This window comes from Sus scrofa, chromosome 1, assembly GCF_054392235.1.
Source record: "Sus scrofa isolate SSC_HxYL_T2T_F1_AM1 chromosome 1, Sscrofa_HxYL_maternal_Yorkshire_Landrace_v2.0, whole genome shotgun sequence".
Taxonomy (NCBI): domain Eukaryota; kingdom Metazoa; phylum Chordata; class Mammalia; order Artiodactyla; family Suidae; genus Sus; species Sus scrofa.
The window spans coordinates 273,525,645-273,643,422 of record NC_139383.1 but is presented as its reverse complement, the minus strand read 5'-3'; the positions used below and the strand labels follow the sequence as shown (position 1 = coordinate 273,643,422).

The 117,778-nt window shown below is 40.7% G+C and overlaps 4 protein-coding genes and 1 pseudogene across 6 annotated transcripts; 2 read left to right on the top strand and 3 right to left on the bottom strand.

The window, feature by feature from the left end:
* The first annotated feature begins 12,865 nt into the window (after nt 1–12,865).
* LOC100523301 (olfactory receptor 1L1-like) lies at nt 12,866–13,822 on the top strand. The gene has a single exon (XM_085012440.1). It carries the CDS (start codon nt 12,890–12,892, stop codon nt 13,820–13,822), a length of 933 nt encoding a protein of 310 aa, XP_084868566.1. The 5' UTR covers nt 12,866–12,889.
* Nucleotides 13,823–34,957: 21,135 nt separating this feature from the next.
* Nucleotides 34,958–35,907, top strand: LOC100523484 (olfactory receptor 5C1-like; annotated as a pseudogene).
* A 6,883-nt stretch (nt 35,908–42,790) lies between these two features.
* On the bottom strand, nt 42,791–43,732 carry LOC100523660 (olfactory receptor 1J4-like). Its single transcript, XM_003122145.3, has one exon. It carries the CDS (start codon nt 43,730–43,732, stop codon nt 42,791–42,793), a length of 942 nt encoding a protein of 313 aa, XP_003122193.3.
* Nucleotides 43,733–56,355: 12,623 nt separating this feature from the next.
* Nucleotides 56,356–57,400, bottom strand: LOC100524011 (olfactory receptor 1J4-like). The gene has a single exon (XM_003122147.3). The coding sequence runs from the start codon at nt 57,389–57,391 to the stop codon at nt 56,450–56,452; it is 942 nt and encodes a 313-aa protein (XP_003122195.2). The 5' UTR covers nt 57,392–57,400; the 3' UTR covers nt 56,356–56,449.
* A 17,670-nt stretch (nt 57,401–75,070) lies between these two features.
* LOC110256221 (olfactory receptor 1J4-like) lies at nt 75,071–114,840 on the bottom strand. Of its 3 annotated transcripts, XM_085019365.1 has the most exons (4): nt 114,654–114,840; nt 78,698–78,833; nt 78,244–78,400; nt 75,071–76,972 (listed from the first exon to the last, which is right to left on the bottom strand). In XM_085019365.1, exon 4 carries the CDS (start codon nt 76,954–76,956, stop codon nt 76,018–76,020), a length of 939 nt encoding a protein of 312 aa, XP_084875491.1. In that variant the 5' UTR covers nt 76,957–76,972; nt 78,244–78,400; nt 78,698–78,833; nt 114,654–114,840; the 3' UTR covers nt 75,071–76,017. The 3 variants fall into 3 exon arrangements, with proteins under 3 accessions (XP_084875491.1, XP_084875500.1, XP_084875496.1); XM_085019374.1 differs by lacking the exon at nt 78,244–78,400; XM_085019370.1 differs by lacking the exon at nt 78,698–78,833.
* Nucleotides 114,841–117,778: the final 2,938 nt, after the last annotated feature.

Here is a 117,778-nt window from a genome sequence, read left to right as displayed (position 1 = left end):
ACAATTAAATCCCACCCCTTACTCCCCACCTACACAAAAATTAATCCAAAGGGCTGGGCTCATCGACCTAAATGTGAGGACTAAAACTATAACATTTTTTTTGAAAAAACAGGAAAAGAATATATATTAAAAATGCATAAGAAATATTTAAATTATTTGTGACCTTGATATGTGTAAAGATTTCTTGATCAGTAAACAAAAAGAACCATTAAAAAGTTATTAAATTGGATTCATTAAATCCAAAACTTCTGCTCATCAAAAGACACCTTAAAAATGAAAATGGAAAAATATTCACAATGCAGGTATCTGAAAAAAGACATCTACAGAATATATAAAGTACTCACATAAATCATAAGCAAAGTCATACAGGTCAGTTTTTTAAGGTGGCCGCAAACTTGAACAGATATTTTACAATGAACAGATATTTTATGAAAGAATTTGATGTTCAAATGGCCAATACCATATGTGAAAAGACATGCTGCTACATGCCTGTAGAGGGCAGTATAGCTGAACCAGTGATTCAATCCAAAGAAGCCCAGTCTGGCTCAAGTCTGATAATAATTGGGGAAAGTGGTAGGACTGTGAGTGTTGAAAAGAGATCATTTAATAGGAAATGTGGCAGGAAAGATCGTTTCTTAAGAAACTACCTCAGAGCAAGACAGTAACATTCTGGAGTTTCTGCCGTGGCTCTGTGGTAACAAAGCTGACTAGGATCCTTGAGGACACAGGTTCAATCCCTGGCCTCACTCAGTGGGTTAAGGATCTGGCGTTGCCATGAGTTGCAGTGTAGGTCGCAGATGTGTCTTTCTGTGGCTGTGGCATAGGCCAGCTGCTGCAACTCTGATTCAGCACCTAGCCTGGGAAATTCCATATGCTGCAGGTGCAGCCCTAAAAAAAGACACCCCTCTCCCCAAAAAATACAGTAATATACTTAGCTGTTTCTCTCATATGCAGTACTGAGCCATAGCCAATACATGATGTTTCAGGATTCATTCTCTCCTGAGGAGAATTTAATCAAAGCCACACTACAACAATTTCTGAGACCTTATGTACACAATTTGGAGAGAGGACAATATAGTAGATTGGGATATTTTGTTATTATGGTTATCATGCTGAATCTGTAGCTCTAAGAGGATTCCTGCCATGGAAACTCACTGTACATACAACTACATTATGTGTCTGTAGCCAGGATGACACTCTGATTAATGAAAGTACCTGAGTATGAGGGAAACACATTGCTGTCCTCTGCCCTATATGTTGGAATCAAAATTTCCCTTTTAACTACACCAGCTATTAGTTAGAGTAGAGAACTACACTGGCCAGAATTGAAGGAATCACAATGGCAGCCAAGAAGGGACAGTTGGCATGCAAGAGTTGTCATTTATCAAAGACAATTTCACTCTGGAACTTAAAAAGAAATGTTCATGGGAAGGCTTTGGGATATTTGGACTAAGCTGCACCTGCTGAGTGAAGATGCCCACCTGGCCATCTCTTGAGGAACACAACATCATTTTGGTGCACAGAGTACTTGAATACTCATGGCAGCAACACTTGGGACCACATAACCTTGGCCCAGAGGACTAAGAGGGACTTAGGAAGTTGGGAACCTGAGTAAGGGTGTTGAGTCAAGTAGAAATTACTTTCCTAGAGATTCACCATGATAGTCTAAATGGTCACTAGAGGGAGTCCTCCCCAGGAAACTGGCTGAACTTGGTATTTGGTCCAGGAATATGATGAAGCAATATTTGAATAAACTACACATCTGCTAAACTGACTCAGTATCTTATTTGTCATTAACTGTGGGAAAGAACACTGACCCTCATCCAGAAAAGAAGAACTAGTGCCATGTTGATAGGGATAGATTCTGATATATTTAAAGAGCAGTGACAAGTTGTGCTACAGGCCTAGGCAAGAGGAGTTCTTTGTGGAACACTATGAACGGCCTAAACACTGACAAGGTTTTACTGGTAGTGTGTATATTTTAATCCCAATCCCTTAATGTATTCCTCTCTCCCTCTCCCCTTTGTAAACTGTAAGTTTGTTTTCTATGTCTGTGAGTCTAGTTCTGTCTTATAAACACATTCATTTGTATCCTTGTTTTAGATTCCACATGTAAGTGATATCATATGATATTTGTCTCTGGCTTACTTCACTTAGTGTGAGAATCTCTCGGTCTATCCATTTTGCAGCAAATACCATTATTTCCTTCTTTTTATGGCTGAGTAATATTCTATGTGTACATATACCACATCTTCTACAAACAGCTCATATGGCTCAATATCAAAAACAAATAAATAAATAAACAGCCCCATCAAAAAATGGGCAGAAGAGCTAAAAATACATTTCTCCAAACAAGACATAGAGCTGGCCAAAGATACATGAAAAGATGCTCAACACTGCTGATTATTAGAGAAAAGCAAATTAAAACTACTATGAGGTATCTTTTCATTCTGCTCAGAATGGTTATCACCAAAAAGTATACAAATAATAAATGTTGGAGAGGGTGTAGAGAAAAAGGAATATTGTTAAAATGACCATACTACCCAGGGCAATCTACAGATTCAATGAATGCAATCTCTATCAAAATACCAAAGGCATTTTTCACAGAGCTAGAACCAATGATTTTAAAATTTGTATGGAAGTGCAAAAGACTCTGAACAGCCAAAGCCATGCTGAAAAAGAAGAACAAAGCTGGAGTTATCACACACTCTGACTTTAAATTATACTGCCCTGCAACTGTAATCACAACAGTATGGTACGTCACAAGAATTGTTCAGTGGGACAACTGGAAAGCCACGCTTATGCAGGCAATTAATCTATAACAAAGAAGGCCATGGGTAATGGGGGCTTCTGAGGAGTTGGTAGGAGTTCAGCAGTGGTTAAGTGGGTATTTTCATTCTGTGATTACTCAAATCTCTTAGTACCTGCATGGTTTTTCTAGATGTGTATCACAGTTCCATAAAATATTTTAAAATCAATCCATAAAATATTGTTTAAATCAACAACTTATTTGGGAATTATTAAAAATGATTTGACCAACTACTAGGCTTCCGGTTTGCAGTGAATTATTTGTTAAGCAATATATAATATTTGGTACAGTTCAGCAAACTTTTTCTGTAAAGAGCCAGATAGTAAATGCTTTTGCAGGCCATACTATCTCAGTTATACCTATTCGACTGACCTTTGTATTAAAGAGCAGTCATAGGAAATACATGAGCAAATGAGTGTTCTGTATAAAATAAAACTTTATTTCTTTTTTTCTTTCGTCCTCTTTTTTTTTTTTTTTTTTTTTTTTTAGGGATGCACCCATGGCATATGGATGTTCCCAGCCTAGGGGTTGAATTGGAGCTACAGCTGCTGGCCTACACCACAGCCACAGCAATACAGCATCTAAGTGGCATTTGCCACCTACACCACAACTCATGGCAATGCCAGATCCCTAACCCCCTGGGCAAGGCCAGGGATGGAACCTGCATCCTCTTGGATCCTAGCTGGGTTTGTTACAGCTGAGCTACGACAGGAAGTCCAACTTTATATTTAAATACTAGAAATGTATTATGGGGAGTTCTCATCATGGCTCAGCAAAAACAAATTTGGCTAGCATCCATAAGGATGCAGGTTTGACCCTTGCCTCACTCAGTGGGTTAAGGATCTGTCATTCCCGTGAGCTGTGGTGTAGGTCACAGACATGACTCAGATCCCAAGTTGCTGTATCTGTGGTGTAGGCTGGCAGCTGCAGCTCCAATTCGACCCTTAGCCTGGGAACTTCCTTGTGCTACAGGTGCGGCCCTAAAAAAGAAAAAGAAAAAAAAATGTATTATAGAATAAAAAAAAATGGTGGACCTGATTTGGCAAGCAGGCTGTAGTTTACTGACTTTAGTGTTTGCAGTTTAGTTGAGGTAGATACTAAGTGGAAATCTGTTTTTTTATTTATAAACTCATTTATATTTGTATTCCAGTGTTAAGTATTTCTAATATCAGTGTTGTTTATATGAACTGATGCAATATTCCTATGGGGGAACAAGTTGCAAAACAATACAAGTTGTATGATTTCATTTGTGTTTGTATTAATTTGTGTATAAATGGAAGAGGTCTTTGGAACTAGAAGGAGAGACTTTCCCTTTTACTAACTAACTAACTATCTGATTTGAATATTTTGCAGTGAGCATATACTACTTCTGAAATTTAAACACAGAACCACAAAAGGAAAGTTCCAGGCTTAAATTATGGTGGTCCTGCTCTTTGGCATAAAAAATTTGTGGCCTTGTGTGTTGTGTTAGAACAGACACCAGATTCCTCTTCTATGGGAAGCTTGGATTTATGGGGGAATTTTCCAGGCTTACATCTAAGCAGAAGTGAGTTAACCTCCTAATCAGGCAAGGGTGTCCTGTCCCACTCCACAGGATGGCAATCACATTAACTAGAATGTGCAAAGGCCCCGTCTTCATTAGACTCTTCAACCTCCCCAGCCAGATCTCAGTCCCTGCCTTGCATGGCTGACAGTGAAAGCTAATTGCTCTGTCCTTACTAGAAACTCAGAGGAGGTGCCCTCTGGGTACTTGCTAATGCAGAACTCAACACCACTAACACAACTATCAAAACCTAACAGAGGAGTTCCCATTGTGGCTCAGCAGGTCAAGAACCCAACTAGTATCCATAAGGATGTGGGTTCGACACCTGGCCTTGCTCACTGGGTTAAGGATACAGAGTTGCCATGAGCTGTGGCATAGGCTGCAGATGAACCCCAGATCTGGCGTTGTTGTGGCTGTGGTATAGGCCAGCAGCTGCATTTGACCCCTAGCCTGGGAACATCCATATGCTACAGGTGCAGCCCTGAAAAAGAAAGGAAAAAAAACTAATGGAGGGAGTTCCCCGGTAGTCTAACGGTTAAGGATTTGGTGTCACTGCTGTGGTTTGGGTCACTGCTGTGGCTTGAATTTGATACCTGGCCCAGGAACTTGCATATGCTGCAAGTGCAGCCATTTAAAAAAAAAAAAGAAAGATGAATGTTGATGATGCACCTCATTGCAGCTTTGGTTACAGTAGCCAAGACAAGGGAAGAGCCTGAATATCCATTGGATGAAGAACATGTGATGTGTGTATATGGTGGAATATTGCTTAGTCATAAAAGCGAATGAAATGGTGCCACTTGCAGCAACATGAGTGGACCTAGAGATTATCGTACTGGGTGGGGCAAGTCAGATGGAAAAAGACAGGTATCAATGTGAGGTCACTAATATGTGAAATCTAATCAAAGGTGGTACAGAAGACTTGTTTACAAAGCAAAAACAGACTCAGAGATTTGGAGACCAGACTTACAGCTACCAAAGGGGAAACACCAGGGGGGAGGGATGGGTTGGGAGGTTGGGATTGCCATATACACACTACTACGAACAAAACTGATGGGTAACAGCGACCTGCTGTGTGGCTCAGAGAAGTCTGTTCAGTACTCTGGGATAGCCTATCTGGGGAAAGAATCTGACAAAGGATGGATTGAGATGTACGTATATTGCTGTGCATCTGAAACAAACACAACATTGTAAGTCACCTATGTGCCAAGAAAATTTATTTTTTCATCTTTTTTATCACATCTGCAGTTGTGTAATGATCATAACAATCTAAAAATAAATAAAAATACGAATGTTGATAAGTCACACCATCAGATCAGAATACCTACAAATACTAGAGGTCCCCTTAGGATCATTACAACTAAATTAGACCTTGGCAGATTGCCCACTGCCCCTACCCCCACCTCCACAAAGGACTTTTAGAATTTGGAAGAAGGTTTCTTCTAAGGACCTTGTTGGAAAGGCTTTGCTTTGCTTCGCATTGCGCGGTAATCCTTTTGTGAAAATGCATGAGAGCTATTTCTCATACATCACAGGGCCCAGATTGGTAGTACCTCTCCTCAATAATCAATTTGTCTTCATCTCTTGGATACTGAGGTTCACTTAAATGACCTTCTCACCTTCTTCACTTTGGTGATTAGTGAGCGCAGAGTTAAACGCGCTTCATGTCCTCTTCCTCCTGGTTTTGTCCCCTCCCCTCACACTCGCCACCATCTTTCGCCTATACTTTATTTATCTTTTTGCTTCTTACCCTCAGTTATTTTTAATTTTGTAACCCTGCTTGTTGTACCTATCTTTCCAAACAACCCCATCCTTTTTAGAAGAAGAACTGGGAACAAAAGAGAAGAAAGAGAAAGAAGAGAGGAAGGAAAGGAGAAAACAAGACAAAAAAGAAAGGAGGAGGGGAGGCAGGAAGCCCAGAGAGCACCACACTTGGCTGGTTCTCTCTTTTGCCTGTGAATCTGGGGTACCCCAAAGTTTAACTTAGGAACCCCAAAATATAGATGAAGGGAGAGTCTCATCTCTCTCCTGAACATGCCCCCAGGCCCCCAGACATGTAGACAAATCTCTGAGGATGTCATTCAGCATCCAGAGGCCCAGACCTGCGTTCTCCTCCTCAGCCAAGAGCCAGAGGGGCTCCCCCAGAGGACAGATAATTCCACAGCTGCCAGTAACCAGAAAGAGCTGCTGGGCCAGGATTGTGGTTGAAACTGGAATGATGAATTCTGAGAGCCCTCCCGGTTAATAAACCATGTTAACACATTATTCTGACTTCATATTTGAAATCCACACTGACATCATCAACATCCTTTGACCTCCAAGAAGCAGACATTACCCCATGAAGCAAACCCGGGATTCTAACCTACCTTCATCGCTTGTCCCTGGACTAGCATTCACACACACACGCACACCACTTTTGCATCACCTGAAAACTGTTGTCCCCTACTATGAATTTATCCTATAGCTTAAGAAACAAACAAAATAACTGTTCATTTCTATTGACATCCCTGTCTTCCAAAAGAGCCACAATTCTGCAACAACCCTTAGTCACCTACAAACAGGGAAGCTGAGTCCCACCTCTGAGATGGGACCATGAATCCTAGGAGGCTCCCGGGCTAGTCTCCCTGCCAAGTAGGAGGCATCCTACATTCTCCTTCCCCGGAGACTGTGTTTGCTGCCTAAACCTGGAGAAGGCACAGAGCAGCATTCCTTGAGGGACCAGAAGGGAGAAACAGGACCCGTTCCCTCAGAGACAAGGGGCACAAAGGAGGCCAGACAAAGGCAGGTTAAGCCCATATTGGCTGGGAGAGGTCCCAGGACACATAATTCTGTCTTCTGAAACCAGGAATCAGGATGGGTCTGGGGAATAGAGTTGCGGAAGGAGAAAGGATTTGAAAGAGTGTCAGGAAACCGTTACTTCCATGGAGCATGTTCTGCGTGGTTTCCCCCAGCCAAGTGCGGGAGGGATGGAGGGAGGCTGGAAGCTCTAGCTGAAGTGTGGATGCAGAATTCATTTGCCCACAGGGCATGGAAAAGGCTTCCGCACCTGGAGCGACTGCGGGAGAGAGAAGACATCTGAACATGGCCAGCAGCCGGGAGTACACAGTCCGCATGTTCCCTCCACACCGACTGGGTAGGCCTTCCTCCCTGTCCACCTTCTGAGAACAGTGCATTCCAAAGTGGCCATAAGTCAAACCTTGTCCAAAAATGTTTCGAAAGCTTTGGTAAGACAGCAGTGAAATCAGGAAAAAGGTTATCCGTGTGTTACCATCAAAATTAACCCAACACAAAAGAGGATTATCTCTGTGTCCAGCAAGGAATGTGGGGTCACTGTGACTAAACCTCGGGTTTTCACATGTTTGGTTAACCTAAGTACAGACCAGGCAGATGTCCAACATTTAACCGTGACTGGTCACTTACTTTATCAAAATATTTTTCTCTGCCTCATAGTATAAACAGCTAAATTTGGGGGTAGGGTGCTCACCACCTGCCAGGCATTGTGTCTTTACATTAGTTCTCTGAGTCCTCCCAGCCACTGCCTGAGAAAGGGATCTCTGGGAGTTTGAGCGGTGGCTCAGCGGAAACAAATCTGACTAGGATCCACAAGGATGTGGGTCCCATCCCTGGCCTCACTCAGTGGGTTAAGGATCTGGCATTACCATGAGCTGTGATGTAGGTCACAGATGTGGCTTGGATCCTGAGTTGCTGTGGCTGTGGCATAGGCCAGCAGCTGTAGCTCTGATTGGACCCCTAGGCTGGGAATCTCCATATGTCATGGGTGCAGCCCCAACAAAAGAGAAGGATCCCATTATCCCCTCTTAGGGGCGGAGAAACCATGTCACTGAGAGGTTAGGTAACTATCCCTGGCCCCCACAGCTGGTGTGACAGGGCTCCATACCTACAAAGTGGGCCAGAGCCCAGGCTCTTAGCCTCCCTGCCTCCATAGCAGGCAAAGCACTTCCTCTCTTCAGGGAGAAGCCAAAATGTCTGGGTTCCAGTCTTGGTTCTTTTTTTATGATTTTTACTTTCTCCATTATAGTTGATTTACAGTGTTCTATCAATTTCTACCATACAGCAAAGTGACCCAGTCATACATAACTATACATTCTTTTTCTCACATTATCCTCCATCATGTTCCATCACAGGTGACTAGACATGGTTCCCTGTGCTGTTCAGCAGGATCTCATTACTCATCCACTCCCAATGCAATAGTTTGCATCTCCAGTCTTGGTTCTAACAATAAAAATGTCATGATGATGGGAGTTCCCATCGTGGTTCAGCTGGCTATGAACCCAACTAATATCCATGAGGATGCAGGTTTGATATCAATAAAAATGTCATGATGAGGGGAGTTCCTATCATGGTTCAGCTGGCTATGAACCCAACTAATATCCATGAGGATGCAGGTTCGATCCCTGGCCTCGCTTAGTGGGTTCAGGATCTGGCATTGCTGTGAGCTGAGGCGTAGGTTTCAGATGCAGCTCAGATTCCACCTTGCTGTGGCTGTGGTGTAAGCTGGCAGCTGCAACTCTGATTCAACCCCCAGCTGGGGAACTCCATATGCCAAGGGTGCAGCCATAAAAAGAACAAAAGAAAAAAGAAAAAAAAAGAGGCACCTTCCAGGAAAGAAGGCTCATGGACTCTGCCCCACCCACACGCAGTGAGATAAATGGAATGCTGCTCTTACAACAGCGACTTAAAGTCCACTGACTTTCTCCGTTACATCTACTCAAAATCCTAAATGATCATCCAGGCATTCTTTCACTTTGCAAATATTTCTCAAGGGACGTTTATGTTCCAGGCATGGCGCCAGGGCTGGTGATGTAACAAAGAACCAGACACTATCCTCATCCTCTGTGCGCAGCCCAGGCGGGGAAGACAGCCCTGTAAGTACTAAGAGTCCAGTCTGTAAGGTGTGTGCCAGAGGACTGCCTCCTCCAGAACTGGTGGAAGAAGGGCAGGCCGGGCTTCCGAAGGAATGGGGTGTCTATTCCGCATGACCACCAATCACCAGCTAACAAACTGGGATGAGCATTTCAAACAGATGGAACAGAAAGTCCCTAAGCAGGAAGAAGCAAGAAATGTTGGCCTAAAAGAGAACAGGGAGGGAGGTGAGATGAGGTACAGAGCCCAGCAGGAACCACACCACAGGAAGCCCAGTAAGCTTAGGTTGGCAGGCAGCATCTCCAACCTATGCGCTCATAGGTTGGGTGTGGGTAGTAAGAGAAAATGGGAATCAAGGGAAGTGTCTGGTCTGGGCTTGTAACCTTGTGACCAGAGCCCAGTCTAGTCAACCAGCCAGTCAGGAATCACAGACACAAGTTCCACATGGTCAGGTAACTTAGGGATATGTTGCATCATCACCATCTTCATCTTAACACCCAATTCTGACTTTTTTCTTGACATGTCCCCCAGCCTCAACACTAAGTGTGATTTCACTTCCTCCACAAACATTTCTTGACCACTCACAACGTGCCAGGCACTGACCTAAGCTCTGGGGATAGACTGGTGAGGGAAAGGAAACAGGATTCCTGTGTATTATGTCAAAAAGAAGAAAAACATCAATCATCTAAATAAATGAATAATTACAGACTTAATAAGTGTCATAAAGGAAGAGAAAGGGGTTCCAAGAGAGCATAAAATGGGATGACTTGACCCAGAAAAATATTGGCTGAGCTGATATCCAAGAGACAATAGACAGAGAGGAAAAGCATGCAGGACAAGGACCTTCTCAAGGTCCTTTTTCTCCTTAAGATCACACAGCCCAGATGGGCCAGAGCCAATGGAGAAAGGGCCATGACATGTTTGAGGAACAGGATAAAGCCTCTGGGGAAAGTGGGCATGAGATGAGGCTGGAGCAGAACAGGAACTCAATATATATAAAATGAAAGGGGGCTTTGTGCTGGGTCCCCCCCCCCAAATTTATACTCACCCAGAACTTGAGAATGTGCCCTTGACAGTGGGATCTTTGTAGATGTAACCAAGTTAAGATGAAGTCACCCTGGACTTCACTGTGGCTGCAGGGCAGAGAAGGGATGGGGTGGGAAGGTGTCAAGCAGGGCCGTGGGAACCAAATACATCATTAAGATGATCCTGCAATCATCTAGGTGGGAAATGATGGCTTTCAACAGAGTGCTGGTGGGGAGAGGAAAAGAGTTACAAGAGTCAAGAGATATTTGGGAGACAAAACCACAGAGATCTCTGAAGAGACAACGTTCCTGTTGATAGGTACTAGATAGAACGAAAAAAATTGAAAAATCATTGATTCCAGTAACTCGCACCACCACCTGCCATGCTGCTAGCCCTGGTCTCTACTCTCATACCCAAGGTCCTTTCCCTTTTCTGAATTTAGTCCAGCTCTGCCTCTCCTTCCCCTGATGCTAGTTTCTTTACCAAACACTTCCCAGTCATCTCACTGACAAACATCAGCTCTGTGGTTTACAAACTGATTTCACACACATGTCCCCTCACTTTCCTCTTGAGAGCAAGGTGTTATTATGTCTTGCATGTGAGGAAAGTGAAACTCAGAGTGGTGAGGATTTTGCCAAGGACACGTTGTGAGTGGAGAGTGGAGTCAAGAGTTGAACCCATATCTTCTGTCTCTGTGTCCTGAATGTGTCACTCTACTCTGCCATCTGCCCCCACCACACCCCCCAACACCCCCACACACACCATCATCCACACAAGGCTTAAGACAGGGCCTGTCTCTAGCAACTACAGTAGGGGACTACATGTAATATTGATTTTGCAAGCCTGTTAGTCACCAGAATAAAAATGTTAAGGTGGAAAATTCCAGAGTTAAAAACAACGCCCCTGCATGTTTGTTTCTGGCATAAACTTTTGCAGCTTTACAAAAGCGTGAGGACATGCTATTTTGTGTTTAAGAGCATCCTGATCGAGATCCAGGCTCCAGCCCTTCCGGGCTGTGTGATCTTGAGGAAAGCACTTAACATTTTTAACCTCCATTTTCTTATCTGTTAAAAGGGAATGTTGTTGAGAACCAGATAAGAGAGTTGTTTTGAGTAATGTACATGATGTATTTAGCTCACCATCTAATATATGTGTATGGCTTCATATATCATAAGCATAACTATTATTTGTCATAATTGCATACTCCTTTTCAAATCATACAAAGCACAAATAAACGTCTCCCACAAAGTCTCACAAATTCAAGTGAAGGGTGACCAAATAATGAAAAATAGGAAGGCTATGATATTTTGCAAAGATAATTGTTTTGAAGAACATCCAGGAACACCTGAGACAGAAGAGGATTTAGGCAGGAAGCAAAGGAAGGAGTGAAGTGGATGGTGGGGAAGGAAAAGGGCTGCTGGAGAAGGGAGCTATTTACTATCCCAGATTATAGACAGGGACACCAAGGAGCAAATTAGGTAATCAGCCCAAGTCCACACAGCCAGAAAGTGAAGGAGCTGATTTCAAACTGCAAGCTCTTAGCAAAGACACCACACTATGCTAGTTGCTTTCCAGTGCATCAATCTCTATGACTGCAGTGTTTTATTGCATTCATTTGTTTAGAAGGGTGTCTCTCCCACCAAGCTATAACCACCTTAAGAAGAGGAACTGAGAGGAAGTTCCCATAGTGGCTCAGTAGAAATAAATCCATGAGGGTGCAAGTTTGATCCCTGGCCTTGCTCAGTGGGTTAAGGATCCAGCATTCCCATGAGCTGTGGTGTAGGCTGCGGAGGCAGCTCGGATCCTGAGTTGCTGTGGCTGTGGTGTAGGGAAGCCGCTGCAGCTCCAATTCAACCCCTAGCCTGGGAACCTCCATATGCCACAAGTGCAGCCCTAAAAAGACCAAAAAAAAAAGAATAGGAACTGAGAATCACTCATCTTTATAATCTCAGTGTTGGGCTCCTGGAATGGTGCTGAATAATTGGAAGCGTATAAATCCCCAACATCTAAGAATATTTTAAAACTTAGGCTCTTACATAATGTAGCTTTTTGCCAAGTTTGAATGAAAATATTGGCTCTGGAAGGGTGACTATTTTTTTTCCCACTGAACAGCCAGGGGATCAAGTTATCCTTAGACGTATACATTACAATCACATTTTTTCCTCACCCTTTGTTCTGTTGCAACATGAGGATCTAGACAAAGTTCTCAATGCTACTCAGCAGGATCTCCTTGTAAATATATTCTGTGACTATTAACTCTGTATGCCTGTGTCTTCATTTATCTTATTTACCTGACTCACTTAGTTGTTTGGGTATTTATTTGTTTTGTTCCTAAGGATAGCAGAGAAATAAGCTTCAACCTGACATATCTAATAAGTATTTGTGGGGACCTAGAGAAATACTGTTACTCACATCCACCTGGGAGGGCTATTTTCTAAAAGGATATCCACTCTCTGATGTCCCTGCACATAATGGTTAAACTTTTTGTCATTCAGCTTATTTTTGTGCACTATGGAAAAGAAAACAAAATCATGGACCGTTGATAGAAATCCTAAGAGAAAGGAAGAAATTGAAACGTGCTGAACTGAAAAATCTAGGATATTTCTATATTTATTGGCGAATGCAGGACCATGGAGAGAGTCAACCAAACCAGCAGTGTCTCCGAGTTCATCCTCCTGGGACTCTCCTCCCGGCCTGAGGACCAGAAGCCACTCTTTGCCCTGTTCTTCATCATGTACGTGGTCACCTTGGTGGGAAACCTGCTTATCATCCTGGCCATCCGCTCTGACACCCAGCTCCAGACACCCATGTATTTTTTCCTTAGCATTTTATCCTTTATTGATGTTTGCTATACAACCACCATCGTCCCCAAGATGCTGGTGAACTTCCTGTCAAAGAAGAAGTCCATTTCCTATGCTGAGTGTATGACCCAGATGTATTTCTTCTTGGCCTTTGCCAACACAGAAAGTTACCTCCTGGCAACCATGGCCATTGACCGCTATGTGGCCATCTGTGACCCTTTCCACTACGTCACTGTCATGAGCCATCGCCGTTGTGTCCTGCTGGTGGCCTTCTCCTGCTCCATCTCTCACCTCCATTCCCTCTTACTGGTTCTCTTGATAAACCGTCTTCTCTTTTGTGACTCCAATGTCATCCAACACTTCCTCTGTGACATCAACCCTCTGCTGAAATGTCCATGCTCCTCCACTTTTGTCAATGAAATTGTAATTAACACAGAAGGACGGACAACCTTGGTGACTCCCTTTATATGTGTGATCATCTCTTACTTACGGATTCTCACGGCTGTTCTTAAGATCCCTTCAGCAGCTGGGAAGCATAAAGCTTTCTCCACCTGTGGCTCCCACCTCACCATGGTGACACTCTTTTATGGAAGCATTATTTACGTTTATTTCCGGCCCCTGTCCACCTACACCATCCAGGACCGGGTGGCAACGGTCATCTACACAGTTTTGTCCTCCATGCTGAACCCTTTTATCTACAGCCTGAGGAACAAAGACATGAAGCGGGGCCTGGGAAAGCTGATGAGCAGGAGGGTGTCTTAGGCAGCACCCCTGTGCACATGCTCAAGAGTGAGTCTTCCTGCAGGCCCCCATTTCTGATGATTCCTGGTGTGTATGCAAGCTTCTTGGGTTTAGCATACCTAAGGCAAGAGTTCATAAGAAATGGTGTAGGTCCACTGGACAACTAAATGCAATGTGCGACCCTGGACTAGATCCTGGGCTGGGGAAAAAATCTATAGAAGACATTATTGAACCTTTGATAGAATTTTGAATATGGACTATAGATTAGATAATAGCATTATGTCCATGTTAAGCTTTCTGATTTTGATCTTTGTGTGCAGTTATATGACAATGGCTTGTTCACAGGAAATACACACTGAAGTATCTAGAAATAAAAAGGAATGATGTCTGAAAAAAAAAGAAATGGTATAAGTGACAAGACTAGAATATAGTACCCAGTCTTATTTACTTACAATATAATTACATAAGTATACAGTAGATATGTATCTTATATATAACCACCAGTCAAAGCCACATTTTTAGGACTTTGTGTCCATTCCTCATTGCTCCCCCAATTCTCTTTTCTCATTCACTCCTTCCAAGTGTAGCTGAAAACTGGTGTGTTTCATTAATTTCTCTTGACCAAATTTCTCCTTGTTCAATAAGTCTGAGTATCTTTACATATTTTAAGAAACACTGCAATCAGTTATTCACTTTGCAGCAGTTTCCATGTGTCTGCAGTTACTTCAATTATTAGCATGTTCTTGTGTGTGCAGGCATGTGTGTGTGTTTGTGTGTACACAGCTGCATGCACATGTCATCTCCTCCCTGTAGGATTAGGACCTCCCCAATAACAGGGACAATTTCTTGCCCACCAGGCAGGGAATCAATCACATCTCCTCTTGCGGATTTCCTCTCTAAGCACAATATCCTGGGTCCTAAACACAGAATGTTATCTGGCATTTTGGCCTTGAGGAGCTAAACTCAAGTCCAGCACTCCAGGTGATCAGCCATACACAGTGGAACTGAGGTCTACTTCTGTGTCTTTTGCCCTGGCTTCCTCTCCTTTGTACATCTAATTATTTCTGCCTCCAAGCTATTGCTTTTGCCAAATGTCATGCACGAATGTGATACCCAGATCCTATATTGAAGCTGATTAAAAGAAAATCCATGCATTGTATCTGTTCTTAGACTGTTCCCATTTAAGCAACTGGTTTATTTTTATCTTCAGTCGCTGTGAATTCCATGACTGACCAGAAAGCTTGGAGACAAATATAATTACCATGTGCATTTTCAGAGTCATTCCTGGCTCAATGTTATGTCCCCACCCTTGTTTATTCCTTCTTTTTCACTTGTCTAACATTATTTTCAGTTTACCATATCTTCGCTTTCTTCCATGCTACCTTTAAACTTTTCAGAACTCTTCAGAAGTAACAACTAATATAAATATAAATAATTTCTTAAGTCAGAGAAGAAAATCCACCAAAATGGGAAAATAATGGTTACCTCTGGGTAGTAAAGCATAGACTTTTAAAATTTGCTTCTTCATAAAGGGTATCACACTCTCTGACCATCAACATTCTTTCTTTTATAAATATAAAAACATTTTAAAATTTCAGACAAACTGTAAAATTCCATTTAGTTTTCTTTTTTAATTTTGCATATTGGCAAAAGTATGGTGGTCCACTAGCAGAGGTTAAAGGTGAAGCTGGAGACAATTGTGAGGAGAGGGGCTATGACAGTTTAATTTCATGTGTCAAATTGACTGAGCTCACAGTATTTGGTCAAACATTGTTCTGGGTGTTTCTGTGAAGGTATTTGGGGAATGAGATCAGCATTTAAATCAGTGGACTGAGTAAAGCAGATTATTCTCTGTAATGTGGGTGGGCCTCATCCAATCAGTTGAAGGTCTTAATAACACAAAGACTGACTTCCCCATGGCAAGAAGAAATTCTGTCAGCAGACTGCCTTTGAACTAGAACTACAACTATTCCCTCAGTCTCGTGAGTTCCCATTGTCACGCAGCAGAAATGAATCTGACTAGTATCCATGAGGATTTGGCTTCAATCTCTGGCCTTGCTCAATGGGTTACGCATATGGCATTGCTGCAAGCTGTAGTGTAGGTCGAAGACACAGCTCAGATCCCACATTGCTATGGCCATGGTGTAGGCTAGCAGCTACAGCTCTGATTCAACCCCTAGTCTGGGAACTCCATATGCTGCAGGTGCAGCCCTAAAAAGAAAAAAGGAAAAACTATTTCCTCAGACTCCAGTCTGCCTGCCTACACTGCAGGTTTTGGACTTACCAAGCCTTCACAATGTGAGACAATTTCTTGAAATAAATAAATCCCTCTTAAGTCTCTGTCTCTCAAAAGAAATAGGTTGATACTTATAAATATATCTTGTTGGTTCTGTTTCTCTGGAGAACTCTGACTTATGCAGAGATATATCATGTTCATGGATAGAAAGACTCAATAGTGTTAAGATTTCAACTATCCTCTAGGTATTTTCTGTAAAAAGCTATACAGTAAATTTGTTGGCTTTATAGGTCCTATGGGTTTCTGTTACAGTTACTCAAGTCTGCCATTGTAGCACAATAGCATCCATAAACAATACAAAAACCAATGAGCATGACAATGTCCCAATAAAATGTTACAGACACTGATTTTTTTTTTTAGGGCTGCATTTGAGGCACATGGAAGTTCCCAGGCTAGGGGTCAAATCGGAGCTGTAGCTGCTGGCCTACACCATAGCCACAGCCACAGCAATGCCATATCTGAGCCATGTCTGCAACCCTACACCAAAGCTCACGGAAATGCCAGACTCTTAACCCACTGAGCAGGGCCAGGGATTGAACCCACCTCCTCATGGATACTAGTCAGGTTCATTAATGCTGAGTCATGATAGGAACTCCCTGAAAATTTAATTTCATATAATTTTCATGTGTTATAAAATATTATACTTTTGATTTTTTTCAACCTTTTAAAAATGAAAAAAAAAACATTCTTAGCTGGTAGACTGTATGAAAACTAAAGTAGGTCAGATTTGGGCTGTGGGTTATAATTTGCCAACTTCTGATCTATTGACTCTATCTCAAAATTCTATCATGCATTACACCTTAAATAGTTACCACTCTTATTTGTTGAAACTAAATAGGATTAAAAGCCAAAATTATTTATTTATTTATTTTGTCTTTTTAGGGCCACACCCACAGCATATGGAGGTTCTTAGGCTAGGGGTCTAATCAGAGCTAATAGCTGCCGACCTATGCCAGAGCCACAGCAACACCAGATCCAAGCCATGTCTGCAAACTACACCACAGCTCACAGCAATACAAGATCCTTAACCCACTGAGCGAGGCCAGGGATCGAACCTCATGGTTCCTAGTCAGATTCATTTACCACCGAGCCATGACGGGAACTCCCAAAAATTATTTTAATTCTACCAGTCTTTTTTTGTGGAAATTGAAAAACTTATTCTAAAATTTATATGCAAATGCCAGAGAACCTAGAAGAACAAAAATAGATTTGAGGGGGAAAAAAAGGCTAGGGGTTTCACACTACCTAGCTTCAAGGCTTACTAAGCTACAATAATCAAGACAGTATGCTATGGGTTTATAACTCAATGAAACAAAAGAGTTCAGAAACAGATCTGCATATATATATGGGTAACTGATTTTTGGCAAAAGTGTCTCAGCCATTCAATAGACAAAACATAGGTTTTGACTCAATTGTTGAAAATATCAAAAGCTAAAAATGGTACTCCTTTTCATTTATTTGAATTTTTGCCTTACTGATTATTTTCATAAGGCTGTAAATACATTTTATCTTTTTTTATTTTCTTTCTTTTTTTTGTTTTTTGTTTTTTAGGGCTGCACCCATGGCATATGGAGGTTCCCAGGCTAGGGGTCAAATCAGAGATACAGCTGCCAGCCTACACCACAGACACAGGAACACAGGATTCAAGCTATGTCTGTGACCTACGTCACAGCTCAAGGCATCACCCAACCCTTAACCAACTGAGTATGGCCGGGGATCAAACCTGCAACCTCATGGTTCCTATTCAGATTCATTTTGGCTACACCACAATGGGAACTCCCTGTAAATACATTTTTTTATTGTTCTTAATCATTTCTTCATGTTGTTTGGCTGTTTTAAGACTCATATAAGTCCTCTTTATATTAAAGATTTAAACTTTACATTCTTCAACTCCTAGTGCAAACTGTCCCCAGTCATCTTTCATCCTTCAGTTTTCTTTTTGATTTGTTGACCTAAATGGGTTTACAAAAATGAAACCAATAAAAAAAATTCCTCCTGTGACTCTTCTGCCAGTGTTATCATTGGAAATCCTTCTCTGTGTAGAGTTAATGTTGGTAATAAATAGGTTTTTTTTTTTTCATTTCAGTAAGATGTGTTAATTTTTAAGAAGAGTCTTACTGAAATGTAATTCATACACCATAAAATCATTTTAAAGTCTATAATTCAGTGGCTTTTAGTATGTGGTGTGTTATATATTTGTTTATTGGCTACACCCAAAGCATGTGGAAGTTCCCAGGCCAGGCATCAAACCTATGGCAGACTAGCGACCTGAGCAACAGCAGTGACAACATTGGATCCTTAACCCACTGTGCCACCAAGGAACTCCAGATTGTTATTTTTCCTTTTACTGAAACGTACAACTTTTAGAATAATATTACATATTTAAGTGGCTCTGCTCCTTACACATCTCACTCTCTTCCAGAATTTCCTGGAACTTCCCTCATGGTGCAGTGGTTTAAACCACAGCTGTGGTACAGGTTACAAATACAGCACAGGTTCAATACTTGCCCAGGAACTTCCACATGCCATGGGTGTGGCCAAAAAAAGGTGTTTCCTCCCCATTTCAGGTCCCATAATTATTCAAAGCCAGGATCCTGAATACAATGGGTCTCTCAATCACTCATATATAGCATATACATTTCCCTCAGAGACTTTCATTCTAATATTATTTCCTCCTCTGTGGTGCTTTACTGCAAGCCCACCTAGTTTAAGTACCCTATCATCTTCAAAAAGTACCCTCCCACACCAGCCCACTCTAATCATTGGACATGACCTCTTTGTCTTGCGAGCTCCACTGTCCCTTTAGCTAGTCTACCTGTTCCTGCCCTTCTAAGAGCAGGAATAACAATAACTCTTGCCATTTCCTTTAAACATTATACTAGAGGTTCCAACCATCATGTCTAAGTAAGAAAAGGAAATAGAAGGCATCTATTGTAATAGAAGGCATAGATTGTAAAGAAGGAAGATTATCTCTACTTGCAAATGGCAGATGATCTATAGTTTTAAATTCTTAAGAAATCAATCCCCACAAATACCTAGTAGACATAATAAATGCTCTGAATTCAATACAATCCCCATTAAATATCTCAGCTATACATTTTGCAGAAAATGACAAGCCAATCCTAAAATTCACATGGAAATGCAATAGAACCAGAATAACCAATACATTCTTGAAAAAGAAGGCTAAAATTAGTCGACTCATACTTCCTGATTTCAAAACTTACTGCAAACTAAGTAACTAAGTACTAATTCATGCTTAGTACTTCACATGAAAAGATGCTCAACATCAGTAGTCATCAGAGAAATTCAAATCAAACTGCGATATCACTTCACACCTGTCAGAATGGCTGTCATCAAAAAGAATGTAAATAGCAAATGTTGGCAAGGACATGGAGAAAAGGGAACCCTGGTACACTGTTGGAGAGACTGTAAGTTGCTGCAGCCATTATGGAAAACAGCATAGTAGTTTCTCCAAAAACTAAAATAGAACTACCATATGACACAATTCCACTCTTGGGTGTATAACCCCCCAAAAAAAAACTAATTCAAAAAGACGCATGCAGCCCAATATTCATAGCAGCATTATTTACAATTGTCAAGATATGGAAGCAACCTAAGCGTCCACCAGATGAATGGATATATATGTGTGTGTGTGTGTGTGTGTGTGTGTATACACACACATATATATGTATATATATAAATATAAAAACAATGGACTACTACTCAGCCATGAAGAAAATGAAATTGTGCCATTTGCAGCACCATGGATGGTATTAGAGGGCATTATGCTACTAGAAAAAGGTCAGAAAAAGACGACAAATATATGACATCACTTATATATGGAATCTGAAATGTACAACAAACAAGGGAACATAACATAGAAGAAGCAGACTCACAGATATAGACAACAAATCAGTGGTCACCAGTGAGGAGAGGGAAGAGGGGAGGGGCAAGATCAGTTCAGAAGATTGAGAGGGACACACTATTAGGTATAAAGTAAGCCACATGGATACATTGTACAGCAGGGGGAATATAGCCAATATTTTATAATAACTATAAAGGGAGTATAATATTTAAAAATTATGAATCATTATCTTGTACACCTGTAAGTTATATAATTGTTTTATGGAAACTATACTTCAATTAAAAAGGACAAGGCCATACTAGCATAATGCTAGACAAAGGAATACAAGTGAGGGTCCACAAATAAACCTTCACATTATGGGCAATTTATTTTCAAGAAGGCTTCCAGGGAAATACAAGGGGGAAAGAATAGTGCTTTCAGCAAACCAAACCATGCTGAGACAACTGAATAGCCAGAAGCAAAAGAATGAAGCTGGACATTTACCTCACACTTCATGCAAAAATTAACTCAAAAGGATGATAGAACTCAATGTAAGGGCTTAAACTACAAACCACTCAGAGAAAGGCATGGGAGTGAGATGCTTCATGACCTTAGATTACGCAGTGGTTTCTTAGGTACGTCACCAAACTGCTTGTCCACACAAGTGGTAATAGAAAAAAAATGGATCAACAGGAATTCATCAAAATCACCACGTTTTGTACTTCAAAAGATACCATCAGGAGAGTGAATAGACAACCCATAGAAAGGTATAAAATATATGCAAATCATATAGTTGATAAGATATTTATGTAAGTCTTTAAGAGCAGAATTCCTTCTAGGACTTTAAGATTAATAGTAATGGATAAAGCCCAGTTCCTGTTTTCATAAAGCTTGCAAAATTTTAATGAGGACAGAAAAAGAACCACAATAAAAGAAGAAGTGTTTCCAGACCTGCAGTGTCTATGAAGTCTGCCTGTATATATGTATAGTGTTAAGAATGTCAGAGAAGAACACCAGGGTCTTCTTGAGGAATTGTCATTTGAGTGCATGTTTGCAGGATCCATTCGTCATCTTGTTTTGGGTCTGGACAGCTGACTTGTATGGACTGTATCAGGATGGTGCCCAGTTGGGAGGCAATTGCAGGATGTCACAAGGTGAAAGGAGAATAATGAAATACTAAGATCTGGGGAGACAGGATTAATATGGCAGAATAGAAGGACTGGAGCTCAACTTCTCCCCTAAAATCAACAAAATTCACAACGAAAGCCTGAGCATTCATCACCCAAATGGACTGGAAACCTTAAAAAAGACACCCTACTCCAGAAGAAAAAGAGGAGGCCACATCAAGAGGTAGGAGGGGTGATTTCATGACAGAAAAAAACCCATACCTCCTGGGTGGGAAATTCCACACACTGGAAACTAACTGGTTCACAGAGACTCACCTACAGGAGGGAGAGTTCTGAGCCCCACACCAACTCTCACGTGTGGGGATCTGGCACTGGAAAAGAGCCCCTGGAGCATCTGGCATTGAAGGCCAGTGGGGCTTGTGAGAAGGAGCTCCATGGGACTAGGGGAAATGGAGACCCCATTCTTAAAAGGCACACACAGACTTTCATGTGCACTGGGTCCCAGGGCAACGCAAAGTCTCCATAGGAATCTGGGTCAAACCTGACTGCAGTTCTTAAGAGGACCTCCTGGGAAAAAAGGGGTGAATGTGGCTTGTTGTGAGGGATGGACATTGAAAGCAAGCTCTTGGGAATATTCAGCAGCTTCTTTTCTCTGGAGGTGGCCATTTTGGGAAAACCTGGCCCCACCCATCAGTCAGCACTGAGAAGCCCCAGGGCAAACAACAATCCAGGTGGGATCACAGCCCCAACTCTCAGTAAACAGGCTACCTAAAGAACCCTCAGGCACACAGCTGCCTCTAATCCCATCCAGAGACTAAGACCCACCCACCAGAGGGATTAGAATCAGCTCCACCTACTAGTGGGCAGGCATCAGCCCCTCCCATCAAGAAGCCTACAGTAAGCCCCACATAACAACTTCAGCCACAGGGGGGCAGAAGTAAGAGAGGCTACAACTCTATTATCTGTAAAATGTCACCACACCAAAAACCTATACAAATGAAAAGACAGAGAGCTATAACTCAGATGAGGGAGAAAGAAAAAAAAACAACAGAAAATCAGATAAGTGATCATGAGATTCTCAGCCTCCAGGAAAAAGACTTTAGACTGTTGATGCTGAAGATGATGCAAGACATTGGAAAAAAACTGGAGGCAAAGATGGATAGCTCACAGGAAACACTGACCAAAGAGATACAAGATATAAAACTTAAACAACATGCTACTAAACAACCAATGGATCACTGAAGAAATCAAAGAGGAAATTAAAAATACCTAGCAGCAAATGACAATGAAGATATGACACTCCAAAACCTATGTGATGCAGCAAAAGAAATTCTAAGAGGAAAGTTTAGAGCAATACAAGTCCACCTCAGGAAACAAGAAAAAGGTCAAACAAACAAGCTAACTTTACATTTAAAGCAGCTCCAGAGAGAAGAACAGGCAAAACCTAAAGGTAGTAGAAGGAAAGAAATCATAAAGATCAGAGCAGAAATCAATGAAATGGAAATGAAGAAGACCATAGAAAAGATCAACGAAACGAAAAGCTGGTTCTTTCAAAAGATCAAGAAAGTTGATAAACCAACCCTTAGCCAGACTTATCAACAACAAAAGAGAGAGGATTATAATCAATAAAATTAGAAATGAAAAAGGAGAAGTCATAACAGACATCACAGAAATACAAAGGATCATAAGAGACTACTATATGCAACCATACACCAATAAAATGGAAAACCTAGAAGAAATGGACAAATTCTTAGAAAAGTACAATCTTCCAAGACTAAACCAAGATGAAATAGAAAAGATGAATGGACCCATCACAAGAACTGAAATTGAAACTGTGATTACATGTGATGACATGATACTATACCTAGAGAATCCTAAAGATGCTACCAGAAAATTATTAGAGCTTATCCATGAATCGGAAAAGTTGCAGAATACAAAATTAATACACAGAAATTGATGGCATTTCTATACACTAACTATGAAAATCAGAAAGAGAAATTAGGGAAGCAATCCCATTTACCATCACATCCAAAATAATAAAATACCTAGAAATAAACCTACCTCAAGAGACAAAAGAACTGTACTCTGAAAACTGTGAGACACTGATGAAAGAAATGAAAGATGACACAAATAGGTGGAAAAATATACCATGCTCGTGGATTGGAACAGTTAATATTATCAAAATGACTATACTACCTAAGACAATCTACAGATGCAATGCAATCCCTATCAAATTACTAAAGACATTTTTCACAAAACTGGAACAAAATATTTTAAAGTTTGTTTGGAAGCACAAAAGACACACAATATCCAAAGAAATCCTGAAAAAGAAAAATGGAGCTGGAGGAATCAGGCTCCTGGACTTCAGACTCTACTACAAAGCAACAGTCATCAAAACCATATGGTACTGGCTCAAAGACAGAAATATAGATCAGTGGAACAGAACAGAAAGCCCAGAATTCAACCCATGCACCTACAGCCAACTACTCTATGACAAAGGAGGCACGAATATACAATGGAGAAAAGACTACTTCTTCAATAAGTGGTGCTGGCAAAACTGGACAGCCACATGGAAAAGAATGAAAGTAGAACACTCCCTAACACCATACACAAAAAATAAACTCCAAATGGTTTAAAGACCTTGATATAGGACCAGATACTATCAAACTCTTAGAGGAAAACATAGGCCAAATACACTCTGACATAAATGATAGCACCATCTTCTCAGATCCACCTCTTAGAGTATTGACAATAAAAACAAAAATAAACAAATGGGACCTACTCAAACTGAAAAGCTTCTGCACAGCAAAGGAAACCCTAAACAAAATGAAAAGTCATCCCAAGGAATCGGAGAAAATCTTTGCAAATGAATCGACTGACAAGGGATTAATCTCCAAAATTTATAAACACCTTCTGCAGCTCCATACCAAAAAAACAAACAACCCCATCCAAAAATGGGCAGAAGATATAAACAAGCAGTTCTCCAAAGAAGACATTCAGATTGCCAAAACACACATGAAGAGATGTGCAACATCACTCATTATGATAGAAATGCAAATCAAAACCACTCTGATGTACCACCTTACACCAGCCAGAATGGCCATCATCCAAAAGTCTACAAACAAGAAGGGCTGGAGAGGGTGTGGAGAAAAAGGAACCCTAGTACACTGTTGGTGGCATTGTAAATTGGTGCAACCACTGTGGAAAACAGGATGGAGATTCCTCTGAAAACTAAACATAGAACTACCATTTGATCCAGCAATCCCACTCCTGGGCATCTATTCAGAGAACACCATGACTCGAAAAGACACACGTACTCCGATGTTCATTGCAGCACTATTTGCAGTAGCCAAGACATGGAAACAACCTAAATGTCCATTGACAGAGGAGTGGACCAAGAAGAAGTGGTACATATACACAATGGAATATTACTCAGCCATTAAAAGGAATGAAATACCAGCATTTTTAGCAACATGGATGGACCTAGAAATTATCATGCTGAGTGAAGTCAGCCATACAATGAGACACCAACATCAAATGCTTTCACTGACATGTGGAATCTGAAAAAAGGACAGACAGAACTTCTTTGCAGAACAGATGCTGACTCACAGACATTGAAAAATTTATGGTCTCTGGAGAAGACAGTTTGGGGGGTGGGGGGATGTGCTTGAGCTGTGGGTTGGAAATCCTGTGAATTCAGATTGTTATGATCATTATACAACTACAGATGTGATAAATTCATTTGAGTAATAAAAAAAGAAAGATATTTACATAAGACTATAGGAAGGATTCTTACTCTTCAACAAAAAGACTAATAACTCAATTTTAACTGGAATCTAATATCCAGCACAAATGAACATCTCCTCAGAAAAGAAAATCATGGACTTGGAGAAGAGACTTGTGGCGGCCTGATGGGAGGGGGAGGGAGTGACAGGGATCGGGAGCTTGGGCTTATCAGACACAACCTAGAATAGATTTACAAGGAGATCCCGCTGAATAGCATTGAGAACAATGTCTAGATACTCATGTTGCAACAGAAGAAAGGGTGGGGGAAAAACTGTAATTGCAATGTATACATGTAAGGATAACCTGACCCCCTTGCTGTACACTGGGAAAATAAAAAATAAAAAATAAAAAAATAAAATGTGCAAAGAATTCAAAGATATATTTTTCCAAATTAAAAAAATCCAATTGGCCAATTAGCACATGAGAAATACTCGACATCATTAATCATCAAGGAATACAAATCAAAATCACAATGAGATACCACTTCACCTCCACTAGGATGGTTAAATTTTTTAAAAATTTTATTGGACAATATCAAAATGTTAGCATGGAATGAGAAGGGGAGAAACCTTCTATATTGGTAGTAATAACTTAAAATAATTCAACCAATTAGGAAAACATGGGCAGTTTCTCAAAATGTTCAAATATAGAGTTACCACACCACCCAGGAATTCCATTCCTAGGTGTATAACTAAGAAAAACTATGTCCACATAAAAGCCTGTACATGAAGGTTCTTAGCAGCATTATTCATAATAACCAAAGAGTGGAAACCTCCTGAAAAAGCACACAATTGCTGAAAATTTTCTGTTAACTCTAGTATCAGTTCAGTCCCACAATAAACAAATGTCAAAATGTAAATAGGGGAAAAATATACTAGGGAAGATGCTTATGAAAGATCAAGAAGATAGGAAAGACACCCACACACAAGCCCCTCCATTCACATAAAGCATAATTCAGTTGCCATGGAGGAGGGGGGCAGAAAACCAGGCTGTCTGTTCACAAACTGGCCCCTGCAAAAAGAGCCAACCACCATCCCCCTGCCCCAGAATGGTAAGAGGCAGTCTTCATAAGCAAGGCAACTTACCTACAAGGCTTGTCTTGGTAGCCAAAATCAGCTCTCCACCCCTGCAAGCCAGGATCTTGAAAGCTTTTACAGAGGCCTTCAGGGGTTTCAGACATGCATGTTGTCCAGAGAATCTCAGCAACACACTGTTCCTTCAAGCCTGCCTCCTCGAAAGTGGCTCCCAGCCTGGGAACCACAGGCAGAGTGTACATTTCAAGGACACAGGTGGGGTAAATGTACCTCCAATCAGCCAAGCCCAACTTGCAGGTCAATCAGTAGTCACCTCTTCTTTGTCCTCTCTGTGTCCTCTCTCGATGTAACTGAACAGGACCCTAGGGGGTCTTCCTGGGAAAGGCCCCCCTCCCCTGCTCCAATCTATGTCCTTGGCCTTCTGCTGGTTTGTAGACAAACATTAGCCTCCTAGGCCTTTCCCAAGTTCCAAAGAATACATTTAATCAGAGAAGTGAGAAAAATACAGAAAGAAAGGGAAACAATCAAGCCAGACAAAAAAAAAAGAATAATTTAGCCATGAAACACAGTCAAGGACTTTTAGTTCCTCCTCATGGGCTACAGGTAATATTCTGAGTCAAATCATTTGAGATGCTTGACACTGAAACCCCTAACGATGGGAAAAGTTAACTGCTTGCTCAAGACAAGCACGTGGACTGGGAACCCAAGGCTGATGATGCTGACTCCTGATTACCTCACCACCAACCAATCAGAGGAATGTCCCCCAGGTGGTCATGCACCTGCAACCCTCTCCCTCACTCTGTTTTTAAAAACTTTTCACTAAAAGCCATGGGGTTTTGTTTTGCTTTGTTTTTTAGGACCACACCTGTGGCACATGGAAGTTCCCAGGCTAGGGGTCGAATGGCAGCTATAGCCTCTGGCCTATGTCACAGCCACTGCAATGCAGGATCCAAGTGCTACTATGACCTACACCGCAGCTCACTGCAACACTGGATCCTTAACCCACGGAGCGAAGCCAGGGAGCAAACCTGCATCCTCATGGTTACTGCTTAGATTCATTTCCACTGAGAAATGACAGGAACTTCCCACCCACTGGGTTATTTGAGCATTAGCCACCATGGCACCCCACAACAAATGCTGCCCTTTCCTTCACCACAACCCAGGGTCAGGAGAGCCTTTACTGCCCACAAGTGGACAGACCGAAATTTGACTTGGTGATGCCAACCCTCTGGTGACCAGCTCCTATGATCTCACATGTCCCCCTCTTCTGCAGTGTGCCCTGAATGGTCAGCAAGGGGTGTCACTGGCTTGGAGGTGGCTCCTTTGGTGGCTATCTGGCTGCATTTGGAGGCAGGTATCACAGCAACAGTGTAACTCATGCAAGAAAAACCACAGATTAGGATAATGATTTCCAAAGCAAGTAACAAATGTTTCCACCACAAGCCCATGATCTGAATCACTTATGAAGTCTCCTAGGCTGGGGACTCAGGATAGTCACTTGTGCCCTTACATTATTTAATAAAATGATACATTCATAGGCTCATCAGGTATGAACACACTAACTTTGGATAATGGCAAAAGCACCTCCTTGCAAGGCACTGGTAATATTTTCCAGACCATCCTTTTTTTGGGGGGTGGGCACAGGCCAGGAATATGCCACAGCAGTGACAAAGCCAGTTGCTTAACCTGAGGAACCACCAAGGAATTTCCCCAGTCAGCAGTTTGGTGGGTCGTCCGTATACTGGGATTGACATAAAAAGAATATGCATGCCTAGTATTTTTATTATGTGTGCCCCAGGCCAGGTTTCTGGGTCAGTATAGGTAACAGCAAGTGGATCAATAGTAGTCTTAAAGAGAAAGGCAAAAACCATATGATATCACTTATATGTTCAACCTAAAATATGACATAAAAGACCTTGTCTACAAACCAGAAACAGACTCACAGACATAGAGAACAGACTTTTGGTTGCCAAGGGGAAAGTGGGTGGAGGAGAGATGGATTGGGATTTTGGGATCAGCAGATGCAAACAATTATACATAAAATAAAGAACAAGGTCCTACTGTATAGCACAGGGAACTAGGTTCAATATCCTGTGATAAACTAAAGGAAAAGAATATGAAAATGAAGGTGTATATATGCATAACTGAATCACTTTGCTGTACAGTAGAAATGAACACAACGTCAGAGTTCCCATTGTAGCTCAGCAGGTTATGAACCTAATTAGTATCCATAAGGATTCAGGTTTGATCCCAGGCCTTGCTCAGTGGGTTAAGGATTCAGCATTGCTGTGGCTGTGGTGCAGGCTGGCAGCTACAGCTCAGTTAAGAGCCCTGACCTGGGAACTTCCATATGCCACATATGCCCCTGGTGTGGTCCTAAAAAGTCAGAAAAAGAAAAAAAAAGAGATTGGGTATCCCAGGCAAAAGAAAAATGTGAAGAAAAGTTGTGTTGTGTAAAAATCATAAAGCATAAGAAAATTATGGAGTCCCAAGAATGGATTGGAGTTTGGGGTGGGGGAAGGGAGAACTGATGAGGAAAAGGAGCCCAGGGGACTCCTCTAAACAAGCAGCATGACTGTCGTCCCACAGAGAGCCTGAGGACCCACCCAGCAACAATTTTCCAACCTCCACAGGCTCCAAAGCATGTGTAATCCTGGAATTTCCCCTGCCACCATCTGTCATGGAGTCCTCAAAGGCTGGGGAGAGGGACTCTCTTTTACAGCCACACCCATGACATATGGAGGTTCCAAGGATAGGGGTATAATCAGAGCTACAGCTTCTGGCCTCCACCATAGCCACAGCAATGCCAGATCCAAGGTGCATCTGCAAACTACACCATAGCTCATGGCAATGCTGGATCCTTAACCAACTAAGCAAGGCCAGGGATTGAACCTGCAAACTCATGGTTCCTAGTCAGATTCATTTCAGCTGTGCCATAATGGGAGTCACCGTGGAGTTCAGGACAGCAGAAAGGGGAAGAGGAGTCAGCAGGCAAATAGAGACCTTTCCCTCAGGGTCCAAGGAGAATACAAGTCCCCAAGTTCCTACATCTGGGGTGGGGCATGTCCCTGCAACCTCCCCCTGCCATCATCACTCCATGGCTGGACTGAAGCTGATCTGTGGGAAGAATGCCTCACCCACCTCCACCTTCTAGGTATGTCCTACAAACCCCCTAGAAATGCACCATCACTGTGACAGCAGCCTGAGACGTATCAAATGTCTGTGTGCTGAGGGTGAAAGAGCTAAGAACAGGGGCTCCTTAGGAAATGGGGATGCCACATCCTGATAAATACCAGGAGTCCAGTCTCACTACACTGAAAAGTGTTCATGAGTACAGTGGGGCCTGAGAAGAGAGGAGGAGTCAAAGAAAAGTCAGTAGAGAGAAAGGAGCTAGCAGGAGGATGCTGAGACCCTCCAGCAAGCTAGAATCTTAAGATATCAGAGATGGGGGAGTTCTCATTGTGGCTTGGTAAGTTAAGAACCCACCATAGGGATCATGAGGATGTGGGTTTGATCCCCGTCCTCACTCAGTGGTTAAGGATCTGGCATTGCCATGAGCTGAAGCATAGGTCATAGAAGCAGCTCAGATTGGTGTTACTGTGGCTGTGGTACAGGCCAGAAGCTACAGCTCTGATTCAACCCCTAGCCTGGGAACTTCCATATGCTGCAGGTGAAACCTTAAAAGGAAAAAAAAAAGGAAATTAATATATCAGAGCATGGAATGCTGTCCAATACTACCTATGCTCTCAATACTCCAAGCATGGTACCTGAACCAGCAGCATCAGTGTCTCCTGGGAGTTTGTTAGAAATGCAGAATCTCAGGCTCCTCACCATCCTTCTGATGGAGAATCTGCATTTAACAAGCTTCCTAAGTGCATTAAAGATTGAGAAGCTCTGACACTCCGAGGTCCCAAATCAAGCTACATATCAGAATCACCTGGAATATTTTCTTACAAGTACAGATTTCTGAGCCCTTCTCTAGATGAATTGAATCAGAGTTTTTGACCACTGCAGAGAGCCATACAGATTTTCACAAAGCTCCACTGGTAACTCCAGTGACAGAGGTCCACAAAGTAGACTGGAAACCCCCGATCTGACCCAATATGCTTCATCTAAAGATGAGAGGACTGAGGCAACACAGTGACAACTCTAATTTCATAATCTTTTAAGAGAGATAATTAAGGTCTCTGACTAGAGACAAAGAAAACTGGATTTGGTGCCAGATCTGAGTTCAAGCCATACCTTCATAGCTGTGTATCTTATATCCCTCCTTCTTTGGAATTCCATCTTCTTTCCTTTAAGGTACAAAATGAATGTTCCTGAATGTCAGGATTACTCCCCATGGGCAGTAAAGCAACAAAGAGAAATTAATGGAGAATTCACTCTATGTTTTCTGAACACACACAAACTTCATAGTAACTGCTTAACTAATGTTTTGGGATCCTTGAATCCCAAAATTTCAAAGCAATTTCAAAGCCTTGAAGTCTCATGGTCCCCATTTTACAGATGATCCTCACTTTGTGATGGTAAGTAATGTTTGCTTCCATGTGAATTAATGGAAACACACAAGGGCTTTGCTTTCCAGCTGGGTTCTGGATGCAGAACCTCAGCCAGCAAGCTGATTTCATTGGTGGAGAATGTGTGGTTGGGCGGGTCTGGAGGTCCAGATCCTTCTACCCCCAGACACTGTCTGACATCTAGCAGTGACCCCAACCAAGGAGGAGAAGACCCCTAAAATTCTTTTTTTCTAAAATTCTGCATCGTGAGGAGTAGAGGAAAGAACTGGGCATGGTCCCAAATGTTCAGTTAGGTGAGGGAGAAAATCACTTAGGTAATTATAAAATGATGAAGTAGGGTTATAATAGAGAGAGCCCAGGGAGTGGGGTTCCAGAAGGAGAGGTGGGGTGGTTGGATGTTCACATAAAGTCCCCGGGGAAAAAATGATAACCCCTGAGCTGAGTCTGAAAAGATAAGAAGTGAGTTCCTATCAGTTAAGGATTTGGTGTTGTCACTGCTGTGGCTCAAGGTACTACTGTGGCATGGTTCTCTTGGACAGGGAACTTCTGCATTTCACAGATGGGGCCAAAAATAAGGAAAAACAGAGAAAAAGGATGAGCTATGAATATGGAGATGAGGCAAAGCTGATGAAATCCTTTGAGATGTCCTGAGGCCCTTTAAACTGGGACCTTGTCTCTGCTTGGAGCAACCAGCAGTACATTTGGTGAACAAAGAAAACCATGTAATATTTTGTGCTTTTTCTTCAATATATATATTTCTCCACAAATTAGGTTTTTATCTCAATATGTTTATGAGATTTCTCCATATTGATACATAGACATCGAATCCGCAATTAACTCCCATAAGCCTACAGACAAACATTTAGGTTTGGCTAGTGTTTGGCCATTACAAAGAGTCCAAGACTCTAGGCATCCTTATGCATTTCTCTAGTTGTGTACATGTGGGAGAGTTTTCAAAACACCAAGAAGAGGAGTTACTAGATATTATGGACTGAATATGTCACCACCCCTCAAAATTCATATGTTGAAGCCCTAAACCCTGATGTGATAGTATCTGGAAGTGGGGTCTTTGGGAGGTAATGAGGTTTAGATATGGTCAGAAAGGTGGGGTCCTCATGATGGAATCAGTGCCCTTAGGAGAAGAGTCCATCTCTGTCTTTCAAGACCATATGAAATAAAGTCAGAAGGCAGCCATTAGCAAGTCCAAAATTGGACCCTCACCAGAATCCAACCATGCTGGCACCCTGACCTTGGATTTCCCAGCATCCAGAACTGCAAGAAATAAATGTCTGTTGCTTAAGTCACCCAGTCTGTGGTACTTTCTGACAGAAGCCCAAGCAACCTAAGACATAGGGTATGCATGGTTGTGGGCAGTTCATTGCCAAATTGTCCTCCAAATGTCTCAGTTTATATTCTACCATCACAACCTCACTAGCATGGATATAATCAATTTTTGGTCTATTTTTAGGGCTGCACCCATAGCATATGGAAGTTCCCATGCTAGGGGTTGAATCACAAAAACAGTGGTCACTCCATATCACAGCCAAAGCAACATGGGATCCAAGCTGTGTCTGTGCCTTACACCACAGCTCAAGGCAAGACCAGATCCTTAACCCAGTGAGGGATGCCAGGAATCAAACATGAGTCCTCATGGATACTAGTTAGGTTTGCAACCTCTAAGCCAATGGGAGCTCCATATAATCAAATTTTTTATCCAAGCTGTGCTCTGGAGGAAGCTCTTCATCATCCTCACCAGCCACTGGTAAGGTCCCAAACATTTAAACTAGTCTGTTTGTTTGTTTGTCCACAGTCACATCATATGGAAGTTCCCAGGCCGGGGGTGCAACCTGTGCCACAGCAGTGACCTAAGCCAAAGCAGTGACAACACCAGGTTCTTAACCCTCTGAGCCACCAAGGAACTCCTAAACTCCTCTTAAAGGAAGGAGAAAGAGCATTTACTCACCTCCAGGTGCTGCACATTGCTTTTCTCCTACAGAGATATTGTCTCCCACTTGACAACAAGAAAAGAGCCTGTGGAAGGTGAGGTGACCTGCCCCAAGTTACACACCAGAAAGTGGTGGAACCCAGTCTTAAAACCAAGTCTGCATGCTACTAACATTCACATTCTTTTCAGTTTCATATAGTCAACTAATATTTATGAGCACTGATTACATACCAGACCCTGGAGGGCACAAAAATGAATCACAGGGCCATACGTAGCACAGACAAGGACTCAATAAATGTTTGCTGAATGAATATTGAACCAAAGAGCTCAAAGCCCACAGGACAGACAGTCACATAAGTAATATGTGCAATAGAATAAGGAAACACTGTGATAGACCTAGGCTCCAGTGCAGCCAGCACAAAGAAGGTAGAAGTTTACTTTCCTCCCAGTCATTTGAAGGAAGGTTTACATCCAAAGTAGCTATTTTGTCAAACTCAAAAAGACGAAATGGGTTCCAGGCAAAAGGAACAATGAAAAGGCACAGGAGGGTGAAGCAATGTCACATTTTCTGGAAACTGTTTGGTTGCCATAAAGTTGCTTCCTTCCAGGATCAAGGCAAGACATCCAGCTAAATTCAATTCAATTATCTATCCCTTCATTAAAAGCCTGCTGTGTGCTAGGCTTTGTGTGAGATGCTCTACATGCATTATCTCACTGAATCCTTGCATCTTTTTTTTCTCATTAAACACATGAGAAAATTGAGGCTTGGAAAGAAGAGTCCAGTCCTGGAATACTTTCAAATCTGTTCTTTCCCCTCCTGGCTGTCTCCCCCAGATGCCAGCCACTGCTGCACTATCCCATCCCAGTTCTTACTCCAATGGGATGATGGCCTCCCAGCCAACCTAAAGACCCATGGCTATTTACCTTTAATATAAGGAGACTCTACCCATTTCATTGCCTCTTTTTCTCTTTGAGAAAATGGAGAGGAGAAGGCACTTAGAATCACGAGGTTTGGGAGTTCCCCTTGTGGCTCAGCAGGTTAAGGACCCAACATAGTCTCTGTAAGGATGCAGGTTGGATCCCTGGCTTCACTCTTTGCATTAAGGGTCTGGTATTGCCACAGCTGCAGGGTAGGTCACACATATGGCTTGGATCCGGTGTTGCCATGGCTGTGGCATAGGCCTCAGCTGCAGCTCAGATTCACTCTTTAGTCAGGCAAACTCCATATACCACAGGTGCACTGCAAAAAAAAAAAAGAGAGAAAGAAAAGAAAAAAAGAATCATGAAGTTTTCAATCCTTGGCTAGACACTACTACCCTATTCATCATTCATTCATTTAACAAATCAAGCAGACTTCATAGATGTGGGTTTAGTTCCAGACAAATGTGATATAGCAAGAAAGTTACACCGATATTTTGGCTTCCCAGTGCATATAAAAGTTACTTTTATGCTATACTGCTGTCTATTAAGTATGCAAGTGTATCATGCATAAAGAAGGCAATGTACATAACTTAACTTTAATATACTTCATTGCTAGATTTCCTGTTGTGGCACTGTGGAAAGGAATCTGACCAGGAACCAATTTAAACACAGGTCAGGATATTACCATTGTGGCTCAGCAGGTTACAAAACTGACTAGTATCCATGAGGATGCAAATTTGATTCCTGGCCTCACTCAGTGAGTTAAGGATCTAGCATTGCCATGAGCTGTGGTGTAGGCTGCAGACATAGCTCAGATCTGATGTGGCTGTGGCTGTGGCTGTGACATAGGCTGGCAGCTGTAGCTCCAGTTCAACCTGTCACCTGGGACCTTCCATATGTTGTGCGAGCAGCCTTAAATAGCAAAATTAATTAATTAATTAATTAATTAAAAAATACTTCATTGCTAAAAAAAATACTAAGCATCATCTAAGCCTTCAGGGAACCCACTGATGGTGGTAGAGATCACTGATCACAAATCACCAAGAACAAAATTAATAATGAAATAGTGTGAGAATTACCAAAATGTGACACGAAGACCCAAAGTAAGCAATTGCTGTGGGGAAAATGGTGCCACACCAGTGGGGACCTATACAGCACAGGGAACTCTACCCAGTAGTTTGTGATAATCTACCTGGGAAAAGAATCTGAAAAGGAAAGGATGTGTGTATATGTATAACTGAATCACTTTGTTGTGTGGCAGAAATCAATAAAACTTTTTTAAATTAATTAAATATAACAAAGAAAAATGGTGCAACAAACTTTTAATTTGTAAAAAGAATAGCTCTGTCTGTAAAGCATGATAAAGTAAAATTCAATAAAGCAAAGTGCAATAAAGCAATTGAGCACTATGTCCCAGGCTATGTTCTCAGTACTGTGGATATGAAATTGATCAAAACAGGCAAGATTTCCTCCCCCATGAAGGTTAAATGGGAGTGACTTCTCAGTGATAGAAACAAAGGTTTTGAGAGGTGATATGGCTTGTCCAATGTCACACAGAAATTTTGTTACCGGGTAGAACTAACACCCAAGTCCTGATACCAGTACAAAGCACTTTCTCCCCAATGATGGTCATGACCTTTCCTTAACTCCCTCTGCTTTGTCTCTCCTCAGTTTCTGTTTGGCAGGATGAGGCTAGAGAACTTCACCTGGACCAGGGGTGCTCATGCCAAATTCATCCTTCTGGGCATCATGGATTGCTGGGAACTGTGCATCACCCTCTTCTTGGTCTTCCTGAGCCTACTGGGAAACATGGGCATGATACTACCTACTGATCTGCATGGACACCCAGCTCCACACATCCATGTACTTCTTCCTGGCCAACCTCTCCAAGTTGAACACCTGCTATTTCTCAGCCATTGGCCCCAAGATAGTGGTGGACCTACTGCTGACCCTGGCCACTATCCCCTATGCAGCCTGTGCCCTCCAGATGTTTGTGTCTGCAGGGCTGGCAGATGCTGAGTGTTGCCTTTGGGCAGTCATGGCCTATGACTGCTATGTGGCCATCAGAAACCCTCTTCTGTACACATGGCCATGTCATGGCATCTATGCCTGGCCTTGCTGGGAGCATCAGGCCTGGGTGAGGCACTGAGTGCCATGGTCCACCTGACCTTCACCTTCACCTGAGCTTCTGCAGCTCCCGGGAGGTGAACAGCTTCTTCTGCAATATCCCTCCACTGCTGGCCATCTCCTTCAATGACACCAGTCTCAATGAACTCCTACTCTTTCCTATGTGTGGCTTCATCCAGACAGCCATGGTGTTGGCTATTGCTGTGTCCTACAGGTTCATCGCTGGTGCTGTGATGTGCAAGTGCTCATTCCAGGGCTGCTGGTGAACAGCCTCTACCTGTGGCTCCCACCTCACAGCTGTGCCCATGCTGTACAGGACACTCATTTTCATCTACCTCCATCCCAGCTCCAGCTATGTCCTGGACAGCATCAAGATGGCATCTGTATTCTACACACTTGTCATCCCAGCCTTCAACCCACTCATCTACAGCCTCTGCAACATAGAGATTAAGGAGGCACTCAGAAGGTCCCAGAGCTGGTGCTGCTATCCACGGTGGGTGCACATGTGAGAGATCCCAGCAGGCTGGTTAGGACTGACCCTGAAGAAATGAGGACACCCTTCCTGGCCCCTGTCGCTGTGGATAAAGATGGATGTTCCTCTGGCTGTGTGTCTTAAATTGTCTGAGGGGCTGAAAAGGGGGAGAAACTGAAGCTTACAGATAGGAGGCAGGAACCTGGAGGATTCTAGACCTATCAACAGAACCAAGATTAATTTGCTGTTAAGCTGCCTTAGGTTCCTCAGTGTTCAAAAAACACATGTTCCTGCTTGTTATCAGGTGCAATACTCAGTTTACTTGCCATTTGTATTTTTCATCTTTTTTTCCTTTTTTCCTTTTTTTTGCCACCTCCACTGCATAGGCAAGTTCTGGGCCAGGTGTCCAACCTCTGCCTTTACAGTGACAACCCCAGATCCTTAACCCACTGTGCCACAAGGAAACTCCCACCAACTGTACTTCTAAGAGGCTGATTCCAAGATATACCAGGTAAGCGATTTGTGGCCTACAATTGCCTCCATACTTTTGCTCTTTTAAGGTTCTGCATGACCAGTGAGACTGTTCCTACTCACCTTGACCCAAAGAGAACATCCTCAGACCCTCTCATGCCAAAGAATGGGACAGATTTGGGTGAGGCGAATATCCCTATTAGGCTACATATTCCATCTCTCAGATATTAAGCAGCACCAAAACATGCATGAGCTCATTCCTAAAATTCTAACCACTGGATTAGAATTTGATCAATGTTAGATTAGTTTAGGGCTCTGGTGAAGTTAGGGAAGAATCAAAACTGTGGTAATGGTTAGAAGAGGGTTAGGATATATGCCCAAGAGTAGTATATCTGGGTCATATGGTATATCTACATTTAATTTTCTAAGGAACTGCCATAATGTTCTCCATAAATGTTGTACCAGCTTACATTGCTACCAACAGTGCAGGAGAGTTCCCTTTTTGCCACACCCCCTCCAGCATTTGTTATTTGCAGACTTATTAATGATGGCCATTCTGACTGGTGTGAGGCCAAACTTCCCTTAAGAAAGACACATGAATCCGCATGTTCATTACAGCAGTATTCACAATAGCCAAGAAATGGAAACAACCCAAATGTCCATAGACAGATGCTTTGATTAGGAAGATGTGGTATATATACACAATGGGATACTGCATGGTCATAAAAAAAGAATAAAATAATGCCATTTACAACAGCATGGGTGGAACTAGAGACTCTCATACTGAGTGAAGTGAGTCAGAAAGAAAAACACAAATACCATATGATATCATATATCTGGAATAAAATATATGGCACAAATGAACTTTTCCATAGAAAAGAAAATCAAGGACTACCTGTCATAGGCCATTGAGGTGATAAGGAAATATTCTAGATCAGTAAAAATATGAAAAAATATATCTGTGCTATGCACATGGCATAGCAGATGGATTTGTACCCAGTGTCCATGTCCATCAGCATCTTCGAGACACTGACTTATGAAAAGGAGACATCTGTGAAGGCCAGGTGGCTGAGGAAGAAGTACATGGGGGTGTGGAGGTGAGGGTTCAGCCTGATGAGCAGGATAATGAACAGGTTCCCCAGAACCGTGGTCAGGTGTATGCCCAGGAACAGGGCAAATAAGATGTCCTGCTGCTCTAGATGGATGGGGAGCCCCAGAAGGAGGAATTCAGACATGCAGCTCTGGTTCTCCCTCCTGATGCTGTTCTTGCCTCAGTTGGGAATTGGGCAAAGTGGGAAATGTCAATGAACCTGCCATAAGATTATAGGCATGTCCTTTTTACTATGAACAGTCTTAATTTTGGGTACATTGCCCTTTATTTTTCTTAATTGTTGGTGAATGAAGCAGTCTTTCCAATTGTGGCCTCAATAATATATCAAACCCTCACATTAGCAAAGTTTTTTCCCAATGAAACCAATGGGATTTAATTCTTCATTCACTAAAAATTGTTGAACAACAGCTTTCTCCCATATTGAGTACAGAGGAGTCAACAAGAACTGAGAAGTCTCTGTGTTCAAATTTACATCTTTACATCAAGAGAGGTTTAAACTTCTGTAATTTACTAAGATGAAAATGCAAAAATGGTACCAGATAAGAGCTATCAACAGTTCATTGTACAACTATAAATGTAATAAATTCATTGAGTAGTTAAAAATAAATTCACTTCTTGTTAAAAAGCATATGAAACTCCTTACATATGAAAAGAATTACTAAAGCTGTGTCATAGGTTTTCAGGGTACTTTGCACCATCCTACCTATTTTGAGTCACTTAAAATCCCCTGTTATAAAAATGTCCAATCCAGGCTTCCAAGCCAATGTCAGGAGTTCAAGGCACTGTTCCAATTGTTTCACAAGCACTTTCAAATTAAATCTTTGTGGTAGCCCTAATAAATATTCTTACACACATTTTAACCTGAAGAAAACAAAAGTATACATAATTTAAATGCGCAAGGAAGACACAATTAAGTGCATCAGCTGGTATCACAACACAGGTCTGTCTGACCAAGATCCATGCTCTTAACAAATCAGCAAGGATAATACACCATCCGTAGTTAAAATGTCCAGAGAAGCTGTATTGTGTCAGCTACCTTTCTCCAAAGTCTTCCTAATTCCCTCTAAGAAAAATTTATGACTCCTATTTATATATCATACAAAGGATTTTCATATGCTTTAACCACTCAAAACAATAATCATATTTTAGGACTGCTTGTTACACAAGGCAAATCTTTTTTTTTTTTTTTCTTCTAGGGCCACATCCGTAGCATATGGAGGTTCCTAGGTTAGGGGTTTAAATGGAGCTAAAGGCACTGGCCTATGCCAGAACCACAGCAACATGGGATCCAAGCCACATCTGCAACCTCCACCACACTTCATGGCAATGTCAGATCTTTAACCCATTGAATAAGGCCAGGGATCGAACCTGCAACCTCATGGTTCCTAGTCAGATTCATTACCACTGAGCCATGATAGGAACTCCAAACAAGGCAAATCTTAAGTCTTCATTTTATAAATATAGAAGGTGTAGTTAAGAGATAAATTATTTACCTCAGTTGACTTGGCTTTTTTCTTTTTTGTCTTTTTGTCCTTTTTTGTTCAGCAGGAATACCTTGCTTATCCATTCTAAGTGTAAGAGTTTGCATCTACTAACACTAAACTCCCTGTCCATTCCTCTCCCTTCTTGGCAACCACAAGTCTCTACTCTGTGTCTAAGAGTCAGCTTCTATTTTGTAGATAGGTACATTTTTGCCTTGTTGTAGATTCCACATATAAGTGAATTATAATGATGTTTGTCTTTGTCTTTCTGACTTACTTCACATAGTAAAGAATACGCACTTCCATCATGTTGCTACAAATGGCATATTTTATTCTTCTTTAGGCCAGACTAGTAGTCCCTTACACACACACACACAAACACACACACACACACACACACACACACCACATCTTCTGTAACCATTCATCTGTGGATGGCCATTTAGGTTATTTCCATGTCTTGCCTATTGTGAAAAGTGCTGCTATGAGCATAGTGGTTCATATATCTTTTTCAATTGTAGTTTTATCTGGATATATGCCCAGGAGTGTGATGGCTGGATCATATAGTAGTTCTATATGCAGTTTTCTGAGTGAAATGATATATTTTAGCAGTATGGAGTTTATTGAATATCATTATACCTCCAAACCTCTGGGTGTTTTTAAAGAAACAATAACAAAATCAAGCATGACTATGTCATTCCTCTATGAAATCCCTTCCAGTGGGTTCCCAAATTGGAATGAGAACCAATGACTCAACTATAATGGTTCATTTTATATGTCAAATTGGCAAGGCTAGAGCACCCAGATATTTGTTCAAACACAATTCCAGATGTTTCCATGAAGTTATCTTTGTGGATGAGATTAACAGTATAATCTGAAAATTCTGAATAAAGCAGAATTTCCTCCATAATGAGGGTGGACCTCACCCAATCAGTTAAGGACCTTAAGAAAAGAATGATCTCCTGTGAAATCAGATTGTTATGATCATTATACAACTACAGATGGGATAAATTCATTTGAGTAATAAAAAAATGAAAAACAAAGAAAAAGAATGATCTTCCACACAGAAGAAATACTTCTGTCAGCAGCCTGCCTTCAGATTCAAACTGGGGTTCTAGCCTGCCAACCTACACTTCAGACTTTACAATTGCTAGCCTCCAAAATTATATTAGTCATTTCTATAAAATACATCTCTCTCTAATTTTTTTCTTCCCTTTTGGATACCCCATGGCATATGGAGATTCCAAGGCCAGGGATCAGATCTGAGCTGATGTTGCAGCCTATGCCACTGCTGTGGCAACTCTATCCTTTAACCCACTGCAGAGAGATGCAGCCAATCCTTGGGCAACAGCAAGAACTCCATAAATCACTCTTTCTTACACACACACACACACACACACACACACACACACACCATATCTGTTCTACTTCTCCGGAGAATCTTGATGAATATGATTACCATGACCTTAAGTGCTCAAAACTCTGGACCTCTGGTATCGCTGATGTAATCATCCATCATCCCTCTCCCACTTACCCCATCCACCTACAGAGGCCCCATTAATGTCCCTGGAATTGGCCAGGCACCATCTCACCTAAATTATTTTAGGTACTGATCTCTATGCTTCTGTCCATGTATCACCATGGCTCGCTCACCTGTCCTCACTAACATCTTTGGATATTACCATCCCAATGAGCTCTACCTAGACCACACAGTGTGAACTTATGAACTACCACCCAACTCTCTTGCTTATAACCCCCCTTTACTTTTGGGGGGTTTTGGCCACACCTATGGCATATGGAAGTTCCCAGGCTAGGGCTCAAATTGGAGCTGCAGTAGCCAGCCTACACCACAGCCACAGCAACGCAGGTTCTGAGCCAGCTCTGCAACCTACACCACAGTTCACAAAAATACTGTATCCTTAACCCACTAAGTAAAGCCTAGGATTGAACCCGTGTCCTCATGAATAATAGTCAGGTTCATTACTACTGCGCCAAGATAAGAACTCCTTCCTCCCCCCCTTTTTATGGCTCCTATATTCATAGAATATCTTAGCTTCAAAAATTCAGAATTTATTTCAGGCATAGAAACCCATCTTCCATAGAACTTTCATCTCAGTAAAGAAATAAAGACAATTTTAAAAATAAGTAAAGTTTCCAGTGATTCAGAAGGTTAAAACCTGATAGGAAACAAAAAAGCAGCATGATGAGCTGGAGCAGGAGTGCTGGAATGTAAACTATATGAGGTGATACAGCTTTTTTACTGTGCATTTCCAGAAGGTAGAAAACTGCCTGGCATATTGTGGTCATGCAGGAGATATTTTTGGGTGCATAAATTATCAATTGGAGTTCACATTGTGGCACAGCAGAAACAAATCTGACTAGGAACCATGAGTTTTTGCATTCGATCCCTAGCCTTGCTCAGGAGGTTAAGGATCTGGCATTGCCATGAGCTGTGGTGTAGGTTACAGACACAGCTGAGAACTGGCATTGCTGCAGCTCTGGCATAGGCAGGTGGTTAGACCCCTAGCCTGAGAACCTCCATATACCACGGGAGCAGCCCTAAAAAGGACAAGAGACAAAAAAAACTTCATAAATTCTTGCATTTAATTGTTTCATGTTAGAAGTGAGATCTCTGGAGAAAAGACAACACCCATTTCTAAGATGAAAATTAATCCAAGAGCCATAGGCTGTTCTCAACACAAACATCCAATTTAGGGGAAAAATTAGTCTTCCTGGAATGGAGAAATTTGCTAATTGGATTGACTACTGTGTCCTCCCCTATTGTCAAATCACAAAAAAATGAAAGACTATTTAGGTTTAGCAAATGAACTAAAGTACTTCATTAACTTGATAATGCATTGAAAACATAAGAGTTTTGGACTTTACTAAAACTGAACATTAGAAACTCAACTGAATATTTATAGCTTTGAAAGGTGAGAAGCTAAGACATGGAAGCAACCTCAATGTCCATCAACAGATGAATGATAAAGAAAATGTGGTACACAGTGTAATAGAATATTACTCAGCCATATAAAGAATAAAATAATGCCCATTTGTAGCAACATGGATGAGCCTAGAGATTATCATACTAAATGTAGTAAGCCAAGCAGAAAAACATCATGTATCATAGGATACTCTTTACATGTGGTATCAGAAAAAATGTTAAAAATAAATTTATACACAAAATGGAAATAGATTCACAGGTATAGAAAATGGTCACCAAAGGGGAATGGGGGGAGGGACAAATTATAAGTTTGGGGTTAACATATACACACTGCTATATGTAAAGTAGATAATAAACAAGGACCAAATGTTTAGCACATAGAACTACACTAAATATTGTGTAATAACAGATAAGGGAAAAATATGAAAAAGTATATACTATGTAATATATTTAAAAGTGAATCACTTTGCTCTACACCTGAAATTCACCTATATATCAAAATAATTAATGAATTAAAAATTTAAAAACAATGGCCAAGAGATGACCATAATATCATACACACACACAAACACACACACACACACACACTTGAAAAGATGTAAAAACCCAAATGTAATAATAATATGACACATGGAAAAAAATAAAATTTAACAACACATACACATACAAACAGAGGCGTCTGATGCTTTGAAAAGCAAAATATTAAATGTGTTTTATTGCTAATGATATATTTAGAGTTATGGAGGAATAAACTGATGAGGGATATTTATAAAGGGAAAATGATTGATCCAATAACAATGACTATTTAAAGGACAGTGATGAAAGTGCTAGAGACATGGGTGTCAAACACACAACTTTTTAAGGCATTTCTGACAAGGTCAGTGAGTGAAATAAGAACATGGTTAGGTGATTCTCATGTGGTGAAAAGGTTCTTGTTTCTGATAAGAATCTCCAGACCCAAAGTCATGTCTCTGTTCCTCAGGCTGTAGATGAAAGGGTTCAGCATCGGGGTGACCACTGTGTACATCACAGAAGCAATGATGTCTTTGTCATGGGACTGCCCTGATGAGGAGGAAAGATATAGTGCCATAATTGTCCCATAGAATAGAGACACCACAGACAGGTGGGAGCCACAGGTGGATAAGGCTTTGAAGATCCCTTTAGTAGAGGGGACCCTCAGGATGGAGATCCAAATGCGGCCATAGGAGACCAAGATGCCACTCGGTGGAAAAATGAAAACAGCAGCCCCTGAAGTGTATATGACCAGCTCATTGAGAGAGGTGTCTGAGCAGGACAACATAAGCAGGGCAGCAAGGTCACAGAAGAAGTGGGGGATGATGTTCTCAGCACAGAAGGAGAGTTGAGCCAGGAGGAGGGTGTGAGTCAGGGTATAGGCACAGCAAAGGAGCCAGCATCCAGCCAGCAGACATATGCACAGCTCCTCCCTCATGATGATGGTATAGTGTAGAGGGTGACAAATGGCCACATACCTGTCATAGGCCATCACAGCAAGAAGAAGGTTATCAATGTAAGCAAAAAATATGAAAAAATATATCTGTGTTACACACCCTGGATAGAGAATGGATTGATCCTGAGTCTGCATGTTCATCAGCATCTTAGGGACAGTGACAGAGGAAAAGGAGACATCTGTGAGGGCCAGATGGCTGAGGAAGAAGTACATGGGGGTGTGGAGGCGAGGGCCCAGCCTCATGAGCAGGATGATGAGTAGGTTCCCCAGCAATGTGGTCAGGTACATGCACAGGAACAGGGCAAAGAACATGCCCTGCTGCTCTGGATGGATGGGGAGCCCCAGGAGGAGGAACTTGGACACGTTGCTATGGTTCTGACTCCTCATGCTGCTTTTCTCTCTTCTGGGAATGAAAAGAAAGCAGAAAATCCTGGGACCTAGAAGTACTGACCATTGCAGTTACCACATCGTCACATGGTTTCATTGTATGGACAGGTCTTACTGCACTGTATACACACACTGATGCCTCATCCAGTCTGGTGGGAGGAATGCAACATGATTTGTCTGAACACTGACACAGTCACATGAAGAAAGTCTATGATTTCAATCAAGCCCTTCAGTGGTAATAAGGAACTGCTCATTCTCTTTTGCACCAAGTGGAGACATCATGATAGACAGTAGGGAGGGAGTAATAAATAAGACACACTACCTCCCATGGCTCTACTGTCAGACGGCTTATGTGCTTATATCTGTGTAACACACACAAACATGCACACTCACACACACTCACACACGCACCCACCACTTAAAGCACTATTTGGAAGATTAATGTACCATGTACAAAATAAAGTGCTTGACAAAAAATCTTATTTTTATCATTAGAATGAATGTAAGAGATACGAAGGAAAGAAAAAGAAAGAGGAAGAAGTGAAGGAAGGTAGGAAATAATGTAGGAAGGGAGGCAGGGATGAGAGAGAGAAAGGAAAATACAAATATTAAGAAAGTTCCTCAAAAAATTAAATAGAATTCCCATATGACTAAGGAATTTTACTTCCAATTATATATCCAGAATAATTGAAAGCAGGGGCCAAAATGTATTTATACACCCATATCAAAAACAGCATTATTCACAGTAGACAAAAGATGAAACAATCCATGTCCTTTTGAAGATGATTGGATAAATATAATCTGGTCTATACATACAATGGAATACCATTCAGCATTACCAAAGTTAAGAAATCATGATACAGCCACGACATGAATGAACCTTGAAGACTTTATGCTAAGTAAAATCATGCAGTCACAAGAGAGTAAATATTGTAAGATTCCATTCGTATGAGATTCCTAGTACAGGCAAATTAATAGAAACAAATAATGAAATGGCGATTGCCAGGGGCTGGTGTGGGGAGGAAAATGAGGAGTTATTGTTCAGGGGTTACAGAGATTCAGTTTGGGAAAATAAAAAATTCTGGAGGTGGCTGGTGGTGATGGTTGTACAACAACCTGAATTACTTAGTGCCACATAAATGTACACAAAATTATTGAAATGTTACATTTTGTTACATATATTCTATCACAGTAATTTTTTTAATTTAAAACATATACCATAAGTCAATAAACACTGACTATAAATAGGAATCAAAAGGAGGGTGATCCCAAAATTAAATAAATCAACTAATTTCTTGGGCAGGATGGGTAAGCAGACATCAGGAACTGAAGATGACAAACATTCAGGAGGCCATCAAGCAAGATCAAGTACCTTCCTGAAAATGAGTTGACCTCTGATTCTTGCTCTCCCATCCAGGAAATGGTACAGGCCCAGACCATGGATGGCCCTTGAAGATTAGTCTACAGCACTTGACTCATTGCAGTTTTAAAAACTTTTCCAAGAAATAGCTTGATTAATATCTGCCATTGTCTCTGTGTCTCTCCGCTTCCATCACCAGGGCTCTAAAATGGCTCAGTTCTGAGCATACGTGCAAAGCAAAGGACATGTGAATTTGCCCAGTGAGGTGATCACAGAGCCAAGACACTGCAGGTGCTCTACTACCAAGGACCTATATCAGAATTCACAGTCATCTGATTAATTCAACAAGTTTCCAAAATTGACCCCATATTGTTCCCCAGAGTGGAAATGTGGAAATCATCAAACATCAATTAGGAACATTGTGAGAAGTTCAAGAGTCTTCAAACCATCCGGATGAATTGTGCCACCAACTTAGCATAAAGAGGACTTGGTTGCTGTCTGTTTATGTCTAGAGCTGAGACAAAGGAAGACTCAGGCTGTGAGGCTGCCTGGGCAGGTCAAATGCTTACACATATTTCCAAGGCCCTTGCATGACCCTCTCTGCTCTAAAGCCATCCAAGGAGAGGAAAAGGAGAGTGTCAGTGTGTTATACACAAAAACAGACACTCAGCATGAAACATAGTGACATAAAAACAAAACACCAGATGCCGCTTTTTGGCCTTCCTCAATCTATGCTCATCCTAGTCAGAAGTGAGGTTTGTATGGATTCACTCCAACTTACTTACATCCTTAAAATGAAATCTTTTCTCAATCACAATTTTAAAAACATGAAAACACAAACCCTTCTACACTCTTGGTGGAGATGTAAAATGGTGTAGCCATTATGGAAATTGGTATGGAGATTCCCCAAGACATTGAAAATAAAACTAGCACATGATACAGTAATCTCACTTCTGGGTGTAGACCAGAAAGGACTGGAATCACGATTTCAGAGATGAAAATGCGCTGCCATATCCATTGCAGCTCTGTGCACAATAGATGAGCTATGGAAACAAGCCACATGACCATCGACAGATGAATGGATAAATGTGGCACATATACACAATGGATTATAATTTTGGCTTAAAAAATGGAAATCCTACCATTTCTGACAAAATGGATGAAATAGAGAATATTATGCTAAGTGAAATAAGCAAGTCCTACAAGGACAAAGATTGCATAATTTTGCTTTGAGAAACTCATAGAAGCAGAGACTAAATGGAAGTCAGAAAGGGCTAGAGGGAAGGAGAAATGCAGTGTTGTTATTTAATTGAAATAAAGTTTCAGTTATGCAAGATGAATTCATTTTAGAGGCCTGCTACACATCACAATGCCTAGAATCAAAAATACTATACTGTGCACCTCAAAATTCCTTAAAAGAGTAGATCTGATGATAAGTTTTCTTACCATATAAAAAGGACACAGGGACATTCTGAGAGAAGAGAGATATGTTGATGACCTAGATTGTGCTGGTAGCTTCGCAAATGTGTGCACATGTCCAAACTCCTCAAATTATATACATTAAATATGTGCAGTTTTGTGTATAGCAATTACTCCTCACGAGCTGTTTTTTTTTTTTATTTTTTTGTTTTTGTGTTTTCTTGTCTTTTTGCCATTTCTTGGGCCGCTCCCATGGCATGTAGAGGTTCCCAGGCTAGGGGTCTCATCAGAGCTGTAGCCGCCGGCCGACGCCAGAGCCACAGCAACGCGGGATCCGAGCCGTGTCTGCAACCTACACCACAGCCCACGGCAACGCCGGATTGTTAAACCCACTGAGCAAGGGCAGGGACCGAACCCGCAACCTCATGGTTCCTAGTCGGATTCGTTAACCACTGCGCCACGACGGGAACTCCACGAGCTGTTTTGTTTTGTTTTTTTTTTAAATGCCAAGACCACATCCATTCACCCACACAACTCACAAACCATACACGCTCATACACAGACACTCCACTACCCACACTGAGAATCATGTGTGATCAAACCCAACAAAGAAATAACTTAAAAAGAAACAACATGCACACAGCAACACAAGCACACACATGTGTACTGCAGATTTCCAGCCTCCATGGTCTCTTGCTAGCACTGTACAATGGGGCTTTCCACAAGGATGGAAATATTCTATAGCTGTGTTGTCCAATACAGCAGCGCCAGTCTCCTGTGGCTACTGGAGACTTGAAATATAACTAGTGCAACTAAAGAGCCCAACTTTTAATTTCAGGTCATTTTAGTTAATTTTAATGTTATGGCCCCTTGAGGCTGGTGGCACCCTGTAGGTCACTGTGGGAATCAGTCGCTAAAAACACATGGTTTTATGAGCAATATGAACACACATTTTCTCTCCCTCTTCTTCCAGGTCCTCATATAAACACACATATCTAGGCCAAGCAAAGGTTCCCCACCTTGCTCCAATCTGTGCTGGACCAGGCTACTACCTGAGGACTCATCTCTTATGCCTCGATTGCCTGATGATATTTAGCACTTCCACACCTGTTTACAAGAAGGAGAACAATCAGTGGGGAAGATCCACATTTACCAACAGGACTGAGACCCCAGGGAACACACCCCAAAGCTTCTGGTTAGAGAAGACAACTGACTTAACTGCCCAATTTCCTTTGTTCCTCCTTGAGATGAGTTTAAGGAGGATCGGCACCAGTTTCTCTTTATATGTTTGATAGAATGCACCTGTGAAGCCATCTGGTCCTGGACTTTTATTTGTAGGGAGTGATTTTATGACCTCTTCAATTTAATTTCTAGTGATCGGTCTGTTCAGTTGGTCTGTTTCTTCCTGATTCTGTTTTGGCAGGCTGTAAGATTCTAGAAACTTGTCCATTTCTTCCAGATTGTCAAACTTGTTGCCATATAGTTGTTCATAGTATTCTCTTATGGTTTTTTGTATTTCTGCTGTATCCGTTGTAATTTCTCCTTTTCCATTTATAATTTTGGTTATTTGGGTTTTTTCTCTCCTCTTTTTAGTGAGTCTGGCCAGGGGGTTGTCCATTTTGTTTACCTTTTCAAAGAACCAGCTCTTGGTTTTATTAATTTTCTCTATTGTTTTTTGAGGCTCTTTTTTATTGATTTCTACTTTGATCTTCATAATTTCCTTCCTTCTGCTGACTTTAGGTCTTTTTTGTTCTTCTTTTTCTAATTTGTTTAGGTGGAGGGTTAAGTTGTCAATTTGGGATCTTCTGATTTGAGAAAGGCCTGTATTGCTATAAATTTCCCTCTGAGCACTGCTTTCGCAGCATCCCATAGATTTTGAGAGGTTGTGTCTTCATTATCATTTGTCTTGAAGTATTTTTTATTTTCCTTCTTGATTTCCTCATTGACCCATTGGTTTTTTAGTAGCATGTTGTTTAGTCTCCATGTAGTAGGTTTTTTCTCTTTCCTTTGCCCAGGGTTGATTTCTAATTTCATGGCATTGTGGTCAGAGAAGATTTGAGATAATTTCTATGCTCCTAAATTTATTGAGGTTAGATTTGTGTCCCAATATGTGGTCAATTCTTGAGAATGTTCCATGTGTACTTGAGAAGAATGTGTATTCTGATTTTTTTGGATGTAGTGTCCTGAAGGTATTGATGAAGTCTAACTTTTCTATTGTTTCCTTTAGGATCTCTGTTGCTTTATTGGTTTTCGGTCTAGAGGATCTGTCCATTGATGTGAGGGGGGTATTTAGGTCTCCTACTATGATTGTATTCTCATCAATATCTCCCTTTATGTCTGTTAATATTTGTTGTATGTATCTGGGTGCTCCTATGTTTGGGGCATATATGTTGATGATAGTAACATCCTCTCCTTGGATGGATCCCTTAATCATTAAATAGTGTCCTTCTTTGTCTTTCTTTATGTCTTTTGTATTAAAGTCTATTTTGTCTGATATGAGTGTTGCAACTCCTGCTTTTCTGTCATGTCTATTGGCGTGAAAAATTTTCCCAACCCTTTCACTTTCAATCTATACACATCCTTTGTCCTAAGGTGAGTTGCTTGTAGGCAGCATATTGAAGGTTTTTGCTTTTTTATCCACTCAGCCACTCTGTGTCTTTTGATTGGGAGATTCAGTCTGTTGACATTTAAGGTGATAATTGATTAATGATTATATATTGCCATTTTGTACCTCGTGTTCCAGTTGATTCTATGGTTCTCCATTCTTCCTTTCTTTATTTTCTTTTTGGTTGGATGGTCTCCTGTTATTATCTGCTTGAGTGTTTCTTTTTCTTTTTTCATTTTTGTGAATGCAATATTTGGTTTTGGCTTGTGGTTGCCCTGTTTTTTAAGCATGCTAACCCCTTCCTATAATTGTGTGTTTTAGCCTGATGGTCCTGTAGGTTCAAACATTTCATTACTATATTAAAATTAAGAAGAGAAACATACAAACAAACAAAAAGGGTTATTTACTTCCTAACATCCCTTGCCCACATTTTATGGTTTTGATGACTCTTTTTTATTTTTTCTTTTTAATTTTATTTTGTTTGAAGCATGTTCATGATTAAATCTGTATGCTGGCTTATTTGAGTGACTGCTCCCTAATTGTAGTTTCCTCAGTCCTAGTTCTTCCTCTTCTTTTTTTTTTTTTTTTTTTTTTTTTGTCTTTTTGCTATTTCTTGGGCCGCTCCCGCGGCATATGGAGGTTCCCAGGCTAGGGGTCGAATCAGAGCTGTAGCCACCGGCCTACGCCAGAGCCACAGCAACACGGGATCCGAGCCGCGTCTGCAACCTACACCACAGCTCACGGCAACGCCGGACCCTTAACCCACTGAGCAAGGGCAGGGACCGAACCCGCAACCTCATGGTTCCTAGTCGGATTCGTTAACCACTGCGCCACGACGGGAACTCCTTTTTTTTCTTTTCTTTTTTCTTCCCTTTCCTTCCTTTCTTTTTGGTTTAGTGAAGCCCTTTCAGTATTTCTTTTAACCTGGGTTTTGTGTTGCTGTATTCTTTTAGCTTTTGTTTGTTGGAATAACTTTTTATTTCCCCTTCTATTTTAAATGATATTCTTGCTGGATAGCGTATTCTAGGTTGCATATATTTTCCTTTTAGCACTTTAAATATCTCTTGCCATTCCCTCCTGGCCTGTAGTGTTTCTGTAGAGAAATCAGCTGATAATCTTATGGGGGTTCCCTTGTAGGTAACATTCTGCTTTTTTTGCTGCCTTTAGGATCCTCTCTTTATCACTAATTTTGCCATTTTTATTCTGATGTGTCTTGGTGTGGGTCTGTTTGGGTTCAGTTTGTTTGGGGCCCTCTGTGTTTCTTGTATCTTGAACCCAGTGTCCTTTAGATTTGGGAAGTTTCCAGCGATAATTTCTTCAAATATATTTTCCATCCCCTTATCTTTTTCTACTCCTTCTGGAATTCCTATTATGCATAGATTGGCCCACTTTATATTATCCCATAGGTCTCTTATATTGCTTTCCAGTTTTTTGATTCGGTTTTCTGTCTGTTGACCGGATTGAGTGATTTCCATTATTCTATCTTCCATATCACTGATTCGTTCTTCTGCATTATTCATTCTGCTTTTTACTGCCCCTAGTTCAGTTTGCATCTCTGCAAATGAATGTTCTAGTTTTTCTTGGCTCCTCCTTATATTTTCTAGTTCCTTTCTGAGGGTGTCTGCATTACTGTTCATATCTTCTCTTAATTCCTTCAGTATTTTCACTATTTCTCTTTTGAACTCCTGGTCTGTCTGACTGCAGAGATCTGTTTCATTGTTGAGTGTTTTAGGTGAGTTCTCCTGTTGGTTTGACTGGGGGTGGTTTCTCAACTTCATCTTGCTTTTTGTTTTCTTTCTCCTGAGGGAGTTGTACTGTCTGTGACCTGGCAGTGTTTGCCTTGTCACTGCCGTGGAATATTTCCTGAGGGCTGGAGTTGTTGGTCAGTCTTTTTTGAGGCAGTGTGTCTTTTCTGGAGTGTTGATGGGGCCAACAATTTTTCTTTGAAGCAAAGGAGGACTTCCTGAGGGCAGATAGGACTGGGAGGTCCACACCCCGATGGTAGCAGATTTCACTCAGTCATGCAGAGCTTGCTCTGGTGTTTTTAGGCTGTGGGGTTCTTGCAGGGGGTTGGCGGTGTTGGGCAGCTATTCCTCAGGAGGGCAGCGCCCCCTTGGGGCTGGAGCAGCTATCTGGGTCACTGAGAACCTAAGAGGCTCTTCCCTAGGGCAGCCCAACTCAGAAGGATGGCCTGAGAATGTAGGTGGATCTTTTCACAGTCTGGCCAACCTTGTTGTAGCTTTTCTGGGCTGCAGGGGCTCCTCCATGTGGCTGGTGGTGATCAGCAGCTATTCTGCAGGAGTGGGGCACCCGCTGAGGGCTTTGGAGTATAGCAGGGCTGCTGAAAACCCAAGAGGCTCCTCCCCAGGGCAGCCCAACTTAGAAAGACCATCTGAGAATTAGGCAGATCTTTTCACGGCCTGGCTAGGCTTGTTCTAGCTTTTATGGGATGCAGACCTTTTCTAGGTGGCTGGTTGTGTTTGGTGCTGCTCTGCAGAGGTGTAGCCCCTCCAAAGGGCAAGCAGGCCTGTGCAGAGACAGCCCCTGAAGTGGTAGGCTTCAGGCAATTGTTGAGGCCAGCCCTCCAGGATGGCAGGCAGCCCCAAGTCCGGCAAGTGCATAAAGGGTGGTGGGAGGGGATGCACTGGGAAGCACAGCTTTCTGATAGCTAGCAGGCCAGTAAGCTTGCTGTGGTATGGGGAGTATTCTATGGGGACCCACCCCTTCTTCTCTCCCCTCCCCGGCATGGGCACAGACCATGCTCTTCTCCCAGGTTCCCTCTGATGTGGCTTTCCACTTCCCCATCCCTAGAGTATTGCTCCCTTCCTCTGCGACAGCTTTGTTTTCTAGTCTCCCAGGCAGTCTCTGCCCCATCAAATTGACAGACTGGTTTCTAGATTTCCCAAGCAGTCTCTGCTCCACCCCGCCCCCCCCCCAGCCCTTTCCTGGGGACAATCCTTCAGAGCAGAGGACTCGGTGCCCAGCCCCCACCCAGGTGTCTCAATTTTTGGTGACTGTGCCCATAGTTCAGATGGTCCGTTCGGTTCTTGATCGGCTTTTCAGTACTCAACTTACTGCTACACTCTTCTCTGCATTTAAAGATTCCTCTGGTTCGTTTGATCTTTCTGTCGAGTAGGTGACTTTCCAGGGTGTAGGATCTCTTTCTCCTCCTCAGTTCCCATTTGGGATCACCCGTCCAGCTTGGATTCACCTTCTCTCACTCTCCTCTTTTCTCTTGTTTTGCTTAGTAATGTCATGAACTTCTTGCCGTTATTGGAGTTTAGGTTCTTCTGCCAGCGATTGGTTGCTGTTCTGTGCGAGTCATTTTTTCTGTAGATGTGCTTTTTTTGTGGTGTTTGTGGGAGAGGGCGAGCATGTCCCCCTACTCTTCTGCCATCTTGTCTCCTCCCCCATATATCTTTTTCAATTGCAGTTTTATCTGGATATATGCCCAGGCATGGGATGGCTAGTTCATATAGTAGATCTATATGCAGTTCTCTGAGTGAAATATATTTTAGCAATATGGAGTTTATTGAATATCATTTAGACCTCCAAAACTCTGGGGGTTTTTAAAGAAACAATAACAAAATCAAGTATGGCCATGTTATTCCTCTATGAAATCCCTTCCAGTGGGTTCCCATATGAACTGAGAACCAATGATTCAACTATAATAGTTAATTTTATATGTCAAATTGGAAACTAGAGCACCCAGATATTTGTTCAAACACAATTCTAGATGTTTCCATGAAGTTATCTTTGTGGATGAGATTAACAGTATAACCTGAAAATTCTGAATAAAGCAGACTTTCCTCTATAATGAGGTTGGGCCTCACCCAATCAGTTGAGGACCTTAAGAAAAAGAATGGATCTTCCAAAGAGAAGGGACACTTCAGTCAGAAGCCTGCCATTAATCTATCCGGACAAAGCTCTACTTAAAAGAGATACGTGCACCCGCATGTTCACTGCAGCACAATTCACAATAGCCAGGACATGGAAACAACCCAAATGTCCATCGACAGATGATTGGATTCGGAAGATGTGGTATATATACACAATGGAATACTACTCAGCCATAAAAAAGGATGACATCATGCCATTTGCAGCCACATGGATGGAGCTAGAGAATCTCATACTGAGTGAAATGAGCCAGAAAGACAAAGGCAAATACCATATGATATCACTTATAACTGGAATCTAATATCCAGCACAAATGAACATCTCCTCAGAAAAGAAAATCATGGACTTGGAGAAGAGACTTGTGGTTGCCTGATGGGAGGGGGAGGGAGTGGGAGGGATCGGGAGCTTGGGCTTATCAGACACACCTAGAATAGATTTACAAGGAGATCCTGCTGAATAGCACTGAGAATTTTGTCTAGATACTCATGTTGCAACAGAAGAAAGGGTGAGGGAAAAACTGTAACCGCAATGTATACATGTAAGGATAACCTGACCCCCTTGCTGTATAGTGGGAAAATAAAAAAAAAAAATTGCCAATCAAAAAAAAAAAAAAAGAAGCCTGCCTTTAGACTTAAACTGCAACTTTTCCCTGGGTTTCCAGCCTGCTAGCCTACACATCAGACTTTACAATTGCTAGCCTCCAAAATTATATTAGTCATTTCTATAAAATACATCTTTCTCCATTTTTCTCTTCTTTTTTGGATACTACATGGCATATGGAGATTCCAAGGCCAGGGATCAGATCTGAGCTGACGTTGCAGCCTATGCCACTGCTGTGGCAACTCTATCCTTTAACCCACTGCAAAGAGATGCAGCCAATCCTTGGGCAACAGCAAGAACTCCATAAATCACTCTGTCTTACAAACACACACACACACACACACACACACACACACACACACACACACACCACATATAAGTTCTACTTCTCTGGAGAATCTTGTTGTATACAATTACCATGACCTTAAGTGCTCAAAACTCTGGACCTCTGGTATCGCTGATGTAATCATCCATCATCCCTCTCCCACTTACCCCATCCACCTACAGAGGCCCCATTAATGTCCCTGGAATTGGCCAGGCACCATCTCACCTAAATTATTTTAGGTACTGATCTCTATGCTTCTGTCCATGTATCACCATGGCTCGCTCACCTGTCCTCACTAACATCTTTGGATATTACCATCCCAATGAGCTCTACCTAGACCACACAGTGTGAACTTATGAACTACCACCCAACTCTCTTGCTTATAACCCCCCTTTACTTTTGGGGGGTTTTGGCCACACCTATGGCATATGGAAGTTCCCAGGCTAGGGCTCAAATTGGAGCTGCAGTAGCCAGCCTACACCACAGCCACAGCAACGCAGGTTCTGAGCCAGCTCTGCAACCTACACCACAGTTCACAAAAATACTGTATCCTTAACCCACTAAGTAAAGCCTAGGATTGAACCCGTGTCCTCATGAATAATAGTCAGGTTCATTACTACTGCGCCAAGATAAGAACTCCTTCCTCCCCCCCTTTTTATGGCTCCTATATTCATAGAATATCTTAGCTTCAAAAATTCAGAATTTATTTCAGGCATAGAAACCCATCTTCCATAGAACTTTCATCTCAGTAAAGAAATAAAGACAATTTTAAAAATAAGTAAAGTTTCCAGTGATTCAGAAGGTTAAAACCTGATAGGAAACAAAAAAGCAGCATGATGAGCTGGAGCAGGAGTGCTGGAATGTAAACTATATGAGGTGATACAGCTTTTTTACTGTGCATTTCCAGAAGGTAGAAAACTGCCTGGCATATTGTGGTCATGCAGGAGATATTTTTGGGTGCATAAATTATCAATTGGAGTTCACATTGTGGCACAGCAGAAACAAATCTGACTAGGAACCATGAGTTTTTGCATTCGATCCCTAGCCTTGCTCAGGAGGTTAAGGATCTGGCATTGCCATGAGCTGTGGTGTAGGTTACAGACACAGCTGAGAACTGGCATTGCTGCAGCTCTGGCATAGGCAGGTGGTTAGACCCCTAGCCTGAGAACCTCCATATACCACGGGAGCAGCCCTAAAAAGGACAAGAGACAAAAAAAACTTTATAAATTCTTGCATTTAATTGTTTCATGTTAGAAGTGAGATCTCTGGAGAAAAGACAACACCCATTTCTAAGATGAAAATTAATCCAAGAGCCATAGGCTGTTCTCAACACAAACATCCAATTTAGGGGAAAAATTAGTCTTCCTGGAATGGGGAAATTTGCTAATTGGATTGACTACTGTGTCCTCCCCTATTGTCAAATCACAAAAAAATGAAAGACTATTTAGGTTTAGCAAATGAACTAAAGTACTTCATTAACTTGATAATGCATTGAAAACATAAGAGTTTTGGACTTTACTAAAACTGAACATTAGAAACTCAACTGAATATTTATAGCTTTGAAAGGCGAGAAGCTAAGACATGGAAGCAACCTCAATGTCCATCAACAGATGAATGATAAAGAAGATGTAGTACACAGCATAATAGAATATTACTCAGCCATATAAAGAATAAAATAATTCCCATTTGTAGCAACATGGATGAGCCTAGAGATTATCATACTAAATGTAATAAGCCAGGCAGAAAAAATCATATATCATAGGATACTCTTTATATGTGGTATCAGAAAAAATGTTAAAAATAAATTTATACACAAAATGGAAATAGATCCACAGGTATAGAAAATGGTCACCAAAGGGGAATGGGGGGAGGGACAAATTATAAGTTTGGGGTTAACATATGCACATTACAATTCGTAAAGTAGATAATAAACAAGGACCAAATGTTTAGCACATAGAACTACACTAAATATTGTGTAATAACAGATAAGGGAAAAATATGAAAAATATCTGCTACGTAATATATTTAAAAGTGAATCACTTTGCTCTACACCTGAAATTCACACAACATTGTAGTCAACTATATATCAAAATAATTAATGAATTAAAAATTTAAAAAACAATGGCCAAGAGATGACCATAATATCATACACACACACACACACAAACACACACACACACACACACTTGAAAAGATGTAAAAACCCAAATGTAATAATAATATAACACATGGAAAAAAATAAAATTTAAAAACACATACACATACAAACAGAGGCGTCTGATGCTTTGAAAAGCAAAATATTTAATGTGTTTTATTGCTAATGATATATTTAGAGTTATGGAGGAATAAATGGACAAGAGATATTTATAAAGGGAAAAGGATTGATCCAATAACAATGACTATTTAAAGGACAGTGATGAAAGTGCTAGAGACATGGGTGTCAAACACACAACTTTTTAAGGCATTTCTGACAAGGTCAGTGAGTGAAATAAGAACATAGTTAGGTGATTCTCATGTGGTGAAAAGGTTCTTGTTTCTGATAAGTATCTCCAGAGCCAAAGTCATGTCTCTGTTCCTCAGGCTGTAGATGAAAGGGTTCAGCATCGGGGTGACCACTGTGTACATCACAGAAGCAATGATGTCTTTGTAATGAGACTGGCCAAATGAGGGGGAAAAGTACACGGCTATAATTGTCCCATAGAATAGAGACACCACAGAGAGGTGGGAGCCACAGGTGGACAAGGCTTTGCAGATCCCTTTGGTAGAGGGGACCCTCAGGATGGAGATCCCAATGCGGCCATAGGAGACTAAGATGCCACTCGGTGGAAAAATGAAAACAGCAGCCCCTGAAGTGTATATGACCAGCTCATTGAGAGAGGTGTCTGAGCAGGACAACTTAAGCAGGGCAGCAAGGTCACAGAAGAAGTGGGGGATGATGTTGTCGACACAGAAGGAGAGTTGAGCCAGGAGGAGGGTGTGGGTCAAGGCATAGGCACAGGAGAGGAGCCAGCATCCAGCCAGCAGACATAGACACAGCTCCTCCCTCATGATGATGGTGTAGTGTAGAGGGTGACAAATGGCCACATACCTGTCATAGGCCATCACAGCAAGAAGAAGATTATCAATGCAAGCAAAAAACATGAAAAAATATGTCTGTGTTACACACCCTGCATAGGATATGGAATGATCCTGAGTCTGCATGTTCATCAGCATCTTAGGGACAGTGACAGAGGAAAAGGAGATGTCCGTGAGGGCCAAGTGGCTGAGGAAGAAGTACATGGGGGTGTGGAGGCGAGGGTCCAGCCTGATGAGCAGGATGATGAGCAGGTTCCCCAGCACTGTGGTCAGGTACACGCCCAGGAACAGGGCAAAGAACATGCCCTGCTGCTCTTGCTGGATGGGAAGCCCCAGGAGGAGGAACTTGGACACGTTGCTCTGGTTCTCCCTCCTCATGCTCCTCTCCTGTCTGCTGGGGAAGGAGGGGAGTGGGAAACATCAGAGATACTGAAGACATGGTTGTGGCTACCACACTTGTGCTCTCACTTTCTCATGGAGAAACGGAATAACTGCCTACATTTCTTTTAGCATGTAGTGTTGCCAAAGCAAGTGACGCAATCAACATGATTCCTTTTGATGAAAACCAGAGCAAATTTATTCTTTTCTCTTTAATCAACCAGGTTTCTTACACTACCCTACTAAATGGACACATGAGATTAAATACGACATATAGGACTTCTTTTCTCATGATACGAACCACTGAGGACACACCTAACAAAGGACTAAATAAATGCACCTCTAGCCAGACTTGCTGTGTTGTTATTTTGGTCACACCACACTCTCACTGTAGGACTTGGGATGATAAATTTCTCTTGGCCTCAGGTTGTGCCACTGTATTGTTAGAATGCCAATATCACACTGTCATAGAGTTAACACAAAAGATTCTCATTTTTTAGGCATTAATATTAAGAACAGTGTCCTGCATATAATAAACACCAAAAATTTCATATACTAATTGTTGAGAGAATCTGCAAACCCCACCCCCCCAAAAACAGTATCAGGTTCAGGAATTTAATAAAGAAGTATTATGAGGTGTCCAGCTTAGAGGACCAAGAAGCTGACCTAAAATTTATGTTAACTTATCTGAGCTCTCACACAATTAAGGTAAGTTTCTGAGATACTATCCTATCACCGGGGTAAGTTCCATGGTGGAATTTGTCTTAATGCATGATATCCTCTTGCCATGAATGAAACAATACTTCAGTGCACGGACCTCATTCTATCTCCATCTACATGTCTCAGATCTGGATATTCATCAGTAGGAAGACACCTGAGATCTGAGATGGCGCCTGAGAGCTGAGAGATCCTGAAGGATTGGGGTGTCTACTAGGATTCAGTGACTTGAATGACCAGAACTGTTTCCCAATATTGATCTTCACACTGATAATAATTCACAGTTAATGATCACAATGGAAGACAAATACATTTTTGCATGACTCCCTCACTGAAGTTTTCAGTAGACTGAGGAGGGAGGAGTTCCTGCTATGTTTCAGCAGGTTAAGGACCCCAGCTGCTATCATTGTGAGGATGTGGGAACAACCCCAACCCTTGCTCAGTGTGTTAACCATCCAGTGATGCCACAAGCAGTGGCATATGTTTCAGATGCAGCTCAGCTTTGCCACTAGCCCCAGAACTTCAAAGTGTTGCTTTAAAAAAAAGAAAAGAAACAATCAAAACTTCATTAAGATATACTCTGAAGGAATAGAAAACTAGCATGATTATAAAGTTAGTAACCACTGTAATCACAATTCTCTCCCATGTTATTAAAATACACTGGAATCATTGCTCCTATGACCCTACAGTTCCTCCCTCTCTTTAGTTAGACATATAGGCAGCACCTGAAGAACTATTTCAGGATTTGAAGGAGTGCTCCTGCTCAGATAACTATCCACACTCATTTTCCTGCAGTGCTTTAGTTTGCCAATGGCTTTCATATGCTTTCAATTTCATTCAATCCATCAACCTTTACTTCTATCTGGGAAGTAGAGAAGACTGTTTTTTCCCTGCATTTTACCAACAGGAGTAGTGAAATAACTTAAACAATCTCACATATTTAATAAGAGGCAGGTTCAAAGCCTGATTTCCTTTCTTTTGGCTTGCTTTTTAGGGCTGCCCCTGTGCAATATGGGGGTCTGGAGGCTAGGGATCAATTTGGGGTTCAATCTGCCCACCCTCTTCATGGCCACAGAAACAATGAATCCAAGCAGCATCTGTGACCTACACCAGAGCTCACAGTAATGTAGGATCTTTAACCATTTACTGAGGCCAAGACTCAAACACACATCCTCATGGATACTATTCAGGTTCATAACCTGCTGAGTTAAAACAGGAACTTCCTCAAAGATTGATTTTCTGGTCATCTTTTCACTAGACAGAGAATGCACATATTTCTTTTTATGGGGGTTAGAGAAGCTAAAGTCAAATGTTAAATGTGAAAAGTTAAAGGTAAATGTTAAAATATGCCTGGAATAGGAACTTGACATTGGGGAAGAATCTGTCAATAGGGGCTTACTCCATACCAGGGAGTTTCTCGGGGATATTCACTGACTCAGTTCCCAGGGCACAAGGAGGGAACAGGCACTTGACCCTCCTGCCAAACACAGGCTTCTCACTGAAAGCTGCTAGGTCAGACTTAGCCCAGGATCTCACAGACCTCCTACAGAAGAACCAGAGCTCCCAATGACACCCAGAAGCTGCAATGTGATCAGAAGGGAACAATACAGATGTGGTATTTTGATTACACCCGGGCCATGTGCAAAGAGGTGGGTGGGAAATGGCTCAAAAGTGAAATGGAAGCAGTGTGTGACCTAGGGGTGGGGCATTGAGAGAGACTATGGATGGGCTTGATTTTCCTCTTTTCATACAAAATACTGAATTTGGCACAATAGGAAATGGAGAGTCAAGTGTTTGGGTCTCCAAGAGGCTACAATTTTCCAAGTGCTTATGATGTGCCTCACTTCTTAAGCACCTTACAGACAAGATCTGTCAGCAATTAGCACGATACCATGTAACAGTGCTGGATGCTGGGAATCACCAGGGCCAAACCCAAGGCCACCAAGCTATTAACTGGTGAAAAGAAAAAGATCTCAGTGTCAAAGAATGGGATTCCAGAAATGAGCATTTCATTTCTAAACTGTTTGACTAGAGGTGAAACAGAGTGCCAAAAGTCTTGAGCTTCCAGGGGCCTTGCTGGAGGAGTTAAACCACAGAAAAATGGATGTCAATAGCTCTGAAAAGTCAGTTTCCTATGGAGCTGTGTGTGTGGATTTTGGCCTCAGGCATTTGGAGGGTAAAAAAATGAGAGAATGTCAGACACCCAAACACAAACATTTATTTCTTCTGTGTAGGACTCAAGGTGTGGGTTTGTTACACAAAGGAACTCACACAGTCACAGACACACACTTGCCAAATGGAGATTTATAGAGTTCTCTGGCTTATACTCTCAGTAGGTAAATATAGTCAGGGTGTGAGTAGCTTCACACAAATCTATGCAAAACTCACAGGAAAATACTCATATACAACACAGCTGCATGCACAGAACTGTCAAGCATCCTAGACCAGAGGCATTGTCATCAAAACTAGGCATTCCTATTCGAATCATAAGCAATGCACTAGGCCTTTTACACACATCACACAAGTGGCAGATGCAAGAAGAGTAAGCACCCACTGAGGAAATGTCCAGGCTTCTCTAACCTCTGTATATCCTACTATGAGTCATTCAGTGTGTTTGTCAGTTATACATACACACATAGACTCGTACAACACACACACAAATATACATAACTTCTCTGATGGTCACACACACTTACACATAGACACACATGCATGACTGGGGAGGTTTCTGGGCTCCTTCTGAGCTATACCTGTGCTCTGAGTTCAAATATTTTCTCCTGCATTCTGTTACCTGAATCCTCACTTTCTATCCAAAATAACCAAGATCCAAAGAAAAGGAGCAAACCTTGGTGGTGTGATGATCTGTACAGACTCCCACATCAGTTCTCCAGCTTCAAAACAATGTACAAGATCTCCTTTTCTCCATCCTAAAGAGACCCTGGAGGGAATCCACACCAGGCCCTGACTTGAGTAGCAGTCCACCGGGGCAACTGCTCAACTCCCCTCCTGGCCTCTTGGGAAGGAGTATTATTAGGGTCCACAGGGGCTGAGCTGCACCTGGTTTCACAGGAGAAAGTGTCTCTGATATAAGTTGTACCTTAGGTTTCTGGTCAAGTCTCTGATGAGAAGCAGGAGTGACCCCATTGCCCATGGCTTCTACGTCATGAGCACAGCTTCTCCAGGCAGTGCAAGGGCATCTGCAGGTTGCCCAACACTGACACAGACTTTCATTAGAACAAAAAGCCCCTTAAAATGTACACATCTCCCCACTTCTCTAGAAGGATTTGTAAGGTATGATCTATTCCTTGCAGGGGAAGGGGGTATTGAATATAAAACTGTGGGGGGGAAAAGACTCTGGGTTCTTCCTCTACTAAGAAAGCATCCTTGAGCAATTTATCAAAGACCACTGAGACTTAGTTAATTCAATGTGGAAATAATCATCATAGTCTTTCAGTGACTTTGAAGGATGGTTAAAGGAGAACCAAATGAAGGCTTATTAAATGTTAAGTTAATTGTCAATGTCTTTGTATCACTAGAGATCAGCTATGGCTCACAAGAGGCAACCATGATTGGTAACTGTTGAATGAATTCATCTGTACATTCATTCACTCATTCACTTATATAAACATGAAGGTTCCCAGAAAATGTAATACTGATATATTCTAAAGAAACACAACACAAAATAACATAAACAAAAAAAAACCCTCTTTTAGAACACACATCCAAACTGGAGGTGGCACAAAAAGAAAATTTTAATGGAAAATGAATGGCAGGCAAATAGTGACAAGTGCTATGGAATGAGGAAATTTATCTATGCAGATAGGGAGACTCCACAAAATCCAGACAAACAAAAGAAATAAAAGGCATCCATATAGGAAGATAAGAGATCAAACTGTCACTGTATGCAGATGACATGATACTCTACATAGAAAACCCTAAGGACTCAACCCAAAAATGAATTGAACTGATCAACAAATTCAGCAAAGTAGCAGGATAGAAGATTAACAATCATAAACCAGTCACATTTCCGTATACTAACAATGAAATATTAGACAAGGGATACAAAAATACAATACCTTTTAAAATTGCACCCCAAAATATTAAATACCTGGGAATACACCTGACCAAGGAGGTAAAGGACTTATATGCTGAGAACTATAAAACATTAATCACGGAAATTAGAGTATTCAAAGAAATGGAAAGATATTCCATGCTCCTGGGATGGAAAAATTAATACTGTAAAAATGGCCATACTACACAAAGCAGTCTACAGTTTCAATGCAATCCCTATCCAATTACCCAGGACATTTTTCACAGAACTAGAACAAACAATCCAAACATTTACATGGAACCACAAAAAAACCAGAATTGCCAAAGGAATCCTGAGAAACAAAAACCAAGCAGGAGGCATAACTCTCCCAGACCTCAGGCAATATTACAAAGCCACAGTCGTCAAGACAGTGTGGTACTAGTATCAAAACAGACAGACAGAAAAATGGAACAGAATAGAGAACCCAGACATAAACCCTGACACCTATGGTCAATTAATCTTTGACAAAGGAGGCAAGAACATAAAATTGGAAAAAGAAAGTCTATCCGGCACAAATTGCTGGGAAACCTGGACAGTTGTATGCAAAGCAATGAAACTAGAACACACCCTCACACCATGCACCAAAATCAACTCAAAATGGCTGAAAGACTTACATAGAAGACAGGACACCATCAAACTCCTGGAAGAGACCATAGGCAAAACACTCTCTGACATCAACCTGATGAATATTTTCTCAGGTAAGTCTCTCAAAGCAACAGAAATAAAAGCAAAAATAAACCAATGGGACCTCATCACACTGACAAGCTTTTGCACAGCAAAGGAAACCAAACAGAAAACAAAAGGACAACTTACAGAATGGGAGAAAATAGTTTCAAATGATGTAACTGACAAGGGCTTCATCTCCAAAATATACAAGCAACTTATACAACTCAACAGCTAAAAAGCCAACCACCCAATGGAAAAATGGGCAAAAGATATGAAAAGACATTTCTCCAAGGAAGATGTACAGATGGCCAACAAGCACATGAAGAAATGCTCAGCATCCCTGATTATGAGAGAAATGCAAATCAAAACTACCACGAGACACCATCACACACCAGTCAGAATGGCCATCACAAATAAGTCCACAAAGAACAAGTGCAGGAGGGGATGTGGAGAAAAGGGTACCCTCCTGCACTGTTGGTGGGAATGGAAGCTGGTACAGCCACTGTGGAGAACAGCATGGAGGTTCCCTAGAAATCTATACATACAACTACCATATGACCCAGGAATCCCACTCTTGGGCATCTATCCGGACAAAACATTCCTTAAAAAGACACATGCACCCGCATGTTCACTGAAGCACTATTCACAATAGCCAAGACATGGGATCAACCCAAATGTCCACTGAGAGATGATTGGATTAGGGAGATGTGTTGTATATATACACAATGGAATATTACTCAGCCATAAAAAAGAATGAAATAATGCCATTTGCAGCAACATGAATGCAACTAGGGACCCTCATCCTGAGTGAAGTAAGGCAGAAAGAGAAACACAAATACCATATGATAGCACTTATATATGGAATTAAATATAAGGCACAAATGAACCTTTCCACAGAAAAGAAAACTATGGACTTGGAGAATGTATTTACAGTTTCCAAGGGAAAGGAGAAGGGGGTGGGTTGGATTGGGAGCTTGGGATTAATGGATATAAACTATTGCCTTTAGAATGGATTAGCAATGAGATCCTGCTGTGTAGCACTGGGAACTATGTCTAGTCACTTATGATGGAGCATGAAAATGTGAGAAAATAGAATGTGTACATGTATGTGTAACTGGGTCACCATGCTCTACAGTAGAAAAATACTTTGAATTGTTGAAATAATTTAAAAAGTGAAATAAAATTTAAAAAAATAAACACAGGATGTAGAAACTAGAAACAAGTGAATTAAAGGAATGGTTACCCATAAGTTGTGGGTTAGGAGTGGGACAGAAGTTTTGGTAGATGGGCACCAGACAGATATTGATATATAATTTCAATCAGTTTATACATATTACAACCCTTGAGTTCGAGTTGCCATTTTCAATTCATTTGACACCATAGAGTTCTTTCTAGCCTCTCTTTTTCCATGTACATCTCACTTTTACCCCAGTGAGGAGTCAATCCTTTTTTCAGAACATGTTTACTTATTTACTAAATCTTTGAGTACATGTAATTTCAGAATCGTGTAATGAAACCACTGTTAATGACAAACTATCTTCACTTTAAAAAATCTGCTTACCCAAAAATGTGTTTTTGTTATCCTGAGAGTAGTTTATAAACAAAATTCAGTGTTCAATAATAATTTAATTACTGTATTTTCCTCTTAAGTCTGATTATGGTATTAACTCCAAATATAGCTAGGCTAATTTTTTTTTGGTTTATTCTATTGTGCTTTATTTTCTATAACCTTATTTTATTTTTTAGTGGTGCAAGATAACATAGTCAAAAACTATGCAAATAAATATATTCATCTCTCCATCTTTTCTATCCTATTTCCACCCAAACCCCTGTAGATAATCAGTCTCATTAGTTTCAAATTGATTCCTTGTGTGTTTCTTCTTACTCAATGGGAAGATACACGTATTTATTAATTTCCCTTCTTTTTCACATAGGAAGAAGCATGCTGTAGATGCTCTTTTATGCATTGCTTTTTTCCATTTAATAGTATATCATGGAAAACCTTCCATATTGATTCATAGGTATATTTGTCATTATTTTTTCATAGCTGTGAAGTACTCAATTGCACTGATAGTCCATAGTTCCCTGTTCAAGGCCTCACATAAAATAGCAGTGATGAATGTACTAAATGTAACCCAATTGTATATCTCAAATGGTTAAAATGGTAAATTTCATGTTGGGTAGCACATTATGCCACAATAAAAACTTAAGAAAAACAAGACATAATCTCTATATAAAACCCAGAAAAGAATTATAAAATAATAATAATGTATAATTAATAAGTTAATTGAGGGGATATGGAATAACAAAATATATATTTAATTAAGCAAAAGGGATAAAGAGAAGCAAGTATAAATATGAAATCAGATGTCTCAATTAAAAAACATATACAAACATGAAAAACATAAATTCAAACACATTCTGATTATATTGGATGTTAATAGATCAAATTCTCCAGAATTACAATGATGATCAACTTACATAAAAAGAGTAAAACCCAGCTTTACACAGTTAAGGACTAACACTTTCCAGATATAAAGACATAAGGAAGTTTAAAGTGTTGGAAAATAAATACATGTAAATGCTAACTAAATGAAAGCTGGTATATCTAAACTAATATTAGAGGAAGTAAATGAGATGTGAGAGTAGGTGTCATGACTAAAAAGAAATCTCCCCTCAACAGCATGGTGTGCTGTTCAATGAATATAAGACTCCCTATCATAGGAGAGAAATGCTTTGTATTATTTGCCAATTTCCATAGTGTAATTATGACCTTCATGGCTGATTTCAATCCACCTTCATGGTGTCATTGACTGTGGAGTTGAAAATAGATGTTCACAATCAGCTTCAAGCCAAAGCCAGCCAATTTCTGCACATCTTACAGAAAATAATCAGTCCACAAGTAGCAGAATATGATGCTAAATCGGTGTGTTGTCAATAACCTAGTATAAAAAATATATGAGCAAAAACGGATGTATCTAAAAGGAGAAAAAGACAAAACCACAATCATAATTATGTGACATATTCTGTGTAGGATTTTTTCACTTATTTCATGAGAGAAGATGGATAACCAAAAAAAAAAAAAAAGATAAGGCATATTAACAATGCAAGTAACAAACTGGACCTTATCCACATATTAACACTATATGAATGCTGAATGTATATTCATTTGAAGATACAGAGCTGTGAACCATATGATAATTTTATGAGATACATCTCACTGTCCTCATGACTGCAATAAGAGGTTTTAGTGACTGTCACTTCAAGAAGTTAGCCCTACTGACAAGTAACTCTAAGGCCTCTTTAATATCTCTGTTCCTAAAGCTATAGATGAAGGGGTTCAGCCCGGGAGTAACTACTGCATACATGATGGAAGCAATTATGTCTTTATCATTGGAGTCCAATGATGAGGAGAAAAAGTAAACACTAGCAAGTGGCCCAAAATATAAAGATACCACAAAGAGATGGGAGCCACAGGTGGACAAGGATTTGCAGATACCTTTAGTAGAGGGGACCCTCAGGATGGAGACCCCAATGTGGCCATAAGAGACCCACATGCTACTAAATGAGAAAATGAAAACTGCAGCCCCTGAAGTGAATATGAGCTGCTCATTGAGAGAGGTGTCTGAGCAGGCAGCTTGAGTAGGTTGGGGAGGATACAGAACACATGGGGGATGATATTGTCAGAACAGAAGGACCCCCCACCCCGGGGCCAGCAGGAAGGTGTGAAGAAGGGCACAAGCACAGGAGAGAATCCAAGGGCCAGCCACCAGTAGAGAACTCAGTCCTTCTCTCATGATGGCAGTGTAGTAGACAGGGTGACAGATGGCCATGTATCTGCCATAGGCCATCACCATGAGGAGGAGATTATCAACACAACCAAAAAACATATAAAGATACACATGTGAGATGCACTCTGGATAAGAGATGGATAGTTTCTGGGTCTGCATGTTTATCAGGATCTTAGGGAGAGTGACAGATGATAAGGAGATGTCTGTGAAGGCCAATCTGGTGACAGCAATGAAATGTGATTTGTCTGAACACTGACACAGTCACATAGAGAAAGTACATGACTTCAATCAAACCCTCTGTGGAAATAAGGAACAGCTCATTCTTTGTTTACATAGTGGGTACAATATGATAGTAGGGAGACGTTAATAAATAAGACACATTCCCCTCCATGGCTTTACCATAAGACTGCTTATGTGCTTGTATCTGTCTTACACAACCAGTCATGCATGTACACAGGTGCACACACACACACACACACACACACTCACACACACCACTTAAAGCATTATTGGGAAATTAGTGTACCATGTGCAAAATAAAGTGATCAACACATAAGTCATTTATTATCATTAGGGTGACTACAAGAAAGGAAGAAAAAGAAAGAAAGAAGGAAAGAAAGAAAGAAAGAAAGAAAGAAAGAAAGAAAGAAAGAAAGAAAGAAAGAAAGAAAGAAAGAAAGAAAGAAGGAAGAAAGTGTCAAACATTATAACAGTCCCCCCAAAAATTAAACATAGTGTTACCATATGATTCAGAAATTTTACTTCTGGTTATATAACTAAAGGATTTGAAAGGAGGGGCCTAAGAGTTATTTATACAGCCATGTTAAAACAGCTTTATTCACAATAGCCAAAAGATGGAAACACCCTATGTCCTTCAACAAGGACAAATAAATAAATGGATAAGTAAAATGTGTTCTATGAATACAATGGAATATTATCAACCTTAAAAAGGAAATAAATTCTGACACAGCCACAACACGAATGAACTTTGAAGACATTATGCTAAGTAAAATCATGCAGTCTTATGGTACTTCTTATGGTAAATACCATAAGAATCCATTTATATGAGATGGATTAACAGTCAAATTAATAGAGACAAACAATGAAATGGTGACTGCCAGGGGCTCTGGGGGAAGAAAAATGAGTATCTATTGTTCAGCAGGTATAGAGATTCCATTTGGGAAGATTAAAAATTCTGGGACTCTCTGGTGTGGCTCAGTGGTAATGAACCCAACTAGCATCCATGAGGATGTGAATTCAATCCCAGGCCCTGATTGGTGGGTTGAGTGGCCCTGCTCACCCTGGCCTTTGTAGTGAGCTACATTTGGGTACCAGACATGGCCAGAACCCCTGCATTGCTGTGGCTGTGGTGTAGGCCAGCAGATGCAGCTCTGAATTAACCACTAGCCTAGGAACTTCCATATGCCATGGGTGCATTCTTAAAAAAAAAAAAAGTTCTGGAAGTGGATGGAGGTGATGGTTGGTAGTTTTATAATACCATGAATTATTTAGTGACCACAGAAATATACACAAACACTATTGAAATGTTAAATTTGGTTACATATACTATACCTCAATAAAAAATTTTTAATTTAAAAAATATGTCACAAGAGTTAATAAATCATTGGCTAAAAATAACAATCAAAAGAGTGTGACCCCAAAAAAATAAATAAATCAGCTCATTATTTGGGCAGGATCAGTAAGCAGACAACAGTAACTAAAGATAACAATGATATGAGGAGTTCACCAAACAAGATCAAGTAGCTTCCTGAAAATGTGAGTTTACTTCTGAGGTCTTGCTCTCACTTCCAGGAAATAGTAAAGGTGCAGAACACAGCCCTTGAAGAGTAGTAGATCCATGTCATTTGACTCACTGCATTTTTAATAAATTTGCCAATAAATAGTTTCCTTCATATCTGCCATTATTTCTCTCTCCCCTTCTATCACCAGGGCTTTAAAATGGCTCAGTTCTGAGCATACATGCAATGTGAGGAACATGAGAATTTGCCAAAGGAGGTGACCAGAGAGCCAAGATATTACAGATGCTGTAGGACCAAGGACCTATATAAGAATTCACAGACATCTGATTAACTAGACAAGGTTCCAAAAGTGACCCCACCCTGTTCCCCAGAGTGGAAATGTGGAAATCATTAAACATCAATTAGGAACATTGCAAGAAGTTCAGTAGCCTTCAAACTATCTGAACAAAGAGCCACCAACTTAGCATAAAGAATACTTTGTTTGTTGCCTGTTTGTGACTAGAGTTGAGACAAAGAAAGATTCAGGCTGTGAGGCTGTCTGACCAGGTCAAATGCATACATATATTTTCAAAGCCCTCACAAGGGCCTCTCTGCTCTACAGCCATCCAAGAGAGGAGTAGGAGATTGTAAGTGTGTTATACACAGAAACAGACACTCAGCATGACACATAGTGACACAAAAACAAAACCCCAGTTGCTGCATTTTGGCCCTCTCCTACTTATACTCATCCTAGTCAGAAGTTCAGAGGTTTGCATGGATTCATGTCAACTCACAACTTTATAATGAAATATTTGCCATACACCACTTAAAAAGCATGCAAATAAGAACACTTCTACACTGTTGGTGGGGAAGTAAAATGGTGCCACCATTATGGAAAACAATATGGAGATTCCCCAATTCATTAAAAGTAGAAGTACCACATAATCCAGAAGTCCCACTTCTGGGTGTACACCAGAAAGGATTGTAAGAAGGATCTCAGAGATACATCTACTCTCCCATGTACATCACAGCACTGTGTACAATACATAAGCTACAAAAACAAGCTGAATTCCATCAACAGATGAATGGATAAATGTGACATATACACACAATGGAATACTATTTTGCCATAAAAAAGAAATCCTACCATTTCTGACATGGATGAACCAGGAGGACATTATGCTAAGTGAAATAAGCCAGTCCTACAAGGATGAATATTGCATAATTTCCCTTTGAGAAACTCATAGAAGCAGAGAATAAATGGCAGTCACCAAGGGCCGGGGGAGGGGAATGGTAGTGTTGATATTTAATTGAAATAAATTGTCCACTATGCAAGATGAATTCATTCTAGAGACCTGCTCTACAGCATAATGCCTAGAGTCAAAAACACTATACTGTGCACCTCAAAATTCCTTAAAAGAATAGATCTCATGAAAACTTTTCTCACCATGAAAAAAGGACGCAAGGACATTTTGAGAGGAGACGATATATTGATGATCTTGATTGTGGTGGTAGCTTCATAAGTGTGTGCACATGTCCAAACTCCTCAAATTATATATATTAAATATGTGTAGTTTTTTGTATATCAATTATACATCACTAGCTGTTTAAAAAAAAAAAACATGCAAAGACCACATCCAGTAATCCATACAACTCATAAACCATACACATGCACACACGCAGAAACTCCACTGAACACCCAAAGAATCACATGTGGTCAAACCCAACACACAATTAACATAAAATGGAGAAACATGCATAGAGAAACCCAAGCACAAACACATGTACTGCATATTTCCAGCCTCCATGTACAACAGGATTTTCCACAAGGATGTAAATACTCTATAGCTGTGTTGTCCAATACAGCAGTGCCAGTCTCCTGTGGCTATTGGAGACCTGAAATATAGCTAGTGCAACTGAGGAACCCAAATTTTAATTTCAGGTCATTTTAATTAATTTTAAGGCTGGTGGTACCAGGTAGGTCAGTGTGTGAATTAGTCACTAAAAATACATGGCTACACAAGCAATGTAAACACACATTTTCTCTATCTCTTTTTCCTAGTCCTCACATCATTCCACACATGCAGGCCAAGTGATGGCTCCCCACCCTGTTCAGATTTTGACTGGTCCAGGCTGCTACCTGAGCTCTCATCTCTTATGCCTCTATGGCCTTACAAGAAGAACAATGAGTGGGATCCACATTTACCAACAGGACTGAGACCCAAAGGAACACACCCCCAAGCTTCTGGTTAGAGAAGAAGACAACTGAGTTAATTGCCCAATTTCTTGCCTTCCTCTTCAGATGCAGCCAGTGCAGGGACCAAGGAGACTGAACTGCAGGTGTCTCAGAAGACAATGTCAGTGACATATTGGTCTTCCCTCTGCCTGCTCATGAGGAGGAGAGGCCATGAAAATCCTTGAACTTCGAAGAACCTACAGTGGTATCTGCCACTCCATACACTGCAGGAAAGACCAAACAGAGTACTACCAGAACTTGAGATTCCCACATAACTGACCCTGAAGTGTGTTGGAGCTCACATCCCATCACCATCAATTATTCCATCTATATGAAAACACAAAAGACCCACAAAAGCTGAAGCCATCTTGAGCAAAAAACTCTAGGCATCACACATCCTGACTGCAAACTGTACTTCAAACCTTTAGAAATCAACACAATATGTTACTGACATAAAAACAGAGATTTAAAAAAAGTAACAGAATATAGAGCCCAGTAAGAAACCCGCACATATATGCTCAACTGATCTTTGACAAGGGAGCCAAAAACACACAATAGGGAAAGGTGAGTCTCTTCAATAAATGCTGCTGGGAAACTGGTTATCCACACACAAAAACATGAAAGTAAAACAACTATCTGTGCCATCCCATTATGGGGACAAAACTGTTTGCCACCTTTGGTGGCAACAATGTGGCCATAAGGGAGCTATTCAGGTGCATTGCACAGTTCCCAGCCATGTTCCAACAACATGCATGGATCTAGAAGCTATTATGCTCTGTGAAATAAGGAAGAGAGACAATGTTAAATATCATGGTATCTCACTTATATCTGGAGCCTAAAATTCAAAACAACTAATCAACAAAACACAATGTAAACAGACTCAGAAATACAGAGAAGAAATGAGTGGTCATGTCTGGGGAAGAGGGATGAAATAAGTGATGTGGGTGAAGAGGAACAAGCCTCCAATTATAAAATAAAGAAACCTTTGGATTTAATATACAGCATAAATAATATGATCAAAAATACTATAAAAGCTTGTGGGGATATATAGTTACTATATGAATAATTAATAAAGCATGAAAATGTCAAATCACCATGTAAAACACCTGAAACTAATATAATATTGTTTATGAACTACATTTCACACAGCACCTGGAGAGGTACTTGAACCCTGGACCCTTAGATTAAAAGTCTGATGCTCTATGCCTGAGCTACACAGGCCCTGCAAACTGTATTTCAAAAAAATACTCTTTGGAATTGTGAAAGCAATTCCGGGTCTTTTGTGGTTCCATATAAATGTTTGGATTGTTTGTTCTAGTTCTGTGAAAAATGTCCTGGGTAATTGGATAGGGATTGCATGGAATCTGTAGATCACTTTGGGCAGTATGGCCATTTTTACAATGTTAATTTTTCCAACCCAGGAGCATGGAATATCTTTCCATTTCTTTACATCTTCTTTGATTACCTTGATAAAGGTTTTATAGTTCTTGGCATATAAGTCCTTTACCTCCTTGGTCAGGTGTATCCTGAGTTATTTGATTTTTGGGGGTGCAATTTTAAAAGGTATTGTATTTTTGTATTCCTTTTCTAATACTTCATTGTTAGTATACAGAAATGTGACTGATATCTGAATGTTAATCTTCTATCCTGCTACTTTGCTGAATTTGTTGATCAGTTCACGTAGTTTTCCTCATCCTGTGTGAAGTAAGTCAGATAGAGAAAGACAAATACCGTATGATATCACTTATAGTTAGAATCTAATATATGGCACAAAGGAACATTTCCACAGAAAAGAAAATCATGGACTTGCAGAATAGACTTGTGGTTGCCACGGGGGAAGGGGAGGGACTGGGAGCTTGGGGTAAATAGGTGCAGAATGTAGCCTTTGGGATGGATTAGCAATGGGATCCTGCTGTTTATCCCTGGGAACTCTGTCTAGTCACTTATGATGGAACATGTAATGTGAGAAAAAACAATGTAATGTATGTGTAACTGGGTCACCATGCTGTACAGTAGAAAATATATATATATATATAAATAAATGATGAAAATAAATAAATAAAATACATATTCTAAACAAAAAGAAATTTCAATAAAGCTGCTTGATGCTAAGCTAGTCCACAAACTATCATTCATAATGGTGAATATTTTTATGAAACATAGGCTAAGGGCTTTACCCATGTTTCCTAATTGATACCATGAATCAGCCTTACATGCCCAGATTTTTTTCAAAAATTGCACAGCTTAATTATGAATTCTTTGGAGATCCCTTAGTGGCTCAGCAAATTACAAACCCAACTAATATCCCTGGCTTCCTTTACTGGGTTAATGATCCAGCATTGCTGCAAGCTGCATTGTAGGCCACATGTACTGCCCAGATCCCTTGCTGCTGTGGCTGTGGTGTAGGCTGGCAGTTGCAACTCCATTTCTTCCCCTAGTGTGGGACTTTCCATATGGCACAGGTAAGGCCCGAAAAAGAAAAAAAAAATTTTAATTACTAGTGATTTTATCCTTGATCAATTGGTTACATGGTCTCTGCTGGGTTGTCCACATTAAGCCATTATCTTAACCTCTGTAATTATGTATCATTTGGTTGATATTTTGAGACTATATGCCACAACCCTTTTCTTTTTTTTTATTTTTTTTATTTTTTTTTATTTTCCCACTGTACAGCAAGGGGGTGGGGTTATCCTTAGATGTATACATTGCAGTTACAGTTTTTTCCCCCACCCTTTCTTCTGTTGCGACATGAGTATCTAGACATAGTTCTCAATGCTATTCAGCAGGATCTCCTTGTAAATCTATTCTAGGTTGACAATTCTACCCACTATATCTAACATCCATTGATGATTCTCATATTGAACACACTATTTCCAATGTTGTGGCCAAATGGTGATTTTCTAATTTGATCATTTCCTCTGTTGATTAACTGTATTCTCCTATAGGAGAGAACTTCCCCTTACTCCACATTAATTCTTTTTTTATTGATTTATTTATATCATCATGGACTCATGAATTCGTATTTATTCTCTGAGTTGTAACTCATTACTAATGTTATTCATTTTGAAGATCTAATTTTTCTAGATTTGGCCAATGGGAGCCCTTCCAGATGGCTCCTGTGTCCCCATGATTCATTGAGCACTTTTTTATTTTCAAGCTCAGCAAAATTTCCCTGGTCTTGTCAGGTCCTGGCTCCAGTCCTAGAATCTGCCATTTTTCTAAGTCACTTTGGTTCCTGTTAGAGGAGACTAATTCTCAAAAATCATATTTGGCATTGTGTGTGTTCATCCCTGACAAGGCTTCTAAATTATCTCAGAGTATACAGCCAGGAAACATATATAAAAGAAACACAGGATGTACAAACTAGAAACAAGCAAACTAAAGGTATGCTACCCATAAGAAGTGGGTCAGGAGTGGAACAGAGAGAATGGGAGATGGGAACCAGATTATACTGATATATAATTTCAGTCTGTTTATACATATTACAACCCATGAGTTCAAGTTGATATCTTCAATTCTAGCTCAACACCATAGAGTTCTTTCTAGCCTCTCTTTTTCCACATACATCGTACCTTTCCCCCAGTGGAGTCAGTGCCTTTTTCAAAACAAGTTTACTTATTTATGAAAGCTTTGAATATATGGAATTTCAGAATCTTGAACTGAAGCCACTGTTAATGACCAACTAAATTCAGCTCCAAAAAAAATGAGCTTACCAAAAAATGTGCTTATAGCATTTTTGTTATTGTGAGAGTAGTATACAGACAAAATTCACTGTTCAATAATAACTTAATTACTTTATTTTCCCCTTTACTCTGACTATGGTATTAACTCAAAATATAGCTATGCTCATTTTTTGCTTCATTCTACTTTCCTTTATTTTCCATCACCTTTTTATTTTTTAATGATAAAAGATAACATAGGCAAAACTATACAATAAAAATACTCATCTCCCCATCTTTTCTATCCTATTCTCACTCCAAACTCTGTAGATAAACAGTCTCATTAGTTTCAAATTGATTCCTCATGTGTTCCTTCTTCCTCATATACTGCTTTCCCTTCTTTTTTGCATAGGAAGTAACATGCTATAAATGCTCCTTTATGCACTTATTTTTTCCATTTAATAATTTATACTGAAAATCCCTCCATACTGATTCATAGGTATCTATGCTACTATTTCTTCATTGCTGTGAAGTACTCAACTGCATCAGTGTTCCATAGTTCCCTTTTGAAAACCTAGAATAAAATGGCAGTGATGAATATACTAAAATGCCACTTAATTGTATATCTCAAAGTATTAAATTTGTGCAATTCATGTTGTATAGAATGTTATACCAAAATAAAAAATTTTAAGAAAAATAAGTCATAATCTCTACATGAAGCACAGAAAAGAATAATAAAATAATAATAATATATGGTTAATAAGTTAATGGAGGGGCTATAGAATAACAAAATATATTTTTTAATTACTTAAAATGGACAAAGAGAAGTGACAATAAATTTGAAATCAGTTGTCTCAATGACAAAACAAATAGAAACATGGAAAACATTCTGATTATATTAGATGTTAATAGATCAAATTCTCCAGACCTACAATGATGGTCAAGCTACATAAAAAGAACAAAACTCAACTTACAATGTTAACAAACAACACTTTACAGCTATAAGGACATAAAAATGTCTAAAATCTTGGAAAAGAAGTGCCATGTAAACACCAACTGAAAGACAGCTGGTATATCTATATTAATATCAGAAGTAAATGAGTTGTGAAGGTAGGATCCAATGCTAAAGAGAATTCTCCCCTCACTATAAATGCAATGGTATGCTAGTAAATGAATAATAAATGGCCTGTCATCATAGGAGAGTACTGCTTTGTAGCACTTGCCAATTTGCATAGTGTAATTATGCCCATTGTGCCTGATTTCAATCCACCAGCTTCATGTCACTGACTTCGGAGCTGAAAAGAGATGTTAACAATCAGCTTGCAGGCAGCGCAAGCCAATTTCAGCACATTTTACAGAGATGAATCAGTTCACAAGGTGCAGAACATAATGCTAAATTGGTGTGTTATCAATAACATAGTATAAAAAATATATAAACAAAAGCTGACACATATAAAAGGAGAAAAGGGCAAAACCACAATCATTATTATGTGACATATATTGCATAGTGTTTTCCACATATTTTAAAGGGATGATGGAGCAAAAATATAATTAAAGATAAAGAATATTTAACAATGCGAGTAACAAACTTGACCTTATTGACATATTAACACCATGTATGATGACTGAATGCATATTCATTTGAAGTTACAGAGTTGCCAATCACATGATGATTTTAAAAGATTATCTCACTACGCACATGACTACCATGTGGGGATTTAGTGATTGTCACTTCAAGAAGTTAGCCCTATTGACAAATATCTCAAAGGCCTGTTTTATGTCTCTGTTCCTGAGGCTGTAGATGAAGGGGTTCAGCATGGGAGTAACTACGGCATACACAAAGGAAGCAATTACATCTTTGTCATTAGATTCCCATGATGAGGAAAAAAAGTAAACACTAGCAATTGTCCCATAATATAAAGACACCACGAAGAGGTGGGAGCCACAGGTGGAAAAAACTTTAAAGAGACTCTTGGTAAAAGAGACCCTCAGAACTGCAGTCCCTATGTGAATATAAGAGCCCAAGATACTACTCAAAGGCAGGATGAAAAGTGTTCCTCCCACAATAAAGATGACCAGCTCACTTATGGAGATGTTTGAACAGCTCAACTTCAGGAGGGAAGTGAGGTCACAGAAGAAGTGTGGGATGGTATTGGCAGCACAGAAGGACAGTTGGACCAAGAGGAGGGTGTGCAACAGGGCAAGGATAGAACAGAGAACCCAGGACCCAGCTACTAAGGAGACACATAGTTCCTGCCTCATGACAGTGGTGTAATGGAGAGGCTGACAAATGGCCACATATCTGTCATAAGCCATCACTGCAAGAAGGAGATTGTCAAGACAACCAAAAAGTGAGAAAAAATACATCTGGGAAATGCACCCTGCATAGGGGATGGATTGATCATGAGTGTGCATGTACATCAGCATCTTAGGGACAGTGACAGATGCAAAGGAGATGTCCGTGAGGGCCAAGTGGCTGAGGAAGAAGTACATGGGGGTGTGGAGGCGAGGGTCCAGCCTGATGAGCAGGATGATGAGCAGGTTCCCCAGCACCGTGGTCAGGTACATGCCCAGGAACAGGGCAAAGAACAGGCTCTGCTGCTCTGGCTGGATGGGGAGCCCCAGCAGGAGGAACTCGGACACGCTGCTCTGGTTCTCCCTCCTCATGCTGTTTTTCCCTCACCTGGGAATTGGGGAAAGTGGGAAATGTCAAAGAACATGCCATAAGATTACAGTCACTTCCACTGTACTATGAAAGCTCTTAATTTTTCTACATTTCCCTCTATTTCTCAGAACTGTTGGTGAATGAATCAGTCTTTCAAATTCTGGCCCCAATAATACATCAAAACCTCACATTAACCAAGGCTTTTTGCCAAAGAAACAAATGGACATTTATTATTCATTCAATAGATAGTTATTGAACAACTGCTTTGTCCCCTATTGAGTAGATAGGAGTCAAGAAGGACTTAAAAGTCTCTGTGTTCATCTTTACATCTTTACATCAAGCCAGGCTCAAACGTAGTTTGCTAAGATGGAAATGGGAAAAGGGCACCGTAAGAGGCACCTCTTAAAAAGGAAATGAAACTCCTTACATTCGAAGAGAATTACTAAAGCTATGCCATGGGCTTTTGGTATAGTTCATTGCACCCTACATGTTTTGAGTCACTTAAAATCCCTGGTTATCAAAACTGTACAATCCAGGCTTCCAAGCCACTGTCAATAGTCCCAGGCACTGTTCCAAGTGTTTTACACACACTTTCAAATTAAATCTTCACAGTAGCCTTAAAAAATATTCTTACACATTTTAACCAGAAGAAAACACAGGTATACATTATTTAAATGTGCAAAGATATACACAATTATGTGCAACAGGTGGAGTCACGAGATAGGATTGTCTGACCAAGATCCATGCTCTTAAGCACTCAGCTTGGAAATTAGAGGATCAGTAGTCAAAATATAAAGAGAAGCTCTATTATGTCAGCTACCTCTCTCCAATATGTTCCTAACTCCCTCTAAGAAAAATTTATGACCCATATTTATATATCACACAAGGGACTTTCACATACTTTAACCTCTCAAAACAGTAATTTTATTTTAGAACTGCTTGGTACACAAGGTAAATCTTTTTTTTTTGTCTTTGGCTTTTGACTTTTTATAGCCACACTTGTGGCCTATGGAGGTTCCCAGGCTAGGGGTCCCATCTGAGCTGTACCTGCTGGCCTATGCCACAGCTGCAGCAACATGGGATCTGAGACCTGTCTGTGACCTACACCACAGCTCATGGCAACACTGTATCTTTTACCCACTGAGCAAGGCCAGGGATTGAACCCAAGTCCTCATGGATACTGGTCAGGTTCACTAACAACTGAGCCACTATCAGAACTCCACAAGAGGCAAATCTTATGTCTTCATTTTATAAATGTGGAAAGTGTAGCTAAGAGAAAAATTACTTACCTCAGGTGACTTGGATTTTTGATGGTGGATTCCAGGTTAATATTTCTTTGGAAGTTATGTTAGAGGTAAGGGTTACAAACTACATAGCCCTGAGGAAGGACTCAAGATGGACACTCTCACTCAGGTATGAGGTGGAATTGCAAGTCCCCCTCGGAGGCTAAAATAGAAGAACAAAGCTGACTTAATATTGGCCCTGTTTCTTTAACTTTGTATTGTATTGTTTCTGCTACAAGTGAGAAATGTTGCCTCTAGCCTGAAATAGAAGAGCCCATTCACAAGCCTCTGATCTTTAAAAGTGTAACACTTTCCAATTCATATGGAGATTAAAAAGTTGCAGAACTGAAAATAAAGATGTCTAGTTTGCAAGAGCACTGTGACCTGACCCACTGTGGACAGCTGCAAGAACAAAAGATTCCAACACCAAGAAGTTTGCAGAAACCAAATATACACTTACCTCCTTTAATATAAGAGAAGCGTGAATGCTATCTCAGGGAAGATGGTTCTTTGGGACACCATCTTCTCCATCTGCTGGCTTTCCAAATACATTCACTATTCCTTGCCCTCAACAAACTGTCTCTCGACTTACTGGCCTGTCATGAAGCAAGCAATACAAGTTTGGACAGAGTAACAGGACCAGGATCTTGCTTGGGTCACTGGTTATTTCAGTTCATGGCCACCAAGGAGGACAATAAAGACCATTTATAGTGGCATGGCCAATCTCTCAACATACATTGTTTTGGTCCTCACAGAGAAACTGGAAGAGAATAAGATTAGCTGAACCAATCAGTAATCTTGATTCAGGTAGGACCTTGTGAAGGACGCAGCTTGGCCATGAGCCATGGAAAGAAGGTCAGACTGTTAACTTGAAGATTGAGAAGGAGTCTTTGGATGGACCTGTTTTCCCAGACTTCTGCCAGTCCTGCCCCAGACAATAGAGAAAGAGGAAACTTCATGACACAAACGTGGAGTTTGGAGCAAGATAATAAAAATACCTTCTTTTTTACTCAGCACCAATTATGTGTCAGGCTTCATGCTGAATAATTCATATGCTTTCCTCACTTAATCCTCAAAATAACACTGTGGTGTAGGAAGAGTTACTTCTGCACCTGTGAAGATTCTTAACCCTCATCCAATTGAAGTCACTTCCTAAGATCACCTAAACATTTGAGGACCATACTGAGGAGTGGACCCCAATCTGACACAGAGCTCATATCTATTAGTATGTGCCACATACCCAGGGGTGGAAACGCATGTGAACTTGCTCACCAATGCAGTGATCAGCCACTGTTGAAAGACAGTTAAAGGAATATCTGGGCTCATAGACATGATCCAGAAGCCCCTAAAACATACACTAATGTGCACACTTAAATTCCTGATGTGTAACTTCTCACCATCTTGATCTATAGGACAGTAACCATGGCTGCTACATAGTCACTAGCATATACATTCATTGCAGGATGAAATGTTCCAGGCTCCACTAACCTACACCCAACACAGGTGAAGGTGATCAGTGAGTGAGACATTCAGACCCCACTCATAAGAACCTACACTATAAATGCTCCCTGTAAAGAAAACAGAGTACACACACACACACTCACACACGCCCCATAGAGATGAAAGTCATGAAAAAACATACATATATCCACATTATAGGAGGAAAGAAACACAGGCCCATGTGGAATGACAAGCTGAACTCGAGGCACAGAAACACATCTTGCCCACCTAGAACTCCCAGCTTGCTCAGATCTGGGCCACTCCTTAAGTGAATTCAGGCACCATCTGATCCAAGACGTTTCCTGAGTCTTGAGCTTCTATTGAGAACACCAGGAACAAAACAGAAAGCATCTCTGAGCCCATGACCTCTTGAAGTTCTGTGTCTGCTCTTGATCTCCAGAGCAGCAGGCAGGAGGACACCATTTTACAAGCCTTAGAAAGGATTCATAAAAAGTCCCTAAGCTCCCTATTAAGGAAAGAATCACTGTAGACTAATTGCCTCCAAGTCTTTTTGGAACTTGGGCAGGAGTCTCTGCAAGGGCTGGAGGGACTGAGCTGCTAGAGCAACCTCAGGGGATGTCCCAGATCTCAGGAACACCCTGGGATCCTCTCTGTCTGCTCATAGTCCCAACAGGGAAGTAGGAAGAACTTAGTCATCTTCCAACACCGATGTTGCCAATACCACACTATTGTCCAGGAACAGAAAGTCTGGCTTCTGCAAGCCCCTGCTCTGCATATAGTTGCTGCCACAAGAACACAAATATAGCTTTCACTTCACATCCTGCAGGAACCTTCTCTCACCTAGGAGAGACTTCAGGGCTTGGAGGAAACCTTTTCCAGGGACATGTAAAGGAAGTAGATTGAGTCCTTGGGCTCAGTACTTAGAAGAACTGGGTCTGGGTTATGCTTCTCATTAACTGTTGGCCCTGAGCAAATTAAGCGTCCTTTCAGCCCTGTTTCATCAGCTGTAAAGTGCAGATAATAATTGCATTGTCATCACAAACTATTATCGAGATTAAATGACATGATTCATGCTAAAGCACACAGTAAGTGCACAATAAATAGCATCTCTTGACATGGATTATCTTTGTATCTTCCAAAAACATATAATTATGTCTAAATCATTGACATTGATATAGCACCGATAGTGCATGAATCCCTGAATTAATTGGTTAATGACTTCTTTGGATCTTAACAAGAACCTATTCCCTCCACAAGAAAGAACTACATTTGTTCCCACAGAATAATGATACAATTATATCATTCAAATTTCAGTAGACTAAGCTATCCACTTTTGTGTTCCCTTTGGTTAATGTATGATAACTGACATCTTCATTGGCTAGATGGCTGCAAACTCCCTCCATGCCAGAGAAAGCCCTCAGGCAGAGCCAAAGTGCAGTCTGGAGCTGTCAGCTTGCTGAAAATTGTCTATGCAGCTTCCAATAATCCAAGGGGGACAAGGAACTTCACAGCAGCATCAATATAAGCCACACAATGTACTTCCCACATATGCTTGTGCCCCACACTGCGCCTGGAGGATGTCAGCCATCACACACTTGACAAACAGAATTTAAAAGGGATAGTTAGTGGAACAAACTACAATCTTTGCTGCTACAGATGATCCCAAGCCTGTAATTGAAATTCATCATTGCCTTCCTCTACTACCCAGATTGATTTCCTTTATACTCCTCCAACATGACCTCATTTCAAGACTGTTTCCCTCATCTTCATTCCAGAAGTTTCAGAATTCTTGGTTATCCTGCTGTTTACCTATCATGCATCAGACCTACAATCACCTGATTAAGGTTATCGCTGGTCAGGAAAGTTGCCCAGTCCTTCATGATAATTAGGGTCCATTACTCCCAAAATTAGAGGGACACCTTTCTTTGTCTCAAGCTTTCCAGAATGAAGAAACTAAAATCACCAGGCAACCACCAGACATTAAGATCAGGATACCCTCCCATGTTCTCTGTGAAAGCCCACCTCCCACAATCAAAGACTAAATCTTCTAAACTCACATTAATGTTACAGGGATGATAAATACCCATGTAATTAAAGATCCTGAGGGATGAATCATTAACTTAAATGTAAAACAAAGAACCAGTTACCCTAAAAGAAAAATGGGATAAAAACATAGATGACCTTGGAAATGGCCATGGATTTTTAGACACAACGCCCAAGGACTCATCCATGAAAGAAATAGTTGATAAACTGGAATTGATTAACATTAAAATCCTTGGTATGCAAAGGATAATGTCAAAAGAATGAGATGACAAACCATGACTTATAGAAAAATTTGCAAAAGACATATCCAATATAGGACCATGGTCCAAAATATAAAAAGAACCCTTAAAATGCAACAATAAGAAAACAATCAGGAGATTAAGATGGCAGAATAGAAGGACTGGAGCTTACTTTCTCTCCAAAAACAAAAACAAAAAAAATTACAATCAAATGCTAAACAAGCTTCAACCAAATGGACTGGGAACTTGCAAAAAGATATCATACTCCAGAAGCCAAAGAGAAGGTCACATCAAGATGGCAACTGGGGTGATTATGTGATATAAGCAACCCCATACCTGCCAGTGGGCAACCTACAGACTGGAAAGTAGCTGTATCACAGAGTCTCATCAAAAGGAATGAGAGTTTTCAGCCCCATGTCAGGTCCCCACACCTTGGATCTAGAATTGGGAGAAAGAGCCCCCTGGAGCATCTGGCATTGAAGGCCAGTGGGGTTTGTATGCAGGAGCTCCACAGGACTGGGGAGAACAGAGACACCATTCTTTAAAGGCAAACACAGCCTTTCATGCACACTGGGTCCCAGGGCAAAGCAGCAGCTCCATAGGAAAATGGAGCAGACCTGACTGCATTTTTAGAGGATATTCTGGAAAAACAAGAGGTGGCAGTGGCTCATTGTTGGGTAAGGACATTGGAGGCAAAGCTCTTGGGAATATTCATCATCATGTGTTCCTCTAGGGGGTGGCAATTTTGGGAAAATCTGGCCCCACCCATAAGTGCTAAGAAGCCCCAGGCCAAACAATTATCCAGGTGGGATCACAGCCACACCCATCAGTAAAAAGGCTGCCTAAAGACCCCCTAGGCACACAACCACTTCTGATATCACCCAGAGACAAAAAGTCACCCACCAGAGTGATAGAAATCAGCCCCACCTACCACTGGGCAGGCAGCAGTCCCTCCCTTCAGGAAGACTACAGCCAGCCCCTGTACCAACTTCAGCCACAAGGGTGGCAGATACCAGAAGTAAAAGAGGCTACAACTCTATTTTCTACAAAAAAGGACACCACACCAAAAACCTATAAAAATGAAAAGACAGAGAACTATACCTCAGATAAGGGAGAAAGAAAAAACTTCGGAAAAACAGCTAAGTGATCTGGAGATTATCAACTTCCATGAAAGAAACTTTAGACTGATGAAGCTGAAGATGATGCAAGACATTGGAAATAAACTGGAGGCAAAGATGTATAACATACTGCAAATATTGAGCAAGGAAATACAAAATGTAAAACTAAGCAAGCAGAGATGAAAAATAACTGAAGTAAAGAGTTCTTTAGAGGAAGCCAATGGCAGAATACAGGAGGCAGAAGAACAAATAAATGAGGTGTTGGACTAGTGGAAATGACTGATGCAGAATAGAGAAGAGAAAAAAATAACTGAAAGGAAATGAAGAGAGTCTCAGAGAATTCTTGGACAATGTTAAATGCAGCAACATCCGTATTATAAGGGGGCTAAAGGAGAAGAGAGAAAGGGACAGAAAAATTATTCGAAGGGATAATAGCTGAAAACTTCCCTAACATGGGAAAGGAACCACTCACTCAAATCCAAGAAGCACAACAAGTATCATATAAAATAAATCCAAGGAGGAACACTCCAAGACACATATTAATCAAACTGACCAAAATTAAAGACAAAGAGAAAATATTGACGGCAGCTAGGGAAAATAAACAAACAACAAACAAGGGAATCCCAATAAGGTTATCAGCAGATTTTTCAGCAGAAACCCTGCAGGTCAGAAGGGAGTGGCATGATATAAATAACATGATGAAAGGAAAAAACCTCCAACCAAGACTACTTTACCCAATGAGGCTCTCATTCAGATTTGAAGGAGAAATCAAAAGCTTTACAGATAAGCAAAAGCAAAGAGAACTCAGCAACTCTAAACCAGTTTACAACAAATACTACAGGAACTTCTCTAGGCAGAAAAGAAAAGGCCACAACCAGAAGCAAAAATACACAAATGACAAGGTTCACCACTAAAGGCATATATACAGTAAAGGTAGGAAATCAACCACGCACAAATACGCTACGAAAATCAGAAATCATGAGAAGAGGTGGGTACAAATGCAGGACACTGGAGATGCACTTCCAATTAAGAGAACAACTTAAAACAATCATATATATGTATTCCTATATCAAAACTTCAGGGTAGCTCCAAACCAAAAATCCACAATTGATGCACCCACAATTGAGAAAAATTAACTCAAATACAACATTAAAAACAGTCATCAAACCACAAGAGGAGAGAACGAGAGAAGGGAAGAAAAAAGAGCAACAAAAACAAATCCAAAGCAATTAATAAAATGGTAATAAGAACATACATATGAACAATTACTATAAATGTAAATGAGTTAAATGTTCCAACTAAAAGAAATAAACTGGCTGAATAGACACAAAAACAGTATCCATATATATATGCTCTCTTCAAGAGACCCACTTCATTTCTAGGGACAAAAACAAATTGAAAGTGAGAGGATGGAATAAAATATTCCATGCAAATGGGAATCAAAAGAAAGCTGGAGTAGCAGTACTCATATCGGACAAAATAGACCTTAAAATGAAGAATATTTTAAGGGACAAAGAAGGACATTACGTGGTGATCAAAGGATCAATCCAAGAAGAAGATATAACAATTGTAAATATATATTCACCCCACATAGGATCACCACAATACATAAGGCAACTGCTAACAACCTTAAAAGGAGAAATTGACCATAACACAATAATACTGAGGGACTTTAACATCCCAATTACAGCAATGGACAGATCATCCAGACAGAAAATCAACAAGGAAACACAGGCCCTGAATGAAGTATTAGACCAGGTGGACTTAATAGATATTTATAGCACATTCCATCCAGAAGCAACAGAATACACATCCTTCTCAAGTGCACATGGAACATTCTCTAGGACTGATCACATCCAGGGCTACAAATCCAACCTCAGTAACGTTAAGAAAATTGAAATCATATCAAGCATCTTTTCTGAACACAATGCTATAATACTGGAAATCAACAACAACAATAAAACTACAAAAAACACAAACACATGGATACCAAACAACATGCTACTAAACAACCAATGGATCACTGAAGAAATAAAAGAGGAAATTAAAAAATACCTAGAAGCAAATGACAACAAAGATATGACACTCCAAAACCTATGGGATGCAGCAAAAGCCATTCTAAGAGGAAGGTTTATAGCAATACAAGCCCACCTCAGGAAACAAGAAAAATCTCAAATTAACAAGCTAACTCTACATCTAAATACCAAGAGGGAGAAGAACAGACAAGACCAAAAGTTAGTAGAGGGAAAGAAATGATAAAGATCAGAGCAGAAATCGGTGAAATAGAAACAAAGAAAACCATAGAAAATATTAATGAAATGAAAAGCTGGTTCTTTGAAAAGATCAAAATTGATAAACCCTTAGCCAGACATATCAAGCAAAAAAAGGGAGAGGACTCAAATCAATAAAATTAGAAATGAAAATGGAGAAGCCACAACGGACATCACAGAAATAGAAAGGACCATAAAAGACTACTATATGCAACTATATACAAATAAAATGGAAAATCTAGAAGAAATGGACAAATTCTTAGAAAAGTACAATCTTCCAAGACTCAACCAAGATGAAATAGAAAAGATTAATGGACCAATCACAAGAACTGAAATTGAAACTGTGATTTTAAAACTTCCAATAAACAAAAGTCCAGGACCAGATGGCTTCACAGGAGAATTCTATCAAACATTTGGAGAAGAGGTAACTCCCATTCTTCTAAAACTATTGCAAAAAACTGCAGAGAAAGGAACACTCCTGAACTCATACTATGAGGGAGGAACACTTCCAAACTCATTCTACCATCACCCTGATACCAAAGCCAGACAGACACCACAAAAATAAAAGAAAATTGCAGGCCAATTTTACTGATGAACACAGATGCAAAAACACTAAACAAAATACTAGCAAACTGCACCCAACAATATATTAAAACGATTGCACATCATAATCAAGTGGGATTTATCCAAGGAATGCAAGGATTCTTCAATATGTATAAATCAATCAGTGTGATATACCACATTAAAAAACTGAAGAATAAAAACCATATGATACTCTCAATAGATGCAGGAAAAGCCGTTGACAAAATCTAACACCCATTTTTGATTTAAAAAAAAAAAAAAACCTTCAGAAAGTGGGCATAGAGGGAACCTACCTCAACATAATAAAGGCCATATATGAAAAATCCAGAGCTAACCTCATTCTCCATGGTGAAAAACTGAAAAAAAAATCCCACTGAGATCAGGAACAAGACAAGGATGTCCACTCTAACTGATACTATTCAACATAGTTTTGGAAGTCCTAGCCATGGCAATCAGAGAAGAAAAATAAATAAAAGGAATCCAAATTGGAAAGGAAGTAAAACTACCACAATTTGCAGATAACTTGATACTATACCTAGAAAGTCCTACAAATGCTACCAGAAAACTGTTAGAGCTCATCAATGAATTTGGCAAAGTCACAGGATACAAAATTAATCCATAGAAATCGACTGCATTTCCATATACTAACAACGAAAGATCAGAAAGAGACATTAAGGGAATGATCCCATTTACCATCACATCAAAATAAATAAAATACTTAGGAATAAACATACCTAAAGAGAAAAAAAGACCTGTACTCTGAAAACTATAAGATGCTGATGAAAGAAATCAAAGATGACACAATAGATGGAAAAACATACCATGCTCTGGGACTGGAAGAATCAATATTATCAAAATGACTATACTACCCAAGGCAATCTACAGATTCAATGCAACCCCTACCAAATTACCAAGGATATTTTTCACAGAATTAGAATAAAATATTTTAAAGATTGTTTGGAATCACAAAGGAGGCAAGAATAAACACTGGAGAAAAGACAGCCCCTTCAATAAGTAGTGCTGGAAAAACTGGTCACCAAATGTAAAAGAATGAAATTAGAACACTACTTAACACCATACACAAAAATAAACTTGAAATGGATTAAAGACCTAAATATAATACTGAATATTATAAAACTTTTAGAGGAAAATGTAGGCCAAACACTCTCTGACATAAACCACAGCAATGTCTTCTTAGATCCACCTCCTGGAGTAATGATGATAAGAATGAGAATAAGCAAATGGGACTTAGTTAAACATAAAAGTTTCTGCACAGCAAAGAAACCCCTAAACAAAATGAAAGGCGACCCACAGAACGGGAGGAAATACTTTCAAATGAAGAGACTGGCAAAGGATTAATCTCCAAAATTTATAAACACCTCCTGCAGCTCAATACTAAAAAATAAAAGGCCCATAAAGAAATGGGCAGAAGGTCTAAACAGATAATTCTTCAAAGAAGACACACAGATGGCCAAAAAAATATGAAAAGAAGTTCAACATCACTCATAATTAGAGAAATGCAAAACAAAACCACTATGAGGTACCGCCTTACACCAGCTAAAATGGCCAACATCAAAAATCTACAAACAATAAATGCTGGAGAGGGTGTGGAGAAAAGGGAACCCTATTGCAATGTTCCTGGGAATGTAAATTGGTGCAACCACTGTAGAAAACACTATGGAGATTTCTCAGAAAACTAAAAATAGAATTACCATTTGATCCAGCAATTCCACTCCTGGGCATCTATCCAGAGATAACTATGACTTGAAAAGATATATGCATTCCAGTGTTCATTGCAGCACTGCATACAATAGCCAAGACATGGAAACAACCTAAATGTCCATCGACAGAGGAGTGGATCAAGAGGATGTGGTACATATACACATTGGAATATAACTCCCCCATTAAAAGGAAAGAAATAACGGCATTTGCAGCAACACTGATGGACCTAGAAATTATCATGCTAAGTGAAGTTAGCCAGACAGTGAGTCACCAACATCATATGCTATCATTTACATATGGAATCTAAAAAGGGACACAATGAATTTCTTTGCAGAACAGATATTGACTCACAGACTTTGAAAAACTTATGCTATCCAAATGAGACATGTTGGGAAGTGGGGGAATGCACTGGGGGTTTGGGATGGAAATGCTAAAAAATTGGGTTGTGATAATTGTTGTACAACTATAAATGTAATAGAATTCATTCAGTAAGTTAAAAAATAAAGTTCATTAAAATATATTTATAAAATTTAAAAAAAAGAAAACAACTGGCTGAGGCATGGTGGCAGAAGAATAAGAGGACATGCTCACCCTCTCCCACAAACACATCAAAAAAACACATCAACATGTAAAACAGCTCACACAGAACATCAACTGAATGCTGACAGAAGAACTTAAACCTCCAAAAAGGGCAAGAAACTCGACACAACTGCATAGAATAAAAGAAAAAGAGAGAGAGAGAAAAGGAATCAGAACAGGACTAGCATACCTGTGAAGGAGAAAGGGAACCCAAACCCTGGGAAGCCACCTAACCAACAACAACAAAAAAAAAATCATCAGAATTGGAAGGACCTCCAAGATGCTGAAAATGGAAAAGCAGAGTGAGAGATAAACAGATCATCTGAACCACTGGCACAGACACCACAGCATAGGCGCAGAGACTTAGGTTCTTGAGGTCATTCCCTGGTTATGAGCTAGGGTTGTCAGTGTGGAGACAGCCTTAGGGAATAAGGAGCGGTGCACTGAGGGCAGAGGGAGCAGTACACTAAAGGCTGGGGAGTGGAAAGCCACAGCAGAGGGAACCCAGGAGAAGGTGCAGACCTGAAGAAGAGGCAAGGTGCCACTGTTTGGGAGGGGAGAGGAGGAGGGGTGGGGTGCCAAAGGAAACTACTTGCACCCCAGTGTGTAAGTGTGCCTGCAGGCTAGCAGAGGGCAGAACATACCCAGTGCAGCCCCCCTCCCACAGCCCGAAGCCACTTGCCATTTGCCATGGATGAGGCCTCCCTGCCTGTGGGAAGCTGCTTGCCAGCCTGCTATGGACTGGGCATCTCAGGCAAAGCCCTCCAGTGGCCAGAAGCTGCTTGCTATCCTGAAGCAGACCTGGTGTCTCTAGCAGTGGGAAGCTGTTTACTAGCCCATGGAGGACTGGACCTGCAGGTGGTGGGAGCAAATCACCACAGTTATCTCTGACTCCAGAGGAGGGTGTGGCCCACCACCACTGGAGATATCCAAACAAAAATCACTTGCAGCCCCAACCACTTCAGAGGGCGTCACAGAGAAGGAAACTATGGCAGAACACCACCTGATGTTGCTCTCACTCCCCTGGGAGCACACCTGCCCTGCAGCTGCCACTGCCAAACATTCTGGGCAGTGCCCAGATGCTTGATCACTGTCCCTTCCCAGGAACCTGCAACCAAGAGCACCTCATGCAGCACATTCTGTGGAGGATAAGCAGGATGAGGTGCTTCTTGTATGACTTACAGGTGGTAGGGGGAAACTGCTGCAGTTATATCTGGCTCCAGAGGTGGCAGGAGCCCAACACCACTAGGGGTCAGTAAAGAGACACCATTTGTAGCCCCAATCACATCAAGGCATCACAGAGGAAGGCACTGTGACCAAATCAAATGTTGGTGCTCTCACACCCTTGAGAACACACCTGCCCTGCTGCTGCCACTGCTGAATGTTCAGGAAAGTACCCATATGCCAGATCTCTGTCACTTCCCAGGACCCTGCAACAAGGAGCAGCCTGTGCAGCACCTCCTATGTGGGCTAAGTAAGACAGATCACTTCATGCATGGTCGACAGGTGGTGGAGGCAAATCACAGCAGTAATCACTGATGCTAGAGATGGTCACGGCCCACTCCCACTCGGGGTCCCTAAACAGGCACCACTTGTGGTTCCAATCACCTCAGAGGAGGTCGCTGTAATCAAACACAAGCTGTTGTTGCTCTCACTGCCCTGGAAACACACACCCTGCTGCTGCTACTGCATAATTCTCTGGCCACTTTGCAGATCCTTCTAGAACTCAATACCACTTCCCAAGGACCTGTGAATAGGAGTAACCGGTGCCACCTTCCTGCAGGTCTTTGCTTCTCTTGAGAGCCCAACGACCAGGCACTAACTGCTGGCCCTACCCATTGCCTCCTTCTCCCTGAAAACACATTGAGCATCCTGGGGATGACAGCTTGCTCACACCAAAGAAAGAGACCACAAAGATTCAAACTCCCACACCAAAAATAAATAGTAACCACCCCAAAAATACAAAGGGGTATTCTTGCATAGAAATAGACTTACAAGACTACATTTTGGCTTCCCCAAATTCACAGAAAATCATGAGCAAGATGAAGAAGCTCAGAAACCATTCCCAGGTAAAGAAACAGGAGAATTCACCTAAAGCAGTCAACAATAAACAGACCTCTGCAGTCTGACAGATACTGAGATCAAAAGAGAGAGAGTGAAATTATTGAAGGAATTAAAAGGGGATATGAACAGGAATACAGATTCCCTCCAAAAGGAACTAGAAAATATAAGGAGGAGCCAAGAAAAACTAAAATACATTTGCAAAAACACAAACTGAGCTAAAGGCAATAAAGACCAGAATGAATAATGCAGAGGAAAGAATTAGTGATGTGGAAGATAGAACAATGGCAATCATCCAATCAAGACAGCAGACAGAAACCCAAATGAAAAAACATGAAAGCAATATAAGAGACCTATGGGATAATACAAAGCAGGCCAATCTATGCATAATAGGAATTCCAGAAGGAGAAGAAAAAAAAGGGATTGAAAATATATTTGAAGAAATTATTGCTGAAAACTTTCCAAACCTAAAGGAAAGATACAGGAAGCACAGAGGGCCCCAAACAAGTTGAACCCAAACAGGCCCACAACAAGACATATTATAATAAAAATGACAGGAGAGAACATAGACAAAACCTTCTCTGATATCAACCTTACAAGTGTTTTCTCTGGTCAGTCTCCCAAAGCAAAAGAAAGAAAAGCAAAAATACACCAATGGGACCTCATCAAACTGACAAGACTGTACAAGAGATGTACTGACATGTACAAACTGACATAATGTACAGGAGAAAAATATGTATATATAAATAAATGATTGAAAAAATGAAAAATAAAAATAATTCAGATAAAGAGAGGATTCTAAAGGCAGCAAGAGAAAAGCAAAGCATTAATTATAAGGGAACCCCAATAAGGCTATCAGCTGATTTCTCTACATAAACACTACAGGCCAAGAGGGAGTGGCAAGATATATTTAAAGCACTGAAAGGAAAAAATATGCAACCTAGAATACTCTATCCTGCAAGAATATCATTTCAAATAGAAGGGGAAATAAGGAATTTCTCCAAAGAAACAAAAGCTAAAAGAGTACAGCAATACAAAACCCATTCTGAAAGAAATACTGAAAGGGCTTCTCTAAATTAAAAAAAAAAAAAGAGGACAATCTGGGATGGAGGAAATCACAATTGGAAAGCAGTCATTTAAATAAGCCAGCATACTCATCTAAACGTGAAGATATTAAAAGAAAAAGCAAAAAAAAAAAGACATCAAATTCATACAATGCAGGCAAGGGAAGTAAGAAAAATTAGATTCCTTTTCATTTTTTTTAAGGTTGTGTTTGAGCTGATATGATGATCAGGCTAAAGCAAGCAGATATAAGAAGGGGTTAACATACTTAAAAAACAGGGCAACCACAAGTCAAAACCAGACATTGCATTCACAAAATCTGAAAGGAAAGGTATTCAAACATAAAATAAATGGAAATCATTCAACCAAAAAAAAAAGAAAAAAGAAAGAAAAGAGAAACATAGTATCAACTGGAAAACAAAGTTTAAAATGGCAATAAATACATATCTATCAATAATCATCTTAGGAGTTCCAGTCCTGATGTAGTGGTTAATGAAACTGACTAGGAACCATGAGGTTCATTCCCTGCCTTGCTCAGTGGGTTAAGGATCTGGCTTTGCCATGAGCTGTAGTATAGGTTGCAGACGTGGCTTGGAGCCACGTTGCTATGGCTCTGGCATAGGCTGGCGGCTACAGCTGCGATTGGACCCCTGGCCTGAGAACCTCCATATGCCGCTGGAGCAGCTCAAGAAAAGGCAAAAAGACAAAAAAAAATCACCTTAAATGTCAATGGACTGAATACTCCAATCAAAAGACACAGAGTGGAAGATTGGATAAAAAAGCAAAAACCTTCAATTGGCTGTCTACAAGAAACTCACATTAGGATGAGGGACAGATATACATTGAAAGTAAGGAGATGGGAAAAGATGTTTCATGCCAATAGACAAGACTGGAAAGCATGAGTTGCAATACTCATATCAGACAAAATAGACTTTAAAACAAAGGCCATAAAGAAAGACAAAGTACACTATTTAATGGTTAAAGAATCCACTCAAGGGAGTTCCCATCATGGCTCAGTGGTTAACGAATCCGACTAGGAACCATGAGGTTGCAGGTTCGGTCCCTGCCCTTGCTTAGTGGGTTAACGATCTGGCGTTGCCGTGAGCTGTGGTGTAGGTTGCAGACGCAGCTCAGATCCCACATTGCTGTGTCTCTGGCGTAGGCCTGTGGCTACAGCTCCGATTCAACCCCTAGCCTGGGAACCTCCATATGCCATGGGAGTGGCCCAAGAAATAGCAAAAAAAAAAAAAAAAAAAGACAAAAAAAAAAGGATCCACTCAAGAAGAGGACATTGCAATTGTTGACATATATTCCCCTAATATAGGAGCACCCAGATACATACAACAAGTATTAACAGACATAAAAGGAGAAACTGATGGGAATACAATCATAGTAGGAGACTTTAACACCACACTCACATCCTCACATCAATGGAGAGATCCTCTAGACAGAAAATCACCAAAGCAACGGAGATTCTAAAGGAAACAATAGAAAAGCTAGACTCAATTGACATTTTCAGGGCATTACATCCAAAAAATCAGAATATGCCTTCTCAAGCACACATGGAACATTCTCAAGAATTGATCACATACTGGGGCACAAAGCTAACCTCAACATATTTAACTGTATAGAAATTACTTCAAGTATCTTCTCTGATCACAATGGCATGAAACTAGAAATCAACCACAGGAAAAGAAATGAGAAAAAATCTACTGCATGGAGACTAAACAACATGCCACTAAAAAACCAGTGGGTCATTGAGGAAATCAAGAAGGAAATTTAAAAATATCTCAAGACAAATGATAATGAAATCACAACCACTCAAAATCAATGGGAGGCCACAAAAGCAGTGTTCAGAGGGAAGTACATAGCGATACAGGCCTTCCTCAAAAAAGAAGAAAGATCTCAAATTGAGATCAGCAGAAGGAAGTAAATCATAAAGATCACAGAGGAAATCAATAAAATAGAGATTCAAAAACAACAGACAAAACCAATCAAACCAAGTGCTGGTTCTTTGAAAAGATAAACAAAATTGGCAAACTGCTGGCTAGACTCACCAAAAAGAAGAGAGAAAAAACTTGAATAAACAAATTAATAAATGGAAAAAAGTCACAACAGATGCTACAGAAATATGAAAAAAACATAACAAATAATACTACCAACAACTATAGGCCAACAAATTCGACAACCTAAAAGAAATGGACATATTTCTTGAGACCTACAGCCTGCCAAAACTGAATCAAGAAGAAATAGATCAACTTAACAGACTGATCCCTAGAAATGAAATTGAATATGTCATAAAAATCCTCCCTACAAATAAAAGTCCAGGACCAGATGGCTTTACAGATGAATTCTACAAAACATACAAAGAGGAATTTATACCTATCCTCCTTAAACTTTTCCAAAACGTGGAAGAAGAGGCAACACACCCAAAGAAATTCTATGATGCCACAATCACCCTAATTCCAAAACCAGACAAAGATAGCATCAAAAAAGAAAACTATTGACCAATATCTTTAATGAATTTAGATGCAAAAATTCTAAACAAAATTTTAGGCAACTGAATTCAAAAACATATCAAAAAATCATACACCACAAGCAGGAGGGATTCATCCTAGGTTCACAAGGATGGTTAAACATATGCAAATCAATCAACATCATACACCGGATTAACAAAAGAAAAGTCAAAAACAACATGAACCTCTCAATGGATGAATAAAAAGCATCTGACAAAGTCAAATTTTTATTATTCATAATAAAAACTCTTATCAAAATGGGTATATTGGGAACATACAAAACCAAAGACATTTATGACAAACCCACAGCAAATATAATCCTCAATGGATTATAAAGCCTTCCCACAAAATCTGGAACAACACAAAGATGCACACTCTCACCACTGTAATTCAACATTTTAATGGAAGTCCTAGCCACAGCAAACAAAAAAATAAATGCATCCAAATAGGAAGAGAAGAGGCAAAACTGTCACTGTATGCAGATGACATGATACTATACATAGAAAACCCTAAGGACTCAACCCCAAAACTACATGAACTGAACAACAAATTCAGCAAAGTAGCAGGATAGAAGATTAACATTCAGAAACCAGGCACATTTCTATATACTAATGATAAAATATTAGAAAAGGAATACAAAAATACAATATATTTTAAAATTGCACCCCACAAAATCAAATACCTCAGAATACACCTCACCAAGGAGGTAAAGGACTTATACGCCAAGAATTATCAAACTTTAATCAAGGAAATTAAAGAAGATGAAAAGAAATGGAAAGATATTCCATGCTCCTGAGTTAGAAAAATTGATATTGTAAAAATGGCCATACTACACAAAGCAATCTACAGATTCAATGCAATTTTCACAGGACTAGAAGAAACAATCCAAAAATTTATATGGAATCACAAAAGACCCAGAATTGTCAAAGCAATTCTGAAGAACAAAAACCAAGCAGGGGGCATCTCTCTCTGTCAGACTTCAGGCAATATTACAAATCCAAGTCATTAAGACAGTGCAGTACTGGTACCAAAACAGAAAGACAAAACAATGGAACAGAAGAGAACCCATAAATAAACCCAGACACCTATTGTAAATTAATCTTTGACAAGGAGGCAAGAACATAAAATGGGGAAAAGACAGACTTTTCAGCAATTATTGCTGGGAAAACTGGCAGATACATGCAAATCAATGAAACTAAAACACAACCTCACACCATGCACCAAAATAAACTCAAAATGGGGAGGAGTCAAGATGGTTGAAGAGTAGGGGGACACACTCACCCTCTCCCACAAACACACAAAAGAAAACACATCTACAGGATAAACGACTCACACAGAACAGCAACCAATCGCTGGCAGAAGAACCTAAACTCCAATAATGGCAAGAAGTTTGTAGCATTACTAGGTAAAACAAGAGAAAAGAGGAGAGTGAGAGAAGGGGAATCCAAGCTGGATGGATGCTCCTGAAAGGGAACTGAAGAGGAGAAAGGGATCCCGCACCCTGGAAAGTCATCTACTTGACAGAAATACCTACCATACTGGAAGAATCTCCAGATGCAGAGAAGAGTGTAGCAGTAAGTTGGAGTTCTGAAAAGCAGAGCAAGAACTGAACAGATCATCTGAACTATGGGCACAGTCACGAAAAATTGAGATGCTGGGTGGGAGCTGGGAGGTTAGTCCCTAGGAAAGGGCTGGGAGGGTGGGGCAGAGTGGAGACTGCTTGGGAGGTCTAGAAACCAGTCTGTCAAGCTTGACGGGGCAGAGACTGCCTGGGAGACTAGAAAGCAGAGTGTTGCAGTGAGTGGGAGCAATATGCTAAGGGAAGGGAAGTGGAAAGCCACATCAGGGGAACTTGGGAGAAGAGCTGGGTCAGTGCCAGTGTTGGAGAGGGGAGAGAAGAAGGGGTGGGCCCACATAGAATACTCCCCACTCCACAGCGAGCTTACAGGCCTGCTAGCTAGGAGAAAGCTTTGCTTCCCAGTGCATCCCCACCCCCCAAAACCCCTTATCCACACTGGACCTGGGGTTGCCTGCCACCCGGGAGGGCTGACCTCAACAATTGCCAGAAGCCTACCACCACAGGGTCTGTCCCTTCCCTGGCCTGCTTGCCCTTTCGAGGGGCTACACCCCCATGGAGAGGCACCAAACACCACCAGGCCCTGGAAAAAGGCCTGCAGCCCAGAAGCTAGAAAAAGCTTGGCTGGGCTGTGAAAAGATCTGCCTAATTCTTGGAAAGTTCTTCCAAGTTGGGCTACCCTGGAGAAGAGCCTCCTGGGTTTGCAGAGGCCCAGCTAGCTGCTCCATCCCTCAGGGGGTGCCAAACTCCTGCACAACAGCTGCCCAGGACTGCCAGCTCCCTGCAGGAACCCCTGCACCCCAGAAAAGCTAGAACAAGCTTGGCTGGGCTGTGAAAAGATCTGCCTAATTCTCAGAAAGTCCTGAGTCAGGCTGCCCTGGGGAAGAGTCTCTTGGGTTCGCAGTGACCCAGCTAGGTGCTCCAGCCCTCTGGGGGTGCCACACTCCCACGGAATAGCTGCTCAGCACCACCAGCCCCCTGGAAGAGTCCCTGCAGCCCAGAAAACGATAGAACAAGCTTGGCCAGGCTGTGAAAAAATCTGCGTAATTCTCGGAGAGTCCTTCTGCCTCAGGCTGCCCTCGGGAAGAGCCTCTTGGGTTTGCAGCAGGCCAGCTACTTTCTACAGCCCTTGGGGGTGCTGCACTCCCAGAGAACAACTGCCCAGCACTGAAAGGGCCCTGCAAGAGCCCCTGCAGCCCAGAAAATCTAGAACAAGCTTGGCTGGGCCATGTAAAGATCTGCCTACATTCTCAGACAGTCCTTCTGACTCAGGCTACACTGGAGAAGAGACTCTTGGGTTCTCAGTGACCCAGACAGCTGCTCCAGGCCTTATAGGTGCTGCACTGCTGCGGAACAGCTGCCCAAAACCGCCAAACCCCTGCAAGAACCCCACATCCTAAAAACACCAGAGAAAGTTCTGCCTGGCAGAGTGAAATCTGCTCCCATCGTGGGGTGGATCTCCCAGTCCTGTCTGCCCTCACGACCTCCTCCTTTGCTTCAGAGAGACTCTGTTAGCCCTGCCAACACTCCATAAAAGCCACACTGCCTCAAAAAAAACCTGACCAACAATGCCAGCCCTCAGGAAACATTCCACGGCAGCGACAAGAAAAACACTGCCTGGCCACAGAGAGTACAACTCCACCAGGAAAAAGAAAACAAGCAGATTAAGAAGCTGAGAACCACCCCCAGTCAAACCAACAGGAGAACTCACCTAAAACAGTCAACAATGAAATAGATATCTGCAGTCTGACAGAACTGGAGTTCAAAAGAGAAATAGTGAAAATACTGAAGGAATTAAGAGAAGATATGAACAGTAATGCAGATACCCTCAGAAAGGAACTAGAAAATATAAGGAGGAGCCAAGAAAAACTAGAACATGCATTGGCAGAGATACAAACTGAACTAAGGGCAGTAAAAACCAGAATGAATAATGCAGAAGAACGAATCAGGGATATGGAAGCTAGAATAATGGAAATCACTCAATCTGGTCAACAGACAGAAAACCAAATCAAAAAACTGGAAAGCAATATAAGAGACCTATGGGATTATATAAAGTGGGCCAATCTATGTTTAATAAGAATCCCATAAGGAGTAGAAAAAGATAAGGGAATGGAAAATATATTTGAAGAAATTATCACTGGAAACATCCCAAATCTAACGGACACTGAGCTCAAGATATAGGAAGCACAGAGAGCCCCAAACAAGGTGAACCCAAATAGACCCACACCAAGACACATAATAATACAGATGGCCAGCAAACACATGAAAAAATGCTCAACATCACTGAATTATGAGAAAGGCAAATCAAAACTACCACGAGATACCACCACACACCAGTCAGAATGGCCATCATTAAGAAGTCCACAAATAACAAGTGCTGGAGGGGCTGTGGAGAAAAGGGAACCCTCCTGCACTGTTGGTGGGAGTGGAAACTGGTACAGCCACTATGGAGAACCATTTGGTGATACTTTAGAAACCTATACATAGAACTCCCACATGACCCCACAATCCCACTCTTGGGCATATATCCAGACAAAACTCTACTTAAAAGAGACACATGCACCCGCATGTTCACTGCAGCACTATTCACAATAGCCAGGACATGGAAACAACCCAAATGTCCATTGACAGATGATTGGATTCGGAAGAAGTTATATATATACACAATGGAATACTACTCAGCCATAAAAAAGAATGACATCATGCCATTTGCAGCAACATGGATGCAACTAGAGACTCTCATACTGAGTGAAATGAGTCGGTAAGAAAAAGACAAATATCACATGATATCACTTATAACTGGAATCTAATATCCAGCACAAATGAACATCTCCTCAGAAAAGAAAATCATGGACTTGGTGAATAGACTTGTGGCTCCCTGATGGGAGAGGGAGGGAGTGGGAGGGATTGGGAGCTTGGGGTAATCAGACACAATTTAGATTGATTTACAAGGAGATCCTGCTGAGTAGCATTGAGAACTATGTCTAGATACTCATATTGCAACAGAACAAAGGGTGGGGGAAAAATGTATACATGTAAGGATAACTTGACCCCCTTGCTATACAGTGGAAAAATAAATAAATTAAATTAAATTAAATTTTAAAAATAAAATAAAAAATAAATAAACTCAAAATGGCTGAAAAATTTATATATAAGACAATACATCATCAAACTCTGGGAAGAGAACATAGGCAAAACATTCTCTGACATCAACTTTACAAATGTTTTCTCCAGTCAGTCTCCAAAAGCAACAGAAATAAGAGCAAAAATAAACCAATGGGAGCTCATCAAACTGACAAGATTTGCACAGCAAAGGAAACCAAAAAGAAAACAAAAACAACATATAGAGTAGGAGAAAATAATTTCAAAGGATGCAACTGACAAGGGCTTAATCTCTACAATATACAAGCAAATTACACAACTCAACAGCCAAAAAGCTAACAACCCAATGGAATAATGGGCAAAAGACATGAAAATACATTTCTCCAAGCAAGATGTGCAGATGTCCAATAATCATTTTATACAATGCTCAACATCCCTGATTATTAGAGAAATACAAATCAAAACTACCATGAGATACCACCACACACCAGTCAGAATGGCCATCATTAATAATCCACAAAGAACAAATCCTGGATAGGATGTGGAGAAAAGGGAACCCTACTGCACTGTTGGTGGGAATGGAAGCTGGTACAGCCACTATGGAGAACAGTATGGAGGTACCTTAGAAATCTATACATAGAACTTCCATATGACCCCGCAATCCCTCTCTTGGGCCTCTATCCAGACAAAACTCTACTTTAAAAGACACATGCACCTCCATGTTCATTGCAGCCCTATTCACAATATCCAAGACATGGAAACAACCCAAATGTCCATTGACAGATGATTGGATTAGGAAGACATGGTATATAAACACAATGGGATAATACTCAGCCATAAAAAAGAATGATGTAATGCCATTTGCAGCAACATGGATGGAACTAGAGACTCATGCTGAGTGAAGTAAGTCAGAAAGAGAAAGACAAATACCATATTATATCAGTTATACCTGGAATCTAATACATGGCACAAAGGAAACTTTTGACAGAAAAGAAAATCATGGACTTGCAGAATAAACTTGTGGTTGCCAAAGGGGGAAGGGGAGAGAGTGTGGTGGATGGAGAGCTTGGCATTAATAGGTGCAGACTATTTCATTTGGAATATATTAGCAGTGAGACCCTGCTGTGTAGCACTGGGAACTTTGTCTAGTCACTTGTGATGGAAAATGTAATGAAAGAAAAAAGAATGTACACATATATGTGTAACTGGGTAACCATGCTGTACAGTATAAAATAAATAAATACATAAATAGTAAGAAGATAAATAAATTTAAAAAAAAAATCAGCCCGATTTTAAGTGGCTCAAAGATCTTAACAGACAATCATCAGGAAAATATACAGATTACAAAGAAGCAAATGAAAGCAGCTCCACATCATATATCATAAGGGAAATACAAATTAAAACCTTAATGAGATAGCACTATGCATCTATTAGAATGACCAAAATCTGAACCATTGACAACACCAAATGATGATGAGGATGTGGAGCAATGGAAACGCTCGTATATTGCTAGTGGTAATGCAAAATGGTACAATAGCTTTGGAAAACGTTTGCTAGTTTCTTACAAAATTAAACACCTACACTTGCTATGCACTTCAGCAATCACACGCCTCAGTATTTTCTCAAAGGAATTGAAAACTATGTCTATACAGAAACCTACACACAGATGTTTATAGCACCTGTACTCATAATTGCCAAAAATGGTAAGCAATCAAGATGTCCTTCAGTAGGTGAATGGATCTGTAAACTGTGACACATCTAGTCATTGAAATATTTTTCAACACTAAAAAGAAATGAGCTATCAAGTCATGATAAGACATGTAAAAATCTTAAATGTATATTACTAACAAAGTAGTCAGTCTGAAAAAGGATACATGCTGTATGATTCCACTACATGACACTCTGGAAAAGGCAAAATTACAGAGACAGTAGAATTATGGGAGTTGCGGCGGGGGCAAGGATGAACAGGTGGATCACAGAGAACTTCCAAGACAGTGAATATACTCCGTATGTTATTATACTGATGGATATATCTCACAATATATTTTCCCAAACCCCTAGAATGTACAACATCCAGAGTGAGCTATAAGGTAAACAAGGGGCTTTGGGTGATGTAGTTTTTCAGTGTAGGTTCATCAGTGGTGACAAATGCACCACTCTTGTAGGTGATGTTGATGGTGGGAAAGGCTTTGCAACTGTAGGGGCAGGGAATGTATGGGAAATCTCTGTATATTCTTCTCAGATTTGCTGTCAACCCAAAACTGGTCTAAAGATGTTTTTAAAAAGATTCATATGAATAAGCACTAAGTGTATCTTTGTCTCATGTCAACAGCCCACAGAGTGATTAGTAGAGAGCTCAAACCTACTTCCACACCTTGGTCCCTAGACATATGTATTCTGCACACAGGACAGAACAATAAATGGCAAGGATATGTGTCTAAGTGCCCTCTCGGTAAGTTACCACATACGGCTATTAATCACACACGAGGTAATGAGGATTTGTTTTGAATACTGGGGAAAAAGATGAATATTTCCAAAGACCTGTTTTTTTTAGTGCAGTAATTACAAGAAGGTCACTTGATTACATAAGAATAATTCTGGCAAGAACTATTAAGGAGACACAAACGTATTGCTGTGGTAAGTGGTAGGTACCAATTGTCCTCACTTAATTGTAATGATTGTGGAGGAAAAACATCTTGGCTATACTTAAGTAAATCAAGAAACAGGTTCTGGGAGCTCCCATTGTGGCTCAGTGGTAACAAACCCTACTAGTATCCATGAGGATGCCCAGCCTCATTCATTGGGTTAAGGATTTGGTGTTGCCATGAGCTATGGTGTAGCAGCCATGGCTTGGATCCCACATTGCTGTGGCTGTGGTATAGGCTGGCCACAGCCTAGGAACTTACATATGCCACAGGTGTGGCAATAAAATGACCAAAACAATGAAACAAAAAGAAACAGGTTCTGTATAGCTCTATAAAATAATATTATCCAAAACATCAGTCTCATGAAACTTTCTGGAAATCCTTTCTCTCTCTTTGAGGATCTGGAACCTCTCAGTGACAGTAGCTAATATTGGCTATCTTAAGGTCCAGTTAAATCATATAGATAAGTACAGATTTGAAAAATTCCTATATGAAAGAGAATGTGATGTTTTATTTTAGGATTACAACTAGTATCCTTGGGCCTTACAGGTATGGCTATAAGATCAAATGCTTTCTCCTCCATTACATGATATCTAAAAATGTCTCAGATACACTTAGTTTAGCTTGAGAGTTTGCTAGACATATACAAAAATATTTTGAAATAACAGAAAATAGACTTCAATCACTGAAATGGCAAAAACAGTACACATCAAGAGAGAGAGAAAAGAAATAAAAGTCTGTCTATGCTGATTGACCAGAAACTATCAAAGGCAACAGGGTGTCCAGAGCTGGGCAACTGGGTCATGAGGGGAAATAATGGTGTATCTGAGAATCCTTGAATGTTTATCGACCATGTCTCTGGGTAATATTTGTAGTGTTTTCCATCAATGCTTCTGGTTTAGATAAGACACCAGTCACCATTTCCATCACTAAAATTGCTCAGTATGAGGGAGTTCCCTGGTGGCCTGGCAGTTAAGGATCCGGCATTGTCACTGCTGTGGTGAAGGTCCAGTCCCGGACCCCGGAAATTCTTTATGTCATGGCTGCAGCCAAAGAAAAAAAAATTACTCAGTATGAATAACAGTAAACGCCCTCCCCAACATAAAGTAGTTGAAAAAGCTGTGTAAATTACTTCACATAATGCACTTAGAACATTTCCAGGCATTTTGTATATCTTCAGTAAACACTGGGTATTTTCTCATTGTTCTTTACAGAATCATCACCCTCAGCTGCTCACACAGGCAGATACCATTTATTTCATGACTGCTGTAGTTAGTGACAGCTCCATCGGTTCTAATCAAAATATAGGAATCTTTGATTCCTATCTTTTCTCTCACATTTCTCTCAATGTGTCAGGAGCTCTTGTTGGTTCAGACTTAAAACCAAATACAGTTTGCTCCAAATACGGACTACTTCCTCTGCTATCATCATAGCCTATCGATCCTTTAATGGCACAGTTGCTAGAGCTCCTAGGTTGTCTTTCTGCTTCCACCAAGCCCCCTTCTCTACAGGCAGTCAGTGTCACCCCCTCTAAAGCTGAATCATGTTCCTCTTCTAATGAAGAGCTACTAAGGGCTACACACATAATTCACAGTAAGATTCAAATTGAAAAGATTTAGGGATCTCATTCCCTGTTGGTGGTGAAATGATTCACACTGCTCTTCTCACCTCTGCCTCCCATCACACCTGCTTATTTATTTCCTGGAGTATAACTGACAATGTCACATCTTGGAGTTCTGCAGTTGCTGTTTTCTGGCCTTGGAATCATTTTCCTGCAAATATCCCCATGGCTCTGTTACTTGGTGCCTTCAATTCTTTCAAAAATCACCTTCTCGAAGAGACCAATCCTCACCACGCTACTTAAAATTGCAACCTATCCCCCTCATTCCTGATGTCTTCACACTGCTGCATTTTATAGCAATTAAACACCATGACATTTACATGCATATTGTGTTTATTTTTATTCTCTCCCTACTGATATACTCTACAAAGGAAAAATATTTTTGTCTCATTTGTTCACTTCTACAAATTTCCATAAACTCAGTAGACACATAATAAATGCTTGTCAGAAGGAATTACTTATATATACATTTAGCATTGTCTTTTCTGAAAATCAGTTCTTGCTGCTTGTGAAGCAACAGGTAACTAATTTTAATAAACTAAAATTAAGCAGGCATAAGTATGCTGTCCTCACAAAAAAAGACCCAATTGGAAAAACATCCTACATTGCAAAAGAGAATTTGGAAATGGGGTTCAATGATCTATGCTTCTCCACTGGATTTTTGTCACAGACAGAAACAAGCTTAAGAATGAATAATAGGAGTTCCCATCATGGCGCAGTGGTTAACAAATCCGACTAGGAACCATGAGGTTGCGGGTTCGGTCCCTGCCCTTGTTCAGTGGGGTAATGATCCGGCGTTGCCGTGACCTGTGGTGTAGGTTGCAGACGTGGCTCGGATCCTGCATTGCTGTGGCTCTGGCATAGGCCAGTGGCTACAGCTCCTATTCAACCCCTACCCTGGGAACTTCCATATGCCGCGGGAGCAGCCCTAGAAAAAGCAAAAGGCAAAATAAATAAATAAATAAATAAATAAATAAATAAATAAATAAATAAATAAATTCTAAAAAAAAAAGAATGAATAATAAAGCCAAAAACTTTGCAATATATTTAGATTTTAGGAAACACACACAACATATAACTAGCAACTGCATTAAAAATGCAAACAATCTCAACATCATGACTTAAGCAATATTTACTTTCTACACCTACAGAAAATGATAGACAAGGAACAAAGAAACAAAAAAATTTTCTCAACTCAGAGGACAAGATGGCGGAGGAGTAGGGGGACACGCTCGCCCTCTCCCACAAACACAACAAAAAAAGCACATCTACAGAATAAATGACTCGCACAGAACAGCAACCAATCGCTGGCAGAGGAACCTAAACTCCAATAATGGCAAGAAGTTCGTGACGTTACTGGGCAGAATGGGAGAAAAGAGGAGAGTGAGAGAAGGTGAATCCAAGCGGGACGGGTGCTCCCGAAAGGAAACTGCAGAGGAGAAAGGGATCCTGCACCCTGGAAAGTCACCTACACAGGGGAAAGATCAAATGAACTGGAGAAATCTCCAGATGCAGAGAAGAGTGTAGCAGTAAGTTGGAGTACTGAAAAGCCGATCAAGAACCAAACCGAACATCTGAACTATGGGCACAGTCACCAAAAATTGAGATGCCTGGGTGGGGGCTGGGCACTGAATCCTCGGCTCCAGAGGTTAGTCCCCGAGAAAGGGCCAGGGGACGCCCGGGTGGGGGCTGGGCACCGAGACCTCGCCTCCGAAGATTAGTCCCCAAGAAAGGGCCGGGGGACGCCTGGGTGGGGGCTGGGCACCGAGACCTCGGCTCCAGAGGTTAGACCCCAAGAATGGGCTGGGGGAGGCGGGGCGGAGCAGAAACTGCTTGGGAGGTCTAGAAACCATTTGATGGGGCAGAGACTGCCTGGGAGACTAGAAAACAAAGCTGTCGCAGAGGAAGGGAACAATACTCTAGGTGTGGGGAAGTGGAAAGCTGCATCAGAGGGAACCTGGGAGAAGAGCCTGGTCTGCGCCAATGCTGGGGAGGGGAGAGGAGAAGGGGTGGGTCCCCATAGAATACCCTCCACTCCACAGCAAGCTTACAGGCCCACTAGCTAGCTGAAGGCTGTGCTTCCCAGTGCATCGCCTCCCCCACCCCCACCACCCCCTAGGCTCTAGCCGAACCTGGGGATGCCTGCCATCCAGGAGGGCTGGCCTCAACAATTGCCTGAAGCCTACCACTGCAGAGGCTGTCACTGCACAGGCCTGCTTGCCCTTTGGAGGGGCTACACTTCCGCAGAGTACCACCAAACACCACCAGCCCCCGAGAAAAGGCCTGCAGCCCAGAAAAGCTAGAACAAGACTAGCCAGGCAGTGAATAGATCTGCCTAATTCTTGGACGGTTTTTCTGAGTTGGGCTGCCCCGAGGAGGAGCCTGTTGGGTTTCCAAGGGCCCTGCTACCCGCCCAAGCCCCCAGGGGATGCTCTAGTGGACCAGCTGCATAGGACTGCCAGCTCCAGGCAGGACCCCCTGCAGCCCAGAAAAGCTGCAACAAGCTCGGCCGAGCTGGGAAAAATCTCAGACTGTCTTTCTGAGTTGGGCTGCCCTGGGGAGGAGCCTCTTGGGTTTCCAGTGGCCGTGCTACTCGCCCAACCTCCTAGGGGGTGCCCCAATCCTGCGGAATAGCTGCTCAGCACCACCAGCCCCCTAGAAGAGCCCCTGCAGCCCAGAAAAGCTGAAACAAGCTCAGCCAGACTGTGAAAAGATCCACCTACATTCGCAAGTTGTCCTTCTGAGTTGGGCTGCTCTAGGGAAGAGCCTCTTAGGTTCTCAGTGACCCAGACAGCTGCTCCAGCCCCCAGGGGGTGCTGCACTCCTCAGTTGCAGCTGCCCGACACCGCCAACCCCCTGCAAGAACCCCACATCCTAAAAATACCAGAGCAAGCTCTGCATGACCAAGTGAAATCTGCTACCATTGTGGGGTGGACCTCCCAGTCCTGTCTGCCCTCAGGAAGTCCTCCTTTGCTTCAAAGAGACACTGTTAGCCCCATCAACACTCCAGAAAGGCCACACTGCCTCAAAAAAGATTGACCAACAACGCCAGTCCTCAGGAAATATTCCACGGCAGTGACAAGGCAAACACTACCAGATAACGGAGAGTACAATTCCCTCAGGAGAAAGAAAACAACAATCAAGACGAAGAAGCTGAGAAACCACCCCCAGTCAAACCAACAGGAGAACTCACCTAAAACAGTCAACAATGAAACAGATCTCTGCAGTCTGACAGACCTGGAGTTCACAAGAGAAATAGTGAAAATACTGAAGGAATTAAGAGAAGATATGAACAGTAATGCAGATACCCTCACAAAGGAACTAGAAAATATAAGGAGGAGCCAAGAAAAACTAGAACATTCATTGGCAGAGATGCAAACTGAACTAAGGGCAGTAAAAACCAGAATGAATAATGCAGAAGAACGAATCAGGGATATGGAAGATAGAATAATGGAAATCACTCAATCTGGTCAACAGACAGAAAACCGAATCAAAAAACTGGAAAGCAATATAAGAGACCCATGGGATAATATAAAGCGGGCCAATCTACGCATAATAGGAATTCCATAGGAGTAGAAAAAGATAAGGGAATGGAAAATATATTGGAAGAAATTATCGCTGAAAACTTCCCAAATCTAAAGGATACTGGATTCAAGATACAAGAAGCACAGAGGGCCCCAAACAAACTGAACCCAAACAGACCCACACCAAGACACATCATAAGAAAAATGGCAAAAGTTAGTGATAAAGAGAGGATCCTAAAGGCAGCAAGAGAAAAACAGAATGTTACCTAACAGAGAACCCCCATAAGATTATCAGCTGATTTCTACAGGCCAGGAGGGAATGGCAAGAGATATTTAAAGTGCTCAAAGGAAAAAATATGCAACCTAGAATACTCTATCCAGCAAGAATATCATTTAAAATAGAAGGGGAAATAAAAATTTTTCCCAACAAACAAAAACTTAAAGAATACAGCAACACAAAACCCAGGTTAAAGGAAATATTGAAAGGGCTTCTCTAAAGCAAAAAGAAAGGAAGGAAAGGGAAGAAAAAAGAAAAGAAAAAAAAAGAAGAAAAGGAGGAAGAACTAGGACTGAGGAAACCACAATCAGAGAGCAGTCACTCAAATAAGCCAGCATACAGATTTAATCATGAACATGCTTCAAACAAAATAAAATTAAAAAGAAAAAATAAAAAAGAGTCATCAAAACCATAAAATGTGGGCAAGGGATGTTAGGAAGTAAATAACCCTTTTTGTTTATATGTATGTCTCTCTTCTTAATTTTAATATAGTAATGAAGTGTTTGAATTACAGGACCATGAGGCTAAAACACACAATTATGGGAAGGGGTTAGCATACTTAAAAAACAGGGCAACCACAAGCCAAACCAAATATGGCATTTGCAAAAAATGAAAATAAAAATACACTCAAGCAGATAATAACAAGAGACCATCCAACCAAAAAAAAAAAAAAAAAAAGAAAGGAAGAATGGAGAACCATAGAATCAACTGGGACACGAGGTTCAAATGGCAATATATAATCATTAATCAATTATCACCTTAAATGTCAATGGACTGAATGCCCCAATCAAAACACACAGAGTGGCTGAGTGGATAAAAAGGCAAAAACCTTCAATATGCTGCCTACGAGAAACTCACCTTAGGACAAAAGATACATATAGATTGAAAGTGAAAGGGTGGGGGAAAATATTTCACGCCAATAGACAGGACAGAAAAGCAGGAGTCGCAATGCTCATATCAGAAAAAATAGACTTTAAAACAAAAGACATAAAGAAAGACAAAGAAGGACACTACCTAATGATTAAGGGATCCATCCAAGGAGAGGATGTTACTATCGTCAACATATATGCCCCAAATAGAGGAGTACCCAGATACATACAACAAATATTAACAGACATAAAGGGTGATATTGATTAGAATACAATCATAGTGGGAGAACTTAATACCCCCCTCACATCAATGGACAGATCCTCTAGACCGAAAACCAATAAAGCAACAGAGATCCTAAAGGAAACAATAGAAAAGTTAGACTTCATTGATATCTTCAGGACACTACATCCAAAAAAATCAGAAGACACATTCTTCTCAAATGCTCATGGAACATTCTCAAGAATCGACCACATATTGGGACACAAAGCGAATCTCAATAAATTTAGAAGCATAGAAATTATCTCAAGTATCTTCTCTGACCACAATGCCATGAAATTAGAAACCAACCATGGGAAAAGGAAAGAGAAAATACCCACTACATGGAGACTAAACAACATGCTACTAAAAAACCAATGGGTCAATGAGGAAATCAAAAAGGAAATTAAAAACGACCTTGAAACAAATGATAATGAAGACACGACCTCTCAAAATCTATGGGATGCTGCGAAAGCAGTGCTCAGAGGGAAATTGATAGCAATACAGGCCTTTCTCAAAAAAGAAGAAAGATCCCAAATTGACAACTTAACACTCCACCTAAATGAATTAGAAAAAGAAGAACAAAAAAGTCCTAAAGTCAGCAGAAGGAAGGAAATTATAAAGATCAAAGAAGAAATCAATAAAATAGAGACTCAAAAAACAGTAGAGAAAATTAATAAAACCAAGAGCTGGTTCTTTGAAAAGGTAAACAAAATGGACAAACCCCTGGCCAGACTCACTAAAAAGAGGAGAGAAAGAACCCAAATCACCAAAAAAATAAATGAAAAAGGAGAAATCACAACGGATACAGCAGAAATACAAAAAACCATAAGACAATACTATGAACAACTATACGGCAACAAGTTTGACAATCTGGAAGAAATGGACAATTTTCTAGAATCTTACAGCCTGCCAAAATGGAATCAAGTAGAAACAGACCAATTGAAGAGACCGATCACTAGAAATGAAATTGAAGAGGTCATAAAATCACTCCCTACAAATAAAAGTCCATGGCCAGATGGCTTCACAGGTGAATTTTATCAAACATATAAAGAGGAATTGGTGCCCATCCTCCTTAAACTCTTTCAAAAGGTGGAAGAAGAAGGAATACTCCCAAAGACATTCTATGATGCCACCATCACCCTCATTCCAAAACCAGACAGAGATACCACTAAAAAGGAAAACTATCGGCCGATATCATTGATGAATATAGATGCAAAACTTCTCAACAAAATCTTAGCCAACCGAATCCAACAACATACCAAAAAAATTATACACCATGACCAGGTTGGGTTCATCCCAGGTTCACAAGGATGGTTCAACATACGCAAATCAGTCAACGTCATACACCACATTAACAAAAAAAAAAGTCAAAAATCATATGATCATCTCAATAGATGCAGAAAAAGCACTTGACAAAGTCCAACATCCCCTCATGATCAAGACCCAGGCCAAAGTGGGTATAGAGAGAACATTCCTGAACATAATCAAAGCCATTTATGATAAACCCACAGAAAATATAATCCTCAATGGGGAAAATCTGAAAGCCTTCTCACTCAAATCTGGAACAAGACAGGGATGCCCACGCTCACCACTGCTCTTCAACATCGTTTTGGAAGTCCTAGCCACAGCAATTAGACAAACAAAAGAAATCAAAGGCATCCATATAGGAAGAGAAGAGATCAAACTGTCACTGTATGCAGATGACATGATACTATACATAGAAAACCCTAAGGACTCAACCCCAAAACTCCTTGAACTGATTAATAAATTCAGCAAAGTAGCAGGATATAAGATTAACATTCAGAAGTCAGTCGCACTTCTGTATACCAGCAATGAAATATTAGAAAAGGAATACAAAAATATAATACCTTTTAAAATTGCACCTCACAAAATCAAATACCTTGGAATACACCTGACCAAGGAGGTAAAGGACCTATATGCCGAGAACTATAAAACTTTAATCAAAGAAATCAAAGAAGATGTAAAGAAATGGAAAGATATTCCATGTTCCTGGATTGGGAAAATCAATATTGTAAAGATGGCCATACTACCCAAAGCAATTGACAGATTCAATGCAATCCCTATCCAATTACCCAGGACATTTTTCACAGAACTAGAACAAACAATCCAAACATTTATATGGAACCACAAAAGACCCAGAATTGCCAAAGCAATCCTGAGAAACAAAAACCAAGCAGGAGGCATCACTCTCCCGACTTCAAGAAATACTACAAAGCCACAGTCATCAAGACAGTGTGGGACTGGTATCAAAACAGACAGACCAATGGAACAGAAGAGAGAACCCCGAAATAAACCCTGACACCTATAGTCATTTAATCTTTGACAAGGGAGGCAAGAACATAAAATGGGCAAAAGAAAGTCTATTCAGCAAGCATTGCTGGGAAACCTGGACAGCTGCATGCAAAGCAAAGAGACGAGAACACACCCTCACACCATGCACAAAAATAAACTCAAAATGGCTGAAGGACTTAAATATACGACAGGACATCATCAAACTCCTAGAAGACCACATAGGCAAAACACTCTCTGACATCAACATCATGAATATTTTCTCAGGTCAGTCTCCCAAAGCAATAGAAATTAGAGCAAAAATAAACCCATGGGACCTCATCAAACTGAAAAGCTTTTGCACAGCAAAGGAAACCCAAAAGAACACAAAAAGACAACTTACAGAATGGGAGATAATAGTTTCAAATGATGCAACCGACAAGGGCTTAATCTCTAGAATATATAAATAACTTATACAACCCAACAGCAAAAAAGCCAATCAAGCAATGGAAAAATGGGCAAAAGACCTGAATAGACATTTCTCCAAAGAAGATATACAGATGGCCAACAAACACATGAAAAAATGCTCAACATCGCTGGTTATAAGAGAAATGCAAATCAAAACTACCATGAGATATCACCTCACACCCGTCAGAATGGCCATCATTAATAAATCCACAAATACCAAGTGCTGGAGGGGCTGTGGAGAAAAGGGAACCCTCCTGCACTGTTGGTGGGAATGTAAACTGGTACAGCCACTATGGAGAACAGTTTGGAGATACCTTAGAAATCTATACATAGAACTTCCATATGACCCTGCAATCCCACTCTTGGGCACCTATCCGGACAAAACTCTACTTAAAAGAGACACATTCACCCCCATGTTCACTGCAGCACAATTCACAATAGCCAAGACATGGAAACAACCCAAATGTCCATTGACAGATGATTGGATTTGGAAGAAGTGGTATATATACACAATGGAATACTACTCAGCCATAAAAAAGAATGACATCATGCCATTTGCTGCAACATGGATGGAACTAGAGAATCTCATCCTGAGTGAAATGAGCCAGAAAGACAAAGACAAATACCATATGATATCACTTATAACTGGAATCTAATATCCAGCACAAATGAACATCTCCTCAGAAAAGAAAATCATGGACTTGGAGAAGAGACTTGTGGCTGCCTGATGGGAGGGGGAGGGAGTGGGAGGGATCGGGAGCTTGGGTTTATCAGACACAACTTAGAATAGATTTACAAGGAGATCCTGCTGAATAGCATTGAGAACTTTGTCTAGATACTCATGTTGCAACAGAAGAAAGGCTGGAGGAAAAATGTAATTGTAATGTATACATGTAAGGATAAACTGACCAGTGGGAAAAGAAAAAAAAAGAAAAAGAAAAGGAAATAGAAGGCATCTGGATTGTAAAGAAGGAAAATTATCTCTACTTGCAAATGGCAGATGCTGTATATTTTTAAATTCTTAAGAAATCAACCCCAATGGAGTTCCCCTTGTAGCTCATCGTTAACGAGTCCAACTAGGAAACATGAAGATTCAGGTCTGATCCCTGTCCTTCTCAGTGGGTTAAGCTTCTGGGTTGCCATGCGCTGTGGTGTAAGTCACAGACACAGCTCAAATTCTGCATGGCTGTGGCTGTGCGGTAGGCCACTGGCTACAGCTCTGATTAGACTCCAAGCCTGGGAACCTCCATATGCCTTGGAGGCAGTGCTAGAAAAGGCAAAAAAAAAAAAGACCCAAAAAATCAGGATGCTGACTATAATAGAGATCTCATTCACTCATGTAAAGCATATACATTTTCCCTCGGGGCTTTTCTACTATTATTTCCTCCTCTGTGTTACTTTACCACAAGCCCACCCAGTTTAAGTGCCATGTCATCTTCAGAAAGTACCCTCCAACACAAGCCCACTCTAATCATCAGTCAGGATCTCTTTTTATTGTGAGCTCCACTGTTCCTTTAGCTCGTCTTCCTATTCCTGCCCTTCTAAGATCAAGAATAACAATAACTCTTACCGCTTCCTTTTAATATTGCACTAGAGGTTCCAACCAGCATGTCTAAGTAAGAAAAGGAAATAGAAGGCATCTAGATTGTAAAGAAGGAAAATTATCTCTACTTGCAAAAGGCAGATGCTATATATTGTTAAATTCTTAAGAAATCAATCCCCACAAAAACCTAGTAGAAATAATAAATGGTCTGAATTCAATACAATCCCCTTTAAAAATCTCAGCTATATGTGTTGCAGACAATGTCAAGCTGATCCTAAATTCACAGAGAAATGCAATAGAACCAGAATAACCAATACATTCTTGAAAAAGAAGACTAAAGTTGGTACACTCACACTTCCTGATTTCAAAACTTACTCCAAAATATGTAACTAAGTACTAATTCATGCTTAGTACTTCACATGAAAAGATGCTCAACATCACTAATCATCAGAGAAATGCAAATCAAACTGCAATGAGACATCACCTCATACCTGTCAGAATGGCAGTAATCAAAATGAACATAAAGATCAAATGTTGGCAAGGATATGGAAAAAAGGGAACCCTGGTACACTGTTAGTGGGACTATAAATTGGTACAGCCATTATCAAAAACAGCATAGTAGTTTCTCCAAAAACTAAAATAGAACTACCATATGATACAACAATTCCATTCTTGTGTATATAAACCCCCCCAAAAACAAACCAAAAAAAACCAAAACACTAATTCAAAAAGATACATGCACCCCAATATTCATAGCAGCATTATTTACAATTGCCAAGATATGGAAGCAAATTAATCTCCATCAACATATGAATGGATATACATATAGACACACACACACATACATATACACACAATGGACAACTACTCAGCCATAAAGAAAATGAAATTGTGCCATTTGCAGCACCATGGATGGTATTAGAGGGCATTATGCTAAGTGAAAAAGGTCAGAAAAAGACAACTAATATATGACATCACTTATATATGGAATCTGAAATGTACAACAAACAAGGGAACATAACATAGAAGTAGCAGACTCACAGATATAGACAACAAATCAGTGGTCACCAGTGAGGAGAGGGAAGAGGGGAGGGGCAAGATCAGTTCAGAAGATTAAGAGGGACACACTATTAGTATAAAATAAGCCACATGGATACATTGTACAACATGAGGAATATAGCCAATATTTTATACTAACTATAAAGGAGGTATAACATTTAAAAATTACAAATCGCTATCTTGTATGCCTGTAAGTTATATAATCATCATATGGAAACTACAATTAAAAAGGACAATGCCATACTAGCATAATGCTAGACAAAGGAATACAAGTGAATCCACAAATAAACCTTCACATTTATGGGCAATTTATTTTCAAGAAGGCTTCCAGGGAAATACAAGGGGGAAAGAATAGTGCTTTCAGCAAACCAAACCCTGCTGAGACAACTGAATAGCAAGAAGCAAAAGAATGAAGCTGGACATTTACCTCACACTTCATGCAAAAGTTAACTCAAAAGGATGATAGGGCACAGTGCAAGAGCTTAAACTATAAGACACTTAGAGAAAAGCATGAGAGTGAGATGCTTTGTGACCTTAGATTAGGCTGTGGTTTCTTTGGTATGACACCAAACTGCTTGTCCACACAAGTGGTAAAAGAAAAAATGGACCAACAGGAATTCATCAAAATAATCAAGTTTTGTACTTCAAAAGATACCATCAGGAGAGTGAATAGACAACCCACAGAAAGGTAGAAAAATATATGCACATCATATAGTTGATAAGACATTTGCATAAGACTATATGAAGGATTCTTACACTTCAATAAAAGGAATAATAACCCAATTTTAAAATGTGCAAAGGATTTAAAGAGAGATTTTTTCCAAATTAAAAAAATACAAATGGCCAATTATCACATGAGCAATACTCAACATCATTAATCATCAAGGAATACAAATCAAAATCACAATGAGATACCACTTCATTTCCACTAGGATGGTTAAATTGTAAAAAAAAAAAAAAAAAAATTACCAGACAATATCAAAATGGTAGCAAGGAATAAGAGGAGAGTGAACCCTTCTATATTTATAGTAAGAACTGAAAACAATGCAGCCAATTAGGAAAACATGGGCAGTTTCTCAAAATGTTCAAACATAGAGTTACCACACCACCCAGGAATTCCATTCCTAGGTGTGTAACTAAGAAAACCTACGTCCACATAAAAGCCGGTACATGAACATTCATAGAAGCACTATTCATAAAAACCAAAGAGTGGAAACCTCCTGAAAAAATACACAATTGCTGAAAATTTTCTGTTAACTCTAGTATCAGTTCAGTCCAAAAATAAACAAATGCCAAAACATAATTAGGGGAAAAATACATTAGGGAAGATGCTTATGAAAGGTCAAGAGGATAGGAAAGTCACCCACACACAAGCCCCTCCATTCACATAAAGCATAATTCAGTTGCCATGGGGGCAGGGGGAAGAAAACCAGACTGTCTGTTCACAAACTGGCCCCTGAGAAAAAGAGCCAGCCACCATCCCCCTGCCCCAGAATGGTAAGAGGCAGTCTTCATAAGCAAGGCAACTTACCTACAAGGCTTGTCTTGGTAGCCAAAATCAGCTCTCCACCCCTGCTGGCCAGGATCTTGAAAGCTTTTACAGAGGCTTTCAGTGGGTTCAGAGTCGCATGTTGTCCAGAGAGTCTCAGCAACACACTGTTCCTTCAAGCCTGCCTCCTCGAAAGTGGCTCCCAGCCTGGGAACCACAGGCAGAGTGTACATTTCAAGGACACAGGTGGGGTAAATGTACCTCCAATCAGCCAAGCCCAACTTGCAGGTCTATCAGTAGTCACCTCTTCTTTGTCCTCTCTGTGTCCTCTCTCGATATAACTGAATAAGACCCTAGGGGGTCTTCCTAGAAAAGGCCACCCTCCCCTGCTCCAACCCATGTCCTTGGCCTTCTGCTGGTTTGTAGACAAACATTAGCCTCCTAGGCCTTTCCCGAGTTCCAAAGAATACATTTAATCAGAGAAGTGAGAAAAATACAGAAAGAAAGGGAAACAATCAAGCCAGACAAAAAAAAGAATAATTTAGCCATGAAACAAAGTCAAGGATTTTTGGTTCCTCCTCATGGGCTACAGGTAATATTCTGAGCTGAATCTTTTGAGCTGCTTGGCAGACACTGAAACCCCTAACAGGTGGGAAAAGTTAACTGCTTGCTCAAGACAAGCACGTGGACTGGGTGGAACCCAAGGCTGATGATGTTGACTCCTGATTACCTCACCACCAACCAATTAGAGGAATGTCCCCCAGGTGGTCATGCACCTGCAACCCTCTCCCTCACTCTGTCTTTAAAAACTTTTCACTAAAAGCCATTGGGTTTTGTTTTGCTTTGTTTTTGTTTTTAGGGCCACACCTGTGACATAAGGAAGTTCACAGGCTAGGGGTCAAATGGCAGCTGTAGCCTCTGGCCTATGTTACAGCCACTGCAATGCAGGATCCAAGTGTGAATGTGACCAACACCACAGCTCACTGCAAAACTGGATTCTTAACCCATGGAGCAAAGCCTGGGAGCAAACCTGCGTCCTCATGGTTACTGGTCAGATTCATTTCCACTGAGAAATGACAGGAACTTCCCATCCACTGGGTTTTTTGAGCATTAGCCACCTTGGCACCCTGCAACAAATGCTGCCCTATCCTTCACCACAACCCAGAGTCAGGAGAGGTTTTGCTGTCCACAGGTGAACAGACCGAAATTTGACTTGGTGACACCAACACTCTGCTGACCAGTTCCTATGATCTCACATGTCCCCCTCTTCTGCAGTGTGCCCTGAATGGTCAGCAAGGGGTGTCACTGGCTTGGAGGTGGCTCCTTTTGTGGCTATCTGGCTGCATTTGGAGGCAGGTATCACAGCAACAGTGTAACTCATGCAAGAAAAACCACAGATTAGGATAATGATTTCCAAAGCAAGTAACAAATGTTTCCACCACAAGCCCATCATCTGAATCACTTATGAAGTCCCACAGGCTGGGGACTCAGAATAGCCACTTCTGCCCTTATGTGATTTAATAAAATGAAACATTCATACACTCATTAGGTAATGGCACAGACGCCTCCTTTCAAGGCAGTGGTAATATTGTACAGGCCATCATTTTTATTGGGGGTGGTACAGGCCAGAAATATGCCAAAACAGTGATAAAGCCAGGTGTATAACATGAGGAACGACCAAGAAATTTCCCCAGTCAGCAGTTTGGTGGGTTGTCTGTAAACTGGCGTTGGCATAAAAAGAATATTCATGCCTAGTGTTATTGATTACGTGTGTCCCACACCAGGATTCTGGATCAGTACATGTAATATCAAAGGGACCAATAGTAGTCTTAAAGAGAAAGACAAAAACCACATATCACTTATATGTGGAACCTAAAATATGACATAAATGAACTCGTCTACAAACCAGAAACAGACTGACAGACATAGAAAAACAGACATTTGGTTGCCATTTGGGAAGTGTGTGGAGGAGAGATGGATTGGGAGTTTGGGATTAGCAGATGCAAACAATTATACATAAAATAAAGAACAAGGTCCTACTGTATAGCACAGGGATATCCTGTGATAAACTAAAGGAAAAGAATATGAAAATGAAGGTGTACATATGCATAAATGAATCATTTTGCTGTACAGTGGAAATGAACACAAAGTCAGAGTTCCCATGGTAGCTCAGCAGGTTATGAACCCAATTAGTATCCATAAGGATTCAGGTTGGATCCCAGGCCTTGCTCAGTGGGTTAAGGATCCAGCATTGCTGTGACTGTGGTGCAGGCTGGCAGCTACAGCTCAGTTAAGAGCCCTGGCCTGGGAACTTCCATATGCCACATATGCCACCAGTGTGGTCCTAAAAAGACAGAAAAAGAAAAAAAAAGAAAGAGGTTAGGTGTTCCAGGCAAAAGGAAAATGTGAAGAGAATTTGTGTTGTGTAAAATGTCATAAAGCATAAGAAAAACATAGAGTCCCAAGAATGGATTGGAGTCTGGGGTAGGAGCAGGGAGAATGGATGGGGAAGAGGAGTCCAGGGGATAACTCTAAACAAGCAGCATGACTGTCATCCCCACACAGAGCCTGGGGACCCACCCAGCCACACCTTTCCAACCTCCACAGGCTCCAAAGCATGCATCATCCTGGACTTTCCCCTGCCACCAGCTCTCATGAAATCCCCAAAGGCTGTAGAGAGAGAGTGTCTTTTAGGGCTGCACCCATGCCATATGGAGCTTCCAAGGATAGGGGTATAATCAGAGTTACAGCTGCAATATTACCACTCCTTGAGGAGTCAGGAGCTAAATATAAACCATGCTATCAGGGACCAAGGTGACGATAAGTCCCACAGTTCCTACATCTGAGGTGGGGCATGTCCCTGCAACCACCCCTGCCATCATCACCCCACAGCTGGACTGAAGCTGATCTGTGGGAAGAACACCTTACCCACCTCCACCTACTTGGTATGTCCTACCAACCCCTAGACCTGCACCATCACGGTGACAGCAGCCTGAGACATATCAAATGCTTGTGTGCTGAGGGGGAATGAGCTAAGAACAGGGGATCCTTAGTAAATGGGGAGGCCACATCATGACAAATAACAGGAGTCCAGCCTCACCACACTGAATATGTTCATGAGTATAGCGGGGCCTGAGAAGAGAGGAGAGTCAAATAAAGCCATCAGC

Excerpts from the sequence above, each read along its gene's own strand:
- LOC100523301 (XM_085012440.1), top strand. The coding sequence starts at position 12,890 with ATGGAGAGAGTCAACCAAACCAGCAGTGTCTCCGAGTTCATCCTCCTG.
- LOC100523660 (XM_003122145.3), bottom strand. The coding sequence starts at position 43,732 with ATGAGGAGTCAGAACCATAGCAACGTGTCCAAGTTCCTCCTCCTGGGG.
- LOC100524011 (XM_003122147.3), bottom strand. The coding sequence starts at position 57,391 with ATGAGGAGGGAGAACCAGAGCAACGTGTCCAAGTTCCTCCTCCTGGGG.
- LOC110256221 (XM_085019365.1), bottom strand. The coding sequence starts at position 76,956 with ATGAGGAGGGAGAACCAGAGCAGCGTGTCCGAGTTCCTCCTGCTGGGG.